Source organism: Eubalaena glacialis, chromosome 3 (genome assembly GCF_028564815.1).
Source record: "Eubalaena glacialis isolate mEubGla1 chromosome 3, mEubGla1.1.hap2.+ XY, whole genome shotgun sequence".
Lineage (NCBI taxonomy): Eukaryota > Metazoa > Chordata > Mammalia > Artiodactyla > Balaenidae > Eubalaena > Eubalaena glacialis.
The window spans coordinates 104,938,816-105,082,994 of NC_083718.1; the positions used below are offsets into that span (position 1 = coordinate 104,938,816).

Here is a 144,179-nt window from a genome sequence, read left to right on the forward strand (position 1 = left end):
TAAATACAGCAGGTAAACAGGTTTGATCCCAGCCAGACTCCTCTCAGGTTAAGGTGGAAACATGACCTTTTTTTTTTTTAATTGAAATATAGGTTACATTTTCCTTCTATTTCCCTAGTACGCTAACGGCCCCTGGGACAGTTACTGCAAAGTAGGGCTGACTGCTAGGAATAACCTTAGACTCACTTAATCCCCATGTCTTATTTATTCCTTATCTTCATTCAAGCAAGATCTATGGTAAATTAACCACTACCAAAAGCCTTAAACTAAAAATCTGTGACAGAAGACATTTTGACTAGGTTCTCTGAGAGGAACAGATATAAAAGGCAGAATAGTCAAAACAGGAGAGAAATGAGACTGGGAGCTTCTACTCTCTCATCTGTAGCTCCAACTTGAGATTCTGACAGATGCCTATGTGACACATAAAGGGAGAGGCATGATAGGTATGGGGCAGTGGATAGAAAGAAATTTCTTGGTGTTAGTAGTCTTCCTGATCTCTTAACTTCCAGACTTTGTACTGACCAGCTACAGCTTCCACGGCTGTACCTAAAGTTACCTGGGTCCTCAGGAAACGCATGGGTGTGGTGTACTTCAAGTTCTTGTCTAATTCATAGACAATTGGAATACCAGTGGGTGCATTCAACTCCCACCCCCCCATGATGGTTTTTTCAGAGAGATACTCAGATATTTGACAGTTTCCTGAAGACTTTTGTCATAATCTATGATCACAGTATCCACATCACCTTCTTGATTTATGAACTATTTATCTAAAAGGGTAAGACCAGGCCTTAGTACCATTTAGGCTTTCACCAAAGGGCAGCTGATCTTCAGTGTGATCTATATAGGGATGATCCTCACTGGTGTCGCTGTAGAGAGGATAATTGGACTCCTTCATGGGAGGTTGGACTTTACAAAATCTCCAGCTATTTTCCTGGACTTCACCATCCTTGACAGCTACCCCTTCTTTGTTGAGATTGGTCAGACCTTCATAAGGTTGCTCACTACTGGTAACGATAATTGGTCAATGTCACCTAGCACTGTCCAGAGGGCCTAGATTGCTGTCTTCCGCACAGAGATGCATCAGATGTCAAAGTCATAGCTGGACTCTCATACTTTACCTCCTTCTTCCCTTCCAGGTTCACATAAGTGTTGTCCCTGCAACTAAAGCAGTTTTCTAGGTTCCAAAAGCTTTCATGGTGCCAGATCAGTATACTCTTATAGGCAGCCATGGCTGCGGGATTGGGAGACAGCACTGACATAGACATGAATGGGAGTTTCACTGAAAGTTTGCATAGTATTTTTAGGGTTACCCTAATCCAGTATATACATGGACATAAAATATATGATTACATAACAATATCAGAACTGGTAGAGCTCCTCTACTCTTAAAAGAAAAAGCAATATATATGTACACCAATACTAAGAGTAGAAATAATTGTGCTACTTTTGTTGAGTCTAACATACATATATTTTTGGATATAACATTTCAGAAAATTGGATTATTTTACAATCGATATTTGTTCAATATAGTTTTCTTCAAAAACATTATTAATCTTAATGTTGCATCTTATACTCAATGGTATCTTAAAATCAAGTATGTGTATATATAATAAATATTTCATATGACTAAATTTCTATGTACAGTACATAAAAACTAATGAAACTATATTATATGGATTGAATTATCTTGAGGCTCACAACTAAAGTAATCAGTGAAGAAATTGTTAATAATCCCTTCATGTTTTCACCAGAAAGCTGGACATAATGTTAAATATTTAGGCAAGAGTACAGAAAAACAGATGGTATTTCTGTCAGTAAAATGTCAGAATATTTGTTGTATCAACTGCTTTTTTTATAATCCCCTAAAATGGAGGACATCCCCTAAAATGGAGTTTTTTTCATCTACTATGTACTGTTTTCCTTACGGTAAGAATGTAATTTAGAAGAAACTTGATATTTAAGTAGTTTTCCTTCTTACAAATTCATGCTACCGCTGACTGTGAATATTTAAGAACTTTAGAAAATGCATTTACCAAATGGGCCTTGTATCAGTTTTCTATAAATTAAGATTTTCTGAACATGGAAAAGAAGGTATCTGGCTATTTGCTATTCAGAACTACATTGATCAAAATGGCATTCAATTAATCCATAGCTAAATCTAGGCTTCTATATAAACTCTCTTTTCTTATGTGAATTAGTAATATCCCAGCCATGATGAAAGACAGGAGAAAAGGACTTTGGAACCAGACCCAATGTATTGCATCAAAAGGCAAAACAGCTTATTATATCCAGGAAAGACATATAAAATATCTAACATATATCAAATGAAATCTTTTAGAAAGAGAAGATGAAATGATATAGAGCACAGCAATAAATAACTTAAAACATAGCAAAATAGCTAAAATATTGAGTTGAAAGATTATTATTTTAAGGAATAGTTTTTCATTTTGTAAAATACAGATACTATCAAAAATAGGAAGAAATATGAACAAATTCATATTCAAATTCAAATTCATAGAAGGTCACCATTCAAACTCTGTTGTATAGTCAGCAACACACATAAATAATACCATGAAAACTGATATTGGAAAGAAAATTTAGTGATTAATAAACAAACCTTAAGGCATGTTTTTTGTGTTTTAGACAAAAATGGATTCTCATTAGTCCTTGAAAAAAGAATGGTACCACAGTCCACCAGGATCCCATGACATCCTCTGACGAAGTTTTTATAGCTCTCCTTTAATTTTGTTAGAACCTCAAGGCTAAAAAGATAATTCAGCTCATTCCAAATTACCCCTTAACATTTTTCTCCCTTGCTGACAGTCCTCAGAACTTTCACAATCATTGCTGGTCAGTACGCCAACAAATATGATTAAACTATATTTATATATAGTTTATATATATACATATATATGCAGCTCATATGATTTCTCTGAGGAACAATAATTATTGATTAATAAAAGTTCACAATGAGGTTCATCTGAATGCTGTTTGCATAACTGCTCTCTGCTAATGAAACTACACCTGATCCTAAAAGCACAAACAAATATGTATGGAGGCTAATGGTGAATCAGTTTTCAGGGATTCTGGTTACCTTTGTTTTCTAAAGCTCTATAGTAAGATTTTCTGCTACCATCATGAGCTTGCTTCCTAGAACTCTCCTGCCATTACTCAAAAGATCGACCCAGAAGATGCATAGCTACTAAGGATGCTGGTAGCTCACAGGTAATGGCTTCCGGCATGAGCCCAGGTTGACACTAGAATCTTGCCTCTATTATTTCCATCCCTGCTGCTACCTAGAACCACCAATCTAAAGCCAGTGTTAGAGCGTCAGTGCTACAAATGGCACCATTATTTAATTGTAGTTGGTGCAGGATACAAATTTATCAGATTTTGGCAGTCAATTTCTCTCTGCTATGATATTTTTAATGGGCGGACCAACATACATGAATGCCTATGTGCTTTGTGGGCTCTCCATGGTAACTGTATAATCTGTTCCTCTGACACTGACAAGATCCACAGCGGAACAGTCTCGGCAGAGGTTAGCTCAGGTATGCTGTACCATCATGGCATACCAGCCAATACCCCGAAATGAAGCATATGACCATTGAACCAATAATTTGAATAAATGATCCTCCATATTATCCCTTTAATTAACAATATTGTCTAGGCCTCTCTTTCTAGGTAATATTATATTTTGTCTCTTTCTAAGGTACAAAATCTTATTTTGGGTCTCTCCAAAGATTTGTCAATTTCTAGAAGCTCACACTCTTGCATTGGAATGGAAGCCTTAGTGTTCAGTTGTAGTTTCTCTGGGACATCCACTGAGGAAGACACTTAAATCTCACTATGCCTCCTGAGCATGCTCATGAGATCCTCTCAATTCCTGAGCTGCAACTAAAGTGATGTCACCTGCCATACACATCCTAAACCAGTCATAACTATCAAACAGAGAAAACTTATCCAGCAAACTCTGAGGAAATCTGAACAGTCCTATGACTTCATGACAATGATATTAAAGTCACAACTAAGCTTTAATGAAAAATGTATAAATAAAGTCTGAAAAAACATGTATTTCATTAAAAGTCTAAGTACTGAAGTGCCATGTAACCAACAAAGTTATCTTAAAATACTTAAACTAAGATCATGTTTTAGTAAGATTATTCATACATACAACAATTTGGGGAGGAGATTTAATTAAAAACAGGTTGATATTAAAAGTAGCACTGAAATCTACAAGCCAGAATAAGTTTCACCTATTTATCATTTTTTCATCCTTCTCATATTTCAAAATGATTATTCAACATTTTCTCACAAACATTAAAATATACAAAGGTAACATCTGAGCATGTTTTTTGTTTTATTTATTAATGCCATTTTAGAAATACAGCTCTTTGCAAAACTAGTTTTTAAGATGTAATAATGGCATCAATAAAATCTGAACATCTTTAACCAGAACAAAATACATGTTCAGTATTCTGATCTCCACCTTATAAAATAGAGGTCAAGGTACCCTAACCAGAGTCAGGAAGTCTGTCAGGACTGAGGTGGAAGATGGATGAAAAGAGACTGATTTAGTTTTTCCCTACAGAGTTCTGATGGTGCCACCCTTGTGGGTTTATCTTAAACAAACAGGGGTTGACATTTTAAGGTTCTGGCTCAACTCTAGACTGTTTCAAATTATCAACAAATGAAAAATAACCATGGCTTGTGCCATTGATTACTTGTCAAATATTGTAATTATCTGCATATTTAATAACTATTCTTTGCATGCTACTTTATTCTTCACAAAGAACCATCACGTGTAAGCTCATTTGTTCTTCAAAATGGCTCAATGAAGGATCCATTTACCAACGATTATGTTTCAGATGTCATGTAAACAGTTTCTTGAGAAACAAAAATTTTAACCCAAATCTCACACATCAGAGGGTGGCAGAACTAGATATAGGATCCAGATATGGCGACTTCATCCCATGTTCATCCCACTATAGGATACTCCGTCTCACAAGGCAATTTAAAATCAGTTACGTGATGCAGTCATTTGTTACAGCCTATGCTGAAACCCTTAGACAAACCATGCAGTCTCCTAAAAATTTGATATACAGAATTAAGGTAGAATGATTATTATGAAAAAAAATGAAAACCTGAAATATAGAAAAGCTTAACAAACTAGATGAATGACGATACGCAATTTGGAATTTTCACATTAAAATTATCTCTCACTTTGGACTGGCTTAAACTCATTTTTATCTTAAAACAAACAAATACAAACAAAACAACAGAGCCAGAGCTTTTTAACTGACTACCCTAAATTTCTGAAGCTAACATTTATTTTTTAGCCACTCTTCCTCCCAAAGGATATAGATATAAGTTTGTAAAAGCACTTGAGAGGGTATACCATTATGTAGTGGCCCAGCACCTATCATTTCTCTGTGTTCATTGTCCAGGTGCCTTTGGAGTTGCTGCATGGAGGAGGGAGTTTGAGAAGGCATCCAACACTTGGCGCCACTCCCTTCTGGCATATGCCAGTTCCTTCTAACATGCTTTGCACTCTGAGGCTCCTCAGAGTAGGTGGCTTCCACTATAGGAAGAGAGTTGGGGAAAGATATTCATGAAATGAATATTTATGAACAATCCCAATCTTCATTTTAAGTGTAAGGGAAAAATACATTTTAAACAGAGAGAACCTTAGGAATTGCTGATCTAAGGCTATTTACAACCTCCTTGTGTTACTTCTGAAATCCTTTAATCTGAAGTACAGTAAATAAATTAGGAGAGCAACACTGAATCTGCCAGAGAATTCTGATAAATTCTCTTTAGCATGAGCAAACCAGTCATTTATGTAAGTAGTTTCCTCATTTTTGTGCAACTTGTTTTTCAAGCAAAGTTAAATTGTTTTGTTAGTCAACTAAAATCTAGTTTGTGACACTCACTTAAATGATGCCATTGAAGTCTTTCCTTGTAGTTATTTCAAAATTGAGAAGGCCATTTTCACAAGATTATTGGAAGTTAGGTATAAGGATTGATGATATTTTCCAATTCCCTTCCATGCAAACATTTTTGGGGATCCTGTTATAGCTTCAAAATGGGGACAAATGGTCTAATGACAGGAAAAAAACAGCATATTTGAAATAATACTGTTTTATAAAATTCAGTATAGGGATTATAAATTGCCACTTCTTGTATGCGATTTATGTTTGCTCATTTAAATCTTCCTGTGTCCTAGAATACGTACTTCAAATTTTTAGATTAATAGAATTTATTTTTTACAACAGTTTTAGGTTTATAGAAAAACTGAGCAGAAAGTAGACTGTTACCAAATACAACTTCCCAGCACACACACCTGCACAATTTCCCTTATTATTAACATCTTGCAATAATGCTTGCAATGAACTGTATTGTGTGCCCCTCGAATTTCATCTTGAATCCCTAAACCTCAATGTGATGGTATTTGGAGATGGGGCCTTTGGGAGATAAGTAGGTTTAGATGAGGTCATGAGGGGTGGGACTCTCATGATGGCATTAGTGCCCTCAGAAGAGGAGGAAGAGGTACCAGAACTTTCTCTGCCATGTCAGGACCCAGTGAAAAGGCAGTCATCTGCAAGTCAGGAGAGCTCTCAACAGAACCTGACTATGCCGGCACCCTGATCTCTGACTTACAGCTTCCAGAGCTGTGAGAAAATAAATCTCTGACACCAAGACACCCAGTATTTTGTTATGGCAGCCCAAGCTAATACAATGCGGTACATTTGTTAGAATTGATGAACTAATATTGATACATTATTATTAACTAAAGTCCAGAGTTTACATTATGGTTCACTGTTTGTGTTGTACATTCTATGGGTTTTGACAAATTATAATGACGTGCCCACCATTACAATATCATACAGATTAGTTTCACTATCCTTAATCAATATGTATTTTAATTACTTTTTCAGATTGCTTACCAACTGACATCTTAGTACTTTCCCTCGCAATCTATGGGAGATTACCTATTTAAAAATTCTGGTGTATACAGAGTCATTCCATTTTTCTTCATTAATACGAGATTTAATTACTTTTTTTCATAAACCACTTTCTTTAAATGGATTTCATCAAGAAGTATGAGGTCAGAAATAATTCTACTTAATGAAATTGTTAGTCATGAGGGGATTCACAGTCATTGTGACTCAGAAAGTCTAATCCACAAATAAAAGAAGTTGGGATTTAAAGCTCTGCAATGACTTTCAGTATAATGTCTACTAATTACTTAAATCGGCTTGGAAGATTTTATAGGCTGGCCAGACAGTTAGAAACTGTATAGGCAGCTGGGGAGGTAAGACCAGATCCCTGTCCCTTTCTCTTAAAGTCAGATTTTGGGAAAATCTGCCTTCTCCTCCCTTTCCTACCTCATACAGTATCACAATGCAGTTAGAACAACAATTCTAACACTGGGGATGGAATACTACCAGTTGTACTGTGTGACCCTGGGTGAAGTATTTAATATTGCAGAGCCTCAAATTCCTTATTTGTAAAAGATCATAATGATACTTGCCTCAATTTCTGCAATAATTAAATTACTTAGTATATATCAAAATTCCAAATACAGTCCCTGATATTTGACAGATGCTCAATGAATATTTGTCACTGTTGTTGTCATAATCATTATTATTATATTATTAGAATTATTATACAGTAGAGATCCAAGAAAGAAATTAACCATAGCAACAGCTACCTGCAGTACAGGCAAAAATGATCAAGAGTTGTATCAGACCTTCTATTTCAGATATGATAGCATTAGCTCTACAGCCAACATAATATAGCATATAAGGAGTGGAGACAGCATTAAATTCAAGAAGTATTGATTGAAATTTCTCCTGGCTTCCTTCTGGGTTAGTCTGACATGTGTCTATTTACTAACAGTAATAGTTCAAAATATAATGTCTTTGAAAACCACATGGTCAACAGGCAGAAGAGTAGTCATTTTCCAGAACAACCATTGATAGTAAAAATATATTGAAAAAAATTCCAATATTTTTCCAATTTATAGAATTAGAGGATTACAAAGGTATGGTGATTATCCCTGCTCTCAGGACAGCCTACACATACTAATCAATGTAGGTAAGAGGAAGAAATGAAAAACTAAAGATTGGAGACGGCATATTATATTTCAAAAGTCAAGAAACTTTCTCTTTGCTAGATCACGAATTTGGAGACAACTTATCTTAATAAATAAATGTAAATTATTCAGCAATAATAAAAATAATATTTAATATTACAGGTGTTTAACTGGTCTGCCAAAATTAAAATGCTGAACAAGTATTTTATCATTTAACCCAAACATTCACTGAGTACGATTATTTTCTCCATTCTACATTAGAGAAAACTGAAAAAGATCTACTAGTAACTTAACTAAGCTAGCAAATGGTGAAAACAGAATTTTAGCCAAGGATATCTGGTTACAAAGATCCTGCATTCAACTATTCTTTAATACTAGGAAAGAAAAATACATTAGGAATCAGAAGAATTAATTTTAATGTGAAGATCTTGCACATACTTGTTATAACCATGGAAAAGTTGCAACCCTCCTAAAATACTTTTTTTCTTTAAAGTGGGGTACTACTCTGAGTTTGTCTGAGGCTAGAATGAGAGGACTTTGAAACCTGCAAGAGAAAATATTAGGTACTTGCACATTATTTTTTTTTTAACCAAGGGACCCCACGTGGTTATGTAGAATTTCTCCTGGTTTCTTTCTGGGCTAGCCTGAGATGTATCTATTTTTTAAAGTATAACAGGCTTGAAAATTATTTTGATTTGCATCTGTGCACATGTACACTGTGTGTGTGTATACACAGTTACCTCTAGGAATTAATCCTTTTGAACATTTAAATAGATAAAAAGCTAGGAAAATTTCCAATTTGATATTCATTATTAAAATATCTTGTGGTAACGGACAGAACTTACACAAATGATTTATATGATTATAATATTTGTATTTTTATGTTCTTTTTAATATATAAGCTTGTATTTTTATTAGCCTATCATTTTACAAGCCTGAACTTGATATATCAAAGACAATTTTCCCCATAGAAAATAAATTGTGATGTATAAAACAGCAGAAATTCAACGTTAAGTCACTTCAGGGATTTTCTTGAGGCTGATACTTCCACCTCTGGCCCTCATAAACGAATACACATTCGCAGAAGAGCAACTGAAGGGGAGCTTGCAGAAAATGCAAGAGGACACCGGACACTCTTCTTCTCATATTTGTGTTATCACACTTGTATTATTCAGTCCTACTTTAAATTTATTCAGACTGAAAGAATTCTATTTTACTGATATTCTGATAGACTTAACCTTGTTTTAGTTTGTGAAAATCTACAAACGTTCCAGTATTCACTGAAGCATAGTTTTCAGCTAGCAGCTTTTGAGTGTCCTATGACCATGTAACCCATACACTCATTTAGCTGTAGCACCTATAGCTCCGTGGTAATTAAAATTAGCCTTTCTGGAAAAAAAAAAAAGATTCTGAAAATCACTGTTTTCCATATTTCCTGGAATTTATTTTTCACAGTGTACCCATTAAGACACAGAGTGAGAGATAATTATCAATAGAGTTGATACAAAAGCAAAAATGATATAACAGGCTTTTGAATTTTAAAAGTTACCAAAATGTTAATCATAATTACGAAAATAAATAAGATATAACATTTATCTTATTACAAAACAATAAGATATAATATTTTTTATGCCTACCCTATGCTGCCTAGCTTCTTGGTCCCCAGTTGAGATTTCATTATGAATAATTATCATTCATCATCATTTAACTTGGAAAGTCTAACTTCTAAGGAAATTGAGATTAAACTAGAACAAGTGAGATCTTTCCAGGGAAGACAGATAAATAGCTAGTGTCTGCAGACACTATTTTTAAAAGGTGAAAATCTACAATTTTCATTTTTAAAAACAAATCTACTCTAAGGAAAAGTATCGCACTTACTTCAAGCAGACATCTACTTATTACAGCTGAATGAACTACAGGGTAAGAAATTTTGTTGAAAAACCTCAAATTTCAGAATCCCTCAAAACTACTTATCAAAAGAATATTCCCACATATAATTTAACTTCATCTGACTTTCCCCTTGAGTCCCTTCTTCTGCAAAAAGGACTTGACATTGTTGTTTACATTCTGATCTCCCACTTGCTCCTCAGTCTGCACACTTCAGGTGACTGGCTCTACTAATCCACTGAAGGCAATCAAACTAAAGTAGTGAGTAGCTTCTATACTGTATGATGGGATAACCATTTTTCTACTCCATTTCCTTGCAACATGTGACACTGTTGATGCAACACGTGACTCTCTCTGTGGCACACAGGACAAAACTCTCTCCTATTCCTCTTTTAACCTTTCCCAACATTGCTTCTTTTGACACTGACTCACCCTATTTTCTCTGCTTATCTCTAAAGATATGCTATCTGTCCATAATCTTCTTTTTTGTTTTCATTCTGTATGTTCTGTCTTGGTAGTATTCATCCATTCCCGTGAGTGACAGTGATCAAATCTGAATCTCCTGATCCAACAAATTCCCAAATCTCCCATTCATATTTCTGCTTATAAAACATTTCCACTTGGATGTCCCACTGGTATTTTATTCATACTTAGCATGTTTCAAGCTGCATGCATTTCCCTCTGCCCAAATCTATGCCTCATCTTCATTTCTCTCTCTCCAGTAAGGGGTTCCACCCACCTCTTTTCTCCACTCCAAACAGCCCTAAATAACTTTTTAATATGTCATTTCTCTTCCATCCTTTTCAAACCTTAAAAAAAAAACAAAAAGTTTTTCCTGAACTCTTGCCATGGTCAACTAACCAGTCATTCTACCAAATCCACTCTCCATTCATTCACTAGAGTTCTCTGACTAAAACTGTCAAAATCCAGAAACTATCAAAAATCAAACCAGATTAATTAAAAAAAAAAAACAGATTAGTAAGAATTTACTGAGCACAGAAGCACAGTTCATGAACTGGGAGTCTTCGAACCAACAGTGGAATGAAGCTCAGAGGCATGTCGTAATAGGACAACTTACATAGTGAAGATGCAGAGGCTGTTTATTCTTCACAAACATTGGTTATAGCACTGGAGTTTCTCCAAATGAAAGGGGACTGGGTAAAAGTGGTTATCTTATGCCATTTTTGGAAGACAATTTAGGTTTTATTTGTGATTTTCAGAGGCATTTACAAAAATGACCCAAGTTTCACTTGCATTGCAGGATAAGCTAAATTAGGTTTCCTTATGTGGTTTAACTGGTTTTATCTGCTCAGGGAATTTTCAAATCTGGTCTCTATTTTGTATTTTATTTTAACAACAACAACAAAAATACCCAAATACATCTAATCGTACCACTACCTTGCTAAAAACCTTTGCTACCTCCCTGTTGTCAATAGTATTGATTCAGACCTCCTCAGGATGGCCTACAAGTCTTTCCATCTCTTTCAACTTCTCCCAACTCATCTCTAATCCTCACCTCTCTATAATTCAACAACACAGAACTTCTCAACTCCTCCAAGTACCCCAGGCTCTCCTTTGTACTTCTGATTTTACTCCTGTGAAATGCTACCCAGAAAGCCACCCATTCTTTAAACACCAGCTTATTCATCATCTCTCATGAGTTTCATAACTCTTCAACTCAAAGTGAGTAGCTCCCCTTTTGATCCCATAGAAATAATTCATTCTTCTACGGCAACATTTATCACATTATGTTATGCACACATTTACCTCACTTCTCTGTGTGCTACTTAAGTTCTAACACATAGCTAAAATATGTATTTTTTATCATTTTAACATAAATTCTACGTTCAATGTACACATTTTGATGTACATTTAATATGTATCAATGCATATTCATGTACATTCTATTTTCAATTTATTATAATCAATTTAACATTTTAATACAACTTAGAATGATTATAAATATGCATTTGTTTTATTTTTGTTGCTCCTGAGTGACATATCTATGGAGATGTTTATTGTTAAATCAAAACGCCCCAAACTTTTCAGCTATTTTAGGTGTCTATTTTAGGATTTGTGTCTATTGATAGTCTGTTTGACTGTCAACTCTTGCTGCTAAATGGTGCATCCTTCTTCAGAAGATTCCAACCAAATCCATTCACTTTTCTTAAATCCAATTTACTAATTGGTAAGCTAGAACACCAGCAAACTAACCTTATAATTCTGTATACAGTTAAAGTGGATGATGACCTGAGGGCTTTCTTATGAAAGGAAGTGTTTGCACTTTATGCATAGACTATTTTTTCTCTGTTTCAATGTAAAAACAAATTAATGTGACTTTCTTTATTCACTTTGAGGTGTCTAGCTAAGTGACAATAAAATAAGTAATATGGTACTAAAATATATTCATTCACATATCAAAATAAAAGCACCAATTAACTTCCATCAGGTACTTACACTATACTTTCTTGGGATTAAAATGGTGAAAAGCCCTTGAAAAGTTTGGTGGGGAAACAAATATAGAGATAAGCAATTATAAAACAATGTGACTATACCCTCACCAGGTAGCATGAGAGCCATAAAATCAAATCAAGAATCAGTTCTTCTCTTTGAAGCTACAGGAAGAAGTAGTGGATGCTTTATTAGAAATACCTGGGAAATGTTTTATATTACACATTCTAGTGCTCATTCCAACAACATTTGTGGGAAGGAAAGCCCCCAGAATACAAATACTTAAAAAAAAAAACAACTCCCTAGGTAATTCTGACTCTTTCTACTTCTACCCCCACTGGAACCACTGCAAGAAAAGACTCTGATCTCCCCTAAGTTTGCTGAAGGGCAGGAGTTGAGAAAACCTTCAGACAGAAAACAAACTTTGAGTTAAATTTTTATGGGTAAGAAGTCCATTAACATTCTAGAAGAAGGAAATAGTATCTAAGGACACAGAGGAACCAGAAACTTAGTAATTGGGGAGTCTTATACTGTGATGTGTGAGGACAAAGTAGAACAAGCAGTTGGAAAGCTAGGCAGGGACTACATATACTTTATGAAAAACTGGAAATCCCATACTTGTATGATGAGGCAACTGTGCTGTCTGCAGCCAAGTCAAGCAGGGTTAATTTCACATTCGCTACTCTCAGTGATACCAGTGGGGGGAAATGAGGTCATTGTTGTGCACTGTAGCTGAAACTCTGTGTCGGGGAAGACTATTATGGGCAAAGGTGAGCACAATGTTGTTGATGAATTATAGAGGATTTTTAAAACAGTGAGCAACATCCCTGGAGCTACTGATATCTCAGAGATCTTTTAAATGTCCAGATACAAACACATAATATCCACATTATGTGGGAAAGGTAAAGCAATTGTTTTTTTAATTGGCCAAATAAAATTTCACAATTATTCACTGACTACATGCTATTTCTTGGGAATCTTAACATTGGTAACAGCTAATATTTTTAATATTAATATATTTTAGACACTGCACTAGGCATTTTAGCTGGTCAATTATTCCATGGTAATCCTCACAATAACTTTATCAGCTAAGTAGTAGTATTTATTCCTGATATAAAGATAAGGTAACTGAGGTATCCGTAAGTTAAATAACTTCCTTAGAGTACAGAACTGCTAGGTAGCAGAACCAGAATTCACACCCAGGTCTGGCTAAATCTAGACTACAAGCTCTTTATCATTGAGTTGTATTGACAGGGTGGGATAAATAATTATGGACCTCACTCTTCTTCAAGAAACAGAATACTGCCTAACATGAAAACAACCAGGTTGAGGAATAACATTCTAGTCTAGATTCTCTTTATAAACACTGTGTGGCCTCCAGGGTGTAAAAATCCTTCAGTAGCACTCTTCATGGATATTAAGAACATTGCCACCTTTGTAATATAGAAACGGCAGTGTATCATTTTTAGGTCAGTGCTCAAGTTATGATAGCAAAAATGTCTTAGTTGTAGAAGATCACAAAGAATAAAATTACCAGTAACTATAATCTCCAGACTTGAAGAATCAGAGGTTTGAATTTTTTTCTGCCTCCTTGCTGTGTGACAGTGTTTTTAACCTCTCTGGGCCTCCAATTGTTCATTATTAGAACAGGTTTAGCAATACAAACAAATCACAAAAGCCTGTTGTAAAGTATTAGTAACACAACTGCTAGTAGGGGCTTGTAAATGAAAGTACTGCTTTCAAAGCATTGTCACACCGCTGTCCCATGACTGCATGCAGGGCAAACCAAAAAGTCACGACTGTTCATGTAAGCAAAGAGCCAAGTGCTTGAATTTTAAAGAATGGCATTGTCCTCTAGCATCATCAAAATGTAATATTCTTCCTTGGTTCCTCTCGGGCACAGCACATAGTAAAACCAAATACATATTTTAAATCACATACACATATAAAACTTAAAATTAGCGAAGCCATATTCTAGTACTGTGCTTTATTATTTATAAAAAGTTACTTCAAATATTTGACTAAATGAACGATCATTACATGTTGCATTTCAATGATTACCTAACTTGCAAAATTTTTATGTAGAATGCATATATAAAAACATTAATATGGATAAATGAATGTTTATTTGCACAATTTACATTAAATACTATTAAATGCTCTTTAATTTCCCACATTCTTTTATAGCTATTTTTAAAATTAACATTAACCAGATTTCAAAATGCAGATTGCATTCCTAATATACTATGACATTTAACAAAGTACTTATGATTTTATGAAGCCAAGCATTTAGATTAAGGCACTAATAATCACTGTAAGCTAAGAGGTGGCGTTACATATTTTTAAAATTTTATTATCTATTGATTCAACATGTAAATTACTGTAATTGAACAATGATATTGAAAGTATTTAATTTTGGTAAAAGAAATAATATATAGTCAAAGAAGTTTTATTCAATTTAAATCCAGCACAAAAATACATTTTAATGAAAATCAATGATTCTACTGACTGAGACAGGAGTACTGAGCTTCTACTTCCAAAACAGCAATTACATTTTTGAAGTAGAAATAATTGTATCTTATTTATATTTACCAAACATAAATAGTGTTTCCTTAAATATACTTGGCTGGTAAAACAGTTTTCTGAGAATTAGACACAATTTATTTCATCTGGCTATATTTTAAATATACAAATGAATGGTTGTTAGTGCTCTACGTATTGATAGATTCCTTCTGTTGATGAAATACAATGGCTGTTTTCTCTTTCCCGTGCATTTAGAAATGCAAGCAGCTTTGTTACACATAATGACAAATCATTGGACTAGATTTCTCTTTGAGAAAGATTCTAACCAAATACATAAACACTGAACCAACTAAAAGTGTTGTGTAAATTCTTAGAGACCTTAATAAAAACCCTTCATTTTCTTTTTAAAAGCAAATCTAGTAAGGTTAAATGTTTGAGTTTCATGTTTTGACCTAGTAGTCCTTGAACGTGCCAACTCTGAGTCAATTGGAGCATTACCAGCCCTGGACTGATGGCACCACAGCCAGTGTCTTCCAGGATTTGTCCAGGCTGTGATTTTATGGGGCTGTTAGATACACTGGGATAAAGTCTAATGATTTTAGAGTAGGAACTTGTTATAGGGCACAAAACATTCCTGAATGACCTGCCACTGATCTGAAAGAATTAATGAGCCTTTACCTTCTATACTAATATCCTCCCACATGTAGAATAATGTTACGTACTTGGAGAACTTACCAGAATAGAAAATAACATTAAAAAACATTATAAAAAAAGAACCAAAGACCTAGAAGTCTGCAGTATAAAGTGAATTCCACTTTGGGCTTGTGCTAATAAATAGATTGCTTTTGCAGACATAAAGATTGAAAAGGCATAGCCTTATTGGAGAGTAATGGTGACTTTGAAAGTAAGCTCGCAGGATCAAAAATGTCATTCTGTGCTCCCATGACAGAGTCTTTCTAAATCTAACTAGTCTTTCTAACTTCCTCTTAAGGATTGGCCAAGGTTGTTCCAACCAGAGACATTGCTGAAAAATCAGCCTGGTTGAGAAGGCTCCATTGTGCTTAGAAATGGAATAGAAAAGACAGAATAAACAAGAAACCACACAGAAAGTTCGTGGTGCAAACACCTGAGGAAAGCCAAAGTGAATTCCACATATGGAGGGCACAGAGATAATTATCAACTTTGGGGCCTGAGACAAGAAATTAAAGCCAAGGAGTAAAGATAAAGCAAAAATCATATTGGATAAGACTGAGTGGAATGGGATAGAGGCCACTGACATGGGACAGAAATGTAGGAATCCTAAGAATTTGTTTTTATGGGTCAGCCTCTGTGTGTAGTGGTACTGAGGTGGCTTACAATTCCTGAGAGGGAAAAGTGTCATCTATTCAGCCATTAGATTTTCACATTTAGTGAGGCATATTGGCACTGATGTTGAGGGTGACCCCAATGTCTGTGTTAGAAGAGGCACAGGCATTGAGTTGGGTGAGGGGTAGAGGACCCCAGCCCCACAAAACCCTTCAAACCATACTGTCCCTCCACCAGTTCTGGTTGGGAAAGTCCTGAACACTCTGCAAGTAAAATGCAAAATATGCATTCCTGAAGAAAATATCATGCTTCCAAAATCATGCATTAAAAACAAGAAGGGTTACAGGATAATGGGTTATATCAGACCACTCAAACCTATACAATTTGATTAGAGAACTTACAAAAGAGTAACTGTAGTAGCATACTAACACAGTTAAAAATATATCTTAGTTTCTAATAAATAAGGAAAGACTTCAGTAAACATAGGATTTTAACTTTCAAGAAAATTTGAAGGCAACTTGATGGAAAGGGAGGTAAGGACCTATTGAGGCTGCTGAGCTATAAAGAGCAAAATGCACAATCTGGGAACACCACAGCAAGAGGGACAAAGTCAATGTCCACATCAAGTCAGGAAAAACGACATTAGGTAAAGTATCATCCTGTAAAGAACCACATAACTTCAGCTTGCTGTGTTCAGCTGTGCTACTATACTTTGCTTCTGTTACTTTTGGTGCAAAATGTTAATAATTTGGAAAAAACATGTATGAACCAACCTAAATTCACATTATATTGACATCATTCCTGAATTAACCAATTGTGTATCAGCTAATCCAATACATTTGAGTTTGCTAGGAGAGTAAGGAGAAGGGGGAGAGAGTTGAATTTTAATCTAAAGTTCAAAGCAATAAAACAGAAGAGAAAAGGCAGTGGTGGTCTCTAAGCTGTTTTCCCCACTGAATTTCAGTCTACTTCTCAATCGGGAAGATTCTTAGAGATCTAAAGTCAAAATTTAAGACTCTGAAATTCTCTGTAGATCAGCTACTTGGGAAACCCTAGCATAGTGACTGCTTAAGGGGATTCAAAAATACAATGTATCTTAAATCATCCTGTGGACTGATGAGGAAATTTTAACTCGATTCATCACTGAGATACACATTATCATAGGTGCAAAATTACCATGTTCTCTCCAACTGGACTTGACTTTAACAAACATCAGTTGTTAGATTAGAGTGGAAAATGTTTTCTTTATGTCAGTTATAATCATAATTATTAAAGGAAAGGATAATATATTTAAATTGCAATAAATTTCATTAATCCTACGAAAGAAAAAAATGTATCATCATTTGTTATGAATAAGCCTTTTTACTCTTCTCTGATCTAGGCTGATCAGACCAACCTGGCATGTTTCAGAGAATTTCATTCTGCTCTGAGCATAATAATATTGACCAACAAGAGTGTGTCCAGATGAGAATAACCAGGAAGGTGGAAGCCCTGCAAGCATAACATAAGAGGAAGAATCAAAAAGTCTGGGCATATTCTTCTTGGAAAAAGGCAAGTTTAGGGAGCTTGTTATTTTAAAGGGCCATAACCTAACAGAAAGAAGTAGACCTCTAAGTTGGTACAACACAAGGCAGAACTAGAACAGTGAATGGAATATGAGAGGTAACAAGGACTTACTCATGATAGGAAATGTCCAATATCAAAGCATCTAGTAGTATAAGATTGATTTTACCAACACTGAAAGTATCCAGATTGAAAAATCTAGGTATCAGGGATGTTGCATCGTGCATTTCAATACTGAGCGAAATCTGGACTAGATGACCTTTAAGCCATATTCTTTGATGTTCTAAATCTTTACTCCTAACCATTTGGGAATAGTATATATTATACTGTGACGTTGCTTCCCCATGATCTTTTGGTTATATGAATGTTTCTGAAATTTTGCCTGGATATCAAAACCAGGAGTTTTTGAAAAGTGCAAATACACGTTCCATTCCAAGCCACTTGAGCAGCATTTCTGATCAAGTGGGAAATCTGTATTTTCAATGGCAACAGGTGACTATGCTGAATCCAGACATCTTTTCAAAGCATTGGGCTTCTAAGGTCAAAACAATGGACTCGGTTTGTGACCACCTAGAGGGGTGGGATAGGGAGGGTGGGAGGGAGACACAAGAGGGAGGAGATATGGGGATATATGTATATGTATAGCTGATTCACTTTGTTATAAAGCAGAAACTAACACACCATTGTAAAGCAATTATACTCCAATAAAGATGTTAAAAAAAAATGGACTCCATCCCTTTATTGACTGATTAGATTTTCAAAGTTGTGTTTTAGTGACTAAAGACTGGGCACTTTTAACTCAACAGCCAATTTTATTATGGGAAGGTTTATGTGTGAAAGGACAGCTAAGCAATCCTACTACTACTAATAATTGTAATAATTGCTTAGAGGACTGTGCCCAGCACTTCATATGCATTGTCTAATTTTATTAGCACAAGCTTATTAAGTCAACCTCTAAATACTGCTTTTGTTACTTTACTGGAGGATGTAGAGCCAAGACACTTTGCTGAAATCATAGACTATCAGAAACTTAGCTATTTGAAATCAGATCAGTAAAAATGGAACAGTCCACTCTTTTTTTTTTAATAAATTTATTTATTTTATTTTTGGCTGCGTTGGGTCTTCGTTGCTGCACGCGGGCTTTCTCTAATTGCAGAGAACGGGGGCTACTCTTCGTTGCAGTTTACGGGCTTCTCACTGTGGTGGCTTCTCTTGTTGTGGAGCACGGGCTCTAGGCACGCGGGCTCTAGTTGTGGCTTGCGGGCTCTAGAGCACAGGTTCAGTAGTTGTAGCACACGGGCTTAGCTGCTCCGTGGCATGTGGGATCTTCCGGGACCAGGGCTCGAACCTGTGTCCCCTGGATTGGCAGGCAGATTCTTAACTACTGTACCACCAGGGAAGTCCCTCAAGTCCTCTTTTTAACCCTGTGTCTTCCTTTGCTTGGTGAGATGCTCCATGGTTCCTCTGGTGTGCCACCTGTCTTGATGTGACAAGTTAATAAGACTAACTCTGTTGGACTATAGATATGTCCTTGATGTTCTTTATCAGATGGGCTCTATCAGTAGATATTAAAATCCTTAATTTAAAGACCAGTAAAATAAGGTTCAGAAAAGAACTTAGTCAGGATCACATAGTAAGTGACAGAACTGGGATTCCAACCCAGGTCTATATGATTTCAAAACCCATTCTCTTAACACTATGCACACAGAGTCAGAGAATGTTAGAGCTGAAAAGGAAACTAAGGTATGCCAGACTGCTAAATTTAAATGAAAAACTAGGATTAGAATCCAGGTGTCCCTACCTCCCAACCCCTATCACATGGGTAGTTTTGTTTTCATTGAGCTGCCAATCAGCAACTTTTCAGGCTTTTCCTTTAGCTTGCACCTTTTGTGGATCCAGTATGTTCCTGGGGTTTGGGAGATACCCTGAGCCTTCACTGAGACTCTTAACACTGGTAACTTCAGGCAGTACCCAGAACTCCAGATATTTCCTGATTATTCCCTCCCTGATGGATGAGAATATAACCAAATCAAACTAACACATTTCAATTTTCATAGCTGCAGAAACACAATGCATCAAGCTTTCTAGATATAGTTAACAGACTATTGCCCTAAAATGAGTGAATTAAGTGAAAACATCATCCTCTTCCGTTTCCACTCATCCCAATATCAGAGTACATGGGTGACCACCCATGCTAGGTCTGTAGTTAACCCTGAGTTCGTGTTACCCAAGTCCTGCCATTGTGAAGCTGCGTAAGGCAGCAACAGCCATCAAAACTCAAATATTTACAAATTATGACCACTTTTTAAATGAAACCCCTCAGATCCCACTAAAATATCCCTCACTGCCTAACAGTGGCATCCATCTTAAGCCACTGATTTTTATATATGGCAACTATCCAATGTTATTCAATGCAAATATAATGGAAGGTAATCAAAATCATGCAAATGACACATGGTTTCATGCAGTGATGGAAGTGTTATGAGAGAACTGTCTGATAAAATACAAGGGGATTATTAAACAGTGCCTGGCAGATTTATATCCTTTAACAATTGAAGAGAGAAATTATGGAATGGGCTCTTTAAAAGATAATGATTTGAATATCAAAGGTTCTGAAAAAATTAGGTAACTCCTTGAAGAGTTTTGCAAAAACAAATCTCTTTATGATTGTGCTGTGAAAACAGATGACAATATTTTTTAAAAATTATCTCACACACACACACACAAAGACTTCATCTATTCTTAATTCATGCTAATATATCCCCACAATTGTAAGATAATTTATTTCATTTTGTGTTCATCTTTCTTTTTCAAGATAAAATTTTAACTATAACTTTACTTTCAAGAAATTTTAGGGCCCATTTAAACTGTATTAAATTTAAACGTCTGCTTTCTGCTAACAACCATCTCTGGATGGTGGGAACTCCTGAACCCCTTTTTTCAGTGAGACATATGTGTGTTTGGGAATCCTCACTCTCCCTTCTCTTGCAGAGCTTGACCTTTTTTCTTTCCTTGGTTGTACCTTCTTCATCACACAGGATGTGTGTCCACACACATCAGCCCTTCACTTAGTCCTACCCTCTCTGAGTTAGCTTCCATGGCCCCTTCTCCTCAAAGTGCGGTCTGCAGACCAGCCACTCTGACCACCTGGGAGCTTGCTCAAACTGTAGAATCTCAGGCCCTGCCCTCAACTTCTGAAGTAAAATTTACATTTAACAAGACCCCCCAGTGATTCATATGCACCTTAATGTTTAGCACTGTTCTCGATGATTCCCCAGCACTTTTTCTGCAATACTGTATTTCATGAAATCTAGAGTTTATTCTTGTCGGCCTCCACATCTAATAATTCACAAAATTCTATGTAAATTGCCTAGCCCATGTGTTATCCTTCCTCTGTACATCTCAGTTCTTACCGGTGCATCCAAATAGCCCCCTAACTGCTCTCCCAGCTGTCAAACTCCTCCTTGCCCCTCTCGCCAGTATTTATTGCATCTTTTCTGAGTAATCTTCCCCCAAATAACAAACAAGTTTGCTATCACTCTCCTTCCTGCAACTCTTGAAAGACTAGTTGTAGTAAGATCTAATCTCCTCGGAGAGCCACAAGCACCAGCTGGTCCCTGCTGCTACCTCTCCAACCCCATCTCCTCCCTCCCCCCAACCCACCAGGCGCTTTTCACTGGCCCCAGTCCAAGCTACTTAGAGCTCCCTAAAGAACATGTGATCTCTGACACCTTGGTGGTACATTTTCACATGCTGTTCCTGGGGCAGAATGGCCTTTCCTTCCTGATCTACTTAGGAAATTCTACTGAATCCACCTAAACCCACAGTCTCCTGAAGCTTTTTCTATCCCACCCAAACTGAATTCATTGCTAACCTGTTTATGTCCTACTACATTTTGTACAAATTACATAGCACATTATATTGAAATTATTTTATACGTGTTTTTCTCTCGTTTCTGAGATCCTAAATGAGTGAATTTTATTAATCTTTGATCTCTAGCATTTAGTGTTTAGCATATAAAGGATGATCAATAAATCCCTATTGAATGCATAAGTAATTCACCGTGAAACAAACGTTGCTCCTCAAATAATTCTAAATGCAATTTTTATAGAAAAATACTAACTTATACATGTATTTTGATAGATATTAATAAATATATTATTGAAAGGAAAACTATTTAAGAAAGGACACATTTTTTATCATGGGCATGTTTCTGAATCACTCTTAGAAGAAAAATGAGGTGCACATGAATGATGTATTACCATTACTGAACAGTAGTTACGAGCAGTCTCCAGTTTTAAGTTCAATAACCTCTTGAAAACCTTACGACCACAGTAAGAGGTAAACCATAGCCTAAGCATGCATGCTTGAATGTTTAGAAAAGGGAACTTTTGTTTATTTTGTTTTGTTTTAAATAGTGTTGAATAAGTAGAAAGGTAAAACATAAAACTTCCAAATTTGAAGTGTAAAATACTAGAATTATTTGTGCTTAAATTGTAGCTATACAGCCTAGGCTGTTAAAAATTGGGAACACATCAGAATCACCTGGGGAGCCCTTGCAACCATACTAGTATCCTACTTCAGTGCAGGACACTTAGGTGAAAGTGAAAGAGAAAAAGAAAGAAAGGAAGGAGAATAAAGGGAGGGAGAGGGAGAGAGAAGAAGGAAAGGAGGGTGGAAGAAAGGGTGGAAGATAAAAAGGAAAGAAGGTAGAGAGAGAAGGGAGAAGGAAAAGTAGGGAGGGAGGGAGGGGAAGGGAAGGAGAGAGAGAGAACGCACTGCAAAGACAATCTACTTTCAATAATGGCAAATATTTCAGCACTCCTCATGCTATACCCTATCTGCATACATTTTACCAGACACTTGACAAGAAGCATCTATACTAGAATTAAATTTTCAGCCGTATGCTTTGACTCATATTATATGTAAATATTAGAATTCAAACTACTCCTTGTTGACATGTGCACGTAATTTTAAATACTATTTTCTTGATAATGCAAGGTCCTTCAAGAGCTTTGATATTTCTATTTACCTCTCCTCCTTCTCAAGGAAAATGCTGTTTTCACAATAATGTTCATTTTTTCTATTCTCTTTTTTCACTCAATAGCCCTATATTATTATGGTTTAAGTAAATATCATGATTTTATTTTATTAATTGGAAGAGAGGTAAAAATGTACTAGGACAAATGATGCATATTGACAAAGGAAGGGCTGAAGAATATAATTCTCTACTCTTTGAAGCATAGCACAAAATTCCTTATGACTTAAATTTTATTTTATTTTTGGGTCCATAGTAAAGTACACTGTCCATTTCCCTGAGTTAAAAATTAAGAGAATTAAGAGCTAAACTTTTAAAACCAGCTCAAGCACTATCTTTTTCCTGACCATTTCACTAGAAGGTACCAATCTCCTTTTCTTTTAGTCCTCCACTATATCTCTATAAGATTGGAACTATTCAGTTTATCTGCACATATTTGTTTATAGTCTGTTACATTCCCAGATTGATAAATTACCCAAAATATGAGGCTGTACCATATTAATCTTGCATTTTTCAGTATTGTACTGTTCCTGGCCCAAAGAATGTACTTAATAAATGTTTAATAGATCAATGCCTTGAAAAGTCAATGAGAGAGGGCTTCCCTGGTGGCGCAGTGGTTAAGAATCTGCCTGCCAATGCAAGGGACACAGGTTCGTGCCCTGGCCCGGGAGGATCCCACATGCCGCGGAGCAACTAAGCCCGTGCGCCACAACTGCTGAGCCTGAGCTCTAGAGCCCGCAAGCCACAACTACTGAGCCCAGGTGCCACAACTACTGAAGTCTATGCGCCTAGAGCCCGTGCTCCACAACAAGAGAAGCCACGGAAATGAGAGGCCCGCGCACCGCAGCAAAGTGTGGCCCCTGCTCGCCGCAACTAGAGAGAAAGCCCACCCACAACAACGAAGACCCAACACAGCCAAAAATAAATAAATAAATAAATTTATAAAAAAAAAAAAAGGGCTTCCCTGGTGGCGCAGTGGTTGAGAATCTGCCTGCCAATGCAGGAGACACGGGTTCGAGCCCTGGTCTGGGAGGATCCCACATGCCGCGGAGCAAATGGGCCCGTGAGCCACAATTACTGAGCCTGCGCATCTGGAGCCTGTGCTCCGCAACAAGAGAGGCCGCGATAGCGAGAGGCCCGCGCACCGCGATGAAGAGTGGCCCCCGCTTGCCACAACTAGAGAAAGCCCTCGCACAGAAACGAAGACCCAACACAGCCATAAATAAATTAATTAAAAAAAAAAAAAAAAAAAAAAAAAAAAAAAAGTCAATGAGAGAATAATGACATACTTCTGCTTATATTTTTCTAACAACAGAAAATAATACATAATTAAGCTGGGAAATGTGGAGAGAACAAAAAATATTAGGAAGCAGAAAAAAATCATCTATTTAACGTCAATAACAAGAGATAACCTTTGTCAACAGTTTTCCTTTACTTATCCATTGTCAAGTTCATATATATGTCATTGGACCCCTTTCAGATGAGTATTCACAAAGGGAGCTGTTTCTAAGTCAAGTTACTTCTGTCCTCCTAAAACTGTTTTTATAAGGTCAGTAGTTCTTAAATGTGTTGAAACAAAAAAGGACAAGCAAATGAGGTAATGAGCTTGTACAGCTTCATCTATGTGATGGCTATTTTAATGACCTGGCCTTAACTGTTTTTCTAACCCCCTTTTATAAAACTATGTAACTCTCACCACACTCTCAATGAGGAAGCTTGCCTGACTTGTTTCAAGTCCAGATCTTTAGACATTTATGTTTAACTATGTTTGTCTGCTGGAGCTTTCTTTCAAATCACAAAACAACTGTAACTACACATACTGATGAGGGGACAATGCTGACAAATAAGTAGCTAATGCTGCTACGTACAAATTAACTCTGCAGAGCTCCTGCTGTTTATGTGAATTTGTTAAAAAGCAAGCTACAAATGTAATCTTCTTTTATACTTTGATGTTTGGGGTTATTTACTACTACCAGAATTTTGGTTCCTGCTAAACATACATTTCAAGAGGGAGATAAGCTTTATGAAACAACTTACAACAACCTTTCAGAAAATTGCACATTTCAAGATCCAATTTTATTCTTTCACGCTACCACTGAAACAGTCTTCTTTCTGATCACCAGGCAATTTTCCAACCTCTTTGAGATTTCTTTCTAAACAATTTCCTCCAGAAAAGCTTTTGGCAATAATTTAACACTTGTCTGCCCTGGTGAGTTGGGTGAATTAGAAAAACCTGAAAATAGATTCCAATGAAAATGAAGCAGGGACTGAACACTTACCTGAGTCAGTGTCTCCCTGACCTGGCTCTGTCACATTCAAAGATAAACTCAATAAGTGAAGACACATTACTTTTAATTTTTGTGCTCAGCTTTAAGTATTCATTTAGTGAGAGCATGCAATGACTAAACTGCATTGCTTCCCCCAAATAATTCCAATTATTTTAAAAAGATTAAACTTGAAATAGTTGTTATAATACTGTTATTGCATGTGTTTTGTGTGTGTGTGTGTATGTGCATATATGTGTGTGCATAATACTTAAGAGCATACTTAGAATGTGACAGTTGAGGTTCAAATACTAAACTTGCCCTTAATTAGTTGTGTGACCTAGGCTAGCTTACTTAACTTCTCAGTGCCTCAGTTCCTCATCTATAAGCTGGTTATAGTAACAATACCAACCTCATAGGGTTTGTGTGAGAATTAAATGAATTCATACAAATAAAGTTCTAAGAACAGTGCCAGGCAGACAGGCTTAAATAAGTGGCTCCTCAAGGCTGGCCTGTGGGATGGGTATGCTTTAGACCCTTTCTAGGATACTGCTGGCAGCCAATCCCTATGAACCAAGCATATTGGAATCAAGAATATTTTACCCTTTTAAAACTCTTAAAGCTAAACCTTTACATTGGTAATTTATACAAAATTTGATGGTCTTCACTTCCTTATTGCTAACAATTTCTATCTCTATTCTCTCTTCTATAAATATGGGGAAAAGATACATAAACTTCTTTTGCACTAGAGTAATGATGACAAATATTGACTGAGAACTCCTTGTTTGCCAAATCTTGTGATAAGGGCTTTATATGTAGATGTTTATTTCATCCTCACAAATTCCTAAGGAATCAGGTTCTCTTGTTATCCCCGATTCACACATAGGGAAACCGAGGCTCTGGGAGGTCACACAGCCAGCTGTCTAGTAGTGTCAGAGCAGAAAGCGAGGAGGGGCTTGTGTAACTGCAAAGATCGAAGCTGAGCTCTTAAGTATGGCACTATATCATGGAAGGGACTATATAGGATATTCAATTTAATCTCTTCATTTCCCAGTTGAACGACCCAGAGCAAAGCAATGACTAAGTGATGCAAAATTTAAGTCTTTTGCCTTACAGTCTGAGGGTCTCTCTGTCACACCACTTTGCATCCTCCTTTCCTCTAGCCTAATCCTGGATTTATATTTTTTCACTTCTTCAATTTTGAGTAGAAAGTCAGAGTAAAAAAAAAAAAACATGTTTGCCCTGAATATATTCCTCCCCCACACATCCATTTTTTCTCCTTTGAAGTAGCAACAACAGCTGCCAACAGAGGATCCCCCGGGCTTATAGAGCATCAGTCGGCTTCTCAGATGAAGGCAAAGATGAGAAGACAGAAATCCCTCCTTTAGAGAACTTTGCTAATGTTTTTCACTCAATACATTCTTTCTTTAGTGAACACTTTTAAGACAACCCTGAAACCTCAAGGCAAGAATGGCAAAGCGCTGAATTCTAGGAGCTACAAGTGGTCCCTAATTGATTGCCAGGAGCCAAATGAAAGGAAGTTGAGTGAATGGACACTTAGATCTCCATCTTCTCCAATTCATTTTATTTAAACTCATCCTTTCCATAGCCTACAGTCCCTTCCATCCTACCCTATGTTATTAGAGACAAACTTCATTAGCCAAAGGCAAGAGGAAGAGAAGACTGCTTTCGTATTTATTCAGGGTTCCAGTGACTTGAGGCTTATCAAGAGAAGTCAAAATAAGAGAGACAGTACTTCTTGGCTTAGACCAAAAGTGCTTGCATTCTAAATATCAAATTTGGAAGGAAAAAGCATTCTTAACTTTTAAGTTTACACTATGTTTTTACTCAGGTATACATCCATCATGTACATGTAAAAACACACATGCAAAATGCAATAATATTACACTGGCTCATTTTGCAACAAGGGGGGGCTCTATTTTAATTTTTGCATTTAAAATGGTCTCCATTTTACAATGAGGGAAGTTCAGGAACAAAACAGTAATATATTAATTTATGCATTAATTTAATACTTACTGATAACCTGCTATGTACTAGGTACTCTCCTAGGCATAGAGAATACCCCAGTGAACAAAATAGGCAACGTTCCTGCTTTCACGGAACTTTATTTCTAGTGGAGAAAACAAATAACAAGATGAATAATTAAAATATATAGGAGCCTAACCTGTGATAAGTTTTAAGGAGAAAAAATGTAAACCAGCAAAAGACAACATGAAATGATCAGATGAAAAGTGTAGAAATTTGAGATAGTGTGGTCAGCAAAGATCTTATGAGAAAGTGATCTTTGAATTAAAACAAAAAGGAAGTGAGAAGACATTTGAGAGACTGGAAGCCCTGAGGTGGAAAATTATCTTGCATCTCTGAAGAACGAGAGTGACTCCAGTGAAGGGAAGGGTTATAAGAAATGAGATCAGAGAAATAAGAGGAAGCCAGATCATGCAGAACCTTGTGGTTCATGCTAAATATTTTCACTTTTACCAGGAGTGAAATGGGAATCTATTAAAGAGTTTTAAGGAGAGGAATAACATAATCTGACTTACAATTTAACAGAATCACTCCGGTTGGGGGGTTAAAAAAGGACTGAAGTGGTACAAGGTCAATAATCAGTGGCTCTTGTAATAAACCAGATGAGAGATGATGATGACTTTGGAGCAGCATGGTGGCAGTGAGAGTGGTGTAAAATGGCTGAATGCTGGGTATATTTTGAAAGTAGAGATGAAAAGACCTATTGATGAAACTGATAAGAGATGCGGAAAAAAAAGAAAAAGTTAAGGGTGAAATCTAACTTTTCAACCATGGAATTGAAATGAAGAAGACTATAGGAATGGTTGCATGTATATAATTTTTTGGTTTATTTCTTTTGTTTTCTTTTGTTTGCTGGAGATGAGAAAGGCATATCAGAAGCTCATTTTTTTTAACATGTTCAATTTAAGATGTCTATTAACCATCCAAGTGGAGATGTCAAGTAGATAATTGGATATACAGGTCTGAATTGATAGGAGAGGTCTGCGAGGAAGAAATGAATTTGGGAGTCATTAGCATATAGATGAGGAAGAATCGACAAAAGAGACTGAGAAAGATAGGTCAGAAAGTAGAAGGAAAACTAGGTGGATATGGTATCCTCGAAGACAAGTGAAGAAATTATTTCAGGAAGGATAAAGTAAAAGTCTAATGAATGCTATTCATAGGTCAAGAAAGTTGATGACTGAGAATTGACTGCTGGATTTAGCAACACGGTATCACTGGTAGCCTTGATAAAAGTGGTATCAGTGGAGTAGAGAAGTGTGAACAAAACCTTGATTAGGGAAAGAGAAACTGAAGATGGTGAGTATAGACAACTCTCAGGAAGGTATGCTGCAAAGGGATAGTGAGTGATAGGGGAAATAAATGGAGAGAAAATAGGATCAGGAAACTATTGTTTACCTGTTTGTATTTAAAATGAGTGATATAAGGGGGTGTTTATATCCTGCTGTGAATGGCCCATTAAAGTGGGAAGATTTATTGATGTCAGTAAGAGAGGAAAGGATTAAGAGAGCTGTCATTGAGTTAATGAGATGGATGTGATCCACTCAAGGGTGGTCCAAGCATGGCAGAATGAGCATCAGCTAGGAGACTGTCAGAAATGCAAATTATTTGGCCCTGTGCTAGAGCTAATAAGTCAGACTCTCAGGGTGGGACAAAGGAATCTGGGTCTTATCAAGCTCTCCTGGTAATTCCTATGCATGATAGTCTGAAAAGCACTGATCTAGTGCAGAGTGGGGGAATCAACCTTACCTAGGAACACAAACAATTTATCTGTGGAACAGGAGAAAGGGTAGAGTCATGTGGGCACAGGTGAGGTAGGTGGGTAGGTAGAGTAATAGGACCTTACGGAAGTTCTCTTGTAATTGCTTTGACTTCTCAGTGAAGGAAGAAGCAAGAACATCAGTCCTTTTTCTCTATTTTGAGTTGGACTATTAGCTCCAGAGACCCAGAATGACTTTGTGTCACTCAGCAAAGTTGTATTATTCTCTTCATCCTCTGTGACTGAGTATGAAGTCAGCATAAACTTTAAGCCTCTTCCTCTACTTTATGCCACTCTTCCAATTTTTCCTCCTTGCTAGCAAGAGTCTACTTTGTTTTTTCTAGAGGTCACTTTGGTTCACCTATTCTTTTAGTCAAGCTAGGTTCCCCAGAAACCAACACACACCCCTACCATACAGATAGTCCCCAGACTAGCAAGTGTACTGAGTACCAAAGCAATGTTAAACTTTTGTGCTCCAGATCAAAGAAAAATAAAATTCCAATGACAGCACATGCCAATATTACATAAGATTACCTATAAGTCTTTCTTGGTCATTAATTATTTGCTTACTAATTATTTACTATATAGGTTTATCATGAAATCACTCTGAATAATAAAAAGTCTACCATAAAATATCTAATGAATAAATATATTAATCAAGTAACTTCCTCTCCCACACTCCTCACATGTATTCAATCACTGAGTGCTATCGATTTCACCCCAATTCTTTACGGTATCCATCCTTTTGAGCTCCACTGACAGTTTCTTGTTCTAGGCCCTCATCATCTCTTGCCTAAACTATGAGAATATGCTCCTAAGTGACATTCCTGTCTCTGATATGCTTTGCTGTTCCTACAACCCCCATCGGCCTATCCTGCATCATGAAAATGCCAACGTAATAATTTCAGACATAAAACTAATGACTTCACAGCCTTGCTTAAAATTCTTGAATTACATCCAAGATAATATCCAAACATCTTCGGCTGTGAAGCCCTGGGAGTTGGTAACTGCTAGTATTTCCAGCCTTGTCTCTTGCTACTTTACTCCATCAACATTCACACCATGCTTGTGGGACTTCTGTAACCACTGGGTTTCCGGTCCTGAACACAGGTTGCTACATCCACATAGAAAAATCAGCTTCCCCATCTGCAAACAAGAACCCAACTTATAAAATGGAAATTATAATCAATTTACTAGATTATGAGAGCAATGCAAACTATTTAACCTTTTACAAATCATAGCTATTTTATTTCCCATAACTAACAATCATTATAATTTAAGCTTTTCTATTTCAATGTGTGCCATTTAAATGTTTTTTTTTTTAAACCACACATTATAGCTTTTACATTGTTCATAAACATCATCAAATCATAAACTTTCACTGTTGTTCTCTTTCAGTTCTTCAGTGCAGGTATTTGCGTCTCTGGGAAATTGCAAGAAGCCTTCCATTTATATTGTATTTTTCTTTATTTCTTCATTTCTTTTTAATTTGCAAGTAAGAGTACTGGTTTCCCCTGACATTCATGCTATATTCTTCTAAAGAAGCTATTATTTTGTTGATTGATAGCTCATTAATAAGTATACTTACCATCTGCCATGTTGCATCTTAAATTATCCAGTAATTGCATTTATATTAGTTTTCAATTTTGGAAATTAAGCTCTTAAAAGACACTCTTCTCCTTTATTAAAGTCAGGTAGAGTTCCTGGTAATTTTTCGAACAACTAGATTTGTATATCCACTTTTTGTTACTGCCACATTGTAATAATAATGTAAAATTTAACAGTCCTTTCTATGAATGCTGTTATTTAATACTAAGTTTAATATATAAACTATGGTGCTTTTATGTTAAATTTTTCATATGATACGATTTTTGAAAAAGACAAAAATACGTAATATTTGGTTTTCTGGGCACTGTGGTTAAAAAATAAGGGTCAGCTGAAATCATCTGGATGTATTCTGAAGGAGAAAATGTAGCCTGGATTTCAAGGTAATATATGCAAGGAAGATTTGAGGAGTCTCAGTATTCACCCCAGTTTAAAGCTGTTTTGAAGAATAAAGGCACACACACCTTTATAAATATCTATGTCTTTCAATTTTATTAAAGATATTCTCTATTTCTCCTGCCAAAACTGTTTAAGAAAATACATATCTTTCCAGATACAAACAATTCCAGAATTCTCCTAAGGAATCAAAACAGTATTTTTTTCCTTTTCATATGATTCTTTTTCACTTAATTTTCATTCACCCATATTTCCCTTCATGTCTTCTCTCTGTATTTTTATTTTAAACCACATATATTATATAAGACAATGGCCTCTGATTTATTCCATTTGGGACCTGAGATTTGGATGTGGGCAATTTTGCAGTATTTGTAAAAAGAATATAATAAAATTACCCATAAGCCGCAAATTCAATATACACATTTGCCGTCGGAACTCTAATAAACAGATCATTGAATTTTACAGCTGGAAGGGGCCTTGGAGAGCAGGGAGTCCACCCCCCACATATCGTAGGAAAAAAAAAAAGTGAAGCCAAGGAGTTTTAATTCACTGGCCAGTCACTCAACTAACTGCAAGAGAACAAGGAGCTAGACCTCAGACTCCCCGGGGAGTCACAGAAGCCAAGTCTTGTGCTTTTTTAATGTCACATGTTCTCTCATGACATAGACTTGCGGTACTGGTCTGTCATTCTTCACAAGGTGAAAATAGAGTTAACTGAGTTTGCTGTGTGCCTGAGAAACTGCTAAGCATTCACTCGTGAAAGCAAAACTGGGAACCTATGAAATTTCTTTATCAGGAGCTTTTCTCCAAGGCTGCCTTTTCTGTCTGTTCACATGTAAGGTGCCTAGGGCAATGTCCTCCACAGGCAGTAGCTATTAATCTCTGACATTTTTTTTTAAGAGGCAACAGTGCTAATTTTAGGTTACTATATAAAAAATAATAATTTCTTACTCAATATCTAATCATCTTGGATATTCTCTGCAGACTCTGTTTTCATGTTTTGTCTAAAAGCACTTTTTTCCATGCTCAGAGAAATCTGTGGATATTAAATTTGGTGTTTGAAATGGGTGCTTTGACAGACCTCAATTTAAGGGTGCTATGTTTTTTTATGAAGGATAAAGAGCAGCTGATTATACTGACAGAAATCCCAGAGGCACTGAACTCTGTTGATGGTAACTGACTATATAGTGGAGCAGGAAAAGCTCAAATTTCCTCCTTCCTTCAAGCTCTGCTCTAACAATTACCAGCGAAGCCAGAATATTTTGTTTGATGATCCAGCAAAGTATCTGGTAAAGGAGGAAAAGGAAGAGCAGGGCACTTCCTGTGAGGGTGAGGGAAAGAGGTTCTGTGAGCTTTCCCTGCATGATTAGAGCTTGGGAAGTTGATCTCTTTTCATGCTGTAGATGTGGCGTGCTGCAGTCACGCCTCCCGCTGCCAGCCCAGAACCGGGATCTTAATCAGTCACTATGAAAACTCATTAGCTCCATAGCAATGAGTCTTCCACTGCTGAAGCTTGGCGCTGTGCTTAGCACCATGGCAATGATATCAAACTGGATGTCCCAAACTCTCCCATCCTTGGTAGGACTGAACACCACGAGGCTATCAACGCCAGATACCTTAGTAAGTCACTCCGGTGGGTTTGGCCGTCTTGGGAAGTAAGTGCATTAAACCAGTGGGCTTTATTTTGTAAATTGCAAAGGCTGAGATTTTGCTTCTCTATTTACAGGTCTTCTTCAACAATACAATATTTATGTGGTAACTTTAGTCATGGATGTTCCTTTAGGAACACTTTAAAGTTACATCAAAGAATAAACGAACTGCCTGAGAAATTAGCTGTGAAAGGAAATACTAGATTCATTAAATTCTTAATGAAAAGCTTTAATTTATATTGTTCTGAGGTTTTGAAGAATTCTTTCTTTTAAAATGTTTTGTTTCTTATTATTTTACTTCTTTTAACATCTGTAAAAATCCCCATAATTTTTCCTACAGAATATGCTATAGGGTATATTCTAGCTAATCTAGTTTTACTATAGCAGGTTCTTCTTTGGAATTCAATTCCTGTGACTGGAATGCATTCAGTCAGAGAAACCAACCTCTTTTAAACATAAATGAATAAAAAAAAAAAAAACCTCAGCAATTTAAAGCATGACCAAAAAAACCTTTAAGAGAGCTAAGAATCATGAACAGAAAACTTACTTGATAAAATCATCTCCCTGTATTGTTTAATTTTTTCATAAAGTCTTCTCCTGTCACAAGTCTAACTCCTGTAGTCTTCATTAGTCTACAATTAGTGGCTTTTTAACCCTTCCCACATTATAACAAATGTCTTTTCTCATGGTTTATTTAGCAATACTCTAAAACATTTCAAATATAAATGAAAACTATTGGTTTTTCAAATAGAAGCTTACAAATTGAAATAGAAGGAATATCCTGGAAAAACAATTTCCCTGCTAGCAAATAAAAAGTACAGAAACAATTAGTATTCAGAGCCCTTTACCTTTTTATCTTTATCTGTTTTTTACCATTGGACTGCTCCCACAGATCAGAAAAAGTCAGATACTTAAAAAAAAAAAAGCAACTCTCCATTTTGAAGATATGTTTGCAGTTACTAATAATAATTACTCTATCAATCAATGTGTAACTGAGTCAGATCAAATTAATTACATAATTTGCCAGATTCACCTGGTGCTCAGGGCAACAGCAGAGCACATGTGAGGCACACTTTGACCTGCTTTTATATTTTTACCTCCCTTGAATCACTTATGGTACCTCAGTGCCTCCATTATTGAGATTTCCCCTCCTTCCCTGTATGATGTGTGTGGCAGGAGGGACGTAAAAGACATTTGTAGTTATAAAGAAACCATGACATGGCATCAATAAGCAATCACAAAACAAAGAAATTTACATTATTTAATATTTACTGAGCCAAATTTCCTCAATGTTCAAGTACCTGGTGACTTTTAACAACTTAGTTGTTGAATTAACTCTTTCAAGAAATGAACCTAAGCTAAGCAATTCATGAATAAGCTATGTTTCAAACTTGGTACCTTGGTTCTGATATGTATATTTTCTGTGTCTACAGATATTGGTTTGGTTATTTCCTGTTTCTTGTTGATGGAGGAGAATCACAACTTTCCAAAAGTATGCATGATTCTTTTAGAACTTCTTGCTCTCTTATGAGTTTAAAGTAAATCCATTTTCTTTACCTTCTGATTAGTAATCTGTTGGTTGAAAAATATAAAATATTGGTATGGTCTACAAATGTTCTGCCACAACTGAATCACCCTTTGAGTGACAAAAAATAAATAGAGTTCAGAAAAGTTTACACTATGTTATTCACTGGAATGGAGAAATCATGTTGCAAAAGTGTGTGAGTATGAGTGAATGAGTGTGAGTGTGTGTGCGTGCATGTTTTACAGAAGTGCCAAATATTACAGAAGTAATTTCCCCACCTTAACTATTCAAGATAATTGCTCATATCTTAGGATTCCCATGGTGAGACATGAATGAATCTATTTCCTAGATTAAGATCATTAAATGTTAATGCTGGAAAGGATCTTAGAAACTATCCAGGCCAGTTATTTTTACACTATTTTTTGGCAGCAGTGCCTTTTTTTTTCCGAATTAAATCTTATGTAATACGTGCAGAATAAATATTTGTTGAATGAATCTTGAGGTGAAAATCCAATATATAAAACAGGTCATGGGTCAAATAATAAATTATGGGGGGGAGGCATTTACTGTGTCTCTGTCATCTGTTCCCTCCCCACATAATCAACCCCTTTCCCTGGTCAAAATGCCTCCACAGAAACCTTAGAACTCTCAGGAGCTTAGCTGGAAATCTGACTGATCTAATCCAACCTCCTCATTCTGCAAGTGGGAAGAATGACCCCAAATGTTTAAGTGACTAAAGAGATTTCCCCCAGCTGGTTAATGACAGAATCAAGGGTAGAAGCAAGTCACCTGACTGCAGTCCTGACCAGGGAAGTCATCTCACCCACCTTTGCTCTCCTTGCCCCTCCTGGTCCCTGGTGCCACACTAGGTTCTCTCTGTCCATCTCAGGTGGTTTCCTATGACCCTGGACTCCACTTTCCTTAGATGGAAGGGTTGACAGTTCCCTTCCCAGTAAGTAGAGCTATGATGTCCAGCCTTTCTCAACTCTCTCACTCTACATTCTCACTTTAGACGGTACGAATGGTACAAGCTTGCAAGTCTGTATACACCCCCAAAAAAATGAATGAATGAATACATAATGTAGGTCTTAAAATTTGTTTTATGAGTGTTTGTGGGATGTGCAGATGGCAAAAAGTACAGATTTACACAAATATGAATGTGGTCTTTCTTTAAAATGGTAGTTTCAAATGACCTTGAAAAAACAAAAATAAGAAATATAGGGTTTTAATCATTAAAGGCAATTAAATCTGTTTATGGCAGGTACCTCTGAAATAGGCAGTGTACGTTTGATTGTCTCAAAAGCTGAAACAGGTTTTTAAATTTCCAGGATATTTTTGTCAGTAAGTAGTTAAACACAGCTCCTTATTAGGGGAATAAGCTCCCTCTGGCTTCTCTTAGAATCTTGAAACATCCCTTTATCCTCCTCTTTGGCCCTGTTTTCTTTCTTTCTTTCTTTCTTTCCTTCCCCTCCTAATCTATAACTGGGTCCATCTGCCTTCGGAGGAGCTGGTGTCTACAGAGACCAAAGCCTGGGCTCTGAGAAAGCTCAGGCTCCCTCTGGCATGTCTCTCTGATGCAGAGTAACTTCCCCCTGAGGCTGAGCTTCTGAGAAATCACTCACACTGTGGATTCCACACCAGGAAGAACCTGGAAAAGAATAATTAAATAAGCAGAGGACATTTAGCAGACACCAGCTGTTCTCAATCAGCCCCTCCGCTGTGGTGGCAGGAGGCCTCCAAGGGACCTGTGGGCATCAGTGATTTGTTTTGCTACATTTTGAAATGTCTAGCCAGCTTCTCCTCATAAATAACTACTTCAATGAGTTAGTCAGTTTTAAGTTCTGGAAAATGAGTAGAATACTCTGATACAAACTCTCAATACTCTCTAAGTTTCTTAACTCACCAATTTTTTTTTTTTTTAGTCCTGGATGAAGACATCTGACTTCTCTGTTTTGTACCACTGTTTTTCTTCCCCAAATCCTTAGGCAATGTCTATTTTGTGAAAGACCAACTAAACAAATTAAGGAAATGGATCAGAGAACAGAATGGTAAATCTTGAAAGTCACACAGAATGTGATAATTGCCTTTTTAGACTAGAACTGTGGCATAGGTAAGAGGATAGATTTATTCTTAAGTACTTAAAGCAGAAGAAGGGCAAAAGGGGGAACATTACAAAGAGAGAAGTTCAGAGCCAGTCCTTTAGCTTTCCACCGATGGAAGGGGCTGCCTATGAAGCAGGGAAATCCCTATCATGCAGAGTTCAAGCGGAAACACAAGGAGAATACATAGGAGAAGTGTCACTGAGTGGAAAGACATAGGACCAGATATGACTTCTAAGTCCTTCCCAACTCTGAGTCATTATGATTTCCAGAATGAGAAGAAGCGATCAACCAACCTGAATTTGAGGATGTCTTCGGTTTTGTGTTTAACTGTTTTTTGTCATTGTTTTTACAGTTGTTTTTCTTAGAGCCTTGAGGTTGCCTTGAGTGAAGAATATACATTTCTTATTTCAGTTCCAACTAGTCTCATAAGAAATAGGAGGAAAACTGCTATGCAGTGACATCTTTATTAACACATCCTCCAGAACACAGCTTCTTTTAGTGTGGTCTGTCAACATCTCTATTATTCCTGTCCTCACATTTCTTCTCTTCACAACTAAAGTCATTAGCATGCTAAACCACATTTCATTCTCTGAGACCAAACCTATCCTCAGACAGAAAATTTATAAGGACTTTTCATCAGGTATCTCCTCTAAATCATCAGGTATCTCCTATTCTAAATTGAATAGGTTTTAGTAAATGGATTTTTTTCTGCTTTATTTTCCCCTACCTTGTACACCCCTTTCAGTAGCTGGATCCCTTACTCTTTTTTGCCTCAGTCTGTACTTTCATGAAATTCCCAGACATTCAGCATAAACATAAGACCTAGCAATGTTCAACCAGTTGATTCTGTCCTCTTCAAAGAATCAGAATGCTGTCCCTTTGCCTGTCCCTCCACTTGTGTCTTGCCAAGCCTTTACTGCTAATTATTCATTTAGAGTCCCAACTGCTACTTGTTTCCACATTGTTTGGATAATGCCCTCCACCTCGCTGGGTGCATCTCCTCTAAAGCGAAGTTTTTTCAGCTATTGGTGAATGGACATAGGCCATCTATCTGCAATTTATCTGCAGAGGATGAACATAAAGAGCTCTGATCTGAAAACTGGAGAAAACTGGTATAAGTCCCATATATAACATATATGCTATATATATAATATATTTATATACATATATAAATATATATATCATATATATTTGATATTATATATGTTATATATAATATATATATATTATATATACATATATTATATATATATGTATATCATATATATAACATATATAATATATTACTAAACGGGTGACTTCGGAAAACACTGCTTCAGTTCTTTGCATTTCAGTTTCCTCATATATAAGATAATGTCTATTTCTAAGGGTAGTTGGTTCAAAAGAAGTGAGACTAATACAAGAGAAGGGGTTTTATAAAAAGAAAAACATGCTGAAATGCAAGATATTTTTATTTTTATTTTTACCTCAGTCTTCACGGATCTTTCTTTCCTGTTCAAAGCCCCTGAAGTTCTGAGAGACTTCTCACACAGTAGCTTTGTATTTATAAAGCATAGCTCTGTAATTAAATTGTAAGCAAAAAATCCAAACTTGAAATCCAATTGTTAAAATTATCATTTTAATTCTATTTAGAGCATGCCTGAATATTTCATGAGTTTTGTAATATTAAAAACTGCTAAATAGTTCATTTAGTTCTTCTAATTAACACAAAAGGTTCAAAAAGAACTGCATCAGTAATCACTGTGATTAGCAATGCTTTGGATAGCAATAAACCGTATGCACCCTCCAGGTCCAAGTAGTCAACTTCACGGTAGTTCAGAAAATGCTATCAGAATTATCTTCATCATGTATAAAAGGGAATTTCAGATAACTGGTGGTGCAGTATGGGGGTTAAACTTTCAAGCTCTGATATCAGACTGTGCAAGTGCAAATTTCAGCTCTGCTGATTACCTCCTACATGACCTTGAGCAAGTTCCTTACTGTCTCTAAGTCTCAGTTTCCTCACCTATAAAATGGGCAGAATAACATCACCTGGTTCATAGAGTTACTGTGATATTCAAAGGCAGTAATGTATGTGAACTGCCAACTAATGGCTAGAGCACCATAAATGTTTGCTATTACTATTATATGAGTTTTATTGACACCTAAGTAACTGCTCTTTTAAGTTAAAATGAGAGCAGATCTTTTCTCATTGGTATCCAAAACCCATCTAAATATTTCTTTCCACCTGAGGTCTTAGCTGGTTTTATTTTTATCCTCTTTTCAATGCCAATATGGGTGTCATAAAAGAGAACACTAGAGACGCTCATAAAGCTTCCTTTATCACTAAACCTGACACAGAAGTCTCTATCAAACCCACACAACTGTCAAGCACTCATCTTTTATACTAGCTTTTTTCTCTTCTGAGTTACCTTTTTCTTGTCAGAGAGGTAACTTGCTATAGTTGAGATCATTCAGACTAACTCTGTAGCAGATATGGCCATGGCTCTTTTCAATAATTCTTACAAGACAATTGAAAGTACAAACAAAACCGGAGTCTACTTTTATTAAGCTGACACTTCAGGAAGAATGCTAAATGAACATCAAACCCTATTCACCTTTTCTGCTTCCCTCATTCCAGAGAGCAACTGACACCTTGCCCTGACATTATAAGCTCTTTACTAGTTAGCCAAACACCTGGCAAGCGAACATCAATATTAATGATGCCAGGTTTAATAATCAGTATTTGCACTGCTGTTAAAGATATTTTAATATTATAATTGGGTGGTCCCTGCTCCTTTATACAAAAGCTAAATTTATTCTAGTGAGAAGCCTTAATTTTCTGACATATTTGAGATTTGTGTCCAATGTCAGGAGAAGCCTAGTTGAAACTGTAGAACCTATGTCGAGATATATTCGTTCCATACTGTTACTCAGCTTAAACCTTTAATTACATCATTGAAACTACTCTGCTAAGCTGTACCTATCTCCATTCTGTAGATAATCTCTTTGCATTTTTTCTTCTTTAGTATGAAAAGATTATCTTTATGATCTTATCTGATTCTAATAATATATAATTCTAAGTACATCTTTCTGTCCCAATCATAGTCAGGCATAAATGCTAGAAAGAAGGAGTAAGGGGAATCAAAAGAAAGAAATGATAATGAATCCAATACCTCAGAAATAAAAGGCAGCACAGGACACTTCTATGAGCTATCTGAAAAAGGAGACTAAAAGACAGGTTTGGCACCATTTCCTTTTCATTACAGACCAAGGACAAGGACTATGACATCTTTTTGAATTTCGCGATTTATAATTTATAGCTTCCCCATGATTGTTGTTGGAATGCCTATAAGCACCCTATAGTGACTTTCTCTAAAGCCCTTGAAAGGAAAAAATCTGTGTGTTGGTTGATGGTATGTGATGAGCTAGGGCCTGGGAGAGAATAAGTAGGAGATTATATCTGTTCTGCTGCAAATTACAAGACAGAAGATGCCACAGACTATGGCAGCTCTGTGGAGAGAGGTCAGGCTGGTTTAGTCCTTTTAAGAATCTGCTTCCTACCAGGCAAAGCGCTCCAGTCTAAAGGCAAACAGACCAGCCCACTAACACTGGGCATTGTGCAAAATAGTTCTCTGCTGGGCACCATTCACCTCCATGTTCCTAACCCCATCTCAGCCTCTCTTTCATCCTTCCTTGTTCCAGCCCCTCCAGCCTGAGTCATTAAATACCTTCTTTTCTAGACAAAATTCATCTCCCTCTTCTCCTGATAATATAAGAAATATCTCCTTATCTGCTGATTCCCTGGAAACCATAGAGAGAAGGACAAAGACTGAAGAATTTCAGATCCCAGCTGTAGAAGTTAGTCAGAGCTTAGCTAGAAGGAGGCCCACTGGTTTATCTGATATTTCCACAGGAAAAAGAAACTCAGATGCAAATTGGATGGTTTGTCTGTGTAACACCTGTCAGGTAGGTTTTTCAATATCCATATGATTGACCTTTAAGAACGATTATCTGGATGTTCAGCATCATAGTAATATGGCCATAGCACTGGAATTAAAAGCAAGATTCTATAGCTATACAGTCCAATAAGGAGGCCACTGTGGCTACTGGGCACTTGGGATGTGGCTGGTCCGAGCTGAGGTGTGCTATAAGTGTAAAATGCACACTCAATTTCAAAGAGTGTACAAAAAAGGAGAAAAAAACAATGTAAAGTATTTCATGAATAATTTTTATATTGAGTACATGTTGAAATGATAATATTTTGGATATATTGGGTTAAATAAAATAGATTATTAAAGGTAATTTCACTTGTTTCTTTTTACTGTTTTAAACCTGCCTACTAGAAAATTTAAAATTATACACGTGGCTCTCATTCTATTGGACAGTACTGCTCTGGCTTCATACATAGCTCTACTATATACAAGCTGTGCATTCTTAGGCAAGTTAACTAATTTTCTCTTCTGTGAAATGGGAATAATAATTATTCCTGCTTCTTAGCATCCTTCCTTGTACCCTTGCATCAGCAAGTCAATGGATGTGAGCTATCCCGTGTAATAGGGTCTGACCTTGAGCAGGCAGCATTCTTCAGCCTCAGCAAACCCCAGAGAGAACTCAGTTGAGAGTCAAGCCACTGACACTCTCAGCACCTGGAATAATGAATGAGTGTCTCTCTGGGCAGTGCATTAAGACATCCACAACAGCTTCTGATTGCATAGTGGAGAACGTATGCTCAAAGCAGAGTTCTTCTGAAAAATAACTAGACAAAAAATGAGTTACTGATTTTTGTACTTGATAGAATGTACTTGATATGGCAGATAGGAAGTAGCCAATATATCTTGTAGCTGGATATAGACTAATTATTGAAAAAGACATATGAAAGACAGATAACAATACTAGAAAATACACATTAAGTGCCTAATGAATAACACAGACAATCCTTCAGAAGAGGCTGAAACCATGAGGACTGAGTAAATTGAAGGTTTGTAAGAGAGGTATTCCAAGTAGGAGAACAAAATGAGTAACATACAAAGATGTGAATCAAGGTTGCACGCTTTCAGGACACAAAAAGACCAATTTGGTTGGAAAGAAGTTTCTTATAGGAAGATACAGAAAAACTAGAAACAATAGGAGGCAGACTGCAGTAGAACAGGAATGTCACTTTAAGATAGGGTTCTAGTGAGTTTGGGTGAGAAGTGCACAAAAGTAATTTGGGAAGGTCAGTTCGGCGGCCTATGCCAAAATGCTATCTTTAACTCTTCTGAGACTCTATATCCTTTGCAAAACAATGCTGGTCTAATTATTTTTACCCTATATTCTCATGTGATACCTTTCCAGCTTTATTAATAATTGACCCTTCAATACATGAGAAGCTCTCTGGGAGAGGACTTTGCTTCAGCATATCACACATGAGTAATAATCAGAAAAATACACACTACTAATTACCATTTACTGTTGAGGAAGACAAGCTAACAGACCCTGTGTAGAAAGATTGGTGATATGTGACTAAGTATTGAATATTTAGTAGATACTTCTAAAGTTGCATTAAATTGTCCAAATATGACAGAAAGCATTAGGAAGTGGTGTAGGATCAATAAATAGTTAATAATATGGAATCAAAAGAAAAAGAAAGATTCTCCTTCTGAGCACTGAAAAGGAAGGTATAACTGAATGAAGCTGTGCTGCCTATGTGAATTATTTAATCTCTTTCTTTTTAACTTTAGAGAATAAAATCACAAACTTTAAATATCCAAAAAAAACATGCTTTGCTTACAATTATACAAACCCACACTCTTTCTCTCTTTGTCTGTGTTTTCTGTGTTTTGTGCTATTGATTTCCTCAGACTCAGATTAGTCCCAAAGAAGGATGGCAGGTATACAGCTCAGCACAGGATCCTGATGGACGATGCATTTGCACAGTGGTTGCTCCAGAACAAAACCTGTGCTCCCGGGATGCCAAAAGCAGGCAGCTTCGCCAGCTGCTGGAAAAGGTAGGTGTCCTTTGTCCCCTGTGAATATTTTTATTGAAATCTACCATTCTTTGAAAAGGAAATTATGGGAAGGCAGGTAGTAGTGAGGAGGGTTCTTCCAATTTTTGTCCCCCTTCTCAAATAAATGCTTTCCCCTTCCTTGAAAGTAGTACCTCAAGATTCCTGCTCTGTTGTTCTATTTATATGACTTTTACTTGTCCCAATCTTGCCTTAAGACTAGCTTTCTGTCATATTTCTTAATATCTAGTCTATGTCTCCTTAAGAAGAAAATAGTATGAAGTCTTATTCCAATGACAGAAATTTAGCCTCAACTTTCAGAATCACACTAGGCTCTTTGAGCTCATACTTTTCGATCTCATCAACAATCTTGCAGGGAAGTTAAAATAATGGCATACAATATGCAAGCTATCTGGACAGATAATGAATAATTCCAAGCATTTAACATCATTTTCTAAGTCATTCCTTTGAACATTAAGTTCTTCAATTTCATTCAATAGCATTCTCTCCATATAATTTACTTAAGCCGGATCCATAACAATCAAATGCAGAATGCCCTTGATTTATTCTCTTTCACAGATGAAAGTCATCTCATGAAAGGTTATTTATGTTTAGTTTAGGGAGAAAAAAAAACAATGAATGGTTCTTTCAGTTTTCCTCATTCACACTTTCACTGTGTTGGCCTCTGAATATAGTTGGACAGCTGGGGTGGCCAGAGCGATGGAAGGATGACAACATATTTGAATTTTAAATATCTTCAGGGATAAAAAGATATATTAGGTAGTATGTGTTTTTAGAGGATATCATGCTCAACAATTCACTCTGTGAAATATCCTTTCCATGATCATTTACACAATTATAGCACTGAATAGGAAGCTTTAACAGAAAATTAAGAGAAGCTAGAAAAATGAAAGCACTTAATTTGTTAATACAGACATCCCTAGTTTATGCAATTTTAAGTCTAGCTACAGTAACTCTCTTCCACTGCCATATAATTAAAACAACTTTCCTCAGTGTACATTACCTGGAAGTATATTGATGCCCTAGGATTTTAAGAAGACTTATTTTCATATTTTCATACAGAGATCAGTCTGCTTTTTCTGCCCTTATCCTTGGGGTCATCATCACCTATTTGCTTTCTCTTCTTAAGTCTCTTTTTTAAAAAGATCCAGTCTTCCCTGCTCCTTCAATATCTGTCCCCTAAACAAGAGCAAATGTAACTGTCATTCAAGTTAATGACCCCAGCTAACGTGCCTCTCAACTGTTAAAACTGTTCATGACATATGAACTATGATTATTCTTCTCTTCATAGATTTTCTTTATATCTATGAAAAAGTTCAAACATATAGTTTAATATTGTTTGGTTACTAGGGAAATTAATTATTTTGGTAAAAAGATTTAATCTTTTAAATCCAATTTTGCTTTTCTATTAACTTGTATTTCCTCTCAGATTACTAACTTTCTACTCCATCTTCTTTTCTACGCAAAAATATCTTCTTTCTACGCAAAAATATCTTCTTTCTACATCAACTATGATGAGAAACATTTTCTTAGACTCGATAATCTTATTTCTGTTACTATTTTCAGTACAGCATTGCATACACACACCCACACATAGACTTGGACATTTCTTCAAAAATCAGCTGAAAAATTCAAATAAACTATGAATGTCAGGAAGTGGATAATACTCTCTTCATGTCCAGAGGGAAATGTATTCCAGAGCTATGATAAAACCAGGAATTAGTAAAGGATGAAAAGTACAACTAAGGGGATTGATTGAAGCAATCACTGAAGTTTATATGACCATACCATCCAATAGGCAATTTGTTTACCGTTTTAACGAAATTCTAGAAAATCACACCTTTAAAAATGCAGCTGCATAGCACAGGGAGATCAGCTCGGTGCATTGTGACCACCTAGAGGGGTGGGATAGGGAGGGTGGGAGGGAGACGCAAGAGGGAGGGATATGGGGATATATGCATACGTATAGCTGATTCACTTTGTTATACAGCAGCAACTAACACAACAATGTAAAGCAGTTATACTCCAATAAAGATGTTTAAAAAAATGCATCAATACCTAAATGACAAAAAACAAAATTTATTAACAAAATCAAGGTCACCACAGGTTAGATTAAGCAAATTCACCATTTGGTAGTGTTATGGAAACAGAGGAATAATAAATTGTGTGTACTATTTAGAGTGGCCTGAAGGAAGTAAGTAGCACTGGTTTGCTGCACTGACCCAAAGAAAAAACATCTGAAAGCAGCATTCCTTATGCAGACTGAGCCAGTCGCTTGCTGGCTTCTCTATAGTTTTACAAATATCCAAGGTACCAGAAGGCAAATAGGAGCCTGACCGTTAAGCAGCCCATGTCATTATTAACCAAAGGATTGATTTAGTCTACAATAAGGGAATATTCTTATTGAGAATAATATTAATAACAATAGTTCCTATCTATTATATTTGTATCTGCTCCATTCAAACCTTATAGCAGAGGTTGTTGCCCTTCTAAGTTTACATAAAAGGAAACTGGTGTTTTTTGAGGCTAAAAAACTTATCAGTGTCACTCAACCAGTAGACTGTGGAGCCATACCAGATCAACTTTGCATTTTCTCAACACCATGCCAGTGTCATTCAAAATGCCACTGGTGGTACCCACACTTATTTAACTGATGCTCTGTCAAATATTTTGAACAAGTATTTATACTACTGAATATTAGAAAAATTACAATTGGTTTCACAATACATCAGGTCTTAGTGTATACAAACTAAAAATTTTCACTTAAAAAAAAAATGCTTGTCTGTTAGCTATGTAGCATCTCTGTACAGGCCCGCATTGTCTAGGTCAATATTTCCTAAACTGTGATTTTTGGAATAGGATGCTGATGATATCCTCCAATAAAATAATTTTAAGAAACACGGTACATGGTACTTCACTCTTGAAGATTTCCATCATACGGTTTAATACTAAAGGTTCTGTGAAGACCTACAGTAAAGAAATCCCTGTTTATTTTTGTTAATCCCAACCCTATCCAAGCATACTGAACTGTAGGGCTTCTTTTTTTCAAGTAGCCTCCACACTAATTATAAATGAGAGTGAAAATCTAAGTTAGTTTGTGTTTAAGTTCAGAAAGGCCTCAGACGTTTTATTTATACAAAGAACCAAGGTAAATAAAGAGTTCAAAACATTATCAGTGAAGAGTAACAATGAGCTTGCCACACTATGTAGACAGTCTACCCAGGGGCATGTGTAGACAGCTGAATAGCAGAACATCAGAGATAAGCAGACTAAAAGAGGAATGAGTCTCCTTCCCACAAGTGTAATCATGGGGATCCAATCTCAAGTATCACCAGGAAACTGATTCTCAGTGGGTCTCCATAACCAGTGGGAAACTAAACAGTCCTAGGTACAGCCAGCAGGAAAAGCAAAAGGCAGCCCAGAACCATCCTCCCCAGTTAGACAGCTCCATCTCTAGCCATCACCCCAAATGTAGCTCTTATAATTATACGTGATTCTGCTTGAAGGTCACAATCAAGTCTCAGCAAAAATTATCTCAGTGCATTTTCGCATAACACAAATAAAGTTGAAAATTAAATTGATAGGGTAAGTTAGAGGCAAAATAAGAGAGGCTGTTTTAACTTTATCCAGGATATCTCACTTGCCTATCGTTTTCTAATTGTATGGATTCTGCCTAAGTACACAGAATTCCTAGGAAAATATTGGATATGCCAGAGATGCGTGTTTTCATAGACAAATGCCATATTTAAATGTGTAGATAGTTTCTTTAACACAAATGGCTTTTCTTTATTCATGCTTAACCATAATGGAGTTGAAAATTATTTTGAAAGCATTGCATTCATCTAAGATGCAGTTACCATGCTTTCAACGTTGCCTCAGTAATTCTGTGCTGCATCAAAGTTTTTTTTAAATGAAGCTTTCTGAATGTATGAATGATAGTAAATTAAGAAATATTTGAGGGTCATGTAATACTATAGCCAAACCAGTGACAGGAGAAAGATACTTTTGGTAAAATATTAAAATACTTGTTACATATTACTACTGTTGGAAGCCTAAGATAATTTTACCCAATAAATATTTGAGCAATTATTCTGCGCCTAGTTCTGTGTAAGGTCTTGGGAATAAAAGGTATGAATAAGACACAGATTCTAACCTCAATGAGTTTACAGAAGGGCAGCCACTTTTCTGTTTCCCATTCACACACATTACACAATTAGATTTAATATAAGCTAGACTGTAGTATGTCCCGAAAAGACAGGGTTTATAAAGGACAGGACTATGGATCAAGACAGCAGAAAAAGAAACAGAAAAATATGACCTTCTCTGACAAAAAAAAAAAAACAAAAACAAGTGGAGGAACTGAGGCAAGCCAAGGCAGCAGAATTCACTGCCTTTTCTGAATGTTCCAATGCTGAGGAATATATTGACAACAGGCTCTTTAAAGCTAGCTGGTCCACTAAGCTTTGTGACTTACCTGATGACAGAAATTGTCTCTGAACAAATCCCTTCCTTATTTGTAACTCACAAGGTTTTACAATGAAAATAACTTTTTTATGTGTTACATAAATAATACTTGTTTATTTTAAAATACATGGAATAACGCATAAAAATATATGAAATGAGGTAAAACTCATCTGAAATCCCATTTTTGAGCCCATGCTTTCATGTATTCATTTATGAATATAAAATATAATTCTATGCAAATGAATTTATATACAATATTTACCAGGGACCTCTTTCTACAATATTTATTTTGTTACTTCTCCTCTCACCCACACCTTACCACCCCCCACCAGAAAACTAATTTTAATCACCTAATATGTATTCTTCTAATCCTTCCATATCTTTCTCCATGTTTTTTGCTTATATACTGCTTTCTTTTACATATGTGTGCTCAAGTGTGTGTGTGTGTGTGTGTGTGTGTGTGTGTGTACGTGTGAGACATAGTGAGAGAAAGAGAGAGGGCGGGAGAGAGGTGAATTTTATTTAGAATAAAAGGATTCAAATTATATAAAGATCTTTACATTTGCTTTTCTCACTTACTTTTCTCATGGATATTCCTCCATGTTAAGCAGTGTTTCTTAAAATGTATAAACATAAGAATCACTTAGGGAATCTTGATAAAATGAAGAGTCTGCCTCAGTAGCTCTGGGTTGGGCCCCAAGATTCTGCATTTCTGACAGGCTCACAGGTGATGCCAAGTTGTTGCTCTGTAGACAATACTGTGAGTACCAAAGTATAGAGCTCTATTGTATAATTAAATTAGTTTAGTCATATTCTATTCCTCAACTCATTTAATAGCTCTCCTCCTATTAGAGGCTTTCACTTTGTTTTCCAGATTCTGCTGCCATAAGAATTAGAGTAGTCTTTCTTTCCTCATTTCTACATGCTTTATAGGTCACCTATTTCCCACTTCTAAATAGCCTGGGGCTCAATGAACTAGGGATGGTGCCATCACCTTAACATATATTTATTGCCTATCTACCAAACACTTAATGCAGTGGCCAATTTCCAAGTCTCTTAAACAGTATGGTCTCTGAGTTAGGAGGTGTCCCAACGCTACCACCACTCATCTTGCTCAGTTCAGCCTCACCCCTGGGAGTACTTCAGATGCAGCTTGAAGTAACTGTACTGGAATGAATGCATGCTAGATCTGTTGGACACTTCACCACCATCCACAATTGCTAAGCATCCCAGACCCTGAGGAAGTCAGAGTCAGTACTTAAAGAAACAACTTACCATTTAACAGATTGAGCCATGATAAGCTTACTAAGCTCTGGAATGAATATTCTATTTTTTAAATTTATTTTTCTGATATATCAAAATCTTATTAATATTTAGTCATTTCTAATGCTAGAATGTCCATTTTATTATTTCCTGCCTAGGTACAGTTTTCTTTTGCTAAATTATTTGAATGTTTATCATGAAGAATTAGCCTTCTGAAAGTATGTCCTGTGGAAATGCAATTAGGGATTTGGCACTTCCAGTTTTTAATGTTAATGTCATTTTTGCTACTTCAGTAGTGACTGTATATACCTGTAAAAAGACAATAATGCCAATGTTCTTGTTTAACAGGTTCAAAACATGTCTCAGTCTATTGAAGTCTTAAACTTGAGAACTCAGAGAGATTTCCAATATGTTCTAAAAATGGAAACCCAAATGAAAGGGCTGAAGGCCAAGTTTCGGCAGATTGAAGATGACCGGAAGACACTAATGACCAAGCATTTTCAAGTAAGTTTGACTTCAGCAATCTTGTCAGTCCAAATGGGACACTGAGTATGATGTAGAGCCACCATGGCACTCAGCTAGAAATAACTGTACATCAGCCCATATATGCAAGGTTCAAAATTCACTGGGGACATCAATAATCTCTCCACTGAAACTGACCATTAGCTGGTAGGAATGCATAGAAGACTTGCTATAAAAAGAGCTTTACCCTCCTAGAGCTAGGCGGAGATTCTGGATAGATTTAAAGGCATTTCAATATGTATGACAATGGTAAATCTAGGAAAATTAATAATTAAATTTATCAAAGATTTTCTGATGATTTTATGCCTTGCTAATATGAGGAGAAATACAGAGAATATGAATTATTAAAAGAGGCAATAATACCATTATTAACAGCACATAAACAAGGGTTGTTTCACAATTTGATACAAAAAGTATTTATTTATTTTATTTTGTTTATTTTTTAATTTAGTTTTTTGGCCGCGTTGGGTCTTCGTGGCTGCGCGCGGGCTCTCTCTAGTTGCAGCGAGCGGGGGCTACTCTTCGTTGCGGTGCGCGGGCTTCTCTTGTTGTGGAGCACAGGCTCTAGGAGCACAGGCTTCAGTAGTTGTGGCACATGGGCTCAGTAGTTGTGGTGCACGGGCTTAGTTGCTCCGCGGCATGTGGGATTTTCCGAGACCACAGCTCGAACCCGTATCCCCTGCATTGGCAGGCGGATTCTTAACCACTGCGCCACCAGGGAAGTCCCACAAAAAAGTATTTTTTTAGACTTTAAGCTGTTTATTGGTAATTATCTAGAAACACTGAAAATGGAGAAACAATGCTTTTAAGCATGCTATGTGGATTTTTATTAACTATGTATGACACTGTCATAGATTAAAATAAAATCTATGATAATGCCATTTGAGCTTCTATTAAAAAGAAATAGTCTGCCTTACAAAGGCATGGCACATAGTTTATAAAACATACTGTGATTTTACAAGCATAATAGCCTCTGCTTTCCCTGCCAGTTAGGAAGTGAGATACACTGCTAATGGTGAGGGAGTGGGCCTGAATCCAAGTTCTTGGTCAAACATTAGAAGTGCTTTTCATACAAAATTATGATTGGCAGGGAGCTAGTCAGGGACATGAAACAGGGTCTCTGCATGACACAGTTTAATATGGCAGAAATTAGCATGGTTTTGTAATTTTCTTCAGTGGTGCTCAGGAGCCTGAGTAGAAAGGTATAAAAAACAATCTTGCACTGAACCAGTTTTAAAGTTTTCCCAGAAAGGTACAACAGAAGGACAAGAGGGTAAGAAAGTTCAGGGTATTGACAAGAGACGGGGCTAAAGTGATGAATCATGAGATTAAATTGAAGAGAGAAGTAAACAAAGCCAGAAGGTTAAGAAATGATAACAAATTAGAGCAAGGCCTAGAAGATAAAAATAAATTTAAAGATTATTGGAAATAAGAGAATGAGTAAACTAGAAGAATAGAGAAATTATGGGGGAATGGTAAACACAGAAGAGTATAAGGCTGAAAAGCAAATAAATTAATTTTAACCAATATTTATTGAGCACATACTGTGTACAAGGCAGTGTTGGGCCCTCTGCTGGGTATATAATACATAATGTCTCTTCTATGAAAGACAACTAACAAACAGGCAGGTAAAATTTGACACTAAAAAGAGGCATAAACATCAAAATGGCACAAAGGGAAGAATTATTAACTTTTCTTAATTTTGTTTAGAGAAGTTCAGGGGAAGAGCTACAAGACTTGGCAATATTCAAGAAAATGGTTTTGGACTAGTGCCCACTTTCCTCCCCAGAGAATACTAAATTACAGAGGAGATCAAGAAAACCAAAAGATGTTCAATGTCAATTTTCAATATTCAGGGTTAGGGTGTAGACGATAGAGCAATACCGTGAGCCTGATGCGATGCTAAGGCTATCAACAAAGCAGGAATGATCAGCCGGTACTTAACGGCACATAGGGAGCATTCCCAGAAAGGAAGCCGGGCAGAAGGAGAGAAGCTCGGGGTTTCTGGCTCAGAGCGAAAATCATTCAAGCTCAGATGGACAATACAGAACTCTGTGACGCCAAGGGACAGTTTGCAAGTACCAGGGCTGGCAGAGTTGGTGACAAATGATGACGCGTGTGCATCTATGGGAACTTATGGGAGAAGAGAGGAGACAAAGAAACAAAAAGATACAAGGCTGAGAGGAAAAAAAAAAGAGAAAATTGCCTATTCTATAAGTTTGCCTAGCAGAAGCCAAGCCACCAGTAAGAAAACTTAATTTTTAGGCAGCTCCATAGAACATGATGATTTTGCTTTTCCTAGTTTATGTAATCCACGTGGATACTGAACTTGTATGTCAAACTCCAAATAGCAATAATGATAATAACATCATTTTCTTGAAGAATTACACATATTCAACACATAGTTCCAAGCACTTTAAATATACTATATATTAACTAATCTAATCCTCACAACAATCCTATAAGGTAGACACTGTGTTTATTCCCATCATTCACATGAAGAAACTGATGTACAAAGAAATTACGCAATTCGTCCAGGATCGTATATCTAATATGTATCAGAACTACAAAGTCCAGCTCCCGTGTTAAGCCTCCTAATACCAATGCTATATTGCCCCTCCAAGTAGACTATAGCTCTCTGAATTAAATTTAATAATAATAATTAAATGCTCAATATATGCTTGTTAAATGTATTTATTCACCAAGTCCTATCATGAGTCAGATTTTGCTCTAGCTGCTGAGGTGCCATATATGAGAAGAAGAAATGGAACATTCCAAAAGTAAGTTTAACATTGAAGAATACTTTTAAATTGGAAGAAAATCCTCCTCTGGCACACCCTTTTCAGCTTATCAAAAAATCTAAGTAGGTTGTGTCTTCTATATTCTTTATGATAAAAAAGCTTGTTCTAGTTATCATACTTGAGACTATCATTCTTATATGAAGAAATCTTGGTTGGGTAAGATAGTCTAGGTATACACTTTGCTATAAGAGCAACATAGTAGAAAATGAAATTCTAGAAAGGATAAGTAAGCACAGATCTGTGTTATTCTACTTTAATCTTTTAAGTATTTGATATGTTCATCAGTTGGACTTTCTATTGCTCTCTGACAAGTGTCCAGAGTTAGAATTGACTGCCAATAATTGAATTATAAATTTTTGAAAAGACCCCAAAATTCATACACACACACACACACACACACACACATATATAATTTTTAGCTCAGGGGAAATAAAATGCCACCAAAATTGTGACACTGAATTACTCTCTTTTCAATATTCCCATACTAGAATATAAAACTCTTCATTGTAACAGTTGCTATAATATGCAGCAAATGGTACCATCAGAACTCTTCTCCTTAAAATCCTAATGAAGCAACTGTGTCTTCCTTTAGGGATAGCAAAAAATGCTCAAACTAATAAGTTTATTTCAAAAGGAGCCACTAAAATGAGCAAAGCTGTGCAATTCTGCCTTTTGACTGTGATATTTATCAATCTTTCTCATTATTAAGACTCTCTGTCCCCTCCCACTCAACATGGACATACAGACAAATCTAAGTATTCCAATCTTACAGAACAAGTGGAAATTCCCCCCAAGATACACAAGCCCATAAATCAGGGTGGCAATGGGAGCTCCTGCTATCTTAATGCATTGATAGTGATAACATGTTCTAAATGTAATTGTAAAATGCAGTTTTCAGCTCCTTAAATTCGTTAGTATACAGCATAGTTTCTGCTATGATCATAGCAGTGACAGCTCTTCAGCGAATGCGATAGATTGCAATAAACTCACAACTGAATCAAACTCATAAAATGTTTTCACTGACCACCACCACCAAGTTAAAAGAAAGGAAAAAAAGGTGACACGTTCAGAAACTGAAAGTGAAACTACAGGTTTGGCTCAGTCCCAAGATAGGAGTGAGGGAAACAGTGTTGGCAAAGTATACTTCTTGTTCTCTAGACCAAAATCAACGTTTCAGTTTCAAACAACTCTGTGCTCTTTTATTACATAAATTATGAGCCCCTTAGCCCCTGAAAGAGTTAATTTCACTACATTGGTAAGCAACTCTGCCTTACATAAAGAGCTCTAAATTATCTTTGTTTGCTAAGGCAAATGAAGTCGGAGAATGGGTAATAATTCAAAATAGTAAACAGCAACATACATTTCTTTGAGCTTTGAAAAGCTTTGCATGATTTACTATACTTGCTGAACTTACCTTCCTAATGATGCTGTGCTAAGAAGGATATTAAAAAGAGGGAGGAGTAGAAGGACAGAGTGGTGGAAGCCCAAAGTTGGAAAAATTCTGTTAGGCAAAAGCTGTTCCAGGATTCAAAATTTCCTGTAAGTACCCCTATATTATTAATAATTAGTTAATGGGTAAATAGACTAAAACAGGATATTTGACCTATTTCTAATAATTCGTAACTAGAAGATGGACCCTGCTTCTATTTCCTAACTAAATAATGCATTGTTCACTTTTTAAAATGCCACCAGAAAGCAAGATAGTACATAAACCCAGAACTGCTACCATAGGAAGTTTTGTAATTATGATAAGGATCAATCTGTTTCATAAGCAAGTAACCATTTAAAGAGGTGTTCTTGTATTGAAAAGCTGAGATAAGTGGATTTACTATTAATGATCATGTAGCCACTTACATTCTCACGAAATACACAATTTCAATCAAAAATCAATAAGCAATTGTGAATCTGTCTTAATAATCTCCCTTAAGTATCATGTGAAAAAGAATGTTGCTGTTTGATCTGTTTAAATGACTCTCATGAATAATTGGCTGCTTTTCACAGGAGTTGAAAGAGAAGATGGACGAGCTCCTGCCCTTGATTCCTGTGCTGGAACAGTACAAAACAGATGCCAAGTTAATCACCCAGTTCAAGGAGGAAATCCGGAATCTGTCTGCCGTCCTCACTGGAATTCAGGAGGAAATTGGAGCCTATGACTATGAGGAACTACATCAAAGGGTGCTTAGCTTGGAAACCAGACTTCGTGACTGCATGAAAAAGCTAAGTGAGTAGAACAATTCCATCTGTCCAGGTTGTGTTTTTAAGCAGTTTCAATGACAACTGCATTCTTACATTTTGGAAATAGTCATGAATTCCTAATTCTAGGGAAACTAGTACCTGCTTTCTAAGTGTAAAATAAGTGTTCCTTGATGGCTTAAGCAGGCCTGGTTATTCAAGGTTATCTGATTAACAGTTGCCTGATTTTCAGAGCACCCTGTTAACCGCGGTGGCTTGAAATAAGAGGTCTGGCAAATACAGCAATGCTATTGGCCACACTAATGGAAATAGGCTTTATTCCAAACAGAGTATCAGTGACGGTCAATCACTGTGTGGCCACGGAAGAGGAAAGCCATTTCTGGCAGTAGAGAAAGCTAGAGACTGGGGAAAAGGCCATTGCCCTGGGACCAAATGTGAAACAGCAATGATAAGGAGATGAATACAATTTCTCTACTATGCAGAGCTGCCATCTGCTGCTCTGATCCACTCCAGATATAAAAAGGAGGTACCTACTCAAATACATATTCACTACTCTACAAGGGGCCAAGCATGTGACATGGGGAATGAACTTTAATTTTTGACTCCTAAAATGTGTGGTTCCACCTGGTCTGAGTTTACAACCTTTTCCATTGCCACTCAGTTGAAGTCATCATGGGACTAGTTTGTAACAATGTGAAATAAATAAGTGTTCATGAATTGACTAAGAGGGATTGTAAATCCATTTAGGAATAGTATTTTAGTTGTTGACATGCTGTGATATGATGGTGTTAGGTGAGGGGGACTCAACAACCATAGAAAGTGTTCTCTCAAGGTAAGAAAAACTTTTCTGGAATAGGAAATAAACTGGGAAGAGGAGTAAAGAATTTCTAGTAAAGAAACATTCAGAGCATAAATGTAAACACAAAATAAAATTTGGATGACTTACAAAAATAGTTTAAAGACTATTTATTTTACAGATGCAATCCAAATTATAAAAAAAGATAGCTAAAATACAATACGTTGCATTCAGTAATCACAGCCTCAAAACAAAGTGGGGAATCACCACATCGGAGGCCCCACTGCAGTCATCTCAGGATTTCCAAGAGAATCCAACAGAATTTATCAGAAGGCAGTAACATAAACTCCTAAGGCTAAACACACGTGCAGCAATCCTCAGCTCCTTATTTCTCATCATGCAAGGCCCATACTTCTTCACCTATAACTGGTTTCCTAATAATCATGACTCCAATAGATTCCATGACTTGCTCTTCTCTACCCACTGTCCACATTATTGCCAAAGGGATTTTTTTTAAGTACAAGTCTGAAATTATTTTCCTCTATTTAAAATTTCCTATGAATCCCTTATGCCCTAGGATACAGCCCATGGCTTAGGAGGCCCTTCACTGTGGCACTCCCTACAACTCCCATCTTAGGTCCTGCCATTTCTCCCCTCATACACTATGTCCCAGTCACATGTGCTCTACAATCTAACCATGGGGCCATATTGAGAAGCTGTTTGTTCCTTCTCCTGAAACACTCTTTCCCCTGTTTATCCTTGCTTTATCAATAAACATACTTTCACCTGCCACATGTGACAGACTCCTATTCATTTTGCAGGTCTCAGTTTAAATGTAATGTCTCACCTGAATTTTCACTGCCCTCCCCATGTATCCTCTGCATCCCTGCTAGGTGCTCTCAAATCTTGAAATCTCACCAATGATTGGACTTTTCATGTTTCATTATCATTTTGTGTGTTATTGGATGTCTCTTTTGCTAGACTTCTGTTCCATAAGAATAAGTACGTCTATGATATTCACTCTAAATACTGTATCTCCCAATGCCTAGAAAACTAAGAAAAGTTACTCAGTAAATATTTGCTGAATAAATTAATTCTATAAGCAGTCATAGTAACAATTTCTAAACTTTCAACAGAGTAAATATTAGGTATTTCAACAAGTAGCAGAGAACAATCCCCTTTACTTGCAAAACAATGATCTCTTTTAGCCACATATTTGTGTCAAGATGGCATAGGACTGATTAAGATTAAGCAAGGGAAAAGTCATTTATTTAATACAGCACTTAAAAACTCCCTTATATGGTGTGTTTTTATAATTCAAGTTGTGGAGTTTATTGCTAACAGAAAATAGGTAAATATTACTGCATAAAGAAATTCTGCTGTCATATTTTATTCTTTTTTAATCAAGAAATACTTTTAGTTCAATGAACAGATTCATTTTATAGCTTGCCAGATGATGTCTGCACCAAACAAGAAGAAAATCCCAAACCAAGAATTGTTTTAGTGCTCTCAATACCTAAAAGTTACTTTAGGGGTTCAAAGGAGTATTCAAATGCATATTTATTAGCCCATAACATATCTGGGTAAAGATATTCTGTAAATGACAGTACATAGGACTAATCTGTGTAGGGCTTTGATTTGATTTGGAAGAGGTCCATTTGTTGTTGATGAACCATTGAAGACCTTGAGAATCTATTCACTCTGTCATTCCTAGTATCTCACAATAAACCCAAGCCATTGGCTTTGTATGCTAAGTCCAGGCACCTACTTAGCACAAATGGACTCAACTAATAAACAAGGACAGGCAACAGAAAGGTTCTACACCTAGTAATCACCTTGAACCTTAAAGTGTGCCAGTTATGTTTCTGAAGGATTAACATGGAAAACTCTTGGGATTTGCTCTACTTTACAAATGAACTTCACTTCTAACATACACTCTGTCTGAGTTTACTTAGCTGGAAATAATGTCCACCACAGTTAGGAAATTCTACATTCCTCTCAGCTCTTTCATAACTCCCAATTTGTTTTTACTAATCCACATATAACTCCCAACACAGAATCTCCTCCAATATTAAAAATGATATTTGGGACAAAGAAGGTTAATCTAAGTAGACACAGATTCATCCTATTCCTTCTTACTGAACCATGGATAATGTCTCTATGGTGTCCTTAGGCCTCAGGACTGTGATCTGTAATATATGTCACAGACTTGTTTTATTAATTTTCCCCCATGGACAACAAAGTTTGAAAGACTGTGACTATCAAATAAATTATATTAATTAGTTAACATTTATTTTTATTTTAACTAATCAAAAATATAAAATCTAGCAACCAATATAGATATCAAACAGCAATAAAACTAGCATTTAATTTTCTTATTTAATGAGATGATTGCTATTGGAGTTAATTGATATGACCTTATAAAATATTGAAAACAGTTCTCATATCATAATGCTTTAGATTATTAGCGGCCCTCAGATCCCTATTCACTTAGTACAGAGGCCAGTGCCACAAGCAATGACTCTTAACTCATTTATGCTTTTGTCCCAAGAACTGGGTACTTTTCTCCATCATACCATGCTTATGTCAATTAATCAAAACCACTTACTGAGACTCTCTTGAGCAGAGAGGATGTCTATCAACTGGACCACAATGCTTAATTACAATGTAGAAAACATGTCCAGGTAGAGACAGACAGCCCTAACACTGTGAAATCTAAAGCCACATGGTTCCTGAAAAAATACATAAGTGAATCTTCATATTTTTCATTAAAAAAAGAATTATTCCAGTTTCAAAGGAAGCACCTGATAAGGCACATATATTTACAGAAGAAAACACAAACAATTTTGTGTGGCACTAAGTTATAATTTGATTAACACTTTACTTAGTTTTTACAATTCCTGAAAATTGGTACAGACGGGACCAAGCTATCTCTGTGAACTCTTTTAATTCCATGCCCGGCAGTATCTCATAAATAAGGGCCTGAATATCAAAATATCAGAGCACACAGACTCAGAAAACAGATGTTAAATAACATCAGGACCATTCACAGGAAATGTAGAGAAAAAAACATATCAGGGGTTCAATGTTCCAAAAAGGTCTAAAATCCAGCTGCTATGCTGCTCAGATCTAGAGTGGGATATTGGATAATTATGACATCAGCAATATAGTAACAGGAGCAATAAGGCTCATCCATCAATGGCATCTTTATTCTTCACAAAAGCCTCTAAACACACACAGCCAATTAGCAGAGGGTAAAAATGGGCTGGGGAAAGAAAGTAAAATTGCAGCCGTGATGAATACATTTCCACTCACCTTTTCAGTGGATTTGCTTTTAGGGAAGATGTCACGGTGCACATCACATGAATTTTAAGAAACTAAAAAACAAACTAGTGTCATTGCCTGCAAAATTTAACTTAATAAGGTGCTGAAGGAATCACAAGTCATTGAGACCACTAGGGCACCATTCAGCTTATTTCTACTAGGGAATTAAAGTTTTAGAGAAGACAGAAATTAGAAAAGATGCTTCAACAGCAATGCATCCTAGTGGCCTGAATGAGGTACAGTAATGTACTTTCCTAAAAGTGCTTAATTTTCTCTATGAGGGACTGAGTCAAGTCCCCTGTGCTTAATTAAAACATATCACATTCCTAGACATGCAAAATATAATTGTATGCATGTGAGAATTTGACTGGAAAAGCACAGTTGAAGCTCTTGCACACCCCCTGAGATCACCAATAGATATTTAATGTAGATTATAATCAGGCTTTCCAGGTTTCCAGCCCTCCACCCACACCCCCCACACACACTTCCTCGGGTTAGTTCTATTTTAGGGCAATAGTTTGGTGCCATCTAGTGAAGTACAGGATGCATCCTTCTATTAACAGAAACAGTTTTGAGCCTTCATGTTTAACAGAAGTAACAGTAGCATTCAAAATTTGAGATTACAAGTAATCTCAACTTGGGTTACTATTTTTATCATGTTTATGCCAAATTAGTTCTAAAAGAGAAACCAAATTGTCTACGTGGTAGTAGTCTTATTTGTACATTCAACAAATATTTATTGACTCCCCAGTGTGCACTGGCACTTAACCAGGTATTTGGGGCTACAAAGATGAGTAGCAGGCAGTGTCCTCCTACTGTCAGGAAGCTTGCATTACAGTGGGGATGGTAAGCACATAAGTAGGTAACTACAGCAATACTGAGAGCCTACTGCTTGACAGACACTATGCCAGCTTTTTTATGTGTGTTAGTCCTAATTGCTCTAAGAACTCGGGGTTAGGTATTATTATTAGCAATTTATGGAAAATAGATACTCAGACAGCTTACATTAATTTGCCAAAGGTACATGTTGGAGGCAACAACTTTAAACCCAAGTCCTTCTGAGTTCAAAGACTGAGATTTCTTTCCCACACAGGATGAGTTTTGTTGGGTACCTAATAATAGAGAAACGCCCTGGACACCTCAGTAAGTTTAACTCAGTAAACAGAACCCAACTGCTGTAGAAAGAAAGAAAGTCAGAGTCACTTTTGATTCTTCCTTGAACTTCACTCACATGCAATCACCACATCTCCCCTCTCCCTCACGATTTCTCAAAACCACCTCTTTTCTGCATTCACACTTCCACCACCCTAGTCCACAGCACCACTGATCACCTCTCAGATGGATTACCGCAATGGCCTCCTAACCACTCCCCTTACCTGAAGTCATTCCCTCTCTACCACACTAGGAATTTAGAGTAATCTTTTTGACATGCAAATCTAATTATATTATACCTTGTTTAAGTGATTTTCCTTTAAAATTAATTCTAAATAGCTTTGCCTCGTTTGTCTTGATGACATGGATTCTGCCTAACTCTAGCCCTTTTCTCTCAAATTCTCACCAGGCACTCACTCTAAGCGTTAGTCATTTTAATCCTTTCAGTTCCTCAATCATGCATGCTTCTTCACCTCCTGGACACTGAACTTCCTCTCCCCTTTCATGGAACACTCTTCCTCCCTACCTTACCTACCCAAATTCTAAGCCTGCTTTTTCATTTTACAGACCAGATACCAGCTTTTCTGTGGAGCCTTCTCTGATTGCTCCTTAACATGGTTGAATGCCCCTGGCACAGTCTCCCACATGCCCCCACCGCACGCCCCCATGACACTTCAGATATTTTACAGAAAATTCCCATTTCCTTTTCTCTAATCTTCACTACCTTATAGACAAGTTGTCCTTGCTCTGAGAAGTCAGGGATCATCTGTGTCTTGTTCCAGTTGAATCTCTATAGACTGTGATAAAACATCTGAAACATAACAGGTAAAGATTGGTGTCTACAGAGTTTCTGAGAGCAAATATTATTTTTAAAATAAAAAGCTTTATGTTGCTTTCAAGAAATAAATCAGTGTATGTCAAAGATAAAACATCTATATTTTTTACAAAACAAAAACTCTTTTGGGAAAAAAGACAACAAAAGCACAGTCTTTTTTTAATCCTTGTTTTTGTTGCCATCTGTTCTTTCTTCAATGGCAATGCAGTATTTCATTCCCAAAACACCTGATATTTGGCTGTACTTAGTACTTAAAGCAAGAGACAGTGAAAATCTCAGTGAAAGAAAGAATTAACAGGAAAGTCAAACTCTGTGCCTGGGATGAAGAAGAGTGAGATTTAACTTGGAAATATAATGGGAGAAATTTATAAGAATACCTCCTCAAATTAAATTGAGGAGATCTTCAAATAAGTCATTTACCAAAGAGTCCTATTCTTCCTAAAATTCCAGATTATAATATGGAATGCAATTTCTCTGGTATCCATGCACTTGATGATGATTCATTCTTCTGGAACCCTGAGACCCTAGTGATTTTAGCACATTTTTGGGGTAACTGGTATATCCTGTTTTACCATAAATTGATTTATTGTTTATCTTTCTTTTTATGTCCTAAATTTTCCTAGATTACAACTAAATTATAAGCCTTTTAACAATATAAAGCCTGTGTTTTCAGAGGCAAGCCAAATTATTCAGTTTTCATAATGCAATTCAGCTCCATTTAGTTTGGATGTTAGATAGGTTTCTCCTTAAAGATATGTTCATAATATAAGCTTTATTTCAGAAAAAGTTCAGGCAGTTTTTAAAATAATTTAAGAGTAAAATTGTGTTAACTTTGGAAAGTGGAGGTATTTAGACACATATTATTCTTGATCGCATTTACCAGACACCCACTGAAAACTCATTCCATGCCATGCAATATGGCATCTGTTATGTTCATTCTTATCCCCACGTTTCCTTCAGCAGTATAGTTGGTAAGATTAGACATACAAATAAAAGGTTAAATAATATAAATAGATTTCAGTATCAAACATATGGTAGAGAAAAACTTACTTTAAGTAGCTTTAATAGATAGACTTTAAAGATCAAATCATATCTACTTCTTGCTACATGAGTTCTCCAATGGCCTTAAGTAAAAAGAAGTAACATTCTTTCATAAACATATTTGCCACTCCATTAAGTTTATTTATATGGGCATGGCCTTAGGATTCAAATCCAGAGCTATTAGTATACAATATTACAAAGTACCATTATAAATTAAAGAAATAAACAAAAAAATGGTTTTTATGCTTCATTGATCCAAACAACTGATCTTCCTGCTGAATCCCAAATGATACCTTTTCCTGAGCTACTTATTGATAAATATGGATTGTAACTGATAATAAAAAAGTTAATGTCTCAAAATCATCAGAGTATTAAAATGGTTACTTTTCTCAACTACCCATTCAGTATATTTTCTGAACATACAGAACCGTGCACATGTAATATATTATAAAATGCTAATATTTTCATGTGTCTCACTGCAGACAGAAGAGCATAGCAGGAAAAAAATCAATGAAGCAAGACTCTCAACTTCCTTCTTTGCCATCCACTTTTGCAGGAACATTTGTCTTCCACGCATTTGGGGAAATTATCCTTTCTGTTTGGCTTCCTTTGTCCTCATAGAAAGTGAGAGTAAAGTGAGAAAAATAATGTTTATTTGAACAAAAGCTAGTTTGGGGGAACCAATAAATGGAAATGACTTTCACTGTTTACTTTATAATTTCTGTGCTCTGTTAGAATGAGAATACCTGTGTTTACTTAATACTACCACAAATTATAAATTAAAAAGTGGCCAGTTTTTATAAATTCCTGCAACTCTAATTTTACTAATATCATTTGACAAGATGAATTTTAGCTTAGGACTCTAATAACTATTTTTAAGAGAAACTCCTACTGGGAAGAAATCAACATCAAGAGCCCTTTCTGTGTTTTGCTTCCCAAGAGTAAGGGTAGATGATGATGATGTCCATGATCATGATCACCCTGATGACATGTGTGTGTTTTACAACCACCACAAATAATACCACCTTCTCCCCATCACCATAAATGTCTACTGATCCCATATCCATTCCATGTTCCCTTAGAGTAACAAAATGTCAAGCTTCAGAACTTCCATCTTAGAGATGAGGAAACTCCACCCTGGAGAATATTGTGGCTCAGATTAGAAACCAGACCTCCTAACACCCACCTCAGGATTCTAACCTGGATGAAATATACTACACAAAGAACATTTCCTGGAAAACTGTGGAAGTCGGAACAGAGAGACAAACAACAACAACAAAACCGTTAAAAGATAGAGGCATAGTTAATAAATAGATTAAACTACCATTTGCTTATGAAATTCATTTATTTAATTATTCTCTTTCATATCATGTTTCTCCCTCTCTACTAGATTATTTATAAAGGCAAACAAATCTTTATTAAGCAACAATAGTAACATCAGCACAAGAATAAAATTTCCCCACAACCTTATATTTCTTCACCCTCTTTTCTCTGCTTCTTCTTCTTCAAAATAATCTTTTATAGCTGCTGCTTTGGTGTGCAGTCTTTTCAAAACCAACTCCAACTCAGCTTCTGATCTCAACATTCTCTTCATTTCATTTTTGTAATCACCAATGACTCCTTGCTGCCAAATTCCATGTCATTTCTTTGATTTTCTAGACACCTCTGTATTCCCCAGAGGTCAGTACATCATCCTTCTTAAAACATTTTCTTCTTTAGGATTTCTTAACACTGCACTGTTTTTCCTATTCCATGTATAGCTTCTTATTGGGCTCCTTTGCTAGGTGCTAGAAATATTGTGATGTCCCAGAACTCTGTTCTAAATGCCTTCCTCTTCTTTGTGTATGTCCTCTCGCCAAGGCTCTGGCTTTCACTATCTTCAGTGTGCTGAAGACTGTCAAAACTGTGTCTCAGAAGAGTGTCTCCTACCTACATTTGCATACTATCTTCTCTACATCTCTACTGGCATGGATAATAGTCATGAACAACTTTAAATAATCCATAGTGAATTCTTGATTTTTCTTTCTAAACCCATTCCTTCCTCAGCATTTCATCTGAATAAATGACAGTACAATCTGACCATCTGAACAAACCAAATATCTCTAAATTATTTTTCAGTTTGAGATTTTCTTTAATTTCTCTTTTTAATTTTCATCCTAATGTCTAATCCAAAGCCTGGTCCTATTGACTTTATCCAAAAAAGAAAAGAAAAGAAACCAAAACAAAACCATAACCCAAATCCATCTACTTTTCTCCATCTTCATCACCAGTTTCATTATCTCCCACCTGACCAATGTGATGACATTCAATGCGTCTCTCTGCCTATACTCTATCTCCTCTACAATTAATTTTCCACATGTAGTTAGAGGGATCTTTTTTTTTAAATGTAGCTCACATTCTGTCACTTTCCCATCTTCTTAAAATCCTGCAATAGCTTTCCATCATACCTAGAATAAAATCCAAATACTCTGATTTTACAAAGCTTTATTCTGTTCAACTCTCCAACCTCATCTTCTACTTTTCCAAGTTTGCTCTGGACACACTGGCCTTCTGCATTTTTATTTCAATTTCTCTTAACTCACCAAGCATATCCAAATCCACAAGAACAATAATAGTAGCTAACATTTATTAGACAATTAACTGTGTACCAAATACTGATCAAAACACTTAGCATTTATTTTTTATTTAATCTTCCCAATAACCCTTTGAGTTAGATATTATTACTGCTGTTATCCACGAGACACTGACAGGTTAAAATTTGTTCAAGTCCTCCAGAGAGTGAGTGATAAAATCAGGATTCAAATCCAGGCAGATTTCTTAAACCATGCCTCCAATTACTTTAAAATCCTACCTTTTTCTGGTTGATTCAATGCCTAAACATCTTTCTCTTCAAGGATCCATGGCTGCCTGCTTGTCAATTAGATCCCAAATTAAATATCACCTTTTTTGAAAGGTCTTCCCTACTCACCAGTCTAAAGCAGCTCCCTTGTCGCTCTTTATCAAATTGCCCTATTTAAATATCTGTATTACATTTATTCCTACCTGATATATTAGCTTGTTTGCTCATTTGTTCATTTATTTTCTCTCTCTCCCTATCAAAACATAAGCTTCACCAGAACAGAGGTGTTATGTCTTTCTCATCATTGTAATTCTAGTACCAAGAACAATGTTTGATGCTCATTAAATCTTGGATGAATGAATAAATGAGGGAATGAAACACACCTAACTGAAGACCACATCCAAAGGCCCTTCTTTCAGCACTTACGGGTGTGCTTTCTGAGGCAGAATTGACTACAATAAGAATCAATTACTCCCACCAAACAAGGTAGATGGTAAAAGAATTGATTAATCAATAGGCCACCCCACCATGATCACCCAAAGTGGAAGAACTTTATGCAAAGCACTTTATCCATGACACAGTGTAGAGTAAAGGACATTTCCATACATAATTATCATAGACCTATTTTGGATTTTAAGCAAGTTTATTGCCATGGAGTCCAAAATTTTCAATGTAGTCACTTTTTCAGACTAAGAAACTAAAGGACTCATTTAAGATAAACATAGACATTATTTTAAAATTGTTAATACTTTGGGTCATTAATTCTTCACTTCAAGTGTATTTTTTACACTAATACTACAAAACTTGGTTTACTCAAAGGCTACAACTTTGGGATGAAAAGTTGTGGTGGACTGAGTTCAAATTCCGAGTGGTGCCAGGAAGACAAACGTTAGCTTTGCACATTGTGAGTCACTAGGCAGAGGGGAGACAGCTAATGGAGAAAGAAATACACAAAGAATCAAAGCAGGAAAAACACAACAATCATGAATGTTCATAGAATCTTCCCTGGCCAGAGACTAGACATGAAATATCTTTATTTGAAACTAGAGCTAACATAGTTTCACATGCATATTTTGAAAATGGTTTTTATCTAACTTAAAAACCCATTCACTGAAATCTCCCAGAGTTAAAAGTTTGCAAATTTATATTGATTTACTAGATAATAGAGATAAGTTAACTTTCACAGAGACAAGACAACTACCATTAAGACACATAGGCAGGACCAAATCAGTGAGACCTAATAAGTAATATAACTGTAGTAAACTTATCCTTTCTAGACTCTCACCGTCATTTTTTTTACAGAAAACGAACATGGGACATTAGTTGAATTTGCTTGTTTCTTTCTATGTTTCACAGTTTAAGGGTATGTTTTGTAGAACAGTAGAGGTAAATGTGTTTTAAAATGAGATAAATTTCAAGTTATCTAAGAAGGTTGTCTTAATGAAAGAAGTGCTATTATATATTTTAGTACCCAGGGCTGAATTTCTACAATTTTTATTTATTATCAAGATATTCAGTACACTCAATGCTACATCCTTTTTTTCTCAACATAGATTTGGCCTGAAATAACTTCTTAACTTTCCTTGCCAGTTAATTCAAAAAAAGAAAAAGAAGAAAAGAAGTAGAAAGGATAGCATATAAGCAATGGTACTTTGAGAAGCTACAACCTATGGACCTATTTTGTCTCCCTGTTCACCTTATATCCCCAGTATCTAGCACAGTCCTGGTACATAATAACTTCTTAGTGAATGGTTGTTTAAAAAATAATTATTTTACATTTAAATCATAACTATTTATTTTACCCTCTACCATATTTCAGAGAAAAACCCACTGATACAAAAAGAAAGCAAAGTCATTTTTAGTTGAGATGTCAGAAGCCTTTAACCTCTGGTATAATTTCTGTCTTAATTCCTGGCCTAAACATTACAAAGCTTAGCAGTATCTCTTTGCCATATGGATACAATACTGGGTTAGAGCCAAATACCCCAGAAGCCAAGATACCCCAAGCCACCAATGCATTATCAGTATCTGGAAATGTTGATTCATGAGATTCATGGCGTGAATCCTAGTCCCAGAGATTGTTCTTATTCAGATTTTACTAACCAATCCAACTCAATTCATATTAAAGTTATGTTGACATAAACTGAATCCAGAGGATCATTTAAACCCAGAAAACAAATCAACATCTAAAATATGCATATGACTGAGGGAAATATGAGCTCTGTGTCTTCTTGCTTTGTCCAAACTATGCTTTAGCCTTCAGGCAATAGAGGCCACCTATGGCAAAGGGGCCAATTTTGCTGATAAGGTAGGTTAAAAACCACAGTTTGAGGTTTAATTTTACAGTTTGTTCCTCTAAAATGTTATATAAAACTTTGTAACTACAAAATCTCTATTCACTTTTAGTATCAGAACAACCTAACATCATCATAATTTCTTACTGATTGTGTTACCACTTGGTCATTTCCTCTGGGTATAAAGTTTTCTGGGGATGAACATTCCATTATGTTTACATTTCATATTTGGGACATTATATTGATCTATATCCAGAACAAATTTAAACTGGCACCTGAGATTCTTTGTATTTTTTTTTTCAAATGACCATGAAATATTATGCATCTTTAAAGGATATTTTTCAAGACATTTTAGACTAATTTTTCCTCTTACAGAAAGTAGGTATTCAACAGGAGCATATTTTTCCAAGGTCATAATCACTTACTATTTTGAAATAAAATGTACATTTCTACTTGAATCACATGATTAGTATCTTTTAGTACAGCTCCTCCAAATGTACTAACCAATGTTATCACTTACTAGCTTTTTTTAACATCTATATGAAGTAACTGATGAATGTTAAAATTCATAGTATGGATTCTAATTTTTTTTAAGATTAAAAGAACTAGAGAGAGATTACATTACCAACTGTAAGACAGAGCTAGAAGTTTAAAGAACACAATTTCAAACTAGTGCTTACAGTACTGAAACCAAATTAAAATGCAAAGTATTCACAGCTTCCAATTCTGGAGACTTATTTACATCTTCAATTTCCACCTACTTCCTAAACCTGCAAGGAAGCATGGCAAATAAAAATCTGGAAACGAGGGGCTTCCTTGGTGGCGCAGTGGTTGGGAGTCCACCTGCCAATGCGGGGGACGCGGGTTCGAGCCCTGGTCGGGGAGGATCCCACATGCCGCGGAGCAGCTGGGCCCGTGCACCACAACTACTGAGCCTGCGCTCTGGAGCCCGCGATCCACAGGTACTGAATCCCGCATGCCAGAACTGCTGAGGCCCGTGCGCCCGGAGCCCGTGCTCCACAATGAGTGGACACCGCAGTGAGAGGCCCACGCACCACAACGGAGAGTAGCCCCCGCTCCCTGCAACTAGAAAAAAGCCCGCGTGCAGCAACGAAGGCCCAATGCAGCCAAAAATAAAATTTAAAAAAAAAAAAAAAAAAAAAAATCTGGAAACGATCTTTCAATAGGCAGTATATAAATGTGACTTTTGCTTTTTAAATTTAATGTTTGCTTTTAAGTTTTTGCAACTATTTTAACTTTTTAAATTATAGTTAAATATTGTATGTGCATGGCTAGAAAATTATATGCTTAAATAAAAAGGACCTGGAATAAGAAGCAACAGTCTCCTCCTGCAGCTCTGCTTTCCAGAGGCAATCACACTTAATTTTAGGGCTTCAGGTGGCAAAATTTATGGCTTCAGGTGGTTAATATGCTTTTTTCCACTTTTTTTTGGTTTATCAGTTTTGGATATTGTTTACTGACTTTCTGCTCTGCAATGTGAGCATATAGATAGCCCAACCAAAGCCACTTTCTTTCTTGTTTCCTGATAATATGCTTTCATAACTATTCAGAGTCTAATCCTTATCAACTTTGTAACTTCAAGCCTTATATTTATATATTTATTATTTTTTCCTCAACTCTAGGAAAACTCTCTAAACACCATATTTTTAAATACAAAGACAGTTATACTCCCATCTTTCTATCATTTCTTCTTTCAATTTTTACTTTTCTCACAGTGTGAACTTTACCTATGCTTTTATGTTATCATGGTTGGAAACATTTTGTCTTTTCAATAATCACAGAACAGATGAAATGTCTGTTAAATATTCTGTAATTAGTTCACAGCCTGATTCTACAAGTTAAACATGAGTGCTTGCATTATTATCACAATGCTTATGTTGTTCTTTGGAAGCTAAGTGGTGGACTTCAATGTCTCTAAGTCAAATGTCACATCAGTGCTATTCAAATGAGACTGTTACTAGAGTTAAGTTCAAATGAATTCTCCTCTTATGTACTCCAATAACTGCCTTCACCATAACCAGTTTCTTCCTAGAAGGTCTCATATAGTATTTCTATAGATTAATTCCTCTTATTTCTGAGACCACCCTCCTAGAGATTCTGTCCATTCTGGACTAACTGTTCTCAAGGCCTTCTGCACAGCTGTCATTCTGAAACAAGAAATCATATTTTCCTGATTTTCCACTGTCTGTATATTTGCTTATTGTGCTGCAATATAACCTCAAGTAACTTCTTAAAAAAGAGTGCATTGTAGGTAAACTTTGAAGTTTGCAAGTCAGAAAATATCCTTATTCTATCTTCCCGATTTTTCTTCCTAAATATAAAGGCACTGATTATTATCTTCAAGCATCCAGTATTGATGAAAAGCCAATGTCAGTCTAGTTCTTATTTGTCTGCATGTGTCCAGGTCACACATTTTCTGTGAAAAGATCCAATTTCTTCACTTCATTCAGTATCTTCTAAAATTTCACAGTAATTTTTTTAGGAGTAAATATTTTTTCATTTATTATGGTATAGGCTTTTATTCCAAATATTTAGGTTTTGTATCTGGGGAAATTCCCTGAATAATTTCTTTGATAATTTTCTTTACTCTTTTTCTCTCTCCTCTCATTCTAGAAAGTTGCTTTTCAGATGTTGGAGCTTCTGGATCAATCCTATATGCATCCATATATTTTGTCTTATTTTCATTTTTATCTTTTTCTTTTAATTTTGGGGAAAACTCTTTTTATCTTCCAACCCATTATTTTTAAAAATGAAATCTGTAAGCATTGTACTAATGTATACTGTCAAGAGTGACTTTTCCCCACAGTTTTGCCAACAGAATTTGTTATCAAATTTTTGGAATTTTGTCAGTCTGATAGGTGATGTGTATCTCAGTATGGTTTTTAAATCTTCTTTATTGAACTAAATTTTCATACAGTAAAATGGACTCATTTTAATTGTATACTTCAAAGAGTTTTGACAAATGTATATACCTGAGGAACCAACACCCCCAATTAAGATATAGAACATTTTCATTGCTCCAAAAAAAAAAAAAAAATGAAATCATATCTTTAATTTCCAGTAGATCTTTTATGTTTTCCTTTTACAGTATATAGTCTACAGTATACAAATCTCTTTAAAGACACTAGGATTTCTTCTGCTCTCTGAATTATCTCTCTTTTTATGGTGGTCTGGTTTTTCTGCACACTTACGTTGGTCATTCTTATTGTAAGCTTTTCAAAAACATATGCTAATCCTTGTTTAACCATTGATTTTTTTAAAGATTTGAACAATAAATCTGCTTGGAAACTCTGTATTTAGGTAGGAATGGACACTTCATTCCATGGTGAGTAGGCAAGGAAACTACCAATGTCAGAATGCAAGAACCTTTGTTCTGGAGCTCCAATGCTTTCATTAGTTGGCCTAAGTCTCATCAGGCAATTAACACAGTTTTGTAGATTTTTTAAACTGCCTTCTGGGGTCCCACATCAAGGATGAATATGGTATCAATTGCTCTTAAGCAATTCTTTCAGTGGTGTTCTTGTTTTCCGGGTCCTATCTCACCTGTGACATCCTTTATACCCATGTTTCTGAATCCCTAACTTTTTAAACAATTTTTTGTTATACAAGTTTCAGGGGTACAGCATTATAATTCAACATCTTTATATACTACAAAGTGATCATCACCACAAGTCTAGTTATCATCTATCACCAAACAGTTGACCCCCTTCACTTATTTCTCCCACACCTCAAACCTTTCCCCTCTGGGAGACACTATCTGATCTCTGTATCTATCAGTTTGCTTTTGTGTTATTTTGTTTGTTCGTTTGTTTTGTTTTTTAGATTCCACATATGAGTGAAATCATAAGGTATTCGTCATTCTCTGTCTGAATTTTTCACGTGGCATAATACCTTCAAGGTCCATCCACATTGTCATAAATGACAGGGTTTCTTTTTTATGGCTATGTAGTATTCCACTGTGCATACTTCTTTATCCATTCATCCACTGATGGACAATTAGGTTGTTTTCATATATAATGGATATTGTAAATAATACTGCAATGAACACAGGGGTGCATATATCCTTTCAAATTAGTGTTTTCATGCTCTTTGGATAAATACCCAGATGTAGAATAGCTTAGTCATATGGTAATACTATTTTTATTTTTTTTGAGAAATCACTATACTATTTTCCATAGTGACTGCACCAATTTAGTCCCACCAACAGTGTAAAAATGTTCCCTTATCTTCATATTCTCTCCAATATCAGTTATTTCTTATCTTTTCAATAATAGTCATTCTAACAGGCATAAGTTGATATCTCATTGTGGCTTTGATTTGCATTTCCCTAATAATTAATGATGTTGAACATCTTTCATATTCCTATCGGCCATCTGTATATTTTCTTTGGCAAACTGTCTATTCAGATCCTCTGCCCATTTTTAATCAGCTTGTTTTTTGTTGTTGAGCTGTATGAATTTTTATGTTTTAGATATTTTTTATATGTTTTGGATATTAACTCCTTATCAGATAGATGATTTGCAAATATCTTCTCCCATTCAGCAGGTTGCCTTCTAGTTTTGATGATGGTTTCCATGCTGTGCAGAAGCTTTTTAGTTTGATGTAGTCTCATTAGCTTATTTTTGCTTTTGTTTCCCTTGCCTTTGGAGTCAGAGTCACAAAAACACGGCTAAGACCAATAGCAATGAGGTTACCACCTACAGTTTTTCCTAGAAATTTAATGGTTTCAGGTCTTACATTTAAGTCTTTAAACCATTTTGAGTTCATTTTTGTGTTATGATGTAAGATAGTGGTCTAGTTTCATTTTTTGCATATGGCTGGCCAGTTTTCCCAACACCATTTATTGAAGACTATTCTTTCTCCACTGTATGTTCTTTGCTCCTATGCTATAAATTAATTTTCCATATATGTGTGAATTTATTTCTGGGCTCTCAACTCTGTTCCATTGATCTGTGTGCATGTGTTTCATGCCAATACCACAATGTTTTGATTATAACAGCTTTGTAGTATAGTTTAAAATCAGTGAGCGTGATACTTCCATCTTTATTCTTCTTTCTCAAAATTGTTTTGGCTATTGAGGATCTCTTTGGTTCTGTACACATTTTAGAATTATTTGTTCTAGTTCTATGAAATATGCCATTGGAGTTTTGATAGGGATTTGCATTGAATCTGTAGATTGCTTTGGGTAGTATGGACATTTTAATAACAATATTAACTCTTCCAATCCTTGATCATGGAATATCTTTCCAGTTATTTGTGTCTTCTTCAATTTCTTTCATCAGTGTCTTACGGTTTTCAGTGTGCAGCTTGTTCACCTCTTTGGTTAAATTTATTTCTAGGTATTTTATTCTTTCTAACACAAATGTAAAAGGGATTTTTTTTAATTTTATTTTTCTGATAGTTCTCTATTAGCATAAGGAAATGCCACAAATTTCTGTATATTGATTTTGTATCCTGCAACATTACTGAACTTATTTATCCATTCCAACAGTTTTTCTCTTTTTCTTTGGTGGAGTCTTTAGGATTTACTCTATACAGTACTGTGTCATCTGAAAATAGTGACAGTTTTACTTCTTTCTTATTGATTTAGCTGTCTTTTAATATATTTTTTCTTCCTAATTGCTGGGGCTAGGACTTCCAATACTATGTTGAATAGAGGTGGTAATAGTGGGCATCCTTGTCTTGTTCCTGATCTGAGAGGAAAAGCTTTAAGATTCTTACCATTGAGTATGGTGTTAGCTGTGGGTTTGTCATATATGACCTTTATTATGTGGAGGTATGTTCCTTCTATAATCACTTTATTGAGAGTTTTTATCATAAATGGATGTTGGATTTTGTCAAAAGATTTTTCTGCATCTATTAAGATGATCATACAATTTTTATGCTTCATTTTGTTAATGTGATGTATCACATTAATTGATTTGTGGATGTTGATCCATCCTTGCATCCCTGAAATAAATCCTGCTTAACCATGGTGTATAATCCTTTTAATGTATTATTGGATTCAGTTTGCTAATATTGTGTTGGGGATTTTTACATCTATGTTCATCAAGGATATTGGCCTGTAATCTTCTTGTGTTGTCCCTGTCTGGCCTTGGTATCAGACATACTGGCTTTGTAAAACGTGTTTGGAAGATTTCTCTCCTCCTCACTTTTTTGGAAGAGTTTGACAAGAATAGGTATTAAATCTTCTTTTAATGTTTTGTAGAATTTTCGAGTGAAGCTGCCTGGTCCTTGGCTTTCGTTTGTTGAGAGCTTTTTGATTACAGTTTCAACCTCCTTAGTAGTAATCTTTGATTCAGATTTTCTATTTCTTCATGACTCAGTCTTGAAAAATTGTATGTTTCCAGGGATGTATCCATTTCCTCCAGGTTATCCAATTTGTTGGCATATAACTGTTTGTAGTAGTCTCTTACGATCCTTTGTATGTCTATGGTATCAGTTGTAATTTCTCCTCTTTTATTGCTGATTTTATTTATTTGAGCCCTTTTTCTCTTGGTTAGTCTAGCTAAAGGTTTGCTGGTTCTGTCTTTTCAAAGAACCGGCTCTTAGTTTCACTGATCTTTTCTATTATTTTTTTAGACTCCATTTATTTCTACTTTGATCTTTATTATTTCCTTCATTCTACTAATTATGGGCTTCATTTGTTCTTCTTTTTTAGTTCCTTTAGTGTCAAATCAGATTGTTTATTTGGGATTTTTCTTGTTTCTTGAGGTAGGCTTGATTGCTATGAAATTTCCCCTTAGAACCAGTTTTGCTCCATCCCATAGATTTTGGTGTGTCATATTTTTATTTTCATTTGTCTCTAGATATTTTCTGATTTTGCCATTAATTTCCTCAATAACAAACTGGTTATTCAGAAGTATATTGTTGTTACTTCATGATTATTTCCCCTTTTTATCTTCTGATTGATTTCTAGCTTCACACTATTGTGGTCAGAGAAGATGTTTGACATGATTTCACTCTTCTTGAATTGACTGACACTTGTTTTGTGACCTAACATGTGATCTATCCTGGAGAATGTCCCACATGCACTAGAGAAGAAGGTGTATTCTGATGCTTTTGAATAGAATGTTTGGATATTTCTATTAAACCCATCTGGTCTAATGTGTCATTTCAGTCCAACATTTCCTTATTGATTTTTGTGTCTATAATGGATTTTTGCATCCATTACTGTAAATGGGGTTTAAAGTTCCCTACTATTATTGTATTGCTTTCAATTTTTCCCTTTAAGCCCATTAATATTTGTTTTATATATCTAGGAGCTCCTCTGTTGGGTGGCTATACATTTATAAATGTTATATTTTCTTGTTGGATTTACCGTTATCATTATGTACTGCCCTTCTTTGTCTTTTATTACAGTTTTTGGTTTAAAGTCTATTTTGCCTGATATGAGTATGACTACTATGGCATTCTTTTCATTTCCATTTGTACAAAATATTTTTTCCATCCCTTCACCTTGTTTGTGTGTGTCCTTACTTCTGAAGTGAGCCTCTTGTAGACAGCATATAGATGGGTCTTGCTTTTTTATCCTTTCAGCCACTCTATGTCTTTTGATTGGCGAATTTAGTCTATGTACATTTAAAGTAATTATTGACAGGTGTGTACTTACTGACATTTTTGTACACTGTTTCTGGCTTTTCTTGTGGTTCCTCTCTGTTCCTTTCTCTCTCTCTTTCCTTCTGTTTTGGCAATTTTCTTTAGCGTTATGTTGAAATTCCTTTCTCATTTTCCTTTTTGTATTTACTGTAAGTTTTTTCTTTGTGATTACCTTGTGGTTCTTATAAAAACATAGTATGTTAATAGCTGTCTCTTTTCAGGTGGCAGCAACTTAAATTGGAACATATTCCAAATCTTTATTTTTTCACACTCACCCTCCCTCATATTTTATACCTCTGATGACACATTTTACTCCTTTAATGTCTGCTTATCTAAGAAATTCTTGATCTCTCCTTTAAATCTGAATGATAACCTTGTTGGTTAGAGAATTCTTGGTTGAAAGGTTTCTTTCCTTTTAGTATTTTGAATATGTAATGCCCCTCCCTTCTGGAATGTACAGTTTCTGCTGAAAAATCTTCTCATAGACTTAAGGGATTTCCCTTGTATGCAACAAGTTGTTTTTCTCTTGCTGCTTTTAGAATTCTCTCTTATGCTTAACTTTTACCATTTTAATTACGTGTTTTGGTGTATCTTTGGGTTCATCTTATTTGGAACTCTCTGGGCTTCCTGGACCTGGATGCCTGTTTCATTCCCCAGATTAGGAAATTTTCAGCCACTCTTTCTTCAAATAATTTTTCTGGCCCCTTCTCTTGCTTCCTCTTCTGAGATGCCTATAATGGAAATGTTATTCCACTTGATATTGTCCCAAAGGTCCCTTATGGTAACTACACTTTTTAAAATGCTTTATTCATTTTGCTGCTCTGTCTGGGTGAGTTTCATTGTTTTGTCTTCCAGTTCATTGATTCCTTCTTATTCCTTAACTGGTTTGCTGTTGAACCCTTCTAGGTTATTTTTCTATTTCCGTTATAACTTCTGTTTGGTACTTTTCGTATGCTTCCTCTCTCTTTGATGAAGCTCTCACTGTGTTCATCTATTCTTCTCCCAAGTTCAGTAAGCATTTTTATGACTATTAATTTGCACTTTTTATCAGGTAGATTGCTTACGTTCATTTCATTTAGTTCTTTTCCTGAGACTTTGTCTTGTTCTTTCTAGTAGAACATGTTCCTCTATCTCATTTTGCCCAATTCTCTGTATGTGTTTCTATGTATTAGGTAAATAAGCTATTTCTCCTAGTCTTGAAGGAGTGACCCTATTTAGGACATGTCCTCAGGGGTTCAGAGGCACAATCCTGCCTGGCCACCAGGCACTTCAGTTGTGTCCCCTATTTGGGCTGCATGCACCCCACTGTTATTGTGGGTACGACCTGCTAGTGGACAGGGCTGCTCCTTGAAACAGCTGTGCGACCTGGCCATAGCTGCTTCTATGTACTGGTTGGTGGGGCTAGGACTCAGACCACCTATGGACCCAGCCGCAGCTGCTGCAAGGCACAGGTTGGCAGGGATATTGCTTGGTCAGCCGTGAGGCCTAGCCAAGGCACAGGGGTGGGTGGGGGTTTCAGAGGGATGCATCCACTGGCACTAACAGGTTAGAGGAAGAACTGCAAAATGGCAACCACCAACACTGGCATTAGCAAGGTAGCCTGAGACTGCAAAATTGCTCCCACCAGTGTCTCAGTCTCCAAGTAGTATCCCAACTGCTTTGTACCTCTCCAGAAGATGCTTAAAAATTAGGAAGTGGGTCCCCTTCACCTTTGGTTCACAAGCTTTTCAAGGTGGTGCTTGATTTTTCCCTCAGCAAGAGGCCCCATCTGCCTTGTCTACCCATCTCAATGCTGTCCTTTTACCATTGGTTGTGGAGGCTCTGTTCATCCAGCTTTCAGGTCCCTTTCCAAGGGAATTATTCCATATGTAGTTGTACATTTGCTGTATCCATGGGAGAAGGTGAGTTCAGGATCTCCCTACATTGCTATCTTGAACCCTCTTAGATGCTGAGTCCCTTATTTTTTTTAATTTTTTTTTTTATTCTTATTAGTCATCCATTCATCCATTTTATACACATCAGTGTATACATGTCAATCCCAATCTCCCAAATTATCACACCACCACCTCCACCCACCGCCACTTTCCCCACTTACTGTCCATACATTTGTTCTCTACATCTGTGTCTCAATTTCTGCGCTGCAAACCGGTTCATCTGTACCATTTTTCTAGGTTACACATATATGTGTTAATATAGGGTATTTGTTTTTCTTTTTCTGACTTACTTCACTCTGTATGACAGTCTCTAGATCCATCCACATCTCTACAAATGACCCAGTTTCATTCTTTTTTCTGGCTGAGTAATATTCCATTGTATATATGTACCACATCTTCTTTATCCATTCGTCTGTCGGTGGGCATTTAGGTGGCTTCCATGACCTGGCTATTGTAAATAGCGCTGCAATGAACATTGGGGTGCATGTGTCTTTTTGAATTATGGTTTTCTCTGGGTATATGCCCAGTAGTGGGATTGCTGGGTCACATGATAATTCTATTTTTAGTTTTTTAAGGAACCTCCATACTGTTCTCCATAGTGGCTGTATCAATTTACATTCCCACCAACAATGCAAGAGGGTTCCCTTTTCTCCACACCCTCTCCAGCATTTGTTGTTTGTAGATTTTCTGAGGATGCCCATTCTAACTGGTGTAAGGTGATACCTCATTGTAGTTTTGGTTTGCATTTCTCTAATAATTAGTGATGTTGAGCAGCTTTTCATGTGCTTCTTGGCCATCTGTATATCTTCTTTAGAGAAATGTCTATTTAGGTCTTCTGCCCATTTTTTGATTGGGTTGTTTGTTTTTTTAATATTGAGCTGCATGAGCTGTTTACATATTTTGGAGATTAATCCTTTGTCCGTTGATTCGTTGGGAAATGTTTTCTCCCATTCTGAGGGGTGTCTTTTCATCTTCTTTATGGTTTCCTTTGCTGTGCAAAAGCTTTTAAGTTTCATTAGGTCCCATTTGTTTATTTTTGTTTTTATTTCCATTACTCTAGGAAGTGGACCAAAAAATATCTTGCTGTGATTTATGTCAAAGAGTGTTCTTCCTATGTTTTCCTCTAAGAGTTTTATAGTGTCCGGGCTTACATTTAGGTCTCTAATCCATTTTGAGTTTTGTTTTGTTTTTTTTAAATTTTATTTATTTATTTATTTATTTATTTATGGCTGTGTTGGGTCTTCGTTTCTGTGCTAGGGCTTTCTCTAGTTGCGGCAAGTGGGGGCCACTCTTCATCGCGGTGCACGGGCCTCTCACTATCGTGGCCTCTCTTGTTGCAGAGCACAGGCTCCAGACGCGCAGGCTCAGCAGTTGTGGCTCACGGGCCTAGCTGCTCCGCGGCATGTGGGATCTTCCCACATGCTTGAACCCGTGTCCCCTGCATTGGCAGGCAGATTCTCAACCACTGCGCCACCAGGGAAGCGCTGAGTTTATTTTTGATTATGGTGTTAGGGAGTGTTCTAATTTCATTCTTTTACATGTAGCTGTCCAGTTTTCCCAGCACCATTTACTGAAAAGACTGTCTTTTCTCCATTGTATATCCTTGCCTCCTTTGTCATAGATTAGTTGACCATAGGGGTGTGGGTTTATCTCTGGGCTTTCTATTTTGTTCCACTGATCGATATTTCTGTTTTTGTGCCAGTACCATATGTCTTCATTACTGTATCTTTGCAGTATAGTCTGAAGTCAGGGAGTCTGATTCCTCCAGCTCTGCTTTTTTCACTCAAGACTGCGTTGACTATTCAGGGTCTTTTGTGTCTCCATACAAATTTTAAGATTTTTTTTCTACTTCTGTAAAAAATGCCATTGGTAATTTGATAGGGATTGCATTGAATCTGTAGATTGCTTTGGGTAGTATAGTCATTTTCACAATATTGATTCTTCCAATCCAAGAATATGGTATATCTCTCCATCTGTTGGTATCATATTTAATTTTTTTCATCAGTGTCTTATAGTTTTCTGCATACAGGTCTTTTGTCTCCCTAGATAGGTTTATTCCTAGGTATTTTATTCTTTTTGTTGCAATGGTAAATGGGAGTGTTTCCATAGTCTCTCTTTCAGATTTTTCATCATTAGTATATAGGAATGCAAGAGATTTCTGTGCTTTAATTTTGTACCCTGCAACTTTACCAAATTCATTGACTAGCTCTAGTAGTTTTCTGGTGGCATCTTTAGGATTCTCTATGCATAGTATCATGTCATCTGCAAACAGTGACAGCTTTACTTCTTCTTTTCCAATTTGTATTCCTTTTATTTCTTTTTCTTCTCTGATTGCCATGGCTAGGACTTCCAAATCTATGTTGAATAATACTGGTGAGAGTGGACATCCTTGTCTTGTTCCTGATCTTAGAGGAAATGCTTTCAGTTTTTCACCATTGAGAATGATGTTTGCTGTGGGTTTGTCATATATGGCCTTCATTATGTTGAGGTAGGTTTCCTCTATGCCCACTTTCTGGAGAGTTTTTATCATAAATCGGTGTTGAATTTTGTCAGAAGTTTTTTCTGCATCATTGAGATGATCATATGGTTTTTATTCTTCAATTTGTTAATATGGTGTATCACATTGATTTGCGTATAGTGAAGAATCCTTGCATCCCTGGGATAAATCCCACTTGATCATGGTGTATGATCCTTTTAATGTACTGTTGGACTCTGTTTGTTAGTATTTTGTTGAGGATTTTTGCATCTATATTCATCAGTGATATTGGTCTGTAGTTTTCTTTTTTTGTAGTGTCTTTGTCTGGTTTTGGTATCAGGGTGATGGTGGCCTCATAGAATGAGTTTGGGAGTCTTCCTTCCTCTGCAATTTTTTGGAAGAGTTTGAGAAGGATGGGTGTTAGCTCTTCTCTAAATGTTTGATAGAATTCACCTGTGAAGCCATCTGGTCCTGGACTTTTGTTTGTTGGAAGATTTTTAATCACAGTTTCAAGTTCATTACTTGTGATTGGTCTGTTCATATTTTCTATTTCTTCCTGGTTCAGTCTTGGAAGGTTATACCTTTCTAAGAATTTGTCCATTTCTTCCAGGTTGTCCATTTTATTGGCATAGAGTTGCTTGTAGTAGTCTCTTAGGATGCTTTGTATTTCTGCAGTATCTGTTGTAACTTCTCCTTTTTCATTTCTAATTTAATTGATTTGAGTCCCCTCCCTCTTTTTCTTGATGAGTCTGGCTAATGGTTTATCAATTTTGTTTATGTTCTCAAAGAACCAGCTTTTAGTTTCATTGATCTTTGCTACTGCTTTCTTTGTTTCTTTTTCATTTATTTCTGCTCTGATCTTTATGATTTCTTTCCTTCTGCTAACTTTGGGTTTTGTTTGTTTTCTTTATCTAGGTCCTTTAGGTGTAAGGTTAGATTGTTTATTTGAGATTTTTCTTGTTTCTTGAGGTAGGCTTGTATAGCTATAAACTTCCCTCTTAGAACTGCTTTTGCTGCCTCCCATAGGTTTTGGATCGTCGTGTTTTCATTGTCATTTGTCTCTAGGTATTTATTTATTTCCTCTTTGATTTCTTCAGTGATCTCTTGGTTATTTAGTAATGTATTGTTTAGCCTCCATGTGTTTGTGTTTTTTATGTTTTTTTCCCTGTAATTGATTTCTAATCTCATAGCGTCGCGGTCAGAAAAGATGCTTGGTATGATTTCAATTTCCTTATATTTACTGAGGCTTGATTTGTGACCCAAGATGTGATCTATCCTGGAGAATGTTCTGTAAGCAGTTGAGAAGAAAGTGTAATCTGCTGTTTTTGGATGGAGTATCCTATAAATATCAATTAAATCTATCTGGTCTATTGTGTCATTTAAAGCTGCTGTTTCCTTATTAATTTTCTGTTTGGATGATCTGTCCATTGGTGTATGTGAGGTGTTAAAAGTCCCCCACTATTATTGTGTTACTGGCAAGTTCCTCTTTTATAGCTGTTAGCAGCTGCCTTATGTATTGAGGTGCTCCTATGTTGGGTGCATATGTATTTATAATTGTTATATCTTCTTCTTGGATTGGTCCCTTGATCATTATGTAGTGTCCTTCCTTGTCTCTTGTAACATTCTTTATTTTAAAGTCTATTTTACCTGATATGAGTATTGCTACTCCAGCTTTCTTTTGATTTCCATTTGCATGGAATATCTTTTTCCATCCCCTCACTTTCAGTCTGTATGTGTCCCTAGGTCTGAAGTGGGTCTCTTGTAGACAGCATATAGATGGGCCTTGTTTTTGTATTCAGCAAGCCTGTGTCTTTTGGTTGGAGCATTTAATCCATTCACGTTTAAGGTAATTATGTATGTTCCTATGACCATTTTCTTAATTGTTTTGGGTTTGGTTTTGTAGGTCCTTTTCTTCTCTTGTGTTTTCCACTTAGAGAAGTTCCTTTAGCATTTGTTGTAGAGCTGGTTTTTTGGTGCTGAATTCTCTTAGCTTTTGCTTGTCTGTAAAGCTTTTGATTTCTCCATCGAATCTGAATGAGATCCTTGCCGAGTAGAGTAATCTTGGTTGTAGGTTCTTCCCTTTCATCACTTTAAGTATATCACGCCACTCTCTTCTGGCTTGTAGAGTTTCCGCTGAGAAATCAGCTGTTAACCTTATGGGAGTTTCCTTGTATGTTATTTGTCATTTTACCCTTGCTGCTTTCAATAATTTTTCTTTTTGTTTAATTTTTGCCAACTTGATTATTATGTGTCTCGGCATGTTTCTCCTTGAGTTTATCCTGTATGGGACTCTCTGTGTTTCCTGGACTTGGGTGGCTATTTCCTTTCCCATGTTAGGGAAGTTTTCGACTATAATCTCTTCAAATATTTTCTCTGGTCCTTTCTCTCTCTCTTGTCCTTCTGGTACCCTTATAATGCAAATGTTGTTGCGTTTAATGTTGTCCCAGAGGTCTCTTAGGCTGTCTTCATTTCTTTTCATTCTTTTTTCTCTATTCTGTTCCACAGCAGTGAATTCCACCATTCTGTCTTCCAGGTCACTTACCTGTTCTTCTGCCTCAGGTATTCTGCTATTGATTCCTTCTAGTGTAGTTTTCATTTCAGTTATTGTATTGTTCATCTCTGTTTGTTTGTTCTTTAATTCTTCTACGTCTTTGTTAAACATTTCTTGCATCTTCTCGATCTTTGCCTCCATTCTTTTTCCAAGGTCCTGGATCATCCTCACTATCACTATTCTGAATTCTTTTTCTGGATGGTTGCCTATCTCCATTTCATTTAGTTGTTTTTCTGGGGTTTTATCTTGTTCCTTCATCTGGTACATAGCCCTCTGCCTTTTCATCCTGTCTATCTTTCCGTGAATGTGGTTTTTGTTCCACAGGCTGCAGGAGTATAGTTCTTCTTGCTTCTGTTGTCTGCCCTCTGGTGGATGAGGCTATCTAAGAGTCTTGTGCAAGCTTCCTGATGGGAAGGACTGGTGGTGGGTAGAGCTGGCTGTTGCTCTGGTGGGCAGAGCTCAGTAAAACTTTTAATCCGCTTGACTGCTGATGGGTGGGGCTGGGTTCCCTCCCTGTTGGTTGTTTGGCCTGAGGCAACCCAACACTGGAGCCTACCCAGGCTCTTTGGTGGGGCTAATGGCAGACTCTGGGAGGGCTCATGCCAAGCAGTACTTCCCAGAACTTCTACTGCCAGTGTCCTTGTCCTCACAATGTGACAGAGCCACTCCCCACCTTTGCAGGAGACCCTCCAACACTAGCAGGTAGGTCTGGTTCAGTGTCCCCTGGGGTCACTGCTCCTTCCCCTGGGTCCCGATGTGCACACTACTTTGTGTGCGCCCTCCAAGAGTAGAGTCTCTGTTTTCCCCAGTCCTGTTGAAGTCCTGCAATCAAATCCCGCTGCCTTCAAAGTCTGATTCTCTAGGAATTCCTCCTCCTATTGCGGGACCCACAGGTTGGGAATCCTGACGTGGGGCTCAGAAGCTTCACTCTAGTGGGTGGACTTCTGTGGTATAATTGTTCCCCAGTTTGTGAGTCACCCACCCAGCAGTTATGGGATTTGATTTTATTGTGAATGCGCCCCTCCTACAGTCTCATTGTGGCTTCTCCTTTGTCTTTGGATGTGGGGTATCTTTTTTGGTGAGTTCTAGTGTCTTCCCATCGATGACTGTTCAGCAGTTAGTTGTGATTCTGGTGTTCTCGCAAGAGGGAGTGAGGTCACATCCTTCTACTCCACCATCTTCGAAGATGATTTTAATAAAAATGACCTAGGACAACTTTAAGCAGTGTAGTATATCAGTAACCCTTGCAACTGCTACAGGCTTCTTTCCTCCACACTGTTTCCAAGACAAGGCTGCGTGTCCTCTAAGAGCCGCTTCCATAAATAGTCCTCAAGTATATTATGTTAAAAGACAAAGGTTCCTCCCATTAGGTTAAAAAATCCAACTATGAAATCCAACTATGCTCCACTTATAGGAAACATATCTATCTCCCAAGGCTCCAGTAAAGAGTAATAATATGTATGGTAAATCCTTTTAATTTAATCAGTTTTCCTACCACGTGCACGTCACGGCAAGGTGTCCCTTACTTTTCTTCAAGGCAGAGCAGCTCCATCCTCAGCTCTTATCTCCTCTGCTTAGACACTAGTGCATCTTATTTCATCCTACACCTTTAATTACCACTCTCCATCACTTTCTGCCTTCCAGAAATTTGTTAAAAATTTCTTCTCCGGGCTTCCCTTGTGGTGCAGTGGGGTTTCCCTGGTGGCGCAGTGGTTAAGAATCCACCTGCCAATGCAGGGGACACGGATTCGAGCCCTGGTCCAGGAAGATCCCACATGTCACAGAGCAACTAAGCCCACGCGCCGCAACTACTGAGCCTGCACTCTAGAGCCTGCGTGCCACAACTACTGAGCCTGCATGCTACAACTACTGAAGCCCACACGCCTAGAGCCCATGCTCCACAACGAGGAGCCACCACAATGAGAAGCCCGCACGCCACAACAAAAAATAGCCCCCGCTCACTGCAACTAAAGAAAGCCTGCACACAGCAACGAGGACCCAACGCAGCCAAAAATAAATAAATAAATAAATTTATTTTAAAAAGAAAAGTTTATTCTCCACTAATGGCTCTGTACCATTCTCTTTGCTTTGGGTTTTTTCCCCCATGTTTTACTTCTTTACTATCATTTTAATGAGATTTTGCAAAATAAAGGAGATAAAAGCACCATCATCTTAGCCAGTTACTTTTCATATTTTACCTATTTTTGCTATTTGTATTCTGTTCAACAAAAGTATTTATTATTCATGCATAAGGAAGAAGTCACATATTTTACTTGTGGTGTTTTTTAGGGGGAGCGGTATCTTTCTATTTATTTCAATATACTTATAGTTTAAATTTTCATGCACTTACCATTGTGAATTTAGAAATATTTATGTAGGCCATCATTAAAGATCATATTACTTTCACTTATTTAGTGCATTCAGAGAATATATGCAACTTATATTCTTTCAGGATACATTTACTTTTTTCTAGTTCAAACTGATACTATTTTATTCACATATTGTTCACGTGTTTATACCAAGTTGAGCTAATATATTCTAAATAGGTTTAACTGAAGATCTTGCTATTCAATATAGATAATGCCATAAAGACTTCTGATTTGCTCAGTTTATCAGGTCTTAGGAAGTTATAAAGTAATTCCTTTATATAAAATATATAAAGATGCTATCACATCTAGTTTCTTCAAAAAAGAAGAAAAAAATATATTCGGTTTAGGTTTCATGAAAAGCTGGAGATTACTAAATGTGTAGTTATCACTGAAGTAATAGCACAAAATATGTTATCGTTCATCATCTTTCTAACTGCATGGCTTAGTATTCTGCCAGTTACAAATTATTCTTATGAGGAACACACACAGAGAAAAATGAGGCAAAATAAGCCCTAAGTTACAATTAGTTTTGTCCTTTATTTGCTTTGGGGATCTGTTATTTCCCTTCCAAACACACAGGAACTGACAGGCACTAAGTAGAAATTTATCAGTTCTAAGGATAGGCAGAGGAGGATCTAAGAAACATGGGCCATATAGAACAATTTTTTTAAAGTAAAAAAAGAACACAAAGAAAAAAGGAGTATAAATGGATAGGAAAATTTCTTTGTTTAGACCAAAAGTCAACATTTACAGGCACTCATACTGCCTTTCACAATGTGTACGATAAATCACTTTTAAATTATTCTGTTGTAAAAATCTCACAAAATCCCTGGGTTTCTTTTTGGTTTAGACTTTGGCATTTATGAAGTCCAAGCTTTTCCTAAGATTTTATTCATAGATAGAGTGATAAAAAATATAATTTTTCAAGAAAGTCACTAATTTTTTATCATGTATTATTACATCAATTGATACTCTGCATCTTTCACTGCATGGGACTACAGGGTATGAGGGCTTGAGTTTTGTGGGATTTTTTCCCTGTACCTTTAGGGCTGCTCTATCAGGCTTGCACAAGGCATTTACCTTTCAAAACTCTACGTCTTTCAGGTAGATTGTGATTACATTTTTATTATTATATTCTATAAATATAACTTTCACAGGAGCTGCTCATTTACCAATACAAACTGAAAATCGACTTAACAGAGTTCTTTCTGGCTTGCATAAGTAGTCCAAAGTCTCAAAGCATGAGCAGAGAGGGTCAGGTGAAGGGAAGCTGATGATCAGGTAAACAGCGTCATGGAAAATTTAATTTTGCTGACTTCTTTACTTAGAAGAAGCAGCTGAACTGGTATAATGATAATGACGTTCCTCATTTCTTTCCTTCCAGATTGTATAAATAATTTCCCATTTTAAAATTCCACACTTTAGATTTAGAGCACTGAAAAAGCAACTACTCATGGTTCAAATTATAGTTAAATGCATAGCATCCAACATGAATGATCATTTATTCAGAATGTGATATTAATTCTATTTGCTTTGTTTTAGGACTCCTTTCTTTGCTCTTGGTGTAAGTATGTGTGTTGGAATCACTGGCCACGTTCACCCAACATGTTCATGTTACTCTAATTTCAGCATGTGGCAAATTGATGAAAATCACAGGCCCAGTTACAATCAAGACATCTGGAACCCGATTTGGCGCTTGGATGACAGATCCCTTAGCATCTGAAAAAAATAACAGAGTATGTTGCTTCCTCAAATGCCTTTGCTTAGAATTATGTTTTATTTAAGCTTTATGCCTACTAGACTATCCATTTTTTTTCAGGGATATTAGTTTCAACTTGAAAAGTGTTACACTGTTTGCAAATATTTTCAGTTTGATAATATTAACATATCTACAGATACATGGCAAACTTATTTTAGTAAAATGTTCTATCCTATAATTCATCAGTATAGTGAGTCTAATTTTTTATTGGTAGTCCTGTTTTATGCTTGAAAAGGGCTAGTTACAAGTATACAAAATTTTCTGTATATTCCTTCTAAAATTTGCTCCTCAGTGTGAAAAAAAACACTAAATAAGTAAAAAAGCTCAAGACCTAACCAATTCACTAAACAAGCTAAAATATACCTAGAATCTAGGGGTAATTTTAAAGAAAACAGCATAGAGGGTATTTGGCAATGCCTGTATTATGAAAATCAATATACTAGAGACTTACCATAGCTCCATTTATGTTCTATTACAGAACTCAGTATACATTAGGATTCTCACGGGTTACATCCAAGCAAGTTTAGTAGCTAAATTAGTAAAATTATTTCATTAAAAGGTGGTTGTACCTATAAGCTGGTCCAATGAACAAGTATTACTAGAAGGTTCTGTGGTATCCATAAAAGAAAAATAAGTTGAATGTGCAAAATTAAGCCATATATTTTTCAGAGCAAGGGATGGACTAAATAAATTTTCTGAATGTGATGTTTTTTGCAGTTATTACTAATCAAATTGATCAGGTAAATGAACAAAGTGATGTGATTTGCATTGATATATGTTTGATTCACTCAGTGATATGCACTGAATGGTAAAAAATTTTTAAAACAACAAAAAAAGAAAGGACAAAAAGCAAATCAACTTCAAGGCAGTACATTTAGTTGTTTCCTTTCCACACAGACCATGTCACTATTTTTGCCAAAGCCTGCAGTACTATCACACTGCAGCAGGTTAAGTGGTAAGAGAATCTTCCTGAGCCTGAGAATGACAATGTTAGTATGCGCTGATTCTCACTGTCCTTATTTTGGAATTCTCAAAAAAGTACAGAATTTAATTACTCCATTTTTTCCTTCTTTCCAGGTTTGGTACATGGACAGTTATACTAACAATAAAATTGTCCGTGAGTACAAATCAATTGCAGACTTTGTCAGCGGGGCCGAATCAAGGACATACAACCTCCCTTTCAAATGGGCAGGAACTAACCATGTTGTCTACAATGGCTCACTCTATTTTAACAAGTATCAGAGTAACATCATCATCAAATACAGCTTTGATACGGGGAGAGTGCTTGCCCAAAGAAGCCTGGAGTATGCTGGTTTTCACAACGTTTACCCTTACACATGGGGTGGGTTCTCTGACATCGACCTAATGGCTGATGAAATCGGGCTGTGGGCTGTGTATGCAACTAACCAGAATGCAGGCAATATTGTCATCAGCCAACTTAACAAAGATACCTTGGAGGTAATGAAGAGCTGGAGCACTGGCTATCCCAAGAGAAGTGCGGGGGAATCCTTCATGATCTGTGGGACACTGTATGTCACCAACTCCCACTTAACTGGAGCCAAGGTGTATTATTCCTATTCCACCAAAACCTCCACATATGAGTACACAGACATTCCCTTTCATAACCAATACTTTCACATATCCATGCTTGACTACAATGCAAGAGATAGAGCTCTTTACGCCTGGAACAATGGTCACCAGGTCCTATTCAATGTCACCCTTTTCCACATCATTAAGACTGAGGATGACACATAAGCAAATGTAATTTGTGTTCATTGATCTAAACTGTGTCATCTGTGATAAACTCTATAGGACCCCTTCTGGTTTTTTTTAATAATAACTTTCATCATTTCTCCAAAGTATTTTTTGTTATAAAGTTGGTGTTTCAAAAAACATCTGAGCCTGTATAAACTAACCTGTTGGAAACATCTTAACTCCTAAATTTACAAGGCCTATCATGTTCTTGTCATGAAAAGCACTAAAATGAGGTTAAATGGCTAAAGTCATAGTTTTACAAAAGATTAATGATCTGCCTTATATTAGAGTCAGAGATTAATGGTGGCTTAAATGCATGAATTTTTTTTTTTTTTAACTCATTTTTTTACTGTCTTTTGCTCCACATCAGAAAATATTTTGGTAGGAAGTAGGAAAAAAAAAAGCACTTTCCCCCCATTTATTTCTAAAAAAGATTTAAGGATCTTATTTATATGAGAAAATATTATTAATCATTTTGCTGTTATACAGTTCTCTGATGCGGTGCTGTACAGTCATTTTTAAATCTCTTGCTAACATTTTATTGGCAATAGGTATTTCTACCATTGTAACCACCATTGTGCAACTGTATCTCTTCACTTCTGTGAAAGTAAGTAATATTTTTTATAAAATACACTGAAGTTTAATCTCAGTAATCATTATGGGTCACTTTTCAAGAGTGGTCAAAAAGGAAGTATCTTCTCAGCTTACCCCTTTGCATAAGCATTATAAACTAAAAAGAAAATCAAACCAGATTCCTTACATAGAGTCTTTATTTTACCCCAAGTTTACTGGACCACTGACATGGAATCCTAAAATTGATTCAGTAAGGATGAGTTATTCTGATCGCTCCAGTGAAAGCAACCCATATAGTTGCTTGCAAAGATGCAGTTGAGTCACAACTGACTTGAGTTGACTCTACTCATTTATTACACATTTAAATTCTGTTCTTTATAATTAAATACATTAATGTTTTAACTTAAATTTTACACACAACTGGCAATAATGTAATTTCTTGTGTCAGGACTCTAAAAGTACAGGAAGCACATGTGAAAACTCTTAAAAATAAAATCTCTGTAATGTCATCTAGACTTATAAATTCTGGAGAGCTATTGGCAAGATTTGTGCAAAAGAAAATTGTGGGAAAACTTGGGAGTTGTCTGTGTGGTTTATTGTATAAATAACCAATTTAGAAAACAAGATGGGACGGCAACCCCCTGTTACCCTGATTCATTGTGTGCAGAAATACTGTAACCAAAAAATAAAGCTTTAATAATATTTTATGTTAATAACACCAAAAACATATAATCAATATATATAAAACATGTCACTGAGTTTGGAGGTACTTTCCACATACTTACCTAAGGCAGTTTTATGGAAACTAGTGTGGGTTGGTTTTACAATTTAAAAAGCATATTCTATAACAAATAATATATAACTTAAACTGTTGTGAATGTTTAGTTTCACACATACATAATATCATCATTTCCTTTGTAAAGTAAGGATATAATAAATCAGATAAGGCACTGTATAAAGAAATAATACTTAAGAGTAATTCACTTCAAATGTCACAAGTAAAACATCATTCTCAAATATCTCACTGTCAAAACTATAGTATGAAAAACTCAATCTCAAAATTGTTAAAATTTAACAAAGATTTCTTTTTTTGCCTACAAAAAGTTAGCATGATTTAATGACCACTCTGGGTTCTTCTGCAATGCTGTCTTCTCTTTTAAACATTTATATATGTTCCCCTCTGCTTTTGAAAGTTAGAAAATTTATGGGACTCACCTGTCATTGTACACACACCACAAAAATAATCAGCCAATACTTTGTACATCAAGAGTTTGTATGAAGAAAGAAAGTCAATTTCAGAAATGAATGAGTTTTTAGTAGATGGCCTCTAGCAGATATCTGGGTCTTCATTACTTGTTTTTTAAAAAAATAATGTAACATGATATCACGTAAATTCAAAACCTCAATGATCACAGCTTTTTTGTGAGATGTACGGCTTGTAAAGCACTTTATTGTTTTCTATGTAAGGGTTCATCACCACATCCAGGTTATAGTGTATGTGCTGCTAGAGCAGGCACAGATTTTATTATTGTCACTAGAAGTGGGGTTGACATGGGTTTAAAAATGTAATTTGCATTAAACACTTAGTTTAAAAGCATTTTTCTTAATAAATTATTATCAGTTTGTGCCTGAAATAAATAAGAACTTACTCTAATCACTGTTTTTTTTTAATCTCCAACAAATAAAATAAGTTTTATGAGGGAAATAATGACTATTTTAAAATCATACATGTAATCCAATCCATAAAGAAATCCAAGCTCAGAAAATTTTAATTCTAAGTGAACTGTGTAATTGGAATTTTCTGAATTAACCAGATCATTAACAAACTTCCATGTCATTTAAATAATAATATGATCATGGTCTGATTGTGTTTGTGTGACATTTGTATTTGTGGCACTTGAATCATAATATTTATTACTTGCACCTGCATTTACATCTATGCGTTCAGAAAATGACAGTGTGTTAGTGCATTACCAATATGTAGAGATAAAAGAGAAAATAATGACAAGTGCCTATATGCCACATTTCGTATAGTGATAAGGTTGTGATAAGATTCACCATGAACTCAGAATCTCTGGTTCCTATCACCATACTCATAGAGTCATTTCATCGTTATAATCTATAGTATTCTCTGATGAAATCTTATCTTCATAAAATTGATTCTTAGTCCTAACAAGAAAATGGCGTTTATATCTGAAAATTACTACCAAACTTAAAATTACAACTTTTTCAAACAGAATTATTTTGAAAGTATAAATATAAAATTGTACGTATGTTCATCAACAAATGAAACCAGTTATTTTTCTACTAAGGTAAATTATATATACATATAATTATACATATTATAATCTACAATATGTATAATTATACATATTATATATATATATATATATATATATATATATATATATATACACATATAATAATCCCTCAGCTTTATTCTCCTTAAAAAGATTTTTTAAAAACCCTATCTGAGCACTCAGGATTACCAAATTGTTTCTTTCTACAAATCCTAAATTTGAATGCAACTGATAGCAAAATTCAAAGTATTCCTTCGAGTTAGAGCAAATATGAAAAATTATTGACATTACAGAGTTTCTAAAAGCCAAGCCTTCTAGAAATATGGATATTTTTGAAAAAGAATAAAAAATGGCATCTTGCTGACTTGACAAGGTAGGTATGATTATATCCTTTACTAAACGTACAATTTGAGTTCCTATAACGATATAAAAGAATGTGAATTTATAGACAAAGCATACTTTGCCTCTCCATCATCACATGATTAGCGGACCATGAGAAAAGCTACTAAAAGTGGTCTACCTAGCACAATAGGCAGGAAGCATTAATTAAAATTTAGATGCTATAGGATGATACAAAGCCTTAATCTCTGACTGCTCATAGCTAGAAACAGTCACTTCTAGAAAGGCTCAGAGGCACTAAATATCATTCAGTTCAGTAGGCTGTATCCATAACGAAATCAAGATCATGGAATGATTTCTGTTTCTAAAATTAAGTAAGCTCAGCGTAAATCTCTTAGCTGATAGTTTGTCATAATCAGTGACTCTTCATAAAAGGTCTTGAGCTTAATAAAATGTGTTCTTTTGAATTGTTGAACTCCAACTAGAAAAAACACTGTGAAAACATTAGCTGATGGAAGAAAAACCAACTTCACCAAATTCTTTTAGTTATTTTTCTATCAAATAATGAATTCAATTGATGGCAATATCTTGAATAAAGAAAAATGTTTACTCTACTATTTAACCAGTCAGAAAGAAATCCTCCCCAAACTGACTTTACTAGGCTGATTTTTCTGAGTCATACCTTAATATTATGTGATATAGTTTATCCCTCTTCATCAGGGTTAGAGGAACTTTAATCGTGTTTGGAGTCTGCCTTGTCTCCAAAGCGTCAAACTAATTGGCAGAAAACATATCCTCTTTGAAGCTCAGTCCATTGATTGCCAAATAAGTTTTACAAGTATAAATTATTATTAAGCATGACTTGAAAATAACATAAAAAAGGACATAAAGTTGTACCTTGTCAAGAGTACATAGTACTTTTCATAACTATAACCATCTTAAAACATTATTCATAGTTAGAGATATGAAGCAAAATGGTGAATACGAAAGAGATCTCAGGAATAGAGCTGCAAGAAATCTGCTGGTAAACCATACACACATACGCAGTTCAGTACAAAGTTACAACCCTACCAAAGCTATAGTCTTCCCAGAAGAGACTGCACACATTTTTTAAAAAATAATTAAAATATTGCCATAAGATATCATTCTTATCACAGTTCAGACTTGGAAATATTGCATATCATTCAGACATTATCAGAAAGTAAATACTATATGACAAAAGTCTTGAAAATGGAGCAAAAAATGAGCTGATGAAAAGAAGCATTAGCCATTTTAAAGGTCTTCATGGGCTTACATTCTAGTAAGAACAAGCAGCAACAAAAATATTAATGAAAAATAAGTTTTGATTATACTAACTGCTATAAAGGAAGTAATTCTATCTCATAAAGAGTGACTGGGTGTTTACTAGGGGCAGGGTGGGATAGGAGATCTTTGGGTGGGATAGTCAAGGTAAACTCAGTCAAGGAATGAAATGTCACCATCTGATCCACACAAAAAATTTTACCTCTTCCTTTCCATTACTAGAAATCCATGGATCAAATATTTATTAATATTTCTCTATTCAGAAGTTTGTTTTGTTCATTTTTTGTTTTTTTAACTTGGGAGTTCAAGGATACACTTCTGATGATGACTGAACTCCCTGAAAATATATGCTAAATTTAGTGTGTGCTTGTACATTATTTTATGTAGGGGACTTACAGCATTCATCACATTCTCAAAGAAAGCCATGACCCAAAAGATCACCACTATGTCAATGAAATTTTAATCCCAAATTTATTAAGCATCTTTATGACAAGCACTGAATGTCTGTCATCTGTCTTACAATCCTCAAGAATTTAGCTTGTTTCAGAGAGGAAAGAAATTAACATCCTAGTATTACCCGTAATTTTTTTCTTCAGAAGAACGCAAGATTAAGTTGTTCCCTATTAAAAACAAAACAAAACAAAACCTCTAAAGGGACTTTTTTTGTATTTGGACCAAATCCAATTATTTTTTTGTGATCCAGCTTTAGAGCACATTCTTGCCACATTTAGTGGCCAAGAGTCTCTATTATGAGGCCTGTCCTACATCTACTGGAGTCTGGAGAACATTTTCTTATAGTTCTAACGCAGCCTTTTAGCAGCACCATTAGAATCTGACTGGAATTGAGGAGATGTAGTGTGCTCCATCAAATTTAACTGCAAACTCCTCTTCTGAAATTAGCTACCGCAGCAACGCATAAACAGCAAAAGAAAAGATTGTAACACTTGCCTTGGTTTAGAAGCTATTGTGGTTGATATGCATGTAATCAACAGCTACAGAAAATAAAAATAATTTTAATTTAAAAAAATAACTCTAGTCATGCTTATACAGATAAAATCATGCTGAGTAGATAACTGAGGCTGCTTCCATCAGTGATATTTTGTTTGATTTCTTTTTGTTCCCCAAGGTACTTAAGAAGACATTCATTAACTTCCACTCTGATATGAACCAAAAATAATAAAAATAAATATCTGCAATGTCTTTATTAAACTCCATTAGAAACTATTCTTGGAAGATGTAGTACACATTGAAAAAGAAGTTGAACATGTCTTTGTATAGGTAATGAGTTCCTATACTCAAATGACATTCTTGCCCTTCAGGTAAAGTGTGGCCCAGAAAAGTGGTTAAAATGTATAATTAATTTATTATTAGCTTTTTTTTTGCCATTCTTCCTTAGAAAATGTACACTAAACAAATATAAAGAACCCTTTCCATTTCACTGTTTTCCATTTTCCAAGGCTATTTCATTTCTATTCTTTCATGTAAGGCCTTACAACACCCTTATGGAATAGGGAGGGCAAAACATATCATTCTGATTTCACAAATGAGTAAACAGAACATTTATGTTTCCATGTTTATATTTCTCCATAGATAGTTCACAGGCACCTCACACTCAGTATGTTTCAAACCAAAATCCTTATCTTCCCTTCACCTGCCCCCCAATCTATTTTTCCTTCCTACCCCAGTTAACAAAAATACCATCCCATCCACAACCTTGTTTTCTACCACACCTTTGGCTCTTTAAACACACCTGTCCCTTCTATTATCAGATTACTATGATAAATAAATAAATCTAATCATATCTAAAATCTAAATCAATGCTATTCCAGATATTTGTTCTCAACCATTATCTTCCAATTTGTTTGGTTCACTCACTGTTTCCTGCTCTATTCAATCAATCCTCTAATCTTCATCTCCATGCCCAGAGAAACAGATGCCCTCTTTGGAAACACCTCTTCTGTTTACTGACCTCTGATTCCTCTCCTATATAATCAGCTTTACTTTTTGCTTTGGCCAAGGGCCACTTCCATCAGCTATGGCTTTATAGAATACTTCCTGATCAAGCAAGCTCCCCACTTTCCAAGTCAGATTAAATGGTGGGTTTTATACCTTTCCTCATAATTCACATTTAAGACTGACCTCTTACTCTCTAAATTTGTATTTATCATTCAAAATTCACTTAAAATACCACCTTATTTCTGAAGCTTAGAAAACATCATTCTCTCAAAGTACTGATCTTATATTATCAAAATTATTACATCACATTTTAATTATTTGTTTCTTCCAAGTTAGTGTGGACTCCTCAAGCATAGGGACAATGAGTTATATTCCTTATATTTCCTGGTACAGTGTCTGATACAGAATAATCTCACAGTAAACATTAATAACCAAAGAAGTATAAGACTGAATGACAAGGTGACCACCTTCCCATATCTAAAAACATTAAAAACATTGTTCCATTCTGAGAACGTCTTAAGAAATTAACTTTTCCAAATGTATTGTATTGAAAATAAATTTCCATTTCTTACTAAGGTCAGATTCTAAATATAAGAAGCATAAAGACAAAACGGAGCTTAATTTACTCTTTGGTTAAACTGATCTCTCCAAATAAATTTTATTTCAAAAGTAAATTTTATTTCTATAGCTACCATAGTCATTTGCAGTCTCACCTTAAAACTTATTTTTTTAAAAGGAAAAAGCATTTAAATTTTCACCCACTCAGTTTCTGGTTCCCTATTTTGCCTTTTTTTCTCCTGTAAGGAAAGACATCTCTTAGAAATATATGTCTTGGCAGAACAAACAGGGTTTTATCAAAGAGGCATGTGCTACCAGGTCAGGAAAAAGTGAAAGAGTCATCATTCTCCTCTCACGTGTTACCCCTTCTTCCTTATTCTGTGTTTTCAGAGGGTGCACGAACAAGAAATCTGATGTTCATTAATCTGTCAATGGTTCTAAGTAAATGCACCTTCTAAGTAACATTAGTGAAGATCAGTTCTTCCTACAGTGCAAGAAACTCTTCCAGAAGGCAGAATATTTGTTCTAAAATTAGATCTAACTGCATGTCTTTGAGCAAGTTTGTTGGTTTCTGTAAATGAAAGCACTGGGCTCTCAGTAGTTTTCAAAAGCTGCCCTTTAGAGCTTGAGGTTTCCATAGGGATCCCTCAGAGTCTACCACAAGGGATAGAGGAACTTAACTGAGGTGGGACAATGAACTACAAACTCCCCACCACCTCACCACCTCCAATAAAAGCAAACTCATTTTATCTGTTTTTAAAAATGCTTCTATTTTAAGCTTTTATTGCCAGAAAACATTTTTGTTGTTTTTTTAAAAAGTATAAAAGCCACTTACCTAGATGGTCCCCAAGGTTTCTTTCAACTCTAACCTTCTCCTAATCTGTTATTCTAAAAGATCAATAAAGGCTGTACATGAACTGGGGCTTGGATGCTTGTAGATCTCAGACTCAAAGGGAAAACACCAAGAGGAAAGGAGAGATAAAAGTGAAAGTTTACTAATTCAGTTTCCAAAAGTTTCCAAGTAGTTTCTACAGAGTCACCTATGTTATGTTAAAACTAAGACAAACATTTCATATTGTTCTCTATTACTTGACTAAAACTTTGTTCCTAACTAGGAATGTCTGCTCCCCCAATAAATCAGTTCAAAATCCATGGTTCTTTTTTTCTTTGCACTCCTTTTAAGAACTCATCCTCTCACATGGCTTCAACTACTACTTAATGACTTCCAAATCTGTGTCATGTCTCCAAGTTCAGAATTTTTATCTATCTAAGTGGTACCTATAATGAAAATGCTCCATCAATATAAAGGTGGCATTTCCATAAATGAACTTCATCTTTCTTACACAAGTGTCCCTCGGGAATAAAGTCTAATCTCCTTAACACAATACACACAACCCTCCATCATCCTCAACAAATAAATACTTCGATTTCACTCCTCACCATTTTTCCCCTGCTATTCCTTCTCACTATAGCACTATCTGTAGTATCTTTCTTATCTGGTTAATTCTTGCCCATGTTTCAAAGATGAGCTTAGATTGTGCTTCTTCAAGGAAGCTTTCCTAACTATTCCCTCAGCTGTGCTATTTGCTCCCTTTTTGTTTTGTCATATTACCTGGTAACTGCCTCAATCACAGCACTTTTACTACAAGTGAGCATCTGTTTACTTGTCTGCCTCCCATCCTGGACTATGAGTCTCCTGGGATCATTTATCAGCATAGTATTCCCTGGCAAACTGTAAGTTCTCTATGTTGCTGACCTGACCAGCCAAATCATTGTATTTCTTCAATAATATCACTAATATCTTCTAGACATATTGAACTTTTCCATCACCCTGATTTCCTATGTCCAAACTCTCACTAAAATACAAAAAATATGTTGTTTTTTCTTTCAAAGGATTTTTCTTCCATCTTAATGACTCACCCCAATGTCACAGGTAAATAATACAAGGTCTTACCATCTTCTACTTGCAAAATGCCAAATGTTGCTGGCAGATATCTCTGTCTCCAATCTCTCCTCACAAAATCTAACCTGCATTCTTCCATCAGTTTCACCTCAATAAAGCATTATGGCACTTCCTGTTCATTAGGAAATCATAGCTTTCTGTTTCCCATTAAATCAATTTCAGGCTGCTCTGACTAAATCCACCTGTCATTTACAAATGTGCTTTCCATTATTACCCAATATACTTCCTCTGGCCCAGTCATAAAGTCTACATGCATAATATAAGCCTTCTTTCCTCTAAGTTTATATCCACATTCTGAATGTTTTCACTCCTCTCTTGTTATCAGAATCTTTGCTAATGCCTCTTGGCCAAATGTAAAGCTCACTTAGTCCAAATAATTCCATACAGAGCATCAATATTAAAATGTAAAGAAAAACAGGAGTCAGACAAATTCGCAAGAAAATGTGTGGCTGTTGTTTCTGCAGTAATATATACTGATGTGGTGAAATGATTGTCAGGGAAGGACTAGGTCACATTTATAAAATGAACAGACATAAAACCTTGTCCTTGACCTTACAGTCTAATTAATTACTTTCCCAACTATATGTGAGCTGTTTTGTTAGACCAACCTTTGTCAGAAGCTGACTAATGATGCTATAAAATCTCCTCAAATAAACCCCATATTTGAACCAACATATCACTGCAACTCACATTGTTTATTTTGCTCTGGAGGAATGATACAATTTCTAGTGGTTCTAAGAAATAGAACCTCCTCTAGGGACTTCCCTGGTGGTCCAGTGGTTAAGACTCCGTGCTTCCAATGTAGGGGGCACAGGTTCGATCCCTGGTTGGGGAATTAAGATCCCACATGCCATGCGGCACAGCTGGGAAAAAAAAAACAAAAAAAAAAAACTCTTTAACTTCAAATGTCAAATAACCATAAAGAAAAAAAAGAAAAAAATAGAACCTCCTCTAATGAATCCCCAAAGGAAACCGGACTATTTGTTAAAGAATAAACAGCTCTGGACTACAGTGAAATTCCTCCTTGTGGCCCTTAACTTTCCTGGGACTTTCTTTAGGCTGATTTTGAAATGTACTATGTTTAATGAAAGCTTCTTGAAACCCCAATATTTCAGTTCCACCAAAACAAGGGAGGACAGTTAGGATCAGAATGCGTAATAAAAAAAAGAAAGGAAAGAAATCAGACAATGGGAGAAACTAAAATAAAGCTCAGTAAGAAAACAATAAGTTTAGGTTATACACAAGCTGATTCTACATTGAGACAATCCATCCCCTCAGTCACGGGAAATATTTATAGTCTATCTACGAAATTCCAGGTGTACCTATTAAATAAGCTAGGTACTAATTACTGTGGACACTGAAGATAATTAAAGGCAGACTTAGGGACTGCTTTTATGAATGCTGCAGTCCATAGTACTTGACTAAGTGTGCCATGAATTTCATAAAAGTAGAAGGCAGATATGGACCACTTTGTTAAATGTTTCTTGATCAAACGCAGCTGCAAGATTCAATTTCATGTCACTGAATCTGCTTATTTTCTCTACTTTTCATAGAATGCCAAACAACAAGTAAGCTCCATCATGGTAGGGATCACAGTTGCTTTAATCATGTTTTTATCTGCAGTGCCTAAATTAGTGCCAAGAATATAGTAGTATCCCAATAAATAACATTTGAATGAATGAATCAATCAATCAGTCATTGAAAATCAACAATTATCTCAGTCAGAACTCCAGACTGTGCATCTTAATGTTTGATATAGTTTAGCTGCTTATTTCCTAATTAGCTTTTGAATTGCTTTGAATTTTTTATATTTATAGTCATAATAGAATTAAATACTTGTTTGTTTAAACACAAATGATTAAGTAGCTGATTAAGAGAAATTCCAAGTCTTGAGTCTACAATAACACAAGCCAAATACCTCAGTTTTTTACCTGTCAAGCGGTAACAGTGGAACAATATGCTTATTACAAGACTTTCTATAGCTATTATCACTACTACTAATAATAATGATGCTAGACCAACAATGGTAGGATAGATTGATAGTATCTGTTTGCACTTCTGTGGTCAGCTTTTTTTTAAAAAATCAAATAACAGAGACAAGTATTTTGAAATTTGGGGTTGGATTTCTTATCGCTTCCTTTATTCATACTCATGGAGTGATAAACTATTGAGAGAGAAATTTGCTTTCTAATAAGAACTGAGATATATTCATTAGATTTTTCTTTGTCAGAATTTTATTGTTCCACTTTTATAGCGAGGCTGTTTAGCCCTTCTTATAGCTAGCAAGCAATTGGAAATTCCTTACTTTTCCCTAAGAGAGATAGAGATTCACAATATAAAGTCAGCATTTCCCTAAAAATCATCAACATCTGTTGCAGTCATAAGTAACTTGCCTTTAGAGTCTCCCCAAAACATCCTGCAGAGCTTTGCCTACACCCACTGCTTCAGCCAGAAAAATAAAATAAATGCCTTGTGAGAGTGATGTAATGGTCTAAGGGAACAGAATACAGTTGAGTAAAGAAGGCATAAAGTTTGAAGTGCTATATATGACATAGGCACTGATTTTGATTAAATTAGGTGTACTGGACAATTTGCTGATGTTCCAGTTCTGTGTAAGTTCTGATTCCCCTAAATGCCACAGAAGTACTCTAGTATAAAAAGAGAATAAGGAAAAAGAAGTTAAGTTCCAAAAAGTTATCCTTTACATATATATGCTATGTTCACTTTATTGACGTACCAAATTCTTAAACCATATAGGGTCTTCAGTTCATGTTGACACTGTAGATTTTTCTTTTCTATAACCTAGACCCTCAGAGACACAGGAGTTGTAAAGTCTTATCTTACCAGCAACTTACAGATATTCAAATGGCTAGAGTGCAGAATTTAATCCTCAGAAGATTCATGCTGAGCTTTAATCCCTAGCAGAGAGAACTGCTCCTGCCTTTCATGTCATCATCAGGAAGGCTGAGTCAATATAATTCCACTTTTACTGAATGCCATCTATAAACTACAAGCTAATACTGAATCCTCCTTCGGTAAAAGGAGGATTTTTACTACCTAACGTGTTCATCTATGTGAGATATAGGTTTCCTAAGATACACCTGTTCAACCTGAGATACAGTTTCCCTAAGCATAAGAGATGACCATGAAACAAGAATTCACAATTCTTTATAAAGTATCTTAGTCAATGCTGTTTTTAAAAAAACAGAAATATTCAACAAGGTTGACATTTTGGTTATCTATCCAAAAAAGTGAGAAATAAAGCAAACAAAAAAAAAATGTAATCTGGATTGTGGTTTAACTCATCACTACTCCCATTGGCAGGGGTCAAAAGGGGGTCTTGATTACTAAGAATAAACTTTTTCCTTCCCCTATCCTCCTGGTGTCTAAGGCGGAAGAGTGAAAGGGAAGGCAGAGAACTCTGTGTGCCCCTGGCAAAAACTCTCTGCCTCCCCAGTCCCCACGGTCCAACGATCACAGCCTGTGGTCAAGTCTGACATCTTTATTGTCCAAGAAACCTAGGACTGTACGTCACTCCAACCTGCTATGGCATTGCACATCCACTTTCAGACTTCTGACTCCCACTCAGAGCGTCCTCTAGAACTCAAAATCTGTCATAAGCAAAATCCCCTACCTTTCTAACCTCCACTCTCAATGTTCCCTTCACCTTGATCAAACTGAAACATGGCTATGGTACTAGTTTCTGAACCTTGCTCAATTTCTTGGAGAGATGTTTGTTGGGTTTTTGTTTGATTTTTCATTCTGTTCTTTGGGATCTACCCTCAGAGATCCTGAGTTAGTTGGTCTGAAATGGGGCTCAGCAACAGTATTGTTTTTAAAGTTTCTCAGGAGATCCTAGTACACAATCAGTGCTGAAAACCTCTGCACAATAACAGAACCTGGTCTAATAGAAACCTGGTTCTCCCTGAAGAACATGACTTCCCCTCTCAAAAGAGGGCTATTTCCTCTCCCAGCAGTCCTCAAACACCTGTGTGTGAAGGTCAGTTTGGGTACTCTCTGCTCTTCGTTGCTACTTATTGTCCCTTCATCCTAATGGTGCCACAACTCAGTTTTGAACCTCTTGTCACCAGGTTTCACCACGTGTTACAACTCTTTGTAGAATCATCTACAGACCCTCAGGTCTCACTCTTATTTTTCATAATTCTGCATTTTACCATCACTCTCTTTAACACTACTACTGTAGATGATCTTCTAGAACTGAAGCCCCTCAATTCCTTGACCTCCTCTCTGCCAGTGACCTTATCCTGAGCCACTTGCTCACACGATCATACCCCAGACAAGAGTGTATATACACAAAATATTTTTCACATGGAAACTTCCTCTCTTCAGAAGGTTGGCATCTTCCTTACTTAAACAGCACTGTTTTTTTTTTTTTTTAAACCAAAAAGCAAAAAGTAATCAATTTACCAGAAAAAGAACTGGAGAACTGAATCAACCCTGTAAATTGTAGTGTGGGAGTCATCACATTTCTGGACCAGACTATAAGCCAGATTCCACTGCTATTACCTCAAGGTATTAGAATTTTTACATATTGAATAATTCTTGAAATAACTAAGTCTTTTGCCACAGATTACATTTTTTGTCATTAAATTAAGAATTAGATTATGCACTCTTTGACACAAATCACAGCAATATTTTTTTGGATCTCTCTCCTAAAGAAAAGAAAATAAAAGCAAAAATAAATAAATGGGACCTAATTAAACTTGAAAGCTTTTGCACAGCAAAGGAAATCACTGACAAAATGAGAAGACAAACTACTGAATGGGAGAAGATATTTGCAAATGACAGGACCGAAAAGGAGTTAATATCCAACATATAAACAGCTCATACAACTCAGCATCAAAAAAACAACTCAATCAAAAAATGGGCAGAACATAAAAAGAAATGAAATTGAGTTATTTGTAGTGAGGTGGATGGACCTAGAGACTGTCATACAGAGTGAAGTAAGTCAGAAAGAGAAAAACAAATACTGAATGCTAACACATATATATGGAATCTAAAAAAAAAAAAAAAAAGGGTTCTGAAGAACCTAGGGGCAGGACAGGAATAAAGACACAGACGTAGAGAATGGACTTGAGGACACGGGGAGGGGGAAGGGTAAGCTGGGACGAAGTGAGAGAATGGCATGGACATATATACACTACCAAATGTAAAATAGATAGCTAGTGGGAAGCAGCCACATAGCACAGGGAGATCAGCTCGGTGCTTTGTGTCCACCTAGAGGGGTGGGATAGGGAGGGTGGGAGGGAGATGCAAGAGGGAGAAGATATGGGAATATATGTTTATGTATAGCTGATTCACTTTGTTATACAGCAGAAACTAACACACCATTATAAAGCAATTATACTCCAATAAAGATGTTAAAAAAAAATGATAATATCCTTAAAAAAAAAAAAAAAAAGGTCAGAAGAACCAAATAGACATTTTTCCAAAGAGGAAATGCAGATGGCCACCAGGCACATGAAAAAATGCTCAACATTGCTAATCATAAGGGAAATGGAAATCAAAACCACAATGAGATACCTCATACTGGTCAATATGGCTATCATCAAAAAGAACATAAATAACAAATGTCAGGGAGGATGTGGAGAAAAGAGAACCCTTGTACACTGTTGATGGGAAACAGTATGGAGGAGCCACTGTGGAAAACAGTACGGAGGTTTCTCAAAAAACTAAAAATAGAATTACCATATGGCTCAGCAATTCCACTCCTGGGTATATATCCAAAAAAAACCAAAAACACTAATTCAAAAAAACATACATGAACCCCAATGTTCATAGCAGCATTATTTACAATTGCCAAAATATGGAAGCAACTTAAGTGTCCATCAACAGATGAATAAATAAAGAAGATGTGGCATATATATACAGTGGAATACTACTCGACCATAAAAAGAATGAAATTTTGCCATTTGTAGCAACATGGATGGACTTGGAGGGCATTATGCTAAGTGAAATAAGTCAGAGAAAGACAAATACTGTACGATATCACTTATATGAGGAATCTAAAAAATACAACAAATTAGTGAATATAACAAAAAAAGTAGCAGACTCACAGATACAGAGAACAAACTAGTGACTACCCATGGGGAAAGGGGGTAGGGGCAATATAGGATGGGAGAGTGGGAGGTACAAACTAATGGGTGAAAGATAGGCTCAAGGATGTACTGGACAACACAAGGAATATAAACAATATTTTGTAATAACTATAAATGGAAAATAACCTTTAAAATTGTACAAATTTTTTTTTAATTTTTTAAAGAATTAGATTATGATCCAATCCATTATAAAGAGGTTTGACCTATAGTTACATGTATCACATGCCATAAGGAAACATTTCTTTAGACAATTAGTCAATTTTCCAATTAAAATAAATGTGTTTCAATCATCATGTTTCACACAGGAAAAGGAAAAATGACTTCAATAATTGCACTTTGCATTTCTATAACAACATTCATCTAAGAAGCTCAAAGCACTAATTTAATTAAACCTCCAAATATTCCCGTGAAGAGGTGTTATTATTTCCATTTGACAAAGGCATAAAGGAAGTCACAGAAAGATTAACTCACTTGCCTGTGGTTACGCAGTGAATTAGCAGTGGAGGTCAGAATAAACCCTGAAATTTGGGCAAGTAGTTCTCTATAGTCTGCATCAACGATCTCTCAGTATCTGTAATTTTTCCCGAAGTCTCATCAGCTCAACTCCTGCCTTTCACTGGAGCATTAGCCACTTTTATTATTCATGAGTTGGGGGAATCTGAAGAACAGATTATTCAAAAATGCTTCTGATTTTAATTCTTGTATTCCACTTTCTGGGATGGCATTCATTTAGGGCAAACTCTGGTGGTATTTTCTTCCCTTTTTTCTCAAATACTCTTTATCAACATATTCTCTCTCTTTTTATACATAATTAGGTGGCCTAATCCCAGAAAGCAAGGCTGTTTGCTTTTAATTAAGGAATGAATTGTACATCAAAATATCAAGGGGAATTTACAGCATCTCCATCTAATCTCTTAATGAAATGGATCTGATAGCTGCTCTGTTTGCATTAGTCACAGCACATGCTGTATATGAATTTAAGAAGTGTATTGAGCAAACAAAGTTAAAATACACCAGGAAGTACTTATTATCCAGGGAATAAATATTTAGGTATTTTCAAGGGCAAAAAGTCCATCACCATGTTTAATTATTATAGAGAATCATCCCATCTTTTTCACAAGGCAGTTTCTTACAATTGCTTTCTAACCTTTCACCCAAGGAGCCTATAAGTCCTTTTCAAAAATGTTTTTAGAAAAATCCATTTAGAAAAAAAGTAAGTTTTAATCTCATCTAGTCACATAATATATAGATGTTGAGACCAATAAAGTCAAATGGATAGAATTAAGATATGTTATTTCTTACTATTAAGTAATACATTAATCAGCTCAGGCTGCCATAATAGAATATCACAAACTAGACAGCTTAAATAACAGAAATTTACTTTCTCACAGTTCTAGAGGCTAGAAGTCCAAAATCAAGATGCCAGAGGGCTGGATTCTGGTGATGCCTCTCTCCTTGGCTTGTCCTCACCTGGCCTTTTCTCTGTGCACACACAGAGGGAGAGAGATCTCTGGTGCCTCTTCTTCTTCTAATAAAGACACCAGTCTCATCAGATTAGGGTCCCACCCTTATAACCTCATTTAACTTTTAAGACCCCATTTCCAAGTAGAGTCACATTGGAGGTTAAGACTTGAGCATATGAATTTTGAGGGGATACAATTCAGTCTATAACAAGTAACTTCCATCTTAGTCAATGAAGAAGAAAAGACCCATTGCTATGTTCAGGAAACCACACACACAGGGATAACCCTGATCAAAAGGACATAATTTGGGCTTCCCTGGCGGCACAGTGGTTGAGAGTCTGCCTGCCGATGCAGGGGACACGGGTTCGAGCCCTGGTCTGGGAAGATCCCACGTGCCGTGGAGCAACTAGGCCTGTGAGCCACAACTACTGAGCCTGCGTGTCTGGAGCCTGTGCTCCGCAACAAGAGAGGCCACGATAGTGAGAGGCCCACGCACCGCGATGAAGAGTGGCCCCCGCTCGCCGCAACTGGAGAAAGCCCTCACACAGAAACGAAGACCCAACACAGCCAAAAATAAATAAATAAATAAATAAATAATTTAAAAAAAAAAAAAAGGACATAATTTAACATTCCAAAAATATATTTAAAATTTTAAAAGTCTTTATTTCCTTAAAAGGAGGCTAATTTCATGGTTCACTGCTAAACTTTAATTCAAATTCCACTTTTCAAACAATTTACTCTCCAACCCAGATCCATTCACCAACACAACTGCTACTCCAGGCCTAGGAAACTCCTCATCTGAAGCCCACTCCTCTTTGAGTATGTTCAAAACACAACTCCATTTCAGTCTTCAAAAGGAAGCAATATCACATGGCAGAAATTCCATTCATATTATAAATCAAAAGATCTTAAATTTAGTTTTAGCTCTAATATTCAACAACACTACATAGTCTCAAGAACTAAATTTAACATCTTTGCCCTCCAGCTTCAAATTTTACTATTAAATCCAGATTCAAAAATATCTATGATTAAGAGATTGTGAGCACTTTATGTATTTAAGGAATAATGGTAAATTATAATGGTCATATATTTCAAATACATTGAACCACTTAGACCCATTTAGAAGGAGGGAAGGACAGATGGAAAGACATGGTACTCAAAATATAAGTATCCTTATTTAAGCCTCAATAATATGCAAAACAAAAATCCCTTAGAAATTTCTGGCAGTTTATTTCTGCTGCTTAGCCCCACCAAAGCTAATAGTCTGTATGAATTTGAATAGCCTACATAATTTAAAATGCTTATTTGGTAACTTATGAGGTATTTCTTTCTAGAAATGATTTCACATTTATACTCTATTTTTATACCCGTTTATCTGTTCTCATGCATTTTGCACATACTCCCATTGACAATTTCACATTGTATCATATATAATTAGTTATTTGTGTCTTCTTCATCTATTGTAAGCTTCTTAAAAATTAGGATCAATCTTTCATTTAAATGTGTTTCCTCAGCAATCGGCATAGTGCCTAGAACATAGTGTGACTCAAAACGTGTTTAAACATGTAGAATATTCCTCCAATATTGCAAATAATAATTTGATTTCCCCAGATGTCTAAAGTGTTTAATCTTGAATATATATCTATATAGAGAATTGAGGATTAGATTATAATATATTCAAATTCCCACTACTTTTTAATTAATAACATTTTTGTCCTTTAGAACTCCATATAATCTCTAAATCAGGAGTCTCCATAGGTCATTTGTAAAGTGTTTAGGCTTATAAATTTGTGTACGAGTAAAAAACATAACACTATTTGGAGAGGTAGTACCTGCTGGTGATCTGGAATTCTGAGAAGTTGAAAAATGGATTATCAATGATCTGTAGAAGTATTATTTTCAGAATTCACCTAATGCAAGAATATTTTCCATTTTCCTAACTGTCAAAAGATATCAGAAAGCTAGAGGAAAGCATAGTCATAGACAGACCATCTTAAAAGACGTGAGAGCCAATATTCTGCCTCCTCAAAAAAACAAAATAATAAAATTTATGTCCATTTTTGATAATACAAAATGCCCAAGAGGACACTGGAATTTACCACTGACAGTCTTGGTGTACTAGAATAATCTGATTATGTTCCCAATAAAGTAGGCCACATCAATGAAATAGTCTTAGATGTAGCTGAAATTTTTTAAGAAAATATATACATTTAAAAGACTTCGCACACGTAAATACTATAGTGGTAGACAGTCTTCCGTCACATTCTCTGCCTGAGGAAAAGGAGGCTCATGTAGGTCCCAATGATGAGCTAAGCCCCTGGTTCACCAAGTATGGCCTCCCGTCAATCAGCATCACATGGGCACTTGTCATAAAGGTAAATTCTTGCGCCTTCTCTCTAGACCTACTGAATCAGAAATTCTGGGTTGAAGCCTAGTAATTTGTGTTTTTACAAGTCCCCCATATGATTCAGTTTAGGCTTAAACCTGAGAACCACTGGTTAGCTGATGGTAAACCACTTAGCTGATGGTAAAGCCTTGGTTTCAATGCTTTAGTCCCATCTTTGCTTCAAGTACAATACCTTGATTTTGGCCTTGATGCAATAAACGAAAGTTTATTGTTGATGTTAATAATAACTTTAGGAAATAATGCTAAACCTCAGCATCTACTTTCTTAGCTAAAATCTATCTTGAATACATTTTTGTTCACTGTGATTCATATAAAGAGATCTGATTTAAAATCGTGAGTTCTCATCTCTCTTTTTTCAACCAAATTCTTCATATAAATCATTCTCAGGTGTTTATTTTCATATTGTCCCCTAACTCTCTCCAGCTTCCTCATTCTGTTTCTGTTGTTTCCATTTTATCTCTTTTTCTCTGTCCTCTTTATATTAACCGTGATCATTGCTTACACCTGCTCTAGCCCAACTTACCTTAGTGAATGAATTTTAATGCCAAGGTATATAGATAGAATTTGAAACTGCAAAGGAGATTTATAGTTCGGGGAGCATCATCTGGAGAAGGCCCTAATTTATTTTCTCAGATATGTAAAATTTAGATCTCCTATGCCTGTAAAACCGCCTGGAAGCAGCAGCAATTGTAGTTCACAGGCTAGTCTGCACAAAAGATTCAGACCAGACTCTAAGACAACAGGCACTCTTTTCCTCACCGTTTTCCCCCAGGAAAGATTTGAATATTTTGCTTTCTAAGAGAAAGAAAAGGAAATTAAATTAGACTATCATAAATATAAACAAAATCAGAATGTCCTTCCCTATTAGGAAGCTGTGTCCATCACCAGGAAAACTAAAGCAAGCTTCTCTTTCCATCTCTGTAAGTAAGATAGACACTTTGTTGCCCTATAATATAAGTAAAGTAGACAGCATGTTCCCTTTGGGAATATCCCCAGAAACTATCACTGTGGCAATTTTTTAAAATTCTTTTCAAAGATAACCCTGAGAACAGAAACATAGCTGAGGAGTTGCTGTGTGGTCATGACTCCAGCAAGCCCAGCTGAATCGGCCAGGCTGCCCTTGCACACTACTGAGCTAGGTCAATCCTGCCCACTTCTATCACATTTACCTTTATGCCACATACGGTCATGTAAGTCAGAGGGCACAGGATTCAGTCAAAAGCCCTGCCAAATTCAAGTATTAGTTCTACCAGTCACTAGACAGAGGACACTGCATAAGACACATAAACACAAAAATTTAGTTCTCTCAGCTGTCAACGAGAAGCCTGATATGGCCATTCCTCCCACAAGGAAGTGTGAGGATAAGATGAGTATCAATGGTTCTCAAACGAAGCTAAATATGATCCCCGGCATATGTTTCACAGTGTCTGGAAACGTTTCTGGTTATCACAACTGGGACGGAAGACAGGATCGTGGATCTAGTAGATAGAGACCAGGGATGCTGCTAAACATCCTACATGCACAGGACAGTCCTCCCCAACAAAAAATTACCTGGCCAAAATAGTCAACAGTGCTAAGCTTGAGAAATTCTGGATGAGATGCTTTGTAAATTAGAAGAACAGTTATTTAACAAATATTTACTGTGTGTCAGGCCCTGTCTTAGAAACTAGATAGTGTTCTTGTGTTAAACCTAAATGCACAGAGATGAGATACTAAGGTCCAACATGCTTCCACCAACCCAAAAGGACTTAATTTATTTCTTTGACCTTCCAATGCTGTGCTCAGTGCCTTCAATATAGCATTATGTGCTACACATGTTTTGCTTGCTTACTTAACTGATCCAGTCAAAACAAATTGCAAAGATCCCTTAAAAACTACCAATGTTTCTTTTGTGTCACAAGTATTCCTATGTCAGACATCACCATAGATATTCAAGAGTTAATAATCTGGTTTACTATCTTCAACAGCACTTATCACAATGATATGGACATAACATATGTAGTCAATAAACATTCCAGAATCATTGTGTGATGATATCATTAATTTTTCTGGATCAGCAAAAAAGGATTGAATGATGTATCAAAGTTTAATCATAATCAGTAATGAAAATCTTAATAATAATTTACACTGATGGACTCCTTACAATATGCCAGTCACTTATATGTTTATTTGATCTTCACAACCAACCTTTGCCCCCATTTTACATGTAAGGAAACTGAGGCACCGAGAGATTAGGTAAGTTTCCCGAAGTCATACAGCTAATTAGTGTTAGAACTGGGATTTGAACCTCAAGATAATATGGCTCCAGAGTCCACGTGCTTTATCTACCACACTATTTATCACTGGAGCCTAGAAGCAGCTAAATCCATATAGCAAAGCACAGCTATGGAAGACATTCAGCACAGGTAGAATTAGTAAATTAGCTCAATTCAGGAAACTATTAAAATGAAATAGTGCCCACCTGATTGACAGCTGCCCGCATTAAAAATGTGCTGAAGTATTTGGGCCAAGTCATAATTGAAGTTGTAGCCCTTAAAAAACTGGGGCCCTTGGTTTTGATCAAACTGTTTAAATGGCCAAGTATATGACCTTGTTGTTGCCAAACATATGTTTACTGCAGGTGATATTTCAGTAGATTTCTGAAGAAGAAATTGCTACTTTCACTTTGCTCCTATATATTGTGCAAAATGGGCCATTACCTCTGGTCCCGGCAATAGGGAACTTCAAAGGCAAACAGAGAAGGAGAAACACTCATCCGAATGGCAAGCAGTCAGTAAGCAGACAAGGTAAACAGGCACACCGTGCAGGCTTGGGGGCATCAAGAGCAATCTCAGCAATTGCTTCATCTGCTTTCCTGTTTTCCCTCTTACTTCTGCCAAATGCGACTGGGTATGATGCAAGTCCTCCATGATGAAGCAGGTTCTCTTCCACAGAAACACACCCACATTTCTCTCCTTTGGCCCAGAATGCACAGGAGCTCAATCGAGTGTCTAGAACTTTGAAAGTAACAAAGCCAAAGAGAATAGCCTCCTGGTAAAGAAACACTGGACTTCACTAAATCAGATGTTCTGTCTGTTGAAATTATTTAAAGTCAACTGTTTTACTCTGGTCATCAAATTCATTTAAAACAAGTCTGTCTTTTTAAAAAAATTGCTGAGTATAGAAAATAGCTTGATTTATTCATACACAAAAATCTCATTATAACAGTGTTTATGATATGGCTCGCTGACCAATCCTTCAAAACATAGCTATGAACAACAACACAAAAACTTTTCTACACATCACATAATTAGCCCATAAAACAGATGTTCATTTTTTCACACAATGTGAACATTCTTAAAAAACATCACTTTATTGCATTTAACTCTAACATACTCAGAAGTGCACTTTATAATATCAAAATAAAACTGCCCAAAATGTTAGCCAAAACTTGAAAGCATATAGTGTGACTGTTACAAATGTTTTAATCTTTGAAAGAAGAGGCACAGCTTAATTTGCCAAAGTCACTAGAGATTAAATTAAAATTTATCTAGTCCTCAAGTCATAATCATAGGTAAGAAATAAATGTGCATTATGGTGACTTGAAACTTTTGAACATTTTTATGTAAACTAGCCTACCTTTCTCCTCATAAAGAGCATATGGGGTACCTATGCAGAAATCATCTACTCCAGTTAAAACCTGAGGGGACACCGATGCAGAGAACTTAAGTAACTCCTTGAGAATCACCAATACTAACTGGTAGAAGTGAGACTTACATCCTTGTCTCTTGAGTCTCAGTTGCATTACTATTCTATTAGACCCGCTGCTCCTCAGTGCCCTGTGATATGGTTTTAACTTGCTTGCCAAGAAATGAGTACATTAAGAGCAATAATTTTATTAAAGTAAATTATTTCTATCTTAAAGAATTGTCTTAAAAGACAATACATTCTTCCAATCTTTTGTGAAAAATTTTTTTAATTAAATTATGGTGATAAAAAATGGTAGCTGTTTATATTTCTGAAAGGTCTTTCCTGGTATCAGTCTGAACTCCCTCTGTTGCACATATCTAAAACCTAACTCAAATTGGTTTAAGCTAAAAAGAGAATTTACTGGCTCATGGGATATTAAAAAAAATCCATGGTTGTAAAATCAGATATGGCTGATTCCAGGATTCAAATGATGTTTTCAGGACTTGGTCTCTCTTTATCTCTTGGCTCTGCTTTGTTTTGCTTTTGCTTTTGTTTTAAGCACAAAATTAGCTCTTTAATTTTTTTTCTAATTTACACTGTGCTGTGCGGTGACAGATTTTTTTCTAATTGAGGTAACTTTGGTTTATAACATTATATAAAATTCAGGTGTACAACATTATAATTCAACTTCTTTACACACTACAGCATGCTCACCACCAAAAGTCTAGTTTCCATCTGCCATCATACAATTGACCCCCTTTACCCATTTTATCCACCCCCACCCCCATTCTCCTCTGGTAACCCACCAAACTGTTCACTGTATCTATGTGCTCGTTTCTGTTTTGTTTATTTATTGGGATTTTTTATATTCCACATATGTGTAAATCATATGATATTTTTCTTTTTCCATATGATTTATTTCACTTAGCATAACATCTGCTTTGTTTTTTAAAGACTTTATTCTCAGATTTCAGACGCCCTCAGAAGATTCAAGCTTACATCATCCTGACTGCTAACTCCACTAGTGGAGAGAAAAATGCTCCTACTAGTTCCAGAAAAGTTTTACTGGGTGTGGTTAAGTCACATGACTAACCCTGAACCAATCATTTGAGCCAGAAGATGCAATAGTCTATTTGTCCATCCATAAACCCAGAGATAGAGTCAGATTCTTATGAACAACATGCAGTAATCATGAAGAAGACGTGATCCCCTAAGAAAATCAAGGTGCTGTTACCAAAGAGAAAGTGAGTGACTTCAAGTTAAGCAAAAACATCAGCTATTCACTAGTCCTGCCAAAATAATACTTTGATAATATGTTTCCTAACTTCTGAAGAAAAGTTATAACTCCCTCAAAATTTAAAGGCTAGAAACTGCCATGTTAGGCTACAAGTCCTAATAATAAGCAAACTTCTATGATGCCTACCACGTAGTCACAAAAAATCTTTGGAAACTAAGCAAATAGTTCAATATTCCCTGCTTTTTTAATCAGCTGCTTAGACATCTCAAAATTCAACTTTTCTTCACTAATAGCCAAACGTGTCAATTAAACTTCCCCTCCCCAAATTTTGAAATACAAAGACAACCCAGCTACCAAAAACACTGTTGTCTATGAGCTAAATTTTAATTTACTCCTACCAAAAATGAGAGAATAAAGAGGAATATTCAGCCATCTGCCAGCTCTGCTCCTAAGTCATACTCTGCTTAAGGTAAACAAAGAGACTCCAATTAGAGACCTGGTACTTTTTGAAACCTGTAGGTTCTCTGTGTTTGGAAAGTTAAAAAAAAAAAGAAGAAAATTGTTAGAGTTGCGACGCTCTTTGAGAATGGAGCAAGAATACTCTTTTTTTAAAAAACTATGTTCATAACTGAAATTTAGTCCAAAGAATTTATTGGTATATTAACTCTTGAAAAAGAAGTCAGGTTTATCTTTCAAGTAATACCATTATTTCTTCTATGTTTTCTATAGACTGCTTCAAGCTCTTGCATATTCCTAAAGATAGCTGGCTTTGGATCATTATAAAATTTCAAAATCTTTTGAAAGGGTCCAGTAGGGTTTATTTTCTTCAAAATATACTCGATCTATTGACCATAGTGTCTTCACAATATCAAGACAAGAAAATTTTAAAATACAAATGTTTCATGTAGAAAGAATATCTAATATAAACAGAGCCTACTGATCTTCCTGTGGATAACGTAAACTGATGGAGACTCTGAAAGTCTGGACACTGAAACCCTCTATTGCTCCTAAAGCTAATATTGAGCTAATTCCATTCAGTGCAAGCTGTTTAAATGACTACTTCCCAGACCCTGCTCACTCATTTCCTCTGTAGTCACTAGAAATTTGGCTTCGATTACTACCAATCTACTAATCTGCAGAGAAAAGACAAAAAGGTCCTCTTCTCATTCCTCATTCTTCTTGACACTTTGCAATATTCTATTTTTTTACTACATTTTTATTCTGATAGTTCTCCTTTCTTTTATGCAAATACTCAATCCTAGTTTCCTCCTACACTTAGAATGGCTTCTCCATATGTACTTCTTTTTCCCTTTCCCTAAATGTGAATAAGCTTAAAGAAGCTTATATCTTTCTAACATGTATTCTTCTACTCAATAGTACTTTGTAAAATGTTCAAGTCATAAATGGGATCTAAGATTTGAATGGGGGGGATGAAAATGTGGTATAAATATAGTTGATGATTAACTCGTAACTGATAAAAACATAGTAATTGATTAACAATTATTTTATAATTATTATTATAAAAAATTAATAAACAGAAACCTCAATTAAATAGAGTTGGGAGACCAGAAAGGGAGTTCTCACACCTTGTGACAGTAGCAGAGCTCAACAACAAGACGAAAGACTCTTCTCTCCTGGCAAGAACTCAGCCAAAGAAAAGCCAAAGGACTCTTTGTTTACTGTAGCCCTCCCAGCTTCCTTTTCCCTCTATAAAAAAATTCTCCTCCCCTTGCTGTGCAAGGACTTGCCTGAAACTCACCATGGTTGCAGACCCCAAATTGCAATTCTCTGCTGATCCTGAATAAATTCACCTTTCCTGAAGAAATATCTGGCAGTCTATTTGTTTCAGGTCAGTATTTTGGTGGCCTGTACAGGGACTAAAGAAGACTCCCAGTGGCTCAGGGGCTAGTGAGAGAACAGGTGCAATACCCACAATTGAGCCCATTGTCCCTCACTGCTTTTCTTATTGACCCTGGAGTTTGAAGGCACAACTTTCTCTGAATCCAAGCTCGCACCCTCTTTCCAGTTGAAGCTCTCCAGGCTTCATTCAGGATACATTTATGCAAGTACTCTTTTGACACTTCGGTTTGATTTTGAGGTCAGACTATCTCATTGAAACTGGCTAGCCTTCAGTCTATTTCCTTTGGAACAGGGGCTGCCTCTCCTGAAGCTGGCTAAGTCTTCCACCCATTCCTTTGGGAACAGAGGCTGCTTCTCTGAAACAGTACTGGGTTTTTCAGTCTTTAGCCTATTCCTCTGGAAGTGCTATCTTCTGGAGAATGGCTTAAAAAAAACACAAAAAAAGCTTTTGTTCTGGCTCCTCCTTAAGACTTGCTGGGGGCTTCCCTGGTGGCGCAGTGGTTGAGAATCTGCCTGCCAATGCAGGGGACACGGGTTCGAGCCCTGGTCTGGGAGGATCCCACATGCCGCGGAGCAACTAGGCCCGTGAGCCACAACTACTGAGCCTGCGCGTCTGGAGCCTGTGCTCCGCAACAAGAGAGGCCGCGATAGTGAGAGGCCCGCGCACCGCGATGAAGAGTGGCCCCCGCTTGCCACAACTAGAGAAAGCCCTCACACAGAAATGAAGACCCAACAGGGCCAAAAATTAATTAATTAATTAATTTTTTTTAAAAAAGTAACAAATGTTCAAGTACAATTGGTATTAAAAAAAAAAGACTTGCTGGGATTGGCTTACAAGCTGTTTGAATTAAGCCTTTAGTGCTGTAAGCTGTTTGAAAATTGTTCTTTGCTCTAGAGGAAAAACTAGGCAATAGAACCCTAGTTATCTAAGTATTATGAGGGTGCCCCCCTTACTTACTCCAGAAAATCTTATGTTTAAATAACATAGTCCTTCCTATGCACATTTCTAACTAAATGGACTGAACTGACCAAAGGCAATTAAGAATATCAATGGCCATTATGGGTAACTTCTGAAGTCTCCAAATTTAATTTCCTTAAAAATGAACTGGACTGCAATAGCTCAAAAATTTCCAGAACTGAGTGGAATGCTTACTTCGATTGGTATTTTGAGGTGCCCCAACATTATCAGGAGTCTAAAATTGCCTCTCTGAAAAATAAGATTTTAACTAAGTCAAACAAGTGATCAAAGAAAGATAAAGTGGCTCCTGAAGCCTCAGGTTCTTCTTCTTTGGCTTCTTTGTCTCAGACTCCATCTCTGGCACCATTTTGTCTCTTCCCGGGCTCCTCAAGGCCAGACTCTACTTCCGACACCATCTTTTTCCTTCCTTTCTATGCTGCCTACACCTCCACTGTTCTCTCAAATCCCCCATACTAAGTCTGTCGCCAAACTTCTCCTTTTCCTCTGAACTTGTCAAAACCAGTCCCTTTAAAATTAAGCCTTCTGAGGATCCAGAGGCTCAGCTCTCAATTTTTTATACTCCCTGGACTAAAACTGAACTACAAGCCATAGTCAAAGATTGTCCTAAAGTAACCAAAGATCCTCACAGATTTATTGACAAATTTAATACAGTCATTCAAACTTATCAACCTGGTTTCTCTGACTTATACCAACTAGTTCATATGCTTGTCAGTCAAGGCCAGACCCGACACTGGATGAAAACCACTAACTGGGAAAGTCCTAAAAGGTCTCTAGAATTACAACTAGGATACCAGCCCATGATCAGGCTTGGGCAACCACCATGTAATTTTCTGGCAACACTGATTCTGGAAACACTGATCATTTGCCCTATTGAATCAGCTACCACTTTTCTTATGGGCAAAATCTCCAACTGATGTTGGCAAAATTCACAGTGCACCTCCTATCAAAATTCAAATAAACCCCTCAAAACCTCTTCCCAGAATTAATCAATAAATACCTTATAAGTAAAGAAGCCCTTCAAGGCATAAAGTCGATAATAGAAGATGACAAGAAGCAAGGCCTCATTATCCCTTGTATAAGCCCCTGTGACACTCCCATTTTACCAGTGAGAAACCTTAGGACCAAGGGTAGAGGTTTGTCTAGGACCTCTGAGCAATAAACAACATTGTTATCCCTCAACACCATTATTTCTAACCCTCACATGCTACTAACATTCATTCTCACTGGAAGCAAATTCTTTATTAGAATTGATTTATGCACTGCATTCTTTAGTATTCCAGTTGAGGAAGCTAGCCAATACCTTTTTGCCTTCACTTGAGAAGTAAAACCATTTACCTAGACAGTAATGCCTCAGAGTTATACTAAGAGTCCTTATTTCTTGCAAATCATGAAAGCGGATCTGGATGACATAAAGTTCCCTAGAGGTTCTATTCTGTTGCAATATGTGGATGATTTGCTTCTTTGCTCTCCCTCTCAAACCTCTTAACAGGAAGATAGCATCCACTTGCTAAACCTTTTAGCCTTAAAAGGTCATAAGGTATCCAAAGAAAAATTGCAGTTTGGCAAAACCCAGGTTCAAAATTTAGGGCATCTGATATCAGAACAAGGGCTACACCTAGATCCAGATAGACTTCACGGTCTTCTAAGTTTCCCAAAACCCAAAAGTAAGTGCCAACTGAAAGGTTTTTCTCTGCTGAACTTGGCTTGTAAAATTCTCTCTTATTGCTAAACCTCTATGTTTTACTCAACAATACCAACCCTAATCCAATTTTATGGGCAGAACCTGACAACATAGCCTTCAAGGCCTTAAAGGAGAGCTTGATGAATCCACTGCCCTTGGGCATCCCAATTGTCAGATTTCCTTTTTCCTTTTCGTATATAAAAAGGAAGAGAATGGACTTGGGGTACTCACCCAAAAACATGGAGACCACCACCGACCCATAGGTTATTATAGCCAGCAACTGAACTCTTGGCATAGGGATAACCCCCTCGCCTTAGAGCCACTGTGACCACTGCCCTTTTGGTTAAGGCCATGGAGAAAATCACTGTGGGATTGCCTTTAACCATTTTTGTACCTCATGCAGTAGAAGCTCTCTGGAATTCTCATCACACTCAACATTTCTCAGTCAGCCACCTCACCTCCTATGAAATCCTTTTGTTAAGTGTTCCTCACATAATTCTTTTGCACTGTAATAACCTTAACCCAGCTACTCTTCTTCCCTCCAACCAATGAAAGTCCTTCATGACTGCTTAACGCTGATGCACCACCTCCTGACTCCTCTCGATGATCTATAGGATATTCCACTGGGTAATATTGATTTCTCATGGTTCACTGATGGTTCTTATTTAAAAGGTGACAATGGTAAGTATTGTGCTAAGTATGATATTACAACTCCTTCTGGTGTTATTGAGGCAGTATCATTACCTATGGCTACTTCAGCCCAGCAGTCTGGATTATTCACTCTTACAGGGGCTTGTACTTTAACCAAGGACAAAACTGCCAATATTTATAATGATAGCAGATATACTTTTGGAGTAGCTCATGATTTTGGAATGTTGTGGAAGCAATATGGCTTCCTTACTTCCAGTGGAAATAAAATTTAAAATGGCCCCTATGTTCAGGAATTATTAAATGCAATACTTTTACCTGCAACTCCAGCTATTATTAAGATTGGTGCATTCTAAACTTGACTCTTTGGAGGCTAAGGGAAATCACCTTGTTGATACTTCTGCAAGGAATGCCATTCTTAAAGGGACGAAAAACAGTCAAACTGGTCTCATAGTTCAAAGGGTTATTTCCCCAAATTATAATTTAGGAAAACTGGATAAAGAGGATCCACAACTGGCCTCAGAAAAAGAAAAACAGGATTAGAAATTCAATAATTGTTGGTTTGATAAAAAGAGAAAGCTCTGGTTTGGACCAAATCAAGCCAGTTTTACCAAAGACTCTAAAATTCCCACTCTTCACCACTGAACATGCATTAAACCACTGGTCTACTCAACAAAATGAGAGCCTTCATGAATCAATATTGGTGGGAAAACATTAATAAGGCTGCAAAAAGCACCTATTTCACTTGTCCCACTTGTCCAAGGTACAAACCAGGGAAGCCTGTTTGTACTGCTCTTGGACATTTTAAACTGCTTAATGGACCATTCAAGGTCTGGCAGATGAATTTCATACAGCTTCTTCCATGTAATGGATGTAAATATGTTTTAATCATGGTCTGTTTTCACACTGGACTGAAGCCTTCCCTTACAGATAGGCTACTGCCTCTTCTACGGCTAAAGTCCTTGGGCAAAGAGTATCCCTACCTGGGGAACTCCTCTCAAACTTCATAGTGATCAAAGAATCCATTTTACTAGCCATGTGCTTTGACAAGTTTGTGGTGCTTGGCCAGTTTCACTGTGCCTACCACACTCAATCCTCTGGTTTAGTCAAACACACAGATGCGTTATTAAGACTGAATTGGCAAAATTTGTAGAGGCCCTCCAAATACCTTGGCCAAAAGTATTGCCGCTGGTCCTTCTAAATCTCAGATCCACCCTTTTGGAACTAATATACTCTCACCCCTGAAGATAGTCACCGGAAGCCCAATGCACTTGGCTCTTGTTTCTTTTGACCCACTACTGATAAAAGGGAAAATACTTCAATGTTGCAAAGGCCTAATTGCTTCTATTGAAAATAACCATGTTTTGGTATAGGAATGTTTTCACAGTATGCCCTCAAGAGACGAAGACCTTAAGCATCACACCCTGCAATCTGGAGATGTTGACAACCGGAAAAGATACCTCTGGAAGGACTCTGTTCAATCTCACTGGAAAGGCCCCTATCAAGTACTGCTAACCAACCCTGTGTAGCCAAATTCCAAGGAACAGACTCTTGGATTCACATGACACACCTAAAGAAAGTACCAAACCCTGACTGGACCGGCACATCCTCTGACCTGAAAGTAAAGATCTCCCAGAATTGAAGCAAACAACCTCCGATGATATCGCTTTCCCAAGATATCCAAACTAGGCCTGTTAAAAAGTTTGTTGCCCAACCTTTGATAATGACATAACACTTCAGATTACCTCCAATGTTTATGATCTTGATAACATATGGACTTCAGATAAAAAGTGCCTGAGAGTTCTCCCTCCTACCCCTCTTTGTTACTCAAATGTGACCTTAATAGGATTCCAGTCTATGCACTTTCCCTCCAATGTGAGGCAATCCATCCAGGAAAGGCTTTTCCTGACACTGAAGGAAAAAAGCTGCTGAAATTAGAAAACCTGACTCTTGATCAGCAATGCTTTCAGAGAAAGATCGTGATCAAAAGGGAAAAATGTAAAAAATTAATAAAGAGAAACCTCAATTAAATAGAGTTGGGAGAGCAGAAAGGGGCAGTTCTCATGCCCTGGAACAGTAGCAGAGCCCAAGAGGAAGAAGAAAGATGCCTCTTCTTTCTTGGCAAGGACTCAGCTAATGAAAAGCCATGGACTCTTTGTTTACGGTAGCCCTCCCGACTTCTCTTTCCTCTCTATAAAAGCATTCCCCTTCCCTTGCCCCATAGGGACTTGCATGTGGCTTGCCATAGTTGCAGACCCCAAACTGCAATCCTCTGCTGATCCCAAATAAACCCATCTTTGCTGGAAAAAAATATCTGGCAATATATTCGTTTCAGGTCAATACTAGTTAACTATGTGAAAGTTCAATATAGGCCTTAGCAACATCCATTCCTTCCAATTGAGTTTACAAGGTCTAGAAATAGCTGAGAGACATTTCCCCAGCTAGAAAATAAGCTCTTAAAAGTAAAAAGTAGTTCCTGTTTTTTGTATTTGCAGCACCTAAGCAGTGTCTAGCCCAGAGGAGATAATAAAAAGCTTTTTAAAAATAGCAAGTAAACCAAATGTCTAGGGCATATGGCATATGCAGGAGAATAATAAAAGTACTAAAAATATATGTGGGGGAATATTGATCTGCATGTTAAGAATTTTGGATTTGTTTTGCACATAATAGAGAGCTTTGAGGGGTTTTGTACAGAACACAATATAAATGATTTAATACATATGAAAGTACTGAGAACTATATCTGCCATATAGTAAGCCCTCTATAACTGTTTATCATCACCATGTTTATCAGAGCCATGCTCACTCTTCTTTTTTTAAGAATTTCTATTTCCATGTTATACTGATTTATTTTCATATTCACATGTCCAAAATACTGAGTTTGCTTTTAGTATTTTCAAGGCATTTTCTTTGCAAAAACAGATTGCAAGAAAGTTGCTCCCACTTTTAGTCTCCTACTCTAAAATAAGTCTAGTTCCAAAGTCAACTGTCTGCTTTAATCCCCAGAACTCACTGCAAGTTAAAAATAGCTCAACTCCAGTCTATCACCAAACATGAAAAGTTTCAGCTTGAAAGGCGCTCCAACATCTGCCTCTGCACCACAGACCACAAAGCCTGAGTGAGCCGTGTGGCTACATGCTTGAATGAAAGGGGTGAGTCTGAGCATGTCTGCTGTGTGATCTTTTGCAAAAATGAAGAGACTATCACAGAGGAGACCCAGCTCAGGGAACTGAATAAATGAGCAGGCAGCTCTATGCAGACCACAAAAAATGAGGCTCCCTAAGGCCTGCCAAATACCTCCTTTGAATTAGCATATATTTGCATATATTGACATACAGAAAAATGCACTACCAGACTACCAAAGGGTGTACCTCCACACTCTCAGGTAGGTCATTTTCCTCTGTGGCTGCCTAGGCAACCAAGGCATGCATGATGCATGAACAGTGACCTAAGAGACCAGAATTCTCCTTTTTCTATGACTGAGTACCTATGGTGCTCTAGGCAAGTCATTCCTTCTTTGCAGGCCTTAAAATGAATGAAGGAATGACAGAAAACCTCTAAAATTTCTTATGCTTCTAAAATTCCAATTTCTTTTTCTTTTTTTTATTGAAGTATAGTTGATTTACACTGCTGTGTTAGTTTCAGGTGTACAGCAAAGTGACTCAGATATACATACATATATATCTTTTCTTCAGATTCTTTTCCCTTACAGGTTATTACAAAATACTGAGCAGAGTTTCCTGTGCTATATACAGTAGGTCTTTGTTGGTTACCTATTTTATATATAGTAGTGTGTATATATTAATCCCAAATCCTAATTTATCCTTTCCCCCCCTTCCCCTTTGGTAAACCTAAATTTGTTTTCTATGTCTGGGGATCTATTTCATATATTCATTTGTATCATCTTTTTTTAGATTCTTAACCATATCTTTTCAGTAGGTAGCATGCTGTTCTGTGTTAAGGATTGACAAATTATAGTTCAGAGGTAAAATGCCTCCACCACCTGTTTCTGTAAATAAAGTTTTATTGAAACATAGCTACAACCATTCCTATATATTTTGTCTACGGCTGCCATCCCCCAATGGCAGAGTCCAGTGGTTGTGACAAAGGCCAACCTTGGGAAAGTATCTACTAACTAGCCCTTTACAAGAAAAGGTTTGCTATTCCCTGATCTAAATGAAAGTAAACAGAAATTTTTATTTTCTCCTCTATTTCTTATGCTAATAGTGTCTCCAAATATGAGTAAATTGAGTTATGGCTCAATTTAATAAGTTATGGCTGAGGCAGTGTTCACAATTATTTGTTCTACACTTAAACAATAAGTATCAGAGCTGTTGGGGTCCAGGGCTGGCTGCCTCAAAATATGCCTCAATGGCATATTTATTATTTTGAGTTAAAGCTACTTAAGAAATGGTCAAAGCAAGAGGAACACTTTGACCCTCCTCTCTGTCCCCCTGAGAGCAGGAAACAAATCTCCCATGTGAAGAGTGCACTGCCTGCATCCGAAGGTAGAAGGACACCCTTATCACCAGAGATAGGGAATTCAGGACTGAGAAGCCTATATAAACAAACCTTGTTACTTTGCTACTAATTTACTACCCAAGCCCAAATTCTGGTTAAATTCCTTACTAATTAAGCACCCAAACCTAAGTTTCTTTGTCTTGTCAATTCCTCTTGAATTTGTTTGTCTATAAAAGTATAAAACCTGCCTGCTCTGGCCACTTCTTAGGTCCTATTTCTATGAGACCTCTGTGCACAGGAATTAAATTTTTTTCCTCCAGTTAATTTGTATTGTGTCAATTTTCTTATGAGTCCATCACAAGAACTCAAGAGGACTAGAGAGAGAAATTTCCTCCTCCCCAAAAGAGCAAACAAATGACAAGTTTGTGGCAAATCATTCTGATATTCAAACCAACAGAAAGTACCATGTGAAATGCTATTGTCACACCCAAACCAGTTCTCAGGACTTGTGTGGGCACAGTTTGAATTGAAATACCAAACTGTCATTGTATTCAAATAATTTTATTGTACAACTCACTTGAAATAGGTCACTATTTGCTTTATGGGTCATTCTGATAGGCTTTACAAAATGAGAAATGATTCAGCATCAAAATCTCCCCATTCTCACTTGAATGACTTCTTAATAGCTGAAGGTGGTAGTTGTATGAGCTCCGTAGTGAATCCTAATTTAATTATATCAAAAGGGGCAAGGCTAAGTCATGCAATGAGTAGGAAATGACTTAAAGAATGTTAGCTAGGCAATAGATATAAAACAATTAGAGGCTGATTCATATCTGACTTGACAATTGACTTTAAGTGTATCTCTTCTTAGAACATTAAGTAGAAAATAAAAGTAGCTATTCAAATTATTTGCAGTTTTAAAATGGTGCATAGCTGAAATGTACAATGTACGTCTTTGGTTCTTTACAGAATAATCCTCAATCTGAGACTGAAAGCATCTCAAGTGGCAAAAGCTTCCTGCTTCATGCTACCCTTGTGGAAGTTGTTCTCTGTTGTCTTCACTTTGATCTCCATCCCTTTTCTATTGGGTGGGCCAAAAGGTTTGTTCGGTTTTTTCCATAAGATGGTTCTGGTAGCCGTCTTACAGAAACTTTCCACAATTTTGTTAGATTGTATGTGACAGCTGTCGTATCAGCGTGCACTTAAAAAAGACTTATCAAAATTGGTGAATTTTTGTGTAGCCGTTTTAACACGGAAGATGGAAGACAAAAAGCAATATTTTCAGCATATTCTGCTTTATTATTTCAAGAAAGGTAAAAACGCAACTGAAACGCACAAAAAGACTTGTGCAATGTATGGGGAAGGTGCTATGACTGATAGAACATGTCAAAAGTGGCTTGCGAAGTTTCATGCTGGAGATTTCTCGCTGGACAATGCTCCATGGTCCAGTAGACCCGTTGAAGTTGATAGCGATCAAATCAAAACAATAATTGAGAACAATCAATGTTATACCACGCGGGAGATAGCTGACATACTCAAAACATCCAAATCAAGCGCTGAAAATCATTTCCACCAGCTTGGTTATGCGAATCGCTTTGATATTTGGGTTCCACATAAGTTAAGCAAAAAAAACCCTTCTTGACCGTATTTCTTCTTGCGATTCTCTACTGAAATGTAATGAAAACATTCCATTTCTAAAACAAATTGTGACAGGCGATGAAAAGTGAATACTGTACAATAATGTGGAATGGAAGAGATCGTGGGGCAAGCGAAATGAACCACCACCAACCACACCAAAGGCCGGTCTTCATCCAAAGAAGGTGATGTTGTGTATATGGTGGGATTGGAAGGGAGTCCTCTAGTGTGAGCTCCTTCTAGAAAACCAAACAATTAATTCCAACAAGTACTGCGCCCAATTAGACCAACTGAAAGTGGCACTCGACGAAAATCATCCAGAATTAGTCAACAGAAAATGCATAATCTTCCATCAGGATAACGCAAGACTGCATGTTTCTTTGATGACCAGGCAAAAACTGTTACAGCTGGGCTGGGAAGTTCTGATTCATCTGCTGTATTCACCAGACACTGTGCCTTCAGATTTCCATTTATTTCGGTCTTTACAAAATTCTCTTAATGGAAAAAATTTCAATTCCCTGGAAGACTGTAAAAGGCATCTGGAACAAACAGTTTCTTGCTCAAGAAGATAAATTTTGGGAAGATGGTATTATGAAGTTGCCTGAAAAATGGCAGAAAGTAATGGAACAAAAGGGTGAATACATTGTTCAATAAAGTTCTTGGTGAAAATGAAAAATGTGTCTTTTATTTTTACTTAAAAAACCGAAGGCACTTTTTGGCCCACCCAATGTATTAAGTGACAATCCCTATTCTTTTTCACTCATTAAAATGTATTGCCTTGTTTTCCAAACAGTCTTGAGCTGAGCATCAATTTGGAGCTTCTCAAACTTGTATTTGATTTCCAGCATTGTGACTTTGGGGAAGTTATTTAACTTCACCAAGCAAGCCAAGGATTCTACAATTCAAATTTGAAAAATAATAGTTGCTATTTCATAGGTTGTTGGGAGAATTCTATTTGGCAAATGTAAATCCCTGGTATACAGCACATCCTTACAAACATCATTAGTCAACTCATTTTCCACAGAGAAGTAATGAGACGCTCTTTCTCCTCTCCTGCACCCATTGGTTTTCCACAACTGTAGCCCCCTACCAATCATTCACTTCTTAGAGTTCAGTCACTTGTATTTCATCTCCCAAGTACTTAGCTGGTACCTGCCAATCAAATCCTATTTTGTTGAACTTTGTTCCTCTTGGGTAAAATTTATAAGACATCATGTGTCCCTTTCAGAAAGTAGAAATAAGACTCATTCTCAAAGATGCTGTACTGGAGGTATTGCTGAAGAGATCCCACAGAGTTAAAATGCTGTGAGACCAGCAGTCCATGAAAGGCTTGTGGATCTCTGTTATTTCATCATTCTTGACAGTAAACTAAGGAGTGGTTAATTCTTTTCTACTTTCCTGAATACATCAAGCATAAATCCACAGAATATATTAACCAAAGTCAATAAGCAGAGATGCATAAAACACTTAAAAGCCTTAACATCTAGACAGGAAGGCCACTCTGATGATATGCACTTAATCATGTGTATTATTTTAAAGGTCAGCATTACAGTTCAATTAGTAATTTTATTTATTAGATGCATTTTCCCTGGGAGAATTATTCATCACAGCTTTTAAAACATGTTCAAATCCCAATTAAATATATCTCTTGGAAGGAATTCCCACCAGATCTCTTGGTCTGACTTCATACTTCTCATTGAAATTGACACTTAATACCATTAAATCCTCTTTTCTCTCAATCATCTCTAACTCTCTGCATAGACATATTGGACAGACAGATTTTCTGCATAAACAGATAGGTAAGACCAAAGGGACTGTATTTAAATAATACAAGGTAAGTAATCCATGCCCTTTGGTTTGTTCTGCTCCAAAAAAATAACTTTTGACTCTCCAGAAGTTAGTTCCAGATGAGTTTAAGGTAGTATTGAAGAACTTACTTTAAAATGTCTCTTTCTAGAGAAAATAATTTTAACACTATATAGGCATATGAGATTTAGTGTACTACTATTATTATAATATCTTGTAACTTCAATAGAAGAACATGTAATAAATGAGAGTTATGGAAGAAGCATCTTAAGAAATAGTAGTGGAACGTTAAGATTTAAGGAATTAAGTAAACCAAATAAAGCCGAAAAGAGATGATAGAGGATAGGTGATAGAATTTGTCATCATTTTCTCCTTACACATATAAACAAACAAAAGAAACAGAGGGCGTTAAGTAGGAAAGTGTGTTCCTCTCAAATTCCATGTACAAAGGAATCAAGATCTAAAATTCTATTTTGTATTTATAAAATATCCAGTAAAGTGAAAAACTAATGCTAAAGTAATAAATTCTTTTCACTATTCAATAGTCTCCTGCCATACGTAAATGCTGAAGCAATACAAGGTATTTCTTTTCATAGCAAGAGAAAGTGGTTGTCTAATATAGTTTAAGAACTGTACTTCAGTCACTTGCATGATTAACTGTTGGTCTTAGGGAGGTTAGAACCATGAAATAAGTAAGAGCTCTTCCACGAGCCACTGTCCTTACAAGGTTCTACAACATGATTGCAAACTGATGCATGAAAGGCCATGCCCATATTTTTTATCTGGAGTTAAATTTAATCTGGAGTTAAATTTAGAAACCTATAAAGATTTCTACTGATTCAAAATTGATATGTTCTCCTGTGAAAAACAACTGGGAAACTGGGAATTGCACCACAGGCAATTGATAAGAAACTCTTGCTTCTATTTTTTTTAAGGAAATAAAATTTCGTTTCAATTTTAAATATTATGTCAATAAAAGAAAACTAACATGTTTGAAACTTGGTTTGCCTGGACTAATATTCCTTTGATGATGCAGACAACATTATAAAATGAAAGTGTATTATGAGCATGTGAAATACATGTGTGCGGGGAGGTAACAGTCTATGGTACAGAATACCTTCTTAATCAGAGAGAAGATGAAAGTGTTCAAAGAGTAAGATAGCTTATCAACATCTGAAAATATTTTATTTTGTGAATTTTCAAAGACAAACCAACCCAACATTCAGACCTATTTTTAAAACTATGTCCATGTCCATGCATGCCCCTTGGAATTGTTATTCCTTCCTAATGTCTTTTTTTTCTTTTTTGAACAAATTATCATAGTTTGAGTAACAATTTTTGAGTAACCATTTTCATCAGTCCAGTTATCTGATAGGTTGGCAGTGATTTTCCTTGGCTAATTGGAAAGATTAGCGGTGCCATAATGAAAGAATTGGTGATAATGAAACCAAACTACCAGCCTAATGACACAATTTAGATCTCATTAGCAGACTGTAGAGCTCAGCGTATAAGGGCTGTTACAAGGCGATGAAGGGCTAGAATCTCATTTGAGACCTCTTTCAAGCTTAAGCTTGCTATAGTCCAAATAGAGATGTTAGAAGTGCTCTGACCTTACCGAGTTGTAAGGCAGGAAATAAATTAAACAGAATACTAGCTAATTAATCATCAGCTAATATTATTAGAAACATGACAGGCACTTCCTCCTTGCAGCATTTAAACCTTGTATTCACATTCTACTATAGGCACCACTTTTTAAATCATATTCTCATTTAACAATACCTACCTGTCCTCCTGGCCACCAACAGGCAATGAGTTCCTTGAGAGCAGTAACTTTATTTCACTAGTCTTTGCATCTACTCCAAAAGTGTAGGCATTCATTAAAAGTTAATTGAAGGAATGACTGAATGAATAATTGAAACATGCTAACACACAAAAAGTACAATGGAGAAAAAAATAAGAACTAGGATAGATGACCAAGGTTAAATAGGCACACAAATTAAAGAGACATTTCCAAATTGTGTCCGTGGAAGAGAGGTCCTTGGAAGAGATGGATGGTCTTTGAGCCAAGCAGCCTTGAGATTGGTTGCCACCTGGTTGCCTTAGGGAGTAACTCAAGCTTCTAAGTCCACCTTGGTTATCCAGTAAACTGTTGAAAATTACTGGATCCAGACGCAGATGTAGAGAATGGACTTGAGGACATGGGGAGGGGTAAGGGTAAGCTGGGACGAAGTGAGAGAGTGGCATGGACATATATACACTACCAAATGTAAAATAGATAGTGGGAAGCAGCCACATAGCACAGGGAGATCAGCTCAGTGCTTTGTGACCACCTAGAGGGGTGGGATAGGGAGGGTGGGAGGGAGATGCAAGAGGGAGGAGATATGGGGATATATGTATATGTATAGCTGATTCACTTTGTTATAAAGCAGAAACTAACACACCATCATAAAGCAATTATACTCCAATAAAGATGTTAAAAAAAAAAATTACTGGATCCAGAATTGCAATAGCTCAGACATATCGGAAGTTTTTTTCCTGCTTACATGAACATTCCTATCAGGGATGCAACTTGTGGTTCCCCTATCCCCTTGAATATTGCTATCAGGGTGGTGGAGGCTGCTTACCATATTCAGGGTCAATTAGAGGAAGAGAAAAGGCATGTGCAGGAGGCACACCCATTCTCTGAAAAGCTCCAGGTCACAGTGGTACACACTGCCTCTCTTACAAGACACTAAGGAGAATCATCTACACAGCCACCCCTCAATGCAAGAGAGTCAAAGAAATGTGGTCTAGCCATGTGCCAGCTAGAATCTTATTTTTACGTAAGGAGAGAAAGGATACGGAGGGTGGCTAGAAGTCTCTGCCATACTTACCTTCTTCATTTGTAAAAATAAGAATAATTACAGAATTACATAACTATTAATAATTATTATTATTTATTAATATTAATTATTAATAATTACAGAATTATTAATTCTCTAGAATTAAATGATAAAAATCAACAAACATATTAGTTATCAAGGATAACAGAAAATTTAAAATGTAAAAATTTAGCTAGCATATCTAGGAGAACCCTTGATCCTAGAAGATATTTTTAAGAGTTTCCATTCATCTAAGTAGGGTGGCCTGTATTATATTTTATTCTATCTTCTGGGGTAGAATTCTAGAGTTCTAGATGATTCAGAGAGAAACTTTATGTACTCAATTACCAAATCTCATTGTGCACCCACTCTGTGCCAGGCACTGTGCTATAGCTACACAACATAGCAATAATAAAACAGAAATCCTGCCTTCAAACAGATATTAAACAGGTTGATGGGGGAAATTTTAGAGCATAGTTATTTATGATCTTTTGCCATTTCATCTTTTGAAGGGAATCAATTTTTTTTTTACACTCCTCAGCTATGAGGATAGGATATAAGCAAAACAAAATGTCTGTATTTTATTTGAGTTACACAGATAATTTCTCCAATAACTGAAAACAAATGTGATACAGGCTATTAAAAAAGAAAACACAGTATGCTGTGAGAGCAATTAACAGTGGGATCTGGCCTAATGTAGGGGTAATCAAGGAACGCCCCTTTTACAAAGTGACATGTAAAGTGCAGCCTGAAGAACAAGCAGGTGTTATCCAAATGACAGGGTGGGAGTGACAGAGCATTCCAACCAGAAGACTTTTCATGCACAGGTTCCCAACACTGGAAGAAGCATGGGCACTGGCTAAACTGAAATAAGGCTAGTATGACTAGAAGGCATAAAATAAGAGCAGAATAGTATGATATAAGGTAAACCAGATAACAGAGAGATTCAAAGTGTATGTCAAGCCTTTTTAACTTTATTTGAAGAACAGTTGGAATCCACAAACTATTTTAAGCAAAGATGTAGCTAGCATGATCTAATTTCCAGCATAAAAGATTAATCTAACTTAGAGAATTAATTAAAAGGAATAAAACATAGATTCAATGGGACCAGTTCAGAAATGTTTGCTGTATTATAGGCAAAAGACCATTCCAGTTTGGCCTACTGGGGTGGAAAGGAGATGGAGAGATGAAAACTGAATCAAGAAATAGGTAAAAGGTAGAAGAGATAGGATATGATAATTGATTGCACGCAACGACGACAGGAAATAGGGGTGAGGGAGAGAAAGATTATAGAATAATCCCAATAGTTGTAGTCTGAGTAACAGGGTAGATAACTGACAGTACATCCTGATTTAGGAAACGTATATAAAAAGAAAAGCCTCGGGGGAAGATGAGTGCTTAGAGGAAAAGTATAACATCTCTTACAGATTCCTCCTAAAAGTTTTTTTTTCTCTCCTAGTATAATGCTATGTGCTATTCTTAAGTAATTTGAATACTTTTTAAAAATCAGATAACATGTAAACACGTTCAGAGTAATCTTACGTACTATTCAGCTTAGAATAATACTTGGAAAAGTATGGGAAAAGTAAATAACTCACTGACTAGCAGGAACATACTCCTGCATTTTGGAGCTCTTTTCTCCTTTACAATGACTACTTTAAAAATCATAGTAAAATTAGTTTGGATGCTACAATTTGACAATAGTATAGAATAACTTTATCACTTAGTATCTGTAATCTTCAGCTTCCTTATCTGTAAGAGGATGGTTATAATCATTTCTACTATATGGATCTGTGATTAGAATTAAATGAGGTAATCCACATGAGTCCCAGCACATTGTAAATATTCAATAAATCAACTAATATTATTGTAATAGTAGTATTGATAAGTATTGATAGGTATTGATAAAACTTTTTATCAAATAAATTAGAAATGTTATCTATTTTACAGTAAGATATTTAATTTCATCCCTTCTGATCTTCATAGTGAAACTAATACATTTTGCCTAATCATAATACTTCACACTTTCACAGCAACTTATATATTTCTAAATACTTTCATGTACCTTGGTTCATTTGAGCCTCACCATATCTATGTGAGATAATCATGGCAGGTATTATCATCCATATTTGTGAATAAGAAAACTAACCCTCAGAAGCAAATTTCATACATTATATAGCTAGCAAATAGAGAAGCCAGAACTACAAACCAGGTCTTCTGATTTTTTGAACAAACAGCAAAATAGAACCCTACATAGGGTCTGCTGAGGGAAGAAAGTTGCTTTGTGTGGGGAGGAAATTACTCTCTCAGACAAAAATTCCTTTCAAGGACTCATCTTTCTCTTAGTTTAATAGTATGCTTTTGCATTTCAAAAGCACAGTCTGTGGTGGAATTTGTGAAATATATTATGCTAAGTTTGGAAAGCACATGATATTCTGTTTCAGAATTTATGATCTCATATAAATCTAAATCTTGTCAGTGAGCTGTTGACTAGAGCTTATCTGAGAAGGAAAGAAACATTAACAATACTTGTATAAGTAATATTTTTCTATTTGTAGGTCATGAGAACTATGTTCATTCAGTAAACACTTCCTGAGTATCTATACAGCAATAACAGTACAATGATATTATTAGGCTAAACGCTAAAGATACAAATATTAATTAGACACAGTCCATGACCTCAGAAAGTTCACAATTCAAAGGGTAAAGAGACATATAAACAGATTACTGTAGCAGAATTTCTATCACCTTTCTCTATATTAAAATATTCTTTTATCTACCTGTCTCTCCTCCTGGACTGAGAGTTTCTTAAGTTATTATCATTTTCTAAGAGAGTTAGGTATCCAAAATGATGAGTAGGAGACATAAAGGGGCCCAGAAGGAGACTTGTATTTCAGGCAAAAGGAGTAGAGTGGTGAGGTATGAAGCTGTATGTCCTGTAGAAGGCACTGCAAGTAGGTCAGCATGGAGAGAAGGTAAGATCTTTGTTGGAGGTAGAAAGCAGAGAGGACTAGTAGGTGAGGCTGGGAGGAGTATATCCAGTTTTAAAATATTCATTAACTATGAAAAGAGCAGAGTTTGGGGGAAAATAAGGAGTTCAAATTTAGACCCGTCATCTGTGGACCTTTCAAATGAAGATAGGTCATTGGATATACAGGACTGTAGTTTCAAAATTAAAGATTTTAAAACCATTCGTGACTCAATGGTAATGTGATTTCTCAAGAAGAAAATGGTTGCTACTAGCAATATACTACTTGTAGAAAAAAAGAAATCTCTTTAAACACCACCAATAGTGTTACTAGTCCTTGAAAAATTAAAATGTTGTATCAGGAAATAGAAATTTTGAAGTACTGAACTGAAAACTTAGATTCTCTCCATGTGCTGGAATTAGAGGAAAAGTGGCAGGCTTCATCTGTGCTGTGATGGTTAAAGGAGAGCCTGAAGTTTAAAAGAGTCAGGCTTCATCTGAGAATGCCCATCTCAAACACAATAAGTGAAAATGAGACTCCTTATGTATTTTCCATTCAAAATTTTTAAGGAGGAAGAAAAAGGAGAAAGAAGTGGTTGAATGCGTGTTCTTCTAGATCTTTAGGGCTTCTAGAATTCTCATATGTCTTTTTTTCTTCCTTTATAATAATTCTCATCAGAAATGTATCTTACCACAAATTAACATCATTCTTGAAGCTTCACTTAGAGGTATTTAGCTTGAATAGCTTTTTTCATAATTGTTCATGGAGACAATTTCACTGATTATTTTATGAGGGTTTGAAAACTATGCCAGAAGCATAGAAATAAAACAGAACCCATACTCCTTATTCTCATATTTTCAAGCAAAGCAGTGAAATGCTATTATAAGGGTAATACAACAAGAAGCAAAAATGTTAGATTTTATAACTAGCCTAAACTTACCATGCTTAAAACTTCACTTGTTTTACTGGGTCAGTCTGGGAAGTCAATAAAACATGCTACATCTATAAGAGCATCAAACTTAAAAGCTTTTGTACAGCAAAGGAAACTATCAACAAAAAAGAAAAAGCTCCCTCTGAATGGGAGAAGATATTTGCAAATGATATATTCAATAAGGGGTGAATACTCAAAATATACATACAACTCAATATAAAGAAAAACCAACCTGATTTAAAAATGGGCAGAGGACCTGAATAGACATTTTTCAAAAGAAGACACACAGATGGATAACAGACACATGAAAAGATGCTCAATATCACAATGGGACTTCCCTGGAGGTCCAGTGGTTAACACTTTGCCTTCCAATGGTGGGGGGGGGGGGCGGGTAAGGGTTCAATCCCTGGTCAGGGAGCTGGGACCCCACATTCCTCGTGGTCAAAGGGCCAAAACATAAAACAGAAGCAAGATTATAACAAATTCAATAAAGACTTTAAAAAATGGTCCACATCAAAAATTTTTTTAATAAAATCACTAATCATCAGGGAAATGCAAATCAAAGCCATGAGATATCAGCTCACACCTGTCAGAATGGCTATTCTCAAAAAAATAACATAATAAGTACTGGTGAAGATGTGTAGAAAAGGGGCTATCGTGCACTATCAATGGGAATGTAAATTGGTGCCAGCCACTATGGAAAACACCATGGAGATTCCTCAAAAATTTAAAAATAGAACTACCATATGATCCAGCAATTCCACTTCTGGGTATTTACCCAAATGAAATGAAAACACTAATTTGAAAAGATATATGCACCCCTATGTACATTGCAGTATTATTTACAACAGTCAGGATATGGAAACAACCTCAGTGCCCAGTAACAGATGAATGGATAAAGAAGATATGTGTGTGTGTGTGTGTGTGTGTGTGTGTGTGTGTATACATACATACATACCTCGAGGGTATTATACTAAGTGAAATAAGTCAGACAGAGAAAAAGAAATACTGTTTGATTTCACTTATATGTGGAATCTAAAAAATAAAACAAATGAACAAACATAACTAAACAGAAACAGAGTCATAGATACAGAGAAGAAACAGGTGGCTGCCAGCACAGAGCGGGCAGACAGTGGAGAAATATAGGTGAAGGAGATTAAGAGCTACAAACTTTCAGTTACAAAATAAATGCATCACAGGTGTGAAATGTACAGTGTGTTGTCAATAATTATGTAATATCTTTGTATGGTGACAGTTGGTAACTAGACTTATCATGGTGAGCATTTCGAAATGTATGGAAATATCAAATCACTATGTTGTGTACCAAGAACTGACACAGTGTTGTATCAATTATACTTCAAAAACAAGCAAACAAACAAACTGATAGAAAAAGAGATCAGATTTGTGGTTACCAGAGGCAGGGGACAGGGGGCTGGAGGAATTGGATGAAGACAGTCAAAAGGTACAAACTTTTATTTATAAGATAAATACGAGGGAGAGGGATGTAATGCACAACAGGGTTAATATATTACCACAGCTGTATGTTATACGAAAGATATTAAGAGAGTAAATCCTAAGAGGTCTCATCACAAGGAAAAAATGTTTCCATTTCTTTAATTTTGTATCTATATGAGATGATGGATGGCAAACTTACTGTGGTAATCATTTCACGATGTAAAGTCAAATCATTATGCTGTATACCTTAAACTTATACAGTGCTGTATATCAATTATATCTCAATAAAACTCAATGATTAGAGGGAGGGGCAAGATGGCGGAAGAGTAAGACGCGGAGATCACCTTCCTCCCCACAGATACATGAGAAATACATCTACACGTGGAACTGCTCCTACAGAACACCCACTGAACGCTGGCAGAAGACGTCAGACCTCCCAAAAGGCAAGAAAATCCCCACGTACTTGGGTAGGGCAAAAGAAAAAAGAAATAACAGAGACAAAAGAATAGGGACGGGACCTGCACCAGTGGGAGGGAGCTGTGAAGGAGGAAAGGTTTCCACACACTAGGAAGCCCCTTCGTGGGCAGAGACTGCGGGTAGCAGAGGGGGGAAGCTTCGGAGCCACGGAGGAGAGCGCAGCCACAGTGGTGCGGAGGGCAAAGCGGAGATTCCCGCACAGAGGAGCGGTGCCGACTGGCACTCACCAGCCCGAGAGGCTTGTCTGCTCAGCCGCCGGGGCGGGCGGGGCCTGGGAGCTGGGGCTCGGGCTTCGGTGCTAGCCGGGAGGGAGTCCGGGAAAAAGACTGCAGCTGCCAAAGAGGCAAGAGAATTTTTCTTGCCTCTTTGTTTCGCGGCGCGCAAGGAGAGGGGATTCAGAGCGCCGCCTAAACGAGCTCCAGAGACGGGCGCGAGCCGCGGCTATCAGCGCGGATCCCACAGCAACAGGGACGCAGAGGGAAAAACGGAGAGATTCCCGCACAGAGGCTCGGCGCCGAGCAGCACTCACCAGCCCGAGAGGCTTGTCTGCTCACCCGCCGGGGCGGGCGGGGGCTGGGAGCTGAGGCGCGGGCTTCAGTCGGATCCCAGGGAGAGGACTGGGGTTGGCTGCGTGAACACAGCCTGAAGGGTCTAGCGCACCACAACTAGCCGGGAGGGTGCACGAGAAAAAGTCTGCAGCTGCCGAAGAGGCAGGAGACTTTTTCTTGCCTCTTTGTTTCGCGGCGTGCAAGGAGAGGGGATTCAGAGCGCCACTTAAACGAACTCCAGAGACGGGCGCGAGCCGCGGCTATCAGCGCGGACCCCAGAGACGGGCATGAGACGCTGAGGCTGCTGCTGCCGCCACCAAACAGCCTGTGGGCGAGCACAGGTCATTCTCCACACCGCCCCTCCCGGGAGCCTGTGCAGCCCGCCACGGCCAGGCTCCCGTAATCCGGGGACAACTTCCCCGGGAGAGCGCACGGCGCGCCTCAGGCTGCTGCAACGTCACGCCGGCTTCTGCCGCCGCAGGCTCGCCCCGCCTCCTCCGTACCGCTCCCTCCCCCCGGCCTGACTGAGCCAGAGCCCCCGAATCAGCTGCTCCTTTAACCCCGTTCTGTCTGGGCGGGGAACAGACGCCCTCAGGGGACCTACATGCAGAGGCGGGTCCAAATCCAAAGCTGAACCCCGGGAGCTGTACGAACAAAGAAGAGAAAGGGAAATCTCTCCCAGCAGCCTCAGAAACAGCGGATTAAAGCTCCACAAACAACTTGATGTGCCTGCATCTGTTGAATACCTGAATAAACAACGAATCATCCCAAATTTAGGAGGTGGACTTTGGGAGCAGGATATATTAACTTTTCCCCTTTTCCTTTTTTTTGTGAGTGTAGATGTGTATGCTTCTGGGTGAGATTTTGTCTGTATAGCTTTGCTCTCACCGTTAGTCCTAGGGTTAGGTCCGTCCGTTTTTTTTTTTTTTTTTTTTTTGGCTTAAAAATTTTTTTTTTCCCTAATAAATGTTTTCTTAATAATTTTTTCCTTATTTTCTATTTTTAAAAAAAATTTTTAATAAGTTTTTTCATATTTTTTATTTTAAAAAATTAAAAAATTTTTTTTCTTAATAAATTTTTTCTAAATAATTTTTTTCTTATTTTTAGTATAAAAAATTAATAAATCTATTTTTAAAAATTAAAAAAATTTTTTTTTTCTTAATAAATTTACTCTTAATAATTTTTTTTCTTATTTTTTATTATAATTGCTTTATTTTATTTTATTTTATCCTCTTTTTTTCTTTCTTTCCATTTTTTCTCCCATTTATTCTGAGCCGTGTGGATGAAAGGCTCTTGGTGCTCCAGCCAGGCATCAGGGCTGTGCCTCTGAGGTGGGAGAGCCAACTTCAGGACACTGGTCCACAAGAGACCTCCCAGCTCCACGTAATACCAAATGGCGAAAATCTCTCACAGATCTCCATCTCAACATCAAGACCCAGCTTCACTCAACGACCAGCAAGCTACAGTGCTGGACACCCTATGCCAAACAACTAGCAAGAGAGGAACACAGCCCCATCCATTAACAGAGAGGCTGCCTAAAATCATAATAAGGCCACAGACACCCCAAAACACACCACCAGACGTGGACGAACCCACCAGAAAGACAACATCCAGCCTCATCCACCAGAACACAGGCACTAGTTCCCTCCACCAGGAAACCTACACAACCCACTGAACCAACCTTAGCCACTGGGGACAGATACCAAAAACAACGGGAACTACGAACCTGCAGCCTGTGAAAAGGAGACCCCAAACACAGTAAGATAAGCAAAATGAGAAGACAGAAAAACACACAGCAGATGAAGGAGCAGGGTCAAAACACACCAGACCTAACAAATGAAGAGGAAATAGGTAGTCTACCTGAAAAAGAATTCAGAATAATGATAGTAAGGATGATCCAAAGTCTTGGAAATAGAATAGACAAAATGCAAGAAACATTTAACAAGGACGTAGAAGAACTAAAGAGGAACCAAGAAACGATGACAAGCACAATAAATGAAATTAAAAATACTCTAGATGGGATCAATAGCAGAATAACTGAGGCAGAAGAACGGATAAGTGACCTGGAAGATAAAATGGTGGAAATAACTACTGCAGACCAGAATAAAGAAAAAAGAATGAAAAGAACTGAGGACAGTCTCAGAGACCTCTGGGACAACATTAAACGCACCAACATTCGAATTATAGGGGTCCCAGAAGAAGAAGAGAAAAAGAAAGGGACTGAGAAAATATTTGAAGAGATTATAGTTGAAAACTTCCCTAATATGGGAAAGGAAATAGTTAATCAAGTCCTGGAAGCACAGAGAGTCCCATACAGGATAAATCCAAGGAGAAACACACCAAGACACATATTAATCAAACTATCAAAAATTAAATATAAAGAAAACATATTAAAAGCAGCAAGGGAAAAACAACAGATAACACACAAAGGCATCCCCATAAGGTTAACAGCTGATCTTTCAGCAGAAACGCTGCAAGCCAGAAGGGAGTGGCAGGATATACTTAAAGTGATGAAGGAGAAAAACCTACAACCAAGATTACTCTACCCAGCAAGGATCTCATTCAGATTTGATGGAGAAATTAAAACCTTTACAGACAAGCAAAAGCTGAGAGAGTTCAGCACCACCAAACCAGCTTTACAACAAATGCTAAAGGAACTTCTCTAGGCAAGAAACACAAGAGAAGGAAAACACCTACAATAACAAACCCAAAACATTTAAGAAAATGGGAATAGGAACATACATATCGATAATTACCTTAAATGTAAATGGATTAAATGCTCCCACCAAAAGACACAGACTGGCTGAATGGATACAAAAACCAGACCCATATATATGCTGTCTACAAGAGACCCACTTCAGACCTAGAGACACATACAGACTGAAAGTGAGGGGATGGAAAAAGATATTCCATGCAAATGGAAATCAAAAGAAAGCTGGAGTAGCAATTCTCATATCAGACAAAATAGACTTTAAAATAAAGACAATTACAAGAGACAAAGACGGACACTATATAATGATCAAGGGATCGATCCAAGAGGAAGGTATAACAATTGTAAATATTTATGCACCCAACATAGGAGCACCTCAATACATAAGGCAAATACTAACAGCCATAAAAGGGGAAATCGACAGTAACACAATCATAGTAGGGGACTTTAACACCCCACTTTCACCAATGGACAGATCATCCAAAATGAAAATAAATAAGGAAACACAAGCTTTAAATGATACATTAAACAAGATGGACTTAATTGATATTTATAGGACATTCCACCCAAAAACAACAGAATACACATTTTTCTCAAGTGCTCATGGAACATTCTCCACGATAGATCATATCTTGGGTCACAAATCAAGCCTTGGTAAATTTAAAAAAATTGAAATCGTATCAAGTATCTTTTCCGACCACAACGCTATGAGACTAGATATCAATTACAGGAAAAGATCTGTAAAAAATACAAACACATGGAGGCTACACAATACACTACTTAATAACGAAGTGATCACTGAAGAAATCAAAGGGGAAATAAAAAAATACCTAGAAACAAATGACAATGGAGACACGACAATCCAAAACCTATGGGATGCAGCAAAAGCAGTTCCAAGAGGGAAGTTTATAGCAATACAAGCCTACATCAAGAAACAGGAAACATCTCGAATAAACAACCTAACCTTGCACCTAAAGCAATTAGAGAAAGAAGAACAAAAAAACCCCAAAGCTAGCAGAAGGAAAGAAATCATAAAGATCAGATCAGAAATAAATGAAAAAGAAATGAAGGAAACAATAGCAAAAATCAATGAAACTAAAAGCTGGTTCTTTGAGAAGATAAACAAAATTGATAAACCATTAGCCAGACTCATCAAGAGAAAAAAGGAGAAGACTCAAATTAATAGAATTAGAAATGAAAAAGGAGAAGTAACCACTGACACTGCAGAAATACAAACGATCATAAGAGATTACTACAAGCAACTCTATGCTAATAAAATGGACGACCTGGAAGAAATGGACAGATTCTTAGAAATGCACAACCTGCCGAGACTGAACCAGGAAGAAATAGAAAATATGAACAGACCAATCACAAGCACTGAAATTGAAACTGTGATTAAAAATCTTCCAACACACAAAAGCCCAGGACCAGATGGCTTCACAGGCGAATTCTATCAAACATTTAGAGAAGAGCTAACACCTATCCTTCTCAAACTCTTCCAAAATATTGCAGAGGGAGGAACACTCCCCAACTCATTCTACGAGGCCACCATCACCCTGATACCAAAACCAGGCAAAGATGTCACAAAGAAAGAAAACTACAGGCCAATATCACTGATGAACATAGATGCAAAAATCCTCAACAAAATACTAGCAAACAGAATCCAACAGCACATTAAAAGGATCATACACCATGATCAAGTGGGGTTTATTCCAGGAATGCAAGGATTCTTCAATATACGCAAATCAATCAACGTGATACATCATATTAACAAATTGAAGGAGAAAAACCATATGATCATCTCAATAGATGCAGAGAAAGCTTTCGACAAAATTCAACACCCATTTATGATAAAAGTCCTGCAGAAAGTAGGCATAGAGGGAACTTTCCTCAACATAATAAAGGCCGTATATGACAAACCCACAGCCAACATTGTCCTCAATGGTGAAAAACTGAAACCATTTCCACTAAGATCAGGAACAAGACAAGGTTGCCCACTCTCACCACTATTATTCAACATAGTTTTGGAAGTGTTAGCCACAGCAATCAGAGACGAAAAAGAAATAAAAGGAATCCAAATCGGAAAAGAAGAAGTAAAGCTGTCACTGTTTGCAGATGACATGATACTATACATAGAGAATCCAAAAGATGCTACCAGAAAACTACTAGAGCTAATCAATGAATTTGGTAAAGTAGCAGGATACAAAATTAATGCACAGAAATCTCTTGCATTCCTGTATACTAATGATGAAAAATCTGAAAGTGAAATTAAGAAAACACTCCCGTTTACCATTGCAACAAAAAGAATAAAATACCTAGGAATAAACCTACCTAAGGAGACAAAAGACCTGTATGCAGAAAATTATAGGACACTGATGAAAGAAATTAAAGATGATACAAATAGATGGAGAGATATACCATGTTCTTGGATTGGAAGAATAAACATTGTGAAAATGACTCTGCTACCCAAAGCAATCTACAGATTCAATGCAATCCCTATCAAACTACCACTGGCATTTTTCACAGAACTAGAACAAAAAATTTCACAATTTGTATGGAAACACAAAAGACCCCGAATAGCCAAAGCAATCTTGAGAACGAAAAATGGAGCTGGAGGAATCAGGCTCCCTGACTTCAGACTATATTACAAAGCTACAGTAATCAAGACAGTTTGGTACTGGCACAAAAACAGAAATATAGATCAATGGAACAGGATAGAAAGCCCAGAGATAAGCCCACGCACATATGGTCACCTTATCTTTGATAAAGGAGGCAAGCATATACAGTGGAGAAAAGACAGCCTCTTCAATAAGTGGTGCTGGGAAAATTGGACAGGTACATGTAAAAGTATGAAATTAGAACACTCCCTAACACCATACACAAAAATAAACTCAAAATGGATTAAAGACCTAAGTGTAAGGCCAGACACTATCAAACTCTTAGAGGAAAACATAGGCAGAACACTGTATGACATAAGTCACAGCAAGACCCTTTTTGACCCAGGTCCTAGAGAAATGGAAATAAAAACACAAATAAACAAATGGGACCTAATGAAACTTAAAAGCTTTTGCACAGCAAAGGAAACCATAAACAAGACCAAAAGACAACCCTCAGAATGGGAGAAAATATTTGCAAATGAAGCAACGGACAAAGGATTAATCTCCAAGATTTACAAGCAGCTCATGCAGCTCAATAACAAAAAAACAAACAACCCAATCCAAAAATGGGCAGAAGACCTAAATAGACATTTCTCCAAAGAAGAGATACAGATTGCCAACAGACACATGAAAGAATGCTCAACATCATTAATCATTAGAGAAATGCAAATCAAAACTACAATGAGGTATCATCTCACACCGGTCAGAATGGCCATCATCAAAAAATCTAGAAACAATAAATGCTGGAGAGGGTGTGGAGAAAAGGGAACACTCTTGCACTGTTGGTGGGAATGTAAATTGATACAGCCACTATGGAGAACAGTATGGAGGTTCCTTAAAAAACTAAAAATAGAACTACCATATGACCCAGCAATCCCACTACTGGGCATATACCCTGAGAAAACCATAATTCAGAAAGAGTCATGTACCAAAATATTCATTGCAGCTCTGTTTACAATAGCCAGGACATGGAAGCAACCTAGGTGTCCATCATCGGATGAATGGATAAAGAAGACGTGGCACATATATACAATGGAATATTACTCAGCCATAAAAAGAAATGAAATGGAGGTGTTTGTAATGAGGTGGATGGAGTTAGAGTCTGTCATACAGAGTGAAGTAAGTCAGAAAGAGAAAAACAAATACAGTATGCTAACACATATATATGGAATCTAAGGGAAAAAAAAAAAAAAGAGGTCATGAAGAACCTAGTGGCAAGATGGGAATAAAGACACAGACCTACTAGAGAATGGACTTGAGGATATGGGGAGGGGGAGGGGTGAGGTGTGACAGGGTGAGAGAGTGTCATGGACATATATACACTACCAAATGTAAAATAGATAACTAGTGGGAAGCAGCCGCATAGCACAGGGAGATCAGCTCGGTGCTTTGTGACCACCTAGAGGGGTGGGATAGGGAGGGTGGGAGGGAGGGAGATGCAAGAGGGAAGAGATATGGCAACATATGTATATGTGTAACTGATTCACTTTGTTGTAAAGCAGAAGCTAGCACACCATTGTAAAGCAATTATACTTCAATAAAGAGGTTTAAAAAAAATAAATAAATAAAAAAATAAAACTCAATGATTTCTCAAGAAAGAAAAAAGAATTTATCAGAAAAAAAATATTCTATTTACCCCCTCAAAAAAAAAAATGAAGGTGAAATAAAGATATTTTCAAGAATAATAAAATAATCAAGAAAAACTGAGAGAATATCACCAGTAGACCTTCACAGAAAAGATTATTAAAGGGGAATTTACCAGAAAAGTATTGAAATAATCCAAGATGTAAACCTGGAGACATCAGAAGGAATAAAGAGTAACAGAACGGGTGAGAATAAATATAAATTAATATTGACAATAAAAATCAGTAATTTAAGAAAGATAATGCAGTTCACATGATTGAAGCTCAAGATGTCTGAATAGTTGCTGATGGCTCTCATTACAGAGATAATGGACAATTATCTACCATATCCTAACCACCTACTAAAGTACATGCCAAAGCAGTATGAAAAACAGAAGTTTGCCAAATGAGTGTCATCTTTGCTTAGAATCTCTTGCTGCCATATCCTTCAACTAGGTAAATCCCTTAAATTGTCCCTCATGGCTTGAATCAAGCCCAAGTTCACTATAAAAGGACTTTAGATTTTGCCATTAATCTTTTGTATTAAGATCTGTTATATATCCTTCAGATAAAACCCTATTTTACTGGCATCAACAAAACACAAATATCCCATCATGCCTCATAAATAATGCCATTCAAATGTGACACCTGAGCTTAGTTCTGGGAGAATGAGCCTACCAAAGCTCAGTTCTTTTACTAATTTCATTTTTAGACGTAAACAAAATCTAGATTTCAGGGAAGGTATTCAGGCCAAAATTTAAATAATTCTAGAACATGAAAGATTTTCTTTTTATTCTCCTTTACTTTAAAGATGGTTTGTAAATACAGAAAAGTGAAAGCTTAACTAAAAGAAACTCACTTTTAGGTACATAGTTATATTTTTCTATAAGAATTTAATGTTATATTACCAGATGTTTCTAAAAAATGATTATCACAACAGCCTGAAAAATTAATAGATTTTTATATCAATAGATTAATATAAAACATATTCCAAATTAAAATGCTCTGCCTGAGGAAATATCTAATTAATTTAGAATATTTAGGAATACATCATCTATTGAATATCTTGCTATATATGCTTTGAAGTAAATATATACACTATAAACATGTTTTATATATATATATATGAGAAAACAAATACATTCACACCACATATAAAAGGTAACTGGAGTAAAATATTTCATAGCGAAATAGATGTCTTATAAAATTATTAATCCAGATTCACTTAACAGATGAGAAATAAGTAATGCCAATTTTAAAAACAATGAAATATATACTTATAAGACCAATATAATTAGTGACAATTACTCCTTAAATTTCTTTCCCTCTTACAACATTTGAAACTATGGAGACACTAACCTATTTGCCCTCAGGCAGCATTGACCACTGTGTGAATTAAGAGAGAAGTATTGAAATAGTATCCCTCTACTGTCTAGAGAGGGAGGGAACTGTCTAATAGAATTCATCGAAATATTTAGGACTCACTGTCCTTTGGAGGAGGTTACCAGGCCTTTGGCACCTCATTTAATGTTTGCCTATTACAGTCCTTTCTCTTTCCATAGGAACACCAACATGACCTTGCCTTCTTTCCTTGTTGATGCATGCTGCCGGTTTTCAACTCCTGTTGCACCAGATAGAGAATGGCTATTCATAATGTTGGTAATACTTGTTAATTTTTTTACAAATTAGCCCAATTCTAACTCATATACTTTCAAATATCCCTTCTTTGTACTTATTATGGTTACAGAATATCTTATTCATTTAAATTCATATATTGCCAAAAAGTGATTACAATCAATGAATACGGGAAAGTAGAGTCATAAGTAATGTAGTCATGTGAAAAATGGTGGTTTGTGAAAAAGATTTTGAGGAAACACATAGCATTTAGAGATGAATTATTTTACAATAAGGAGAAAGTTCAAGAAGCACCTGGAATTAAGAAATTTGATGGATAAGGACTTTGAGATTCTCTTTCAAATGTTTTTTGGAAACTGTCTAAATTTTATATAATTATATATATAATATATATATACATACATATATATATATACATATATGTATGTATATAAAAATCTTCATTGCTTACCAAAATACTTTAACATCTTTGAGTATGTTAGTAACATATTAGGTGGAGGATAATATCTTTGGGATGCACTATTCCACTTAAGAGAATAAGGTGAGGGAATGTATCTTTGATTTCAGAAACCAGGGAAGACTCCACACTCAGAGATTATGACCCAAACAGAGATTATTCAAGAAAATTTTACTCATTCTCTCCTTCTTCTATTAATCAATTTATTCATCCACGCATTCATCCAATTAACAAACTTTCATTGAGTAGGTATTATGGTCCATGAATTCTGCTAAATTACTACAATTTATAAAAAAGGCTAAAATATAATTCCAATTTTTGAGGAAGTCACAAAGAGAAACTCTCCTTATAAACAAGTGACTATGGTACAAATTAAGTGAAATTATGAATGTAAATGCAAAGTACTATAAATCAAGATGAAAATATTTCTACAGAAGTCAGGAGATAATAGAATGCTATTCTATCATAGACATTCTTATTACAATTATCACTACAACTTACCATCATCATCATCGTTCTATGAGAATGTAAGCTTCAAGAGGAATTTTGTCTTTCTCCAGCATCTAGAACAGTGCCTGGCACTTAGTAGCACTAATTGTTTGTTTAAATGATGAATAAATGAAATTCTAGTGCAAATTCCTTGCTTTACACGATGAAACATAAAAATCCTAACTATGCGTACAGCTGAACTAAAACCTATGTCTCTCTGTTCACAGATTGTTCTTATTTGGAAAGTAACTTCAGTGTAAATTTACACACTGTTATTACTGCTGCTGACTATTTGGGAGTATGAAAAATTTGCTAGGACAATAAATTTTAACAGACAATGGTGCAGAAATACCTGGAGTTAACTTTTAAAGAACTGACTGGCTCAACACAAATGCAGTAAATAAAGAACCTGTGTTTTGAAAAAAGCTCTATACACCTCTAACTTAAAGAAAAATAGAAAAGCAGTCTTTGTGCAATAAATAATTTAACATTTTAATATTTTTCCTCCTTCTTCTTATTTCCCACATGGTTTTATACAGAATTCTATTTAGTTCACAATAGAAAAATATATTCAACTTAACTGTAGTATTTTATGTAATCTAAGAAAAGATGCTACTATTCAAATTACTTTCTGCAATAGTTGGAAAGGACCATAGATCATTGTCCCTTTTGTCGCAAAGTTTTGTGATATGAATGAGTAATTATTTTTAATTTAATATCTCGAGAATACATATAAGAGAAACCTGTTTATGATACACCAGTAGCTCTGATTTTTAATCCTATGAACATATTTAAAATATAATTTTACAGGTCTCAAGGGTATAAAAATAATTCATTGATTCTCTGCAGTTATATGACACTATAAGAATGTAAAACAGTATTTTCCTCCAGCCATGCAGCATTAAAAAGTACTGAATACTAAATATGCAATGTCAAATATGCCAAAATTCTCACAAGTGAAAACTGAGTAGCAATGGATTACTGTAAAAAAGGGCATGAAAGAAAAACATTGTTAAGTAAGATTAAATGAAATAATATATTCACAATGCTTAGAAGAGTACTGAGCACATGGTACTATACTAACATTAAACACTTTTGTTTTATTTTTATATTGATATGAATCTCACCGGGATTTTGAGGATGAATTCAGATAATGCCTTTACATCATTTAGTCAGGTGTCTGGCACATATAATAAATTCTTCATAAAGGTCAGCTTTGCTACTGCCATTATTATTATTTCCAATTTAAAGACGACACAGAAGCAGAGTCTTGCTTAAAGTAGCACAAGTATTAAACTGAAGATTCAGTGCCCAAACTTGTATCACTTAACATCTAGCCCAGTCATTATCTTCCTTTTAACACTTTCTTCCCACACTTTCATTCTTTCATGTGCTTCGGACATAAAGGGAGACTTGGAGGTGTCACTTACTATTCTAGAAACTGAAGAGTAGAATCTGAAAGGTGCTCATTTAATGCATTGTCACTCATTCAAAAAACAGTTTTTGCTGTCTACTTCGTGCTAGACCCTGTGCTAGATGCAGAAGTTGTTCAGTGAATGAACAAACGAACAAGGTTCCTGTTCTTCTGGGCCTTACAAACTAGCAGAGAGAAACTGTTACTCAAGGACACAAACTGCATAAGTGTTGGTGATGATGGTTTGCAACAGCCATCAGTGCTACAACAAAGATGTACATGGTACTGTCAGAATTTTTAATAGGAACAATTGACCTGGCCAAGGAGGTCAGGGACTACTTCTCTAAGGAAAAACTGAAGAAAGAAGTTAGCTAGGCTAAGGCAGAGTAGGGCAAGGGAAGTATGCTGGAAGGAACAACCTATGGAAAATTTTGCACTTAAAAAAATTTAAAAGGTTTTTAAAGGCCAGTGTAGCTGTTCCAATTAGAATGGGAGGGTGTGGTACAGAATGGTCTGGAGAAGTTACTTACGTGATATACCATGCAAGGCTGTGTAAAAAATGTTAGTTCTTTTGTTCATTCTAACAGCTATGGAAAGCTAATAAAGTGATTTAATGGGACAGGAGTGAGAAGAAATCAGATGTGCATTCCACAAACATTCCTCTGGCTTCCATGTTTTGAATAGGAAAAAGGGCAAGAATAAGCATAGAGAGACCAATCCAAAACCTACTACATGAACCATGTAAGAGTTCATGGTAACTTTGTGGTGCTGTTATTGAAAAGAAGTGGACAAATTCATTGGTGAAGATAGGAA

At 36.4% G+C, this 144,179-nt stretch overlaps 1 protein-coding gene across 2 annotated transcripts; it reads left to right on the plus strand.

The window, feature by feature from the left end:
- The first annotated feature begins 32,426 nt into the window (after positions 1–32,426).
- On the plus strand, positions 32,427–86,186 carry OLFM3 (olfactomedin 3). 2 transcript variants are annotated; one of them, XM_061186256.1, is made up of 8 exons: positions 32,427–32,572; positions 34,247–34,266; positions 36,564–36,565; positions 42,040–42,180; positions 48,274–48,429; positions 53,250–53,469; positions 84,302–84,408; positions 85,509–86,186. In XM_061186256.1, exons 1-8 carry the CDS (start codon positions 32,427–32,429, stop codon positions 86,184–86,186), a joined length of 1,470 nt encoding a protein of 489 aa, XP_061042239.1. The 2 variants fall into 2 exon arrangements, with proteins under 2 accessions (XP_061042239.1, XP_061042240.1); XM_061186257.1 differs by lacking the exons at positions 34,247–34,266; positions 36,564–36,565 and having other exon boundaries at positions 32,427–32,555; positions 42,034–42,180.
- The last annotated feature ends 57,993 nt before the right edge of the window (positions 86,187–144,179 follow it).

Bases quoted from the DNA above. Each gene is read 5' to 3' on its own strand.
- OLFM3 (XM_061186256.1), top strand. From the start codon at position 32,427: ATGAGTCTTCCACTGCTGAAGCTTGGCGCTGTGCTTAGCACCATGGCA. The intron at 42,181-48,273 runs GTAGGTGTCCTT...CTTGTTTAACAG, and splicing joins TTCGCCAGCTGCTGGAAAAG to GTTCAAAACATGTCTCAGTC. The intron at 53,470-84,301 runs GTGAGTAGAACA...CTCTAATTTCAG, and splicing joins TGACTGCATGAAAAAGCTAA to CATGTGGCAAATTGATGAAA.